The following is a 130,012-nucleotide window of genomic DNA, read 5'->3' on the forward strand; positions in this document are numbered from 1 at the left end:
GGTTATTTGTCCTGTGTTGACGAGTTTCACGTGAGTTCAACTGTGCATATGTATAGCATTGAATTTCCTTCGCCTCATTCGGTGTTCTCGATTCATCATGGATGTGCTCAGCTTCATGTTTGTGGCTGTTATTTGCTTGTGTGGGGTCTAGTGCCAGTCTGTTGGATGGAACATTTGTCGTGCTCCTCTTGTTTCCCATTCTGGGTTATTAGTAATATTTCCCCCTGCTTCCCACGTGATTTAGTAATCTTAGGCCTTTGTTCTGGTTGTGTATTCTTAGTATTTAAATGAGTTTTATGAGCCGTGGGTTGTTACATTTGGGTCTTGCCTCCTAGCTGCTCTGAGTGAGCATTAGTCTGACGTGTAACAGAAAAACTATATGTGCACAAGAACAAGCAGGCCACATGATGAATTTTCTATGTAATTTAAATTAACATTACCAGGTGTCCTGTTCCAGTTTTTTGGTGGAACAATTCATCCTTAAAATAGCACAAAAAAACTAAACATAATATTAAAATGAGTGTTCCTTAGAGTATATATGATATATTATATCATTATCAAATGTTACTCTAACTCGAGTCTTCACATTATTGTGTTATAAAATTGCAGCACATTTTGATACAATTGAACATTGTGATCATCATCTTGCAGTGGGTTCAGAGCAGCTCCCGGTCTCAGATCACCCTCTGGGTTGATATTGCAGTGAAGCTGTGGGAACTGAAGGGCAGAATTCAGCCTGGATTTATTTTCCTTCCTCCTCTGCCCACTCACTGTAGCGCGCCTTCCATATGTCTTGCATGAAAGTAAGCAGCGGCACTCTTTTTACTAACTGCTGCATCACCTACTCAAGGTCAAGCAACTGAAGCAGCATGCGTGGACATTGTACTGCAGTACTGATTAATAAAATAACAATATGCAAGGGCTCCACATTCTGTGATTAGCGAAAACTTCCACTTCGTTAGTTCTCAGTAAAGAGATAGTGGTGAAGTGACTTTTAGCCGTAATAACTGGACAAGTTGGGCCTTAACGCGTCGATGTAATAACGCCAGTGTTATTTACCTGCTGAAACCCATGAAGAGCGATGTCCAGCGCCTTGCGCTCCGTTGCGCTCCGGCAGTGGAAACACAATGTGTCGTCGTTTTTCCAGGCAGCCTTCACCTTGAACTCTCCTGGAAGGCTCAGGAGCAGCTGCAGAGACTCCTTGCAGGTGTCCACTGACACACACCGACAGTGGAGGAAGAGCAACATAGCAGCAGACCCGAGGGGCTACTGTGTACTTCATGACCTGTGTCGTCCACTCACATGGGACGTTGACCGCGTCTGCAATGCGTCCATCCGTGGTATCGTCTGGGTTTCTACATCGGTACAGCTGACGGTTGCGGTTCGACAGCATGGTCTTCAGCTGCGAGTATGTCACCACTGAATGAAGGAGAGACACCGAAAAACATCAATGCTCTGACTTTAACGACCATCACCGGACCTGTTTTAAATAAGTCAACACCTTGGATGTGGCGCCAGCAACCTGGAAAAACCTGTTGCTGAATGACCAAGCTACGCATGTTTCCAAAGATACAACCACATAAAAACCACTGTTAGACAAACTGCTTGTGAAGTCAGAAAAGGGCAGTAAACGTTTAAGCAGTGTCAATAAAACTATGCAGACAGTTGTTTTGTCTTATCGTTTTACATTGTTTTTTACTCTGAGTGGTCTTTAAATAAGATTCAAGCAAATAAGCGGAATGATAATTAAAAGGAAGCTTTAAAAAAATTGTTTACAATTAAACACATAAACTTGGCATAATTTAGTAAATGATTTCTGATGACAGACAGAAATGAAATATCGGTTTACCACGGTCGGTTTGCTTCTCCGCATGTTGGACTTGATGTCGCAAAAGTGTTCGACAACTGGAGCTGAAAGTTCGGGTAGACCTTGCAGTTCATCTCCGCAACAACGGCGACGGTTCCAGCGAAGCATAATGGACATCATGATAGGGGCGACGGCGCAGAACACGCTGACAGCAGCAGGAGCGCCATTGACCAGGGCGACCTCTGCGCTCCGGAACGCGGTTCCCCTCTTCTTCTCTCTTGCCTTGAAAGTGCGCCCGAGTACGCGCGCGACGGCCTGCACCCCGCCGTCGTCACCGGGCGGGGGAGAAGTAAACGCCGTCGCCACGGAACCGGAGCCAAGGCGGGTTCTGGTTACTGGACGTGCAAACGAATCGAGCACGAAATACGGGGATGTGGTTTTTTCATCTAGAGGTTCCATGGATTTTTATATACAAGTGAAGCATCCCAAAAATTTACCAGTAAATTTATTTGGCATCCTAGTTGTATCCGCAACTCAACCAAGATGATTGAATTCTATTTGGATGTCAATTGCGCTGTTTTCCCGAATGTGCCTTCACTGTCCAGCAGATTGTCCTCACTAAAACCTAGACCAGGTCAGTCCGTCATCTTCCTAACCAAATGTGCTGAAGCGCTGAACTGGAATATAATTTTACCCATACTACTCATAAATAAAGTTTGTAATCTATGACAAAAATCAATTACACGTGTTTACTGCGGATGTTAGTTCAAGAATTTACTTCCTGATTGACCATTAAGCGCGAATTATTGCATTTCTGTAATTGTGAGGACGCATTTACTAGCGACTATGGTTACCAAGTGTGAGGAGGATGGAAAGTTTAAACATAAACTGTTCTGTCGTGTTCATGCATTAACGCTGTGGGTTTCAATTGAACAGCCATACGCGCAGCGCTGTTCCCCCGTGTTCACTTTTATTCCTCCCCCCCAGTACATCCACCCACACCAAGGTTCCTACTCACCATGCATTAGCGCCGAATCCCACTACATCCTTCTAACGAGCAGAGAATAATGGCATACCTTAATGCTCCCACCTTGATTAAATCACCCAAATGCATGACTCTTTAAACGCGAACTTTGAGCCCACACTCCCAGCAGGATGTATGGTACAAGCAAAACATTCATTTGATTCAGTAACTGCCATAGTTATCCACACTATGGTTTAAAACATCTTTCTCAGAAAGCCCACAACCCACATTTCCTTCAACACTATGAAGTTGGGGGTAGACTGCCAGCCCCTAGGCCGAGTGTAGGGATTATTCGCCCATTCATTCACTCAGTTCCTATATCTGATTACAAGATGTCTTTTAGGTACACTGGAGACGCCATCTTCTCTTTAACGTCTGCCCACTTAGGAACACTGCTCAACGGAAACGCTTTCTGCCTCACGGAGACGTACTAATCTGTGCTGTCCTGGTCAGTGAGGATACAGGTGCGTGTCAGGGACTTGACCTGTCTGTTGCTGAAAGGTGGACCGTTTCCTCCGCGGGGTCCCCATGGTGTTCTGATGACGTAAGCCTTGGTTTACCAGTCTTTAAACCCTTGCTCTTTATGACATGTCCTCCCACCCACACCTCCGCATTTTCCAGGTTGCAGTTGTGATTAACTGTAGGTCATGTGCCCCGTGTCTGCGGTTTGTAGTTCTGTGGTGTTTTGCTCTGTATTGCCGTTTAGGTTGTCTTTCACAGCTTTCTCACATCAGGCATTGTTTCGGTTGTGATGCTGTGATGGAGGACAACAAGAATGGTAGTTGTTTTTCTCCCCTTCCCATGAAGTTCTTCGGTACTGTATCCATTTGAAAAGCGGGCAGAACGAATTCCATGATCCAGGGTATGGATCGTCTGACTTCTTGAGATTCCTTTACCGTCTCACCAGCTCGCTAGCGCCTCCCCATTGCTCTGTGGGAAACGAGGAGGGACTAGACGGTCACATGACTAAAACCCACATGCTGTGCAAACCTTTGAATGACCAGAAACAAACTGTGGTCGCTTCATTATATGATCACATTTCTACTGGGATCCCAGACAAGCAAAATGGTTTTAATTCCTCTATCAATGCCTCTTATTGAGTGGACTTAGTGTCAGTCAGCTAATTTAAGTATCTGGATAAATAGTCCACACAACCATCAAAATAATTGTTTGTTGCAAACTGAAACAAATCAGGCTCACTACATTTGACTCATGGCCTTAAAGGAAATGTTGTACCCAACATTGTCTCTCTGATATTTATTCTCTCTCGTCAACAGACATCACCAGTTTCTCTACCATCCAGGTCAGATTCTTGTTTAAGACCTGGCCACCACACTGACTGGCTTGCTTCTTCTCTGCACTTGGTTAATCCAAGGTTCCTGGGATTCCCCAATGCTAATAATCTAACCTAAGAATTTAATTTTGTTTTTGGAAATAAAACGTTACATTTCTCATTAGAGTGTGACCCCTGCCATCCTGCAGTCGTGGACAGTGCTTTCTCAGTCTGTCATTGTGTTCGTTCTGTGTGATCCTTCATATCATCAACGTCACGGATCTGACCACACAACACAATCTAAACCTTCAGGATGGTGTAACATGACGTTTCTGGAAGTTCTGGGCTAATGATATTCTAAAACAAAAACGGTTGTAGCAGTAATGCCCAATGTTTAGCTCCTCTTTGACTTGGTAGAAGTGGGGAGGATTCGTCGTGCTTGAGAGTCAAAAAGGTGTGCAACCAGCATCAGCACAATGTTTGTACTCACCCTCCATCTTCTCTGAGTTTCGCGTAAAAAGCTCTGGAACTTTTTTTTAACAGTCCCTTTGTGGTTCTAGGCTATGCTCTACAACACCTGGCAACCAGCGTGTAATGCTATGGCTGTCCGTTCCACTCAGCATGAGGTTCAGTCTCTAACCACATAAACTGTTCTCTGTGGGTTGTGCTGTTCCCCGCTCTCAGAGTCACTGTGAACATAGATTTGGACATTCAGGCGTTTACCCCCTGGCCCTCTTAGGATTTAACAGGTCTCTCGATCATGGGGGAAGTGACCCCTGTGTATACAGTTTTTCAGACACTCTGCCGTACACGCAGCCCCAGTGAACACTGGTTGCTATGATTGTCTACACTACCTCTCTGTCAGACAGGGACCCTTGCGCCTTTGTCCAACACTGACCAAGAACTCAGTTTTCTCTCAAGCTCTCTGTCACCGTATGCCACCTTCTGCAACTCTTGCGTAAGTCCTTTCCTCCCTGTACTGGTTACATGCTTGGTCTTTGCTGGGAACACTGTTTTTTCCCCAAAAAAGCTGTGGCCTTTGTAATCTCCCATCTTTTTGCAACTGTGTCGGCCTGGTCTGCTGCCATTTTCTAACTTCACGACCGACTGGCTTCTATTGATTTGGGCCTGCGCCCGCCATGTTGACCACGCATTGCCGCTGTCTTAACGGCGTTTCAAAGTGGACAGGAGCTTCTTGTCCGCTTTGAACCCACTGTATGCTTCGTGCTGTTTTCTTAACCTGTTCGCTTTGTCTAGCTTATTAACAGCTTTCTTCAAGCGTTAGCTCAGTGGTCCAATTGAAGTTGGCTGACAACATTTATCTTTCAGTAGGAGCCTGGACTGGTTATGATGTCGCTTACACTCATTCCCCATATTTAACACTGGAGCAGAGTTTCAATCAACGGTAGCTGTCAGAAGGTTTTGTTTTGCTTCCAGCTTGTGTCAGCAGGGCCCCAAATAAAAAAGAAGTATTTACAAGGTTTAGTGTGGACAAACAGCCATGGGCCCTGACCTCAGGATTATGAGAAATACTCCACAGACACCATTGACCTGGGGAGGAGGAAGTGTAGCACAGACCAGCGCAAATACGTCTACCTTTTTGTGGTTATTTATAGCAGTTTATATTATTGAGATCTGGTGAAGTAGGAAACCCTTGTGTGGAGTGGCAGAAGTTACTGGGGGGAGGTCAATTAAGTTAATGGCTGTGATGCGGTATGTGAATTCCATTAATTGAACCACCAGAGTGTGTAAGTAGAACACACAGAGCAGAAAGATCAGTGAATCAATACTAAGCTGTTTGCTCCTTTCAGACAGATGATTTTCCTGCTAATTTACTCTAGTTTGCTAGTTGGAACAGATTCTAAATAAAACTTAACTTGGGTGAGCGGTCACGACTTAGATTCTGATCATTTAATGTATTTTGTCACTTTGTTTTCTGGAAGACACTCGTTCTTATTCATAAGGTATGGAGGACAGGGGCCACTTCATGCCATTCGACCACACACAACCCCGTAAATACTTCTCTTTATGAGACTGGCTGACCTGACAGAAGCTCAAAGTGTGGATAACAGTTACTGGACCAACGTGTTTCTTTTAACTGGACCGGGGTTAAGCCAGGATGGACTACCTAAAGAACAACCTGTTTCCCCTTTACCTTTTTTTTTTTATATACGAGGCTAAAGCTGGCTAAAGTCGTTTTTACTTGTGTAGGTGTTTAGAGCAGTGGTCTGTGTTAGTTCGGTAGAATGCGTGTTTCATCTTGCAGGAACGCAGCACGGACCGAAGAGTGAGGGAGGGTGGTGATAGATTGTAGGTTAGGGGACAATAAGCGGGGTTTTAGGGATGGCACTAGTTCCGAATAAAATTACATTATTTTATAAACACAATAAATCGAAAGCCTCCTATTGTCCGCCGTTAAGGTGTAGTTGTCTTGAGTGGGGAGTGACCCTCTGGTGGGAGATACTGTATGTGTCCCTAACTGTATTATGAAGTGTAAGCGAAAGCTTTTCCTGTTGCCATAGAAACGCTTGGGGTGTGCTTACCAGTTTAGCCTAGCTTGGGGACCAATGTAGCACAATGGTTCCAACCAGTATTTTACATGGATCACATGCTGCTTTTTGTGTAGTGTTTCAGGCCAGATTCCGCTGCTTTCAGCGGAAAACGGGAACTGTTCGCCGACGGTTGACACCACAAACAAGAATCCATCACCACTTCCAGTCAACCACTGGAGCCATTGCTTCCACCTTTGTCATGCGCTAAACGGCCACGCCTTGGACCAAACCATGTTACAGAGAAAAACGACGACACTAAGACTTCATATCGTTTATTTTGTCCTTCAGTTTCTGGCACCACATCACTTTCATATACTTAAAAGTATTTTTATATTCCAGTTTACAAGTGGGCCGAATTAGCTTTTTAGCTTGGTCTATTTTCTAAACTACTACCCCCCCCACCCCTTTTACTTTTGCTGTGGGTAAGCTTCCCAAGCCTACGCGTCATGTGATTTCTGAGGTCAAACTTACCGACGCCGATGAGCGGAACCCGCTTCACTCTGACTGCAGTCTCTTCAGTTGGTCAAGACCCCTGTCCAGACATCTGTTACCATGGCCACTTCTCTGGGAGGACCTATCCCTCCAAGGATGCCTGAACGAAAAATCAAGAAGATTGTGGACAGCGTAAGTGCAGACGGATTCAGTAGCAACCTTTTAATGGCTTTGCGTTTCATTGATGCTGCTGCTAACTCCTTTCATAACTACTTATTTCCCACCCTGCTAACTTGTTATTAACCAGGTTAAGCATCACGCAGAGGCGAAATCGGGGAACCAACTTGTGAAAATCTTCACAAGAGTATCGTACACGAGTCAAGTTGTGGCTGGGACCAACTACTTCGTCAAGGTAATCAGTTTTATAACAACCGTAGCTCCACCAAGTATGTTGAAGCCGCTGCAATATAATTGGTTATAAAACAACTTTAACGTACACTTGGCGTGTGGAGTTGCTTCCAGAAACTAAATCCAGGCAATATAAAAGGGATTTAGTGATAAGTGTGGAAGAATTCAGAACCACCACGTTTTTTATCTCACTCTAACCTGAACCAACCCGATATGTACTATGGCTCTTTATCTGTAAAATCAAAACAATTGTATTTTGTGTAAAGTCTAATGCACTAGATGTGTGTGTGTGGTTGTGTGGTGTGGTATAGTGATTATGGTGGAATAAACCAATTGAAATGGAAACAGGTTCGAAAGTATTGTTAAGGATTTGAGTTGGCATTTTAAGGATGCGTCAAGTAGGTAGATGGTAACTGTAAATTAAAAAAGATCTGTTTCATGTACTAATCTATACTGTGTTTTATTTAATTTACATTCTATCAGTTCATCGGAGGTGACGAACACATTCACCTCCGTATTCACGTAATTTGGAGGAGAATTGAGCTGGCTGCTATTCAGCACCCCAAGGCGCCCAGGACCCCATTCGCGTATTTCTAATGGTAGAACAGCAGAATGCAAAAGGCTCCCGTCAGTGCCTCCAAGTTCAATGGTCAATTTAGAAAGTATTTAATCTAAGAACCAGTTTAGTCTTAGTTCACACAATATATCTTTGTTTCCTTATAATAAATGACTGCCAATATAGAGAGCATGTATATGATTGAGATTGGCCATAAAAAGAACATCGAGCTGATTTTGACAAAATGATCCATGGGGGGAAAATCTCCCCACACCCCAATTGGCGGTTGAGCACTCAGATTTAAATTCAAGTTTATGTTTCATACAAAATGAGTTAGTGCATTTTAAAGCTACAGGCAAAATGTGCAACAAGACTTAATAAACTTATCTGGAAGTTCCATGTTCATGCTGGATATTCTAGTTGGGGTAGTGGGTGAGTGAAGGTTCAAGCTGTTGTGGGTCAGTTTCATATTCAAGGCACACACAGTAGTAATCACGTTCTGTACTCCTCAGGGAAGTTAAAAGAAGACACAATTTAGTTTATTTAAAAATATGTGTATTTTGAATATTCGTTACGTCATATGCTGTCATGCTGCAGCTCCTGAAGGAAAATCACCACCAAAAGATGGCGCCCTCTGCACAAAACACAAATCATTGCGGGCTTTTCCCAGCGAAAGGGTCATGGAGCCACTGGTTCAAGTTTCAACCTGTGAGATGTTGTTAAAAAACAGGATGTTTATGTGCACATACTGTAACTATCAATCCTTAAAACAAAGTCTTAGATGTGTTTATAGAAAGCAGATTTTCTCATTGGTCAGGAATCAGTGGTAAATATTGCTGAGCTTTTAGACATCATTACTGTTAGAAGCTGGTCATTCGTATCCACAGTAAGACGGGCTTCCTTCATTTGTCACTGGTATCAATTTACAGCTGAAGGCGATTGGAGTCACGGTGGGGCTCGTTACTGGCAGTGACACGTGTCTTTGTTTGTGCCTCAGCATGCATAACGTGAGTAATTAAACTGCTACATACATCCCTCCAGACAAGATTCATCCCACACATAGATAACTTTACAGATGAGATCTCTGAACATTTAGATTTTGACTTCTTCTGCAGTGACAACGATTTTTTTGTTTTGGTAAATTCATAGTATTCTGAGGGTGCCCTTTCCGCAGTTTTGGTATCCATCTCACTTACAGGACTCATGTTAATAGGAAAACAACTCAGTGTTGTCTTTGATTGGATCACATCACCTGGGTGATAGTCTGTCTAACCCCTTCTTGTGCCCAGAAAGCCCTATCTTCAAATCAAGCCACATGACAGCACAGCCTTTGAGATACAAGCAATTGCTCATGATATGACCCTGAACAGACAGGTTTAACTCATTGATACAAATTTACTGTGTCCATGATTGTAAGTGAGGACACCACACAGAGCTGAATGTGCCCAACCTTAATGTCAAAGCTGACTCCACGTACTAAATACACCTTTTCTTGCAGCTGTGGCCACTAAATCACGTTTTTCAGAGCTAGCCTCTGTTGTGTGTGAAGGGCTGCCTGATGTGCACCATACTAAATCTGAATTCAAATTTTAACATAGGTTTTGGGAAGTGCCAGAAATTGAAGAAAGGCTTGTGAAGTAACGCATAAGGCGAGAAACTTAAAAAGAAGAAAATCTGTGGTACGCATGAATGTTGAGTCGCCTGCCAGGTCTCGATGCAGCTATGAGACACGTCTTTGACTGCAGTCAACTGAAAATCCATCCACCAATATGTCTTCACTCAGTATATTGATTTCAATTATCTGATTACAACAAAATTTAAAAAAGCGCCTGCTGGTTTTGCTGTGTTATGGAGGTTTTGGCAACAACCTTAATGAATGCCAGGACTATATTCCACATTTAACTGTATACTCCACCCAAAGGGAGATCCAACAGTATGTACATATGAAGCGGGGGTTGGTACCCAGTGAACATCTATATGACTGCTCAATATTCAACTAGACGCATATTTCACTTCACTTCACTCACAAACCCTCGAGACGATGGAGGACCGGCATGTTGGTGGGTTACACTGGGACGAGTGATGCTGATGACCAACCCAGAGACTGTGTTGATTGGTTGAGCTCAGTTTCCTTTTATTTTTCTTATTCTCCCATCAGTCCTCTTGTTCTTTTTGATGTAATTTTATTGCTGTCGTTCACCTACACAGGTGAAGTGGCCAGTGGAGGAGAAGACTAACAAGCCATATGAGGAGTTACAAGCCATCGAGACAGATCACAGTTTGTTTTTGGTGGAACAACTCATCTCATCAAGGTGAGGACTAGCCATTGTTGCATGTTCTAACTAACTGACGTTGTAATGAGAAAGCTGCTGAACAAACCCTCAGCAGGGACGGACAGTTTTTACAGTTTGGGTTTGTGGCTGCAGGTTCGTGAGGACTGTAGTTACACACCCTCATCGATCTTTGAGGCCCTGCCAGTTCTACGGAGGAGAAGTTAAGCTGATGGAAGTGTAGAAAGAAAAACCACACCATGACCATCCCTCTCCATACTTTCTAACCTGTATCACACGGCTGCTCCGGTTGGCTCGGCGCCTTCAGTGCTGCAGCCTTAATGCAGTACAGTATAAATGCTGCTCACATGAGAACCCTGCTGACCAGTCCCCAGTAAAACAGACGTTACCCACGGGCCTCACTCTCGGGAAATGGCAAGTGTACCTGGAGGATACTCTGAGCCCAAACCTGCAACTGACGAAATTAAAGAAAATTTGTTCATGAGTAAGCTTACAGTTCAGCTGTTATTTATTCTTCAACTGTTGCTGTTGAATTTACACGTGGTATTCGTGCACAGGTGCAGAACCAATTTGAGGAAGGACCAAACCAGAAGAGCATGATTTTAACCGTGTTACATAAACAAAACGGATGCCAGGTGGGGGGTGGCTGGAAAAAAACTTTCTGGTCAAGTGTAACTCGTTATTGTGCGAATCTTTATTTCAAATGCATAGGACTAAAACATCCGATTATAGGTGTTAATGATCCCTGATTATTGATTTGTGATTTTGTCTGCAGATTCACGCGGAGGTCCGATCATTACACAACGTGAAGCTGTTCCAGGGGCTTTCCTTGCAACGAGGGAAGATTGCGGTGAATGGTGTGCAGGAACACCACAGAAGGACGATCCCCTGGTGCCGTTCTAACGCGACCACCACAGTCTGCTTCTGTAGAACTGAAGCCTCAGAACCAAAACCTGCTGTTTGTTGTTTGCTTCAGTTTTAAACGCGTTCAAGCACAAAGTCTACAATGACATCAGGAGCTCCTGTACTTGTTTTTAAAAAAGAAAATTAAAGAATGGATTGAATAAGATTGGACTCAATTTGTTATTATTAAAGCCCTGACTTATAAAATAGGTTTCATTCCAAATTAACAAAGGTTTAAATTAATTTCCTTATAATTTGATGTTGATGTTTACTATTATGCCTTGCTTTTGCGGTGCTCAATAAATGGTTTTAAAATCAATGTTTGTTTACATAAAGGTCCTCATGTGAGGATGGAGGTGCGTAAAACAGTCTCTCTAGTGATAGAAGATTCATGACTTATAGTAATGTGGAGTTTTATATGAGCTGGTTGATTATATTTATACGCCTTTAAATAATCCTCTAATGATTTAAACCTTCTCAAAATTCATGATGCATTTTCTGCTTCAACATCAAACAAACAACAAAACTGCTACTTTATGCAATGGATGAAGGAGAACATTTACACATCAAGTGTTGGTTGAGGCGCGTACAGAATCTAATCGGACAAAGAAAGTCCTGTTTTTTCTGTCTGTTAAGTAGAATATTTAACAAATGTTTCAGGGTAGGACATCAGAGAGAGTTTGGCTTTCCTGGGTTTACCCACAAACCCTGAGGTTTATGCAACTTTTTCTAAGATTTACATGTGTCTAATGAAGGCTCAGACATTTACTGGTTCATGGTGGTTGTAAAAATGAACACCGTTTGAGTCTCTCACAGTTTTTCTCCAGCCAGAAGCAGTGATTTCGGTCTTTTAAAAAAAATAAATTAAATAAAATAAATTAACAAAATTTAATTGCCAAATAAAAGTCAAGGCAGAATGAGAAATGGATCACTTCTGCATGTAACATTTATGCAAATTTCCAGGATCCTAGTTTCTTAACTCCTCCTAAACCTGTTACGCAATTACCTACGAAAACCTCTGATTATGTGCAGGATTCAGGCATTAACATAGGACCAACACTTTGTAAATGGTTTAAATCACACACAACAAACCACCATCTAAGAACATTTCATTCAAAAAAATTACTATTTGTACAAGTGTCTCTCATTGCAGAAGCACATACAGTAGATGTCTGTTATCCACTGGTGGTTAACTGAATCAATCATCACTATGGATAAAGTGTGTTGGACTAGAGGTCCGGGTGTCTGGGTGCTGAACAGGCTGCAGTCAGGACTCAGCAGCAGCTACAGTCTCCAGATTGGTCTGGACTGGAACCAGTAGGAGGTTCACTTCACCTTTGGAGGGTGTAGTGGATTCTGCACCTTTCATTGAAACCTGAGCAACAACAACACGTGGCATTGATCGTGGGCCAGTAGACAAAGTGCTGCAGGGCATCAGGTATGATGAATGAGATAACAGTGAGCAAACCTTCAGACTTCTGTCATGACGACTTCTTCAACGTTCCCCTCCGACTGCATCAGCTTCAAACTATACACCGAAAATAAAAAAGATTAAATTTTAAGGGATGATCACTATGATTTATGACTGCACACATGAAGTTAGGGTAATAAACGAGGATGCGTGTGGAATAATACAATGAGTAAAACAATCTACACTCAACACTTCTGTTTAAAAACAACATTTCGAACCTTTTACCAACACAAATTAAACTCTCTCCCCTTCACTACACTAATGTGTAACAGATCTACACAACTGTCACAACCATGACCGAAACTATATGTTTACTGTATGTTTATGAGGTGAACCGAGCCAATGAGGAGCGTCTCCTGCAATATGAGGGTTAACATCTGCTTGTCGGAAGGACCCAAATGCGCGGCTCCTTCTTTTTTTTTCTTTAATGGCCGGTGGTGGTAACTAACTGAAAGGTGCCACCTTACTGCCACCTACAGTACTATGCTGGAGTGTGGACCAGAGTAGAGATGCTGCCCTCATCTTCCCTACTTCCCTCTGGAATTTTATACAGATTGTCTGCCTGGTCGTCCCTTACCCAGTTATTTTGCCATTTATGATGAATTTTACTTTTACGGATTTCGCATCTGCTTACTAATATCCATAAACCTTCCTGTTTGATTGGCTCCTTTGCCAGTGAATCTGCCATCTGTTCCTCTTAATCTCTTGTGTGTGTGCCGGTACATGCATAAATGTAACTGCTATGTTTAGAAGAGAAGAGAATTAACCCTTATTGTCCACAGGTGGAAGAAATTTGTTCTCTGCATTTGACCCATCCCCCCTTGGATTTCATTCCGGAGCAGGAGCTGCCACATGAGCGGCGCTCGGGGAGCTAGCGTCGAAGAGTGTCTTGCTCAAGAGGGCACACCTGATGCCAGGCGGGGGGGGATCAACGCAGACCTTTTGCCTTCGAGGTTGACGCTGCTACCAAATTGCATTAATTAATTCCTGCCTATTGGTATGAAAATGATTTTATTGAATTAAAGCTGAGCTGGAATCTGAGCATAGAATGACTTTGCCTGGAAGACCCACACCGCTGGGGAGACGTATGCACCTCGGTCTGGGCTGGGAACGCTTGGGGTCCTCCGGAAGAGGCTGGAGGAAGTGTGCGGGGAGAGGGAAATCTGGAACGCTCTGCTCAGAAGCTTGCCCCTGCGACCCGGCCCCAGAAAGCTGGTTGAAAATGGATGGGATGGATGGATGATGGTGGATGGATGGATGGGATGGATGGATGGATGGATGGATGGATGGATAAGAATAAGAATAAGAATAGAAAAAACCTTTAATAGTCCCGCAGTGGGGAAAATTACCTCTCACAAAACCAGTACAGATGAGCAAGAATACAGGTACAGAACAGTTTGTGTGCACAGTACAAGCAGTACAGTACAGTTAGAGTGAGTTGAGGTCATTGCAGGGTTATTGCACAGTAATGGGTTATAAGATTTGTACCGGTAACAATACATGATTGGTCACAGATTTACACAAATATTGTGCAGAGCAGTTGCTATATAAACCACTGATGCAGTGGGTGAGTGACTGTGGTGGGAGTGGTGGTCAACAGTTCTGATTGTACAGTCTGACAGCACAGCAGGTAGGAAGGATCTACGATATCTCTCCTTCAACAGCGAGGGTGGATCAGTCTGCTACTGAAGCTGCTCTCCAGAGCAGACAGTGAGTCCTCCAGTGGGTGAGAGACTGGTCCATGATGGATGTCAGTTTAGCCAGGACCTTTCTCTCACCACCTCCTGCAACGTGTCCAGAGTGCAGCCCAGGACAGAGTGGACTTCTTGATGATCCTGTCCCGTCTCTTCCTGGCCCTCGCTTGTGATGCTGCTGCCCCCAGCAGACCACACCGTACAGGATGGCTGATGCCACCACCAGAGTCATAGAGGTCTTCAGAGTGGCCCCTTCACCCAAAAGACCGCAGTCTCCTCAGCAGGTTAGAGTCTGCTCGACCCTTCCTGTACAGTGCATCCGTGTTATGAGTAAGTCCAGTTTATTGTTACAGATGCACTCCAGGTACTTGTAAGAGTCCACCTCTCAATGTCCCTTCCGGTGTGCATCAGTGGGATGACAGCAAGCTGCTGTCTGCGGAAATCCACCACTACATTACACTACATCCCTACATTGATCAGGAGGTGGTTCCGCTGGCACCAGTCCACAAAGTTCTGAGTGAGTCCTCTGTACTCTGCATCGTCATCATCGGTGATCAGTCCGACGATCGCAGAGTATCAGAGAACTTCTGCAGAAACAGCTGTCCGTGTTGTGTCTGAAGTCTGACGTGTAGAGGGTTGAAAAGGAAGGGGGCCCGTACAGTCCCCTGTGGGGCCCCACACTGCAGGTCAGAGAGTGTCAGACACACAGTCCCTGGCTCTCACAAACTGAGGCTGTTTGTGAAGAAGTCCATAATCCACTCCGTCAGATCAAGGTCCACACCAGCCTCCTCCAGTTTTGTGTTTAGAGCATCGGCTGGATGGTGTTGAGGCATGGAGAAGTAAAGAACATGATCCTCACAGTGCTGCCGGGGCTTCTCTAGGTGGGAAAGGGCTCGAATGTAGGAGGAAGATGACAGCGTCGTCTACTTCATATGCCGTGTCGGTAGGCGAACTGCAGCGGGGTCCAGGTAGGTTCCCACCGCAGAGCGGAGGTGACCCAGAGACCCGTCTCTCCAGTGTCTTCATCAGGTGTGATGTCAGAGCCAATGGTACTGGGGGGGGGGAAAGCTTGCTGGGGGCTTTGGCGTGCGGTTGTCTTGGGCAATGGTACCACGCAGGAGGTCTTTCAGGAGCTGTGGTACCACCCTCAAGCTTGAGGCTCATGTGAAGACATGCTCCATAAAACTCCACACAGTTCGCTCGCACAGGACTTTTAAGGAGTCTGGGAGCTGATGCCGTCTGGTCCAGCTGCTTTCCTGGCCTTGATCTTCTGAGCTCACTTCTCACCTGGGTGCTGGAGAAGGATAGGGGTGGAGGGAGTGTCTTAGTGTGGTGTGAAGTGGGGGTTTGAGGAAGTGACTTAGTGTGGTGTGAAGTGAGGGGGTGTGGTTGGGATGAGTCCCAGTCGTCAGGGCTGAGGGTGGAGGGCCTTTTGTGTAAAGGTGTGAAGGGCTGTGGGGGCTGGTAATCCAGTGGTATTGAGGTGACAAGAGGTTCGGAGGCAGCTGCTGGGGTGTGGGGAGTGGGTGCTTGGTCAAACCTATTTAAAGTGTGAGTTCAGCTCGTTGACCCAGCTCAGGTCACCCTGCCTGTGGTGTGGAGCTTTGAGCCTGAGATGGTTTCCGGCTCCTCCACACCTCACGAATGTGTTCTGCTGCAGCTGCTCCTCCATCTTCCTCCTGTAGCTGGACTTCCCCTCACGGATTTTCCTCCTCAGCTCCTTCTGCCTCCTCAGCTCCTCGTCCCCTGATTTAAATGCTCTTTCTTTCCTTTAGCAGAGCTTAATATCAGGGGTGACCCATGGCTTGCTGGTGGTGAAACACCGAACCCGCTGGTGGGAACAGTGTTTTTCACAGCAGAAGTTTATGTAGTCCGTTAACAGTCTGTTATTGCGTTAATGGATGGAGGTAGGATAGAAGTGTTTGCTGAAAGCGCAATGTTTCACAATGTCTGAGGTTTTCACGAGAGAAGTCAGATACAAGAGGCACGGGCGGTACGGCGGGCCATTGTCTCGGATTATCCCAACACCAACGCTGTCTCCCGTTGTTAGATGTAAATGTTTTCTAAATTGGAGCTCTGGTCAAGAATACAGTGCTGATGTTCAATGAAGGCAAAGACTTACATTTGAAGAATACCAAAAAAACTCAAGAGGCAAGCGTTTACTCGAACGGCGAACAACCGGTTATTTCTGAAATGAAATAAGGCTCCAGAGGTCTGACTGTTCACGCCGCAAGCCGCCTTCACGACTTCTCTTGTCGTGGTAATTTGAATATCAGAGGTAAAGATGTCCTTTTTGAGCAGATTGGTCTCAAAGCAGTCTCAGGTGGTTTCTTACAAAGATCCCAGTTTGGGCCGCTTCAACATTAAGTAGGTTGGTTAGTTTCATGGCTGAGAACTTGAATCCTTGTGAGGTACAGATCCTGGGGTAAAGTGTCTGATCAGAAGATCCTTCAAAACCAGACATCAAGGTTTAAGTTTACAGAGAGAGGTATTTTCTTTATTTTCTACACCTAATTTGTGCTTAGTGCAAGTAGAGCAAGGAGATGGAGGAATGTGAACACGAAACGTGTTGAATGAAAGTGTAATGTGAGGGGGAGGAAGAGGCAGCGGAGATAAAAAAAAAAGCATATGTGTTAATAAGGATATATTCATGTGTAGGTAAACCTGCAATGTTCAGTCACTGAGCTTTAGTCAAAAAACTACGTGTGCGCAGTGAAAACCAGGGGTCACGTGTTCAACCGAAGCAACGGTTAATGAGGGTTGAGGCCGGGCCACGACGCGAGTACAGGAGGTTGTGAAAAGGTCAGTTAACCAAGCTACGCAGTAAATATGAACGCATCCTGGATTAATAGATCTAAATAGATCAGTCCAAGGTTCAGGAGCCTCGCGTCCAGATACTGCCTACTGATATATAGTACTACTGTACTGCTGTTGTAGTATAATAGGCTGCAGCTTCATCTTTAGCATTATGTGTTATCTGAAGCTCAACGTTTACAATTGTGGTTACATCACTGTGATCAACTGAAGGACAGTTGTCATTATACTAGCTTATAATGATAACATGTACATTTATAATAATAACCAACAATATGATGAATCTGTTACATTTTTGCTCACCGCACTCTTTTAAACAGTGATTTTGCTAAAAGGACAGGTGGGAAGTGGGCGGAGCTGAGGGCATCTCGCTTTCACTGACGCCTCTGTAATATAATCGGACGCTGCTGATTGTGTCTTCGTGGGAGGCCTGCGCCGTGCCAGAGGTGGTAACTGGACCATCTCACAGAAAGCTGGCTGCGGCCGCTGCGTCAGGAGCCGGGGCGGCGCGTCCGCGAGGCCGACATTTCTGCTTGATTTACTGTGAGTCTGGAGAAAAGGGGGGGGGAAGGCAGGGGGGGGTGTGCGCATGGAGAAAGTGATTGCCGTTCACGGCCGGGGAGAAATGCAGAGCAGGGAAATGGGACGCAGCACACATTGAGGGATGCAGGGGCAGCTGCTTTATGTGCCATTTAAAACGGCCTGTCATTAGGCGTTATGGTGAAGGTTTCGTGGGGGCCCTGTGTCCTGTACTCACCCAGCACGATGGCCAGCATCGGTGGCCTTCTTCTCCCGGGGTGTGCATGCTCGGAAGCGGTGGTTGTTGGTGTGAGAGTGAGGAGACGCCCTCAGAGAACGTGTGCGTTCGCCCGTGGACAGGGTCCTTCACTCGCAGCCCATCCTGACGGGAGGACCTCGTCCCTGGTTGCTGTCCGCCCGCCCGCTGCCTCCTCCTCCCCCTCCCTCCCCCTCCTCCCGGATGCTGCTCGGGTCCAGCTCGCGTGCGGCCGCAGGAAGCGTGGCGATGTGCAAGTAGTTCTGCGTGTCCACAGGCGGGCAGCGCGCGAGTGCTCCGCCGGCCGCGTTCGGGTGTGCTTGCGCCACATGGCATCCTGAGAGCAGGGTGGGCTTTGACGGACCCAGAGGCTCCACGCTCTGCTGATGAGACGCATCGGGCCGAGGGTCATCAACTCAGAAACTTTTATAATCGATCAACATGTTTACATCTAAATGTACTGTACGCTTTGTACTGTGCCAACACCAAACTGTTCTGTACCTGTATTCTTGCTCATCGTACTGCTGTTGTGAGAGGTAATTTCCCCAATGCGGGACATTTAAGGTTTCTTATGCTTATTTTATTTCTTGAACTAACACACTTTCTAAAGAATAATGATCGTGGTGGGATTTTTTCTATTACCTTAAGTTGGAAAATATTAAATAAGTTTCAAAGTTTCACAACTCATCCTAAAAAGTAATGAATAAATGAGGAGCTGGCCAATACAAATCCAGAGAGAACGCACAAAGTGCCTCCAAGCCACATTATGAACCTAGTGCACAGTTATAGTTTTCAGCATGTATCATACTGTTACTACAGTGTATTCATTACCCTGCCAACATTTAATTTTATAGCCTGCTCATTGATTTTTTCACCTTCTGAAGCTCCAACAATCCACAAACTGTGCGTAGAGGAATGACTCCTGCCAGTTGCCGCGCTTCATTTCCAGCCGGCAACAAATATGAATCTCTTTTTATTTTTTTCTTCGCACGCAGTCTTCGTCGCACTTTTTTCCTCAGGGAGGAAGAAGAAGAAATGACAGATTTGCGTTCCGGCTGACTGCGAGCGCCTGGGGATTATCAGGTGCTGCTTGCAGTGCGTCAAGACGGAGCAGGAGCAGGGACGCGAAGGCACGAGCTCGGCTGCTTCTCAGACCCCGGCAGAGACCACATGAGGAGCAGCTAGCGCGGACAGACCCACACCCCATGAACAGCTAAAAACGCACCCTCCTTCGTGTGGCTATAAAGTAACAGTACGCCAACACACTTAAGCGAGAGTTAGTCAGGCACCAGGGGAGAGAGAAAGGCAGGGACTAATACCACGTACCACTTTAATCAGTTATAGGTGATGAAGGTCCTGCTTCGCTTGTTCGGGAGTTTCCTCTTGGAGACACGTTTCCTGAGAAATCAGAGGGGAAGATCAAGATAGAGCTTTTCAGAGGATGTGTTGAAACCCTCTGCGGGTGAATAATGTGTGTGGAGTATATGAAGCTTATTGATTCTTGTATTCTCTCTATTCAAAGAAAGAATAGCAGCAGACATAATTGGGTTTTCTGTCACTTTCAGTCCGAGCTAAACGTGTTGCTGTTAAAAGAAAAGCTTCCCATGAAAAATAAAGGTTGTCGCCTCTGAACCGGAGCAAAGGCTTGAATATCCCCTCCTTCGTATCAAACGTTCCCTCAGCTGATGACTGCTCGGGGGTCGTATTATGTTATTTCAAAATTGTAACTGTGTCTCTGGCTGAGCCGCTCCAGGGCTCCGATCCTCCAACGGTGACTCCACTCATGAAATGAGATCCCAAACTGTGGCTGAGCCGCCACAATATCCCAAACCGCTAAATGAACAACGACTTCGAATCTGTGTGCGGCGGAGGGGAAAATTGTTTGTGGAATGAATCCAAGCACAAAGAGAAGCCCCTGAATTCTAATGGTGGCTTTTTTTTATGCCGCATATTTTAAAAATGAGTTGATACTAATGTTTGCAACTCGTGTCACCACGTGTCCTGCTCGTGAAGCAAACGCTGTGTTGATCGATTGGCTGTGGAACTGGGACAAGACTAGAAAGGAAAGAGCTGACAGTGGTTGTCACTGTAAACTGACACACACGAGTCGAGCATATTTTGTATTATTATTAACATTATTAAGAACTAAACATAGCTTTGACGCGTGATTCTCAAAATAAACTGCTTAATGTTTAGCGGTGTTGCGTTGAACCTTGGTTTTACAGTGACGGTACAGTTTGATCTATTGACCTGAGAAGCATCTACACTTACAGAGAGGTCAAAGGTCGTTCGAGCAGTTCTGATATCCTTCTGACTTTATATGCATGTAACAAATGGAAATTCATGCGTGCGATAAAAACCGGTCTGTTACTGTACCTGCAGGGTAATTTCACCGTGTCCCTGACAACACTGCTCCTGTGCATCACTGTGATTTACATGTTTATTTTCCTACTGTAATCAAATAGTTATGAGGCTCGCACACTCTTTCCAACCGAAAGGTCGAACACAAAGGTAAAGGTATTTGCAAGTCCTTATTTGAATGTGCATAAACGTGAGCAAAAATACAAAAGATCAGCTCATCTGAAGCACAAAAGTACCTTTTGACATTTTGTCCCACGTATTTAACCTCCATAGATAGATGAGGCGTTTTCCCTTTCTGGGTAACACTCATAATAAACTGTAATATCTCAGTTACCACCGTTTATATGTTAGAACAAATGGGACATGAACAGTCATATAAAGATCAGTGAATCCAAACTGCAGTTCAGTTGTTTTTGCTGCTGTGAAGTTATTAGTTATTCCTATCAATGGGCTTCTAACTTATTTATAAAGCAGGTGCACTTATTAGTATATAAACAGCATTAGTAAGGACTCGTACTGGAAGTTCATTAAAAAAGTGGGGCATATGTGAGGGTCTCACCACGATGGCGGGGGGTGGAGCCTGGCTGGACCCTTTCTGCAGGGCTGGTCAAGAAGGAGACCTCTTCCGCCTCATCCTGAGGAAGACATAGATGCGGATGTAGACCAGCAGCGTGACAATGAAATGCAGGTAGAAGGACACCACGGAGGAGTAGATGACGAAGTCGGGTTCGAGATGGAGGCACCACCTAGCGGGTCATCTGGAAAAAAAAAAAAAAGGAAAGAACTGTTGAAAGAGCTTCAAATTGATAGGCAATAAAAGGGACGTAGGTGTAAACTGCTGACCTCGGACCCTAGTGCATGCTCATTAAAACGACCTTGGTGGTTTTGTCCCCTTTTATATACAGTGTGCATAGTGATCGGAAACATGTTATATCGTACGCGCTCACTATGGAGGCGTGATTCATTTGACCATAACGGCACCATAAATTCAGAGCAACTGATGCAATAATAGAAGTGAATGGAGACAGTTTTTTTCCAATCAATTAAGTCCTGGAAGCTGCCGGTGCGGGGTTTAAACTGAAAAGGACGCAGGTTTAGATCGCACCGTAAAATACGCATGGCCTGTAAATGGCATGAGAAGTGCCGCGAGAGCCCTTCTTAATGAACAGACAGACGGAAACAAGGGCCAGAGTTGGTTATATTTCTGCGGACTACTCTCTAAAACCACCTCACTTTCTCGATTCCATATATTTATCCAAGGGCTCTCACGCAGCATTTAAATTCTAGACTGTGTTTTTTCAGCCCGTTTCTTTCCGAAGGACGATTGAGGTTCTTGAACTCGTCGCGCATCCACGGGCTCCTCCTTCAGCCGAATGCGTGGTCGCATTGCAGACCAAAAAAACAGCCGAGTGCTGCAATCATTAGTATTTGTATTTCACTCATACACCAAAGCTCTTATCTCTGCGAGTAGCTTTACATTGTGTCGGACTAATGCTCTTAATTGTGTGGTGCAGCCATACATCCGTCTGCAGGCTACTATAGAATTTAAAATAGCAGCTCACATTCTGTTTAATTTTCGTTTCACACAATTTCTTACTTTCTTAACGTTTTAGATTTAGCATCTCCTACAGCAAGCCGCAGTGAGTGGAGTTTAACTAAGGCATAAAGGGACCTTAAGAACAGTAGCTGAAAACCGAAACAACATTGGACAAATCTGTTTATTCATTATAATATTATAGTCTAGCGTTTACAGTTTATCATAGAAATACAGATTTGCACGTGCCTAAGTGAGAGCAGTGTAATCTTTGAGGGCTACAGCATCACCACAGGGACCAAATAACTAATTACAATACAGCGCATTTGAGGCCCCAGAAACGTGTACAATAGGGCATTGACCTCATATTGAGTCCCAGGAAGAATAAAATAAATACATATGCTCGGCTAAATAATCAGCATAGAGTTGCAGTTACTGTACAATAGTGGCTAGAGAAACCTGCATGCAAAACTACACCCAGCTTAATTAAAATAGTCTGATTTGCTCGTTTTTTCTTCCGTTCCCTATTTAGAGAAAACTAGAGAAACTGCTGTAATACCATGCGATGCAAATTTGCTGACAAGTAGAAGTACGACACTGCTCAAATGGCAAACCTGTCTCACCAGCATCTGACGTATATCAATGAGGCGCAACAAAAGACGGAGGCGTGATAGATTGGTAAGAAGCCTGGCTCTGATGAAACTAGAGTGGGGGTGTTGTGCCTTTGATTTCCCATTTAGTTTGCTCTCATGTGCTTGACTCTAAACCATGACCCTGGGTTTTCAGAATAGAGCCTTGGACAGCATGCATTCAATTCCCCAGCCTGAATAACTTAACTGTTAATATAGTGAAAGGATCAATAAACTCCTAATATTATTGACCTGACCTCGTGGTGTTGAAAGCCAAAAGAAGGGGAAGGGGACAGAGACGGCGAAAGCCAGGGACACACGGTGGCAATCATCACCAGAACTCGCTTCCTGGAGCGGTGCGTGTGGGTTGTACAAAACAGGCATCACCACTGCTGTGTACTGCAGAACAGACACCACACACGCAGAACGATGACAAAAGTGTGATATAGAACAGGAAACTAATTAGAGAGAGGAAGAAAAGAAAGGACTTCAGGGATGCGAAGACACGCGCCGCTGAGAGAAGGGGTGTGATATAGAGAGCAACAATAGAGCAGCAAACCAGGCATTCTATTTTTGAAACAATTTGGGCCCTCACCAAAAATAAAAACCAAGTGGAGCTTTGATTAAGAGCTAATCAGCCTACAATGACGCCAAGACTCTCATAATGAGTCTGGAAAAAAGTAGATTCAGCAACGGCTCAAAGAGAGCAGGCAGCAATTACGCCGGACCCCGACCTCACGTGAGTGTGATGCTATGTGTTTGACGCCCAGATATAAGTGCCATGATTGTTTATCCTCATCAGGCTAATTACTTCTTTGCAGGCACAACACGGGGCAGAAAACCCAGAGCCGAAAGCCCGTGGGGACTCACCGAAAAATCGCTGTCTGCTCTGATAAAAGCGGAGCGTGGTGAAAAATAATGCAAGCGGTTTATTGATCAAGGCCGCCCGGAATGTGAAGGCGCGGGCGAACGGCTCGGCGCTCCAAACAACGCGCCGTTTGAGGTGAGGGGCTCTCGTTCCTATAACGGGCGACAAATCCTCGCCGCTATGAATAAATGATCCTGCCGATAGGTTGATCATGCAGATGTGTTGTCAGCGACAGGGCCCCCGGTGCTGCAACATTCATTAGCTCGAACAAGTTGTGTGTTACCGCAAGCTGTTTAACACGCTCAATCAACCACAGAGCAGCAGGCACTAAAAACGTGCCCCCCCGCACGCGTAAAACGTGCACGCTGGCAGGAGTGTGACCAAATACAATCAGAGCAATTAACCGTTGGACGGTAGGAGTGGCGTGAAACTAAAAAGAGGCCTGTGGAGCTCCACCCGAGCGCCAGTCACAGTGAACACGTACTGTAGCGTCATGCTACTGCAAGATCAAAGAAGACCTGTTGGGTTACAGCAGTAGTTTGTAATGTATATACAGCACTGTACAGGAGTTTTGAAAGCTTCAACTTGAAACCACAGAGGAGCATTAAAACTTTCAACTAAGGAGCAGGAAGGTCCGGGGTGGGCTCTTATCTCGCTGTACATACCCATCGCATATATAATATTACTGTTAGGGGATCGTGGGCAAAAACTGGACGTCAAAACCTTATTAGGTTTTAGATATTTACCAGTGAAAGACACACATGCAAGCTGGTAGGACCTGAAACTTGGCCCGCAACAGATGCTCCAATGTAGGTTAGATGTAACAGACCAGCACTATCTGGGACTCTCGGGACAGGAAATAAGAATGTTTCTCATACTGGTGTTGATTCAGTTAGCAGATCAGATATTTTGCATCCTAAAACAGATAAACTATATAATTGATCATCCCCTAAATAATTGTAATCAGCTAAAGAGGGACGAGAGTATAAACATGGCTCGAAGACAGAACCTTGAGGAACACCACCAGACAAACAGTAGCTGTCCCATCCAGTTGTCTGAGCTCTAACCAAGGGCTGTGGCTGATGTACAGTAGCAACACTCAGGGAGAGTTGTCGAGGATAATCAGTGTTCATTTTTCTACCCAGGCTTCTTTTAAAGAGCCTCCCTCTAAGACCTTAGTCAAGGTAACCAGGATCCCAGGAGAAAGATTGGAGTTTTTTTGTGTTATAGTTGGTTCTATAACAGGAGTATTTGAAATAGGCTGGGATTTGCCAGATGGTGAATGAATTATTGATTATAGTGTACAAAACGGGTACAATGTCAAATGGACAAGAGGTGTTTTGAGACACCTCCTTGGAAAAATAGGTTTAGGCTCTTAGTGAAATTATAGAAAGGGGAAAGAAAAATAGTTGGTGTGTCAACTATCTTCCCAACATACGTGGAAGAAAGAGTCGCCTTCACCAAATGCAGCTAATGAAAGACCAGTACTGACAATGTGTTGGGATGTATTTCCCAGTAAGATGGTCTTCTGGTATCCGAAAAAAACAGATCGAAAAGAACAGTTAATAAAAAAATTGTTCCAAAATAAATGATGGTTAAAACTGGATGACAGAAAACTCTAATACACTTTACGGAGCTGGTGCAGGTGGCTGGATGCTACAATCATATCAGTAAAGGAATATGGGGCTTTGATCTTTTGTATTTCAAAGGAAGAGAGCCGCCCCCCCCCCATGCTCCACCACCGAACGTTTAGACGTGGCCCTGAAATTCAAGGCAACCTGATAAAAGTTTAATGGATCTGGCACAGAGCCGCGAAACAGGTACGAAGCGTCTCCTCCGTCGTTTATCAAGTAAAGAGAGGTTCACACTCCTCAGTGAGAGCCACTGGGAAGCATCCTATAAAACCTCCACACAGTACACACAGCACACAGGTGCTCACTCCATCTGCGGATTTGGGGTTTGAAGTCTTCTGGGGGGGTTTGAAATACTCTTCCTAATTGAGGGAAAATGAAAGAATATGGAAATATTTCACCACACATTTACACTTGACGTCACGGCAACACCGTAGCTTCACAGCGCGTGAACGCACTCACCTGTCATGCTGATAGCGCAAAGGTTGAGGATACTGGCAGTGCACATCATCACATACAGCGTGAAAAGATGTTACAGTGAGCCGGCTGAGAGCCAGGCGCCGCCGACCACCTGCGCGGGACACAGACAGGCCGATTAGGCAACGTGGACAGGCCAGTGGAGGAGGGGGACGTCCACACGGAGAGGAGGCAACGGCACCGGGTGCTTCATGGCCCCCGAGCCGACGCCGCCAAGTGGTCTAAAATACATTTATGCTAGTTTAGACACGATCAGTCTTATTGAATGAATGAATTTGTATATGTTTCGATGCAATCAGCATGTTGTAGTCGAGTGTGGAGAGATGATGACGGACGTGCTGTTAGGCAGCTAGCAGACAGGACAGGGTTCACTGCCGATTTAAGTTTTCATTCTCAGAAGGACGTTAACGCCAGTCCACAGAAACAACAGGGTTCACCCAAAACACAAACACAACCCACACCCACCATCCCAACCCCCCCCCCCCACCACCCCCCCCACCCCCCCCCCCCCACCCCCCCCCCCCCCCCCCCCCCCCCCCCACCCCAGACTGACAGGCTCACTTTGGCTCCATAATGCCTGGTAATAACTGTCTGACAAAGATAAATGGGATCCAAGCTGCACCGCCTGACTACTGAACCCAGCTGGGAATATACAGTGTACCGCGACGGGAAGGACGGCGACGGCGGGCAACGGGGGAACGCGAAGATCTGAGGAGACAGACAGCGCATCTCAACACAAATACAAGCCCGTTAACCGCTTCAATCTAACTCCTCCTCACCTCAACCCAAACCCAGCCTGACTTCATCTTAGCACATAAAAACCAGGGTGTAATCACAGAGTTGCATAAATGGGATTTGCAGGAGTGACCCATCATGCACGTTGCCTAGTAAATCTGTAAAGCCCTTGAGTGTGTTACCATGCTGACAAGAAATAAAAAAACTGCATTCTGAGCATCTCAGGACTGACTAGTGAACGCATTGATCCAGAATGCACGGCACAAAGAGAAACCAGGTGCTCTGAGAAGAAAATTAGATAAATTGCAGGTGTAGTTTGAAACCAACGCGACAAAACGGTCTGTGAAAATAAAAACAACAATGTGAGTCAAACATTAGTCTGACTGCTGCCTGCTCCACCAACCTCTCTTTTAAGCTATGATGGGGTTGTTTGTAACAGATGTGTTAACATGTTGTGCGCTTAATACGAGCCTGAGTGGAGGCTGAGTTGTAGGCTGAGGTGGGAGGGTGGAGGTGAGGTGCGGTTGTTTGACATTCAGCCAAACAGCAGCGCTCATACGAACTCGACCCCAAGGAAAAGTAACCTCTGTAGAACAATGGACACGTTTCCATAGTCGGGTCATAGGCTGCATGTGCCGAGGACTGAACAAATCCAAGCGGATGAATGGTGGAAAACTCAACGATCCGTCATGGCTGCAATACAACCACTTGCTTCCAGAATAGTTTAAATCAAACTGAAGGTCCGGGGAGCGGGGGGTTGTGTGGGGGGGGGCACATGTGATTAGTGTTTGTGGGAAGAGCGATGCTCAGTCTCTTCTCATCCCAGAGAACCCTGCAGAAGCAAGAAACAACTCCCGGACTGATGTCAAACTTCCACGTTAGCCAGTCAGAACAGCTTTGCCTGCATCGAAAGTGAAGCGATTCCTCGGAGGGTGTACAGCACAACTTGATCGTGGAACGCAGCACATGCTTTTTACAGCATGACTGTGAAACACATGACTGGACCCCGCCAAGGATTTTCACAGGCGCTTGAACTCACCCTTCATGGGATAAAATCCTCTTTAATTTGTCAGCTGTGGTTCAGTGGGTGTGTTGTGCTTCATTCTGCTTGACCTGCCGTTGTCTCTCTGAGAAGGGAGGTCGGCAACAGGGGAAAATGGGGGGCAGCGGGGTGGCTTATTTGATGAACAAGGCCAGACTTCGCTAGATGGGTTTCAGGCCTGGGTGGGCAAAACAAGCTGTTCTGGAGCTGCACGCGGAGGGCCTGAGCTCCCAAAGACGGCTTCTGCACCACGTACTGTATACACGCGTTACTCCATGAAGCATGGACGCCTGCGGGTCCCTGGCAGCGGCGCGGTTCATTGAGCCGCCGGACGACGAGCGACACAAGCAGGTGGTAGGCGAGGAGGAAATGGACAATTAGTGAGTGAATAATATGTGAGTGTAAATAAAAATGAACAGCAGCCATAAGCTCTCAGTTTGGCTCCGGGTTGTATAGCATATGTAAAGTAACAGTCGCTGTGAAGCAGCCACATTACCTCCAGCACGTCGAAGGTTTGTGTGCTCATGTTGTTGTATGGTTATGTAATAGTTAATGCTCAATATGTCGTCCCAGCGCTTAACATGAACAGAGAACACTGCTTTTCATCATCATACTGTCTGCTATCACCCACACACGTTGTCACTACATTAATAAGCCCAAATGCCGCCGTCCTTTTACACTAAGTCTTGTTCATACATGCTCCCCCTTCACGTTAAACCTGACGGCATCTGTGCGAGTTCCGGGAGGGTCCCTCCTCTCCCTCCTCCTCTCCTCTCTCCCTCTCTCTCACTCTCCCTCTCCTCTCCTCTCTCTCTCTCCTCTCCTCTCCTGCCTCCTCCGTGTCAGCAACCTCAATAAACTGCCAAGCATCTGATTTCATCCATCTTTCCACACCCTAGGTTCTATGTCTCCACCTCACATCACCCTTTTCTCCGGAGCTAGTTACATCAGTTGTTGGAAGCAGTGCATAGACGTGGAAATGGTTCAACTGAAGAGAGATGCTCTCTTGCACGACTCGCTTCTCGCTACGCCTGTCAAAAGACATAAATAAACACACAGTGCAAAGCCAAACCTCCCACAAATCCAGCAGGCCCTCCTTACCTCCAGGTACACGGCCCAGGGCATGACCAGTCGAGGCCACCGGAGGTCGGCCACAGCCAGGTGACCACCAGGTTAGTTGGTGGTGGTATGGAGGGAAGCGTCCCTCCGATGCACACCAGACACACCAGCACCGTTCCCAAAACACGATGGCCAGGAATGAGAGGGAGTTGAGGCCATGGCCGTAGAGTTCTATCCCCTAGTCCTGCCACGGGGCCTCCGCGCTTGCCGTTCCCTCGTCCGGCCCGAACAGCTCCGACTCGTTCAGAGCCTCTCTGCGCTGCTAAACGTCGCCATGGAGACGTCCCGGTGACATGGGAGTGAAGAATTCTGAACACCTACCGGAGGAGAAGTGTTGTCGACGAAAGGTCTTTAGCAGACGCAACATTTTACCATCTCATTAGCAGGAAAATAAAACATTCAGCGGCATTCTGAACCATCAGACGGTGGTGGCGGCGTCGTTCCGGGTAGAGGCCCGCGGGGGAGACGTCGGCCTGGCTCCAGCAACAGTCGTCATATGGACTGGTAAACGCTTTTGAAATCCACCCAGTGGACAGTGTAAGTTCTCTGCTGCTCACTGTTGCATTAGTGGTCTATTGTACCTGAATGAAGAAAAAAACTAAGCTGGCACGCCAGGTCGATTGCCTGCCACAAGACAGAGGTCCTATTGATTCAACCAACTCCCTAAAAGCTCAGCAGAAATCCCCGAAAACTTAATTGCTTGCAATTTATGATTACGTAAAGGTGTTTCCCTGCTTCATCTGAACGGTTATTACACGACCTAAAAAGATCAGAAAACTAGGAAGGATGGTTGAGTTTAAGAGGGCTTGGCTGAGTGGCCTTTGAAGCAGTGTCAGTGAGGTTAGCTCCTGGGGAGGGGTATAAGTCTGTGTTGCCAACCCGGAACTCCTGTTGGCTCTGGTCCTGGGCTCTGTCCTTGCACTACATCCTTCCTCGCATTGTTCCCAATCCTCCCGTGGCTTCTGTCCAGATAACAATGCGCTGGAGTAATGGCCCACACCGGTGTCTAGATGAGTAACAAATGGCCCCATCTCTCCACTTACTCGCTCTCTCGCATCTCTCTCTCAGTGGCAGAACTGAAGAGAAAGACAACGAGACCTGGCTCCAATACACAAAGGCTTTTTTAAAGATTTACCCAGTCTATGTTTCCACTCTCTTCATCAATGGTTTCAGTCATATTATTGTCCACAACAGAATGTGAGGAAGCAAAAGGAAAACCAGCTGCTGATACCGATCACCTTGGAGTCTCCTAATGGCAGCGCAGCAGTGGGCTCATAACAAAATTAGGTGTGACAGGTCAGGAAGGAGGGAGATCGTGGCCACAGCAGCCATGAAACACATGCTGTACAGTACATTATGATGCTCTGCGTGGTTTGTTTAGGTCCTGAAAAAATGCTAAATAATAATAATAATAATAATAATAATAATAATAATAGTGTGTAACCATTAGAGAGAATCTACTGTTTTTAAGAATTTAGGAACAGGAACACCTTGGTGACATTATCACAATCATCAATCACACGTGATTTGTTAAATTGAAGTGATCAACCTGTCAGCAACTTGATGTATGTGTTCGTCTATGGTGTAGAAAGTGCCAGGAATGATTAAATTGCCACAACCAATAGAATTAATAAAAAAACCCACATCATTAAATTAAATTAGTACAACATCGGGCTTCACAGTGAAGCACTGAAAAGCTGGGGTCAAATCTAGTCCAGAAACACGGATGATTAACTCCATAACGTGATTCGAGATCATGCAGGAACAGTTGCAACACAAACAAATGCAAATCAAGCGCCAAAACATTTTGAAAGGACGTCTAATGATGTCCGTGTAAAAGCAAAATGATCTAAACACACTTACGACACCGCTACTGCTCCTCACGCAGGAAATCATCAGACGCCATCGAGGCAAAGCAGCGTCCGTCCAGAGTCAAAAGTTGCCCGGGGATCGCGTCCGGCGCCGTGCAGAGCAGCCGGAGCGCTCGGTGCCATTGCGCACAGACGAACGCGAACGCGGAGAGCTCAAGGGTGAACGTCTGCGCGCCGCCGCCGTGGCGCGTTTTCATTCCCCCTTCTCCAAAACGCCCGGTGCCGCCGCGACGGCCGCTCACACGCGTGCCGAGCCGCGAGTCTGCAGCCGCACCGGAGGCGCGCGTGCGGTGTACGCGTCGGGCAAGTCAGGCGACGCTTCCCGGAGCGCGTGGAGTGATGCAATGGCGACAACACGCTCCGTTTGAAAATCCCAACAAAGTTGTTTTTCGCGTTTTCGCGATTTCAAACTCCAGTCCCAAGGCTGCGTTTTCACAGCACGACCCTGAAGCGGACCGGGTCGCGCTTTGCTGGAAGTGCGTTAAAAATAGCCCAATGTTGTCCCCGTAAAACAAGATGAGGCGATAGGCGGCGTAAATCGGGCCAGTCGGGTTCTGGGCATGTCAGGATGTATCATGACACACTGCTGTGGCTCCGGCATCTAATGGGTTTGTTTGCACGTCCGTGTCACACACACCGGGCCAAGACCCCTTAAACGCTGCTATGAAGCCGTGTCCCGCCTCAGTCTGCGCTTTGTTTTGCCATCTTTTGCATGGCATCGTCACATACCCATAATAAGCCCCACAGGAGCTCCTACGGCGCAAACAAATGAGATCTGGACCAAAAAGCACGGCGAAGTATCAAAACGAGATGTTATTTTTTCCCTCTATGAATCAGTTCCAATCTGCGAAGAATCACACTTGCGGAAGAAATCCAAGCCTTTTCTGCAGCACATAAGTGAAGGTGGTTCTTGCTACAGTCATTTAACTCTCTAGAGGACCACATGGTTCATGTTTCCTGATATATTTATCCCTGATAATTAGCAACGGCCAAACTAGATGCTTTTATAAAGCCTCCCTTCATGTTTCTTCTAAGAGTGATTCATCACAACGACCCAAACTGTCCATTCACCACAACCTGCATTACAAAAGCACCCGAATATCCCTGATGCTTATATTTGACCCCTCAGCTGCTCTCCTGCTCATCCATTACATTCTAATCTGCCTTATACTTTATGTTGTGCACAGAATATGGTGCAATATTTAGGGAATCCATCTCACTGTCTCCCACAGAATGAGCAGCAGGGGTGTGTGTGTTTTCACTGGTGATTGATATGATGCAGGTAGGTGTTTGGAGCAGAGGGCAACTCCTCCTACGTGAGCAGATAGAGGACATATACAACTTATGATGGACCAGTGCAGCCCTCTCACTCCCAGGAGCGACAGTATGCACCGCACGCCCACACACCTGCTTCATTATTGGTGTTTTGCAGATACCCCAGATGAGAGTGAGTCCTAGAGCAAGGTGAGGCTTGAAATAGGGTCCCTTTCCCCTGTGAATGAGGGATGCACACACATGGTGCAGATTGGGCTCTGGAACATTGTTTGCAGGTGTCTCTCACCTGCCTAAAGTTGTACCCTCGACCACGTGAAGGTCAGCCCTAAGAGGGCACTTCTGAAGTAATGAAACCCGTTCTGTGGAAAAATGGACCCAGACTTATTTGAAATGATGCTGCCACCTACAGGGGACCGAGCATGAACTGCTTTTCCACCGTTCTGGCGTAATTTCCTGGTTCATTTGTCCTGTGACGAGTTCAGTAGATTCAACTGTGCATATGTTTAGCATTTGAATTTCTTCGCCTCATTCGGTTGTTCTCGATTCATCATGGATGCTGCTCAAGCTTCATGTTTGTGGCTGTTATGTGCTTGTGGTGGGGTCTAGTGCCAGTCTGTTTGATGGAACATTTGTCTGTGCTCCTCTTGTTCCCATTCTGGGTATTTAGTATATTTCCCTGCTTCAGTGAATTTAAGTCATTCTTAGCCTTTGTTCTGTTGTGTATTCTTAGTTATTTAATGAGTTTTATGCGTGGGTTGTACATTTGGGTTCTTGCCTCCTAGCTGCTCTGAGTGAGCATTAGTCTGACTGTAACAGAAAAATATATGTGCACAAGAACAAGCAGTCACATGATGAATTTTCTATGTAATTTAATTAACATTACGCAGGTTCCTGTCCAGTTTATTGGTGGAAATCAAAATAGCACAAAAAAACTAAACATAATATTAAAATGAGTGTCCTTATAGTATATATATATATATATCATTATCAAATTGTTACTCTAACTCGGGTTCACATTATTGTGTTATAAAAATTGCACATTTTGATACAATTGATACATTGTGATCATCATCTGCAGTGGTTCAGAGCAGCTCCCGTCTCTAGATTCACCCTCTGGTTTGATATTTGCAGTGAAGCTGTGGGACTGAAGGGCAGAATTCAGCCTGGATTTATTTTCCTTCCTTCTCTGCCCACTCACTGTAGCCGCCTTCATAGTGTCTTGCCCTGAAAGTAAGAAGCGGAGACTCTTTTTACTAACTGCTGGCATCACCTACTCAAAGGTCAAGATACTGAAGCAGCATGCGTGGACATTGTACTGCAGTACTGATTAATAAATAACAATATGCAAAGTGCTCCACATTCTGTGGATTAGCAGAAAATTCACTTCGTTCAGTTCAGTTCAAAGAGATAAGTGGTGTGAAGTGACTTTAGCCGATAACTGTGACAAGTTGTGGCCTTAACGCGTCGATGTAATAACGCCAGGTGTTATTTACCTGCTGAAACCCAACTGAAGAGCGATGTCCAGCGCCTTGGCGCTCCGTTTGCCGCTCCGGCAGTGAAACACAATGTTGTCGTCGTTTTTTCCAGGAGCCTTCACCTTGAACTTCTCCTGGAAGAGCTCAGGAGCCAGCTGCAGAGACTCCTGCAGGGTGTCCACTGACACACACAGAACAGTGGAGGAAGAGCAACATAGCAGCAACCCGAGGCTACTGTACTTCATGCCTGTGTCTCCACTCACATGGGACGTTGACCGCGTCTGCAATGCGTCCATCCTGGTATTCGTCGGGGTTTCTCACATCGTACAGCTGAACGGTGCGGTTCGACAGCATGGTCTTCAGCTGCGAGTATGTCACCACTGAATTAAGGAGAGACACAGAAACATCACATGCATCTGACTTTAACGACCATCAGCCGGAGCCTGTTAAATAAGTCAACACCTGGGATGTGGCCCCCGCACCTGGAAAAACCTGTTGCTGAATGATCCAAGCTACTCATGTTTCAAAGATACAACCACATAAAACCACTGTTAGACAAACTGCTGTGAAGTCAGGGGCAGTAAACGCTTTAACAGTGTCATAAACTACTGCAGGAAGTTGTTTGTCTTATCATTTTTACATGTTTTTTTACTGAAGTGGTCTTTAAATTAAGATTCAAGCAAATATAGCGGAATTATAATAGAAAGGGAGCTTAATTGTTTACAATTAAACACATAAACTTGGCATAATATTAGTAAAATGATTTCTGAATGACAGACAGAAAGGAAATATGGTTTACCACGGTCGGTTGCTTCTCCCCATGTTGGAACTTATGTCGCAAACGTGCGACAAACTGAGCTGAAAGTCGGGTAAGACCTGCAGTTCATCTCCGCAACAACGCGGCCGACGGTCCGCGAAAGCATAATGGACATCATGATGGAGGCGACGGCGCAGAACACGCTGACAGCAGCAGGACGCATTGACCAGGAGCGACCTCTGCGCTCCGGAGACGCGTCTCTTCTTCTTCTTCGCCTTGAAGTGCGCCCGAGACGCGCGCGACGCTGCACCGCCGTCACCGGGCGGGAGAAGTAAACGCCGTCGCACACGGAACCGCGGAGCCAAGGCGGGTTCTGGTTCTGGACGTGAAAACGAAGCGAGCACGGAAATACGGGGATGTGGTTATTTTCATCTAGAGGTCCATGATTTTTTATATACAAGTGAAGCAGTCCATAAAATTTACCAGTACACTTTATTTGCATCCTAGTTGATCCAGCAACTCAACCAAGATGATTGAATTCTATTTGGATGTAATGCGCTGTTTTCCCTGAATGTGCCTCACTTGTCCAGCAGATGTCCTCACTAAACCTAGACCAGGGTCAGTCCGTCATTTACTAACCAATGTGCTTGAAGCTGAACTGGTAATATAATTTTACCCATACCTCATAAATAAAGTTTGTAATCTTAATGACAAAATCAATTACACGTGTTTACTGCGGATGTTAGTTCAAGAATTTACTTCCTGATTGACCATTAAGCTGAATTATTGCAGTTTCTGTAATTGTGAGGACGCATTTACTAGCTGACTAGTGAGTACCAGAAGGTGTGGAGGATGGAAAGTTTAAACAAAACTGTTCTGTCGTGTTCTGCTTAACGACTGTGGGGTTCAATTAGACACAGCAATACGCGCAGCGCTTTACTCCCGTGTTCACTTTATTGTCCTCCCCCCCAGTACATCACACTCCACACAAGGTTCCTACTCACCAGATAGCGCCTGATCCCACTACATCCTCCTTACGGAGCAGAGAATATATGGCATACCTTAATGCTTCCCACCTTGATTAAATCACCAAATAGCATGCTCTTTAAACGCAGAACTTATGAGCCCACACTCCCAGCAGGATGTATAGGTACAGGCAAACATTCATTTATTCAGTAACGTGCCATAGTTATCCACCTGATGGTTTAACATTCTCAGAACCACAACATTTCCTCAACACTATGAGAGTTGGGGTAGACTGGCCAGCCCCTAGGCCCGAGTGTAGGGATTATTCTGCCCATTATTCACTCAGTTCCTATATCTATGAACAAAGATAGTCTTTTAGGTACACTGGAGACGCCATCTCTCTTTATAACGTCTGCCACTTAGAGAACACTGCTAACTGGAAACGCTTTCTGCCTCCGGAGACGTACTCATCTGTGCTGGTCCTGGCAGTGAGGATACAGGTGTGTCAGGGACTGACTGTCTGTTGCTGAAAGGTGGAACCTGTTCCTCCGCAGGGTCCCCATGGGTGTCTCGATGACGTAAGACCTTGGTGTACCAGCTCTTTAAACCTGTGCCTCTTTCTGACATGTCCCTCACCCACACCGCATCTCCAGGTTGCAGTTGTGATACTGTAGGTCATGTGCCCCGTGTCTGCGGTTGTAGTTCTGTGGTTGTTTTGCTCTGTATTGCCGTTTAGTTGCTTTCAGCTTTCTCACATCAGCATGTTTCGGTTGAGCTGTGATGGAGGAATAACAAGAATGGTAGTTGTTTTTCTCCTTCCCATAAGAAGTTCTGTCGGACTGTATCCATTTGCAAGCGGGGCAGAACGATATTCCATGAGTCCAGGGTATGGATCGTCTGACTTCTTGAGAATTCCCTTTACCGTTCTCACAGCTCGCTCAGCCTCCCCATTGCTCTGTGGGAAACGAGGACTAGACGTCACATGACTAAAACCCCAATGCTGTGCAAACCTTTTGAATGACTCAGAAACAAACTGTGGTCCATTATATGATCACATTTCTACTGGGATCCCATGACAAGCAAAGATGGATTTAAATTCCTCTATCACTGCCTCTTATTGAGTGACTTAGATGTCAGTTCAGCTACTTTAGAGTATCTGGAGAAATAGTCCACAACCATCAAATATTGTTTGTTGTCAAACTGAAACAAATCAGCTCCTACATTTGACCATGGCCTTAAAGGAAATGTTGTACGCAACATTGTCTCTCTGAGATTTATTCTCTCTCGTCAACAGACATCACAGTTCTCTACCATCAGGTCAGATTCTTGTTAAGACCTGGCCACCACACTGACTGCTTTGCTCTCTCTCTGCACTTGGTTAATCCCAGATGTTCCTGGGATGTCCCCACATGGCTTAATAATCTAACCTAAGAATTTAATTTTGTTTTTGGATAACTTACATTTCTCATTGAGTGTGACCCCTGCATCCTGCAGTCGTGACAGTGCTCTTCTCAGTCTGTCATTGTGTTCGTTCTGTGTGGATCCTCATATCATCACGTCATCGATCTGACACACAACACAATCTAAACCTTCCAGGATGTGTAACATGCGTTTCTGGAAATGTTCTGGAGCTAATGATATTCTAAAACACAAACGGTTGTAGCAGTAATGCCCAAATGGTTTAGCTCCTCTTTGACCTTTGGTAGAAGTGGGCGAGAGATTCGTCTTGGTCTTGAGAGTCAAAAAGGCTGTGCACCAGGCCTCAGCACAATGTTGTACTCACCCTCCATCTTCTCTAGTTCGCTAAAAAGCTCTGGGAACTTTTTTTTAACAGTCCCTTTTGGTTCTAGGCTAATGCTCTACAACCTGGCAACCAGCTGTAATGCTATGGCTGCCGTTCCACTCAGCAGTGAAGGGTTCAGTCCTCTAACCACATAAATGTTCTCTGTGGTGGTTGTGCTGTTCCCGCTCAGAGTCACTGTGAACATGTATTTGACATTCAGGCGTTTACCCCCTGGCCCTCTTAGGATCTTAACAGGTCTCTCGAGTTCACTGAAGTGACCCTGGTTATACAGTTTTTCAGACACTGCCGTCACGTCAGCCCCAGTGAACACGGTTCTATGATTGTCTACATCTACCTCTGTCAGACAGGGACCCTTTGTCTCCTTGTCCAACACTGAGCCAAGAAACTCAGTTTTCTCCTCAAGCTCTTCTGTCACCGTTGCCACCTTCTGCAGACTCTTGCGTAATGTCCTTTTCCCCTGTACTGGTTACATGCTGCGTCTTTTGCTGGGCACTGTTCCCAGCTGTGGCCTTTTGTATCTCCACATCTTTTGCACTGTGTCGGCCTGTCCTGCTGCATTTTCTTAACTTCACGACCCGACTGGCTTCTAATTGATTTGGGGCTGCGCGCCGCCATGTTGACACGCATGCACGCTGTCTTAACAGCGGGTTCAAAGTGGACAGGCAGCTCTTGTCCGCTTTGAACCCACTGTTAAGTGCTTCGTGCTGTTTCTTAACCTGTTCGCTTTGTCTAGCTCTATTAACAGCTTTCTCAAGCGTTAGCTCAGGGTCCAATTGAAGTTGCGCTGACAAGCATTTATCTTTCAGAGAGGCCTGACATGGTTATGATGTCTCTGACACTCATTCCCCATATTTCACACTGGAGCAGTAATTCAACGGTTAGCTGTTCAGAATGGTTTTGTTTTGCTTCCAGCTTGGTCAGCAGGGCCCCAAATAAAAAAAAGTATTTACAAGGTTAGTGTGGACAAACAGCACATGGGCCCTGACCTCAGGATTCTGGAAATACTCCACAGACACCATTGACCTTGGGGAGGAGCATAAGACCAGGCAAATACCTCTGACCTTTTTTGGTTATTGTAGTAGCAGTTGATATCTGGTGAGTAGGAACCTTGTGTGGAGTGCGAAGTACTGGGGGGAGGTCAATAAAGTGAATGCTGTGATGCGTATGTGATTCACATAATTGAACCCCAGAGTTGTTAAGTAGAACACGACAGAGCAGAAAGGATCAGGAATCAATACTGAAGGCTGTTTGTCTCCTTTCAGACAGATGATTTCCTGCTAATTTTACTCTAGTTGCTAGTTGGAACAGATTCTACATAAAAGCTTAACTTGGTGAAGCGGTCAGACTTAGATTCTGATCTATTTTAATTTATTTTTCACTTTGGTTTCTGTGAAGAACTCCTGTTCTTATTCATAAGGTCCTGAGGACAGGGGCCTATTCATGCCAGTCGACCACAACAACCCCGTAAATACTTCTCTTTATGAGACTGGCTGACCTTGACAGAAGCTCAAAAGTGGTGGATAACAGTTTACTGGACCAAGTGTTCTTTAACTGGACCAGGCGGTTAAGCCAAGGATGACCTAAAGAACAACTGTTCCCCTTTACTCTTTTTTTTTTTATAATACTGAGGCTAAAGCTGGCTAAAGCGTTTTTACGTGTGTGTAGGTGTTTAGAGCAGTGGTCTGTGTTAGTGGTAGTAGCGTGTTTCATCTGCAGCACCGTGAGTGTTGTAGGGGACAATAAGCGGGGTTTTAGGCTTGGATGCACTAGTTCCGAATAAAATACATTATTTATATAACACAATAAATCGAAGCCTCCTATTGTCCGCTTAAAGGTGTAGTTGTCTTGAGTGGGAGTGACCCTCATGGTGTGGAGATACTGTATGTGTACCCTAACTGTATTATGAAGTGTAAGCGAAAAGCTTTCTGTTGCCATAGAAACGCTTGGGGTGTAGCTTACCAGTTTAGCCTAGCTTGGGGAACAATGTAGCACAATGGTTCCAACCAGTAATATTTACATGGATCACATGCTGCTTTTTGTGTAGTGAGTTTCAGGCCAGATTCCAGCTGCTTTCAGCGAAAACGGGAACTGTCGCCAGACGGATGACACAAACAAGAATCCATCACCACTTCCAGTCAACCCATGGAGCCATTGCTTCACCTTTGTCAGGCGCTAAACGGCCACGCCTTGGACCAAACCATGTTACAGAGAAAACGACCGACAACTAAGACTTCATATCGTTTATTTTGTCCTTCCGTTTCTGGCACCACATCATTTCTATAAATTAAAATGTATTTTATATTCCAGTTTACAAGTGGGGCCGAATTAGCTTTTTAGCTTGGTCTATTTCTAAACTACCCCCACCCCTTTTCTTTTGCTGATGGTACGTCCCAAGCTACGCGTCATGTGATTCTGAGTCAACTTCACCGACGCCGACTGACGGAACCCGCTTCACTCTGACTGCAGTCTCTCAGTTGTCAACGACCCCTGTCCAGAATCTGTTACCATGGCCACTCTCTGTGGAGGAACCTCTCCGTCCAAGGATGCCGACGAAGAAATCCAGAAGATCTGTGACAGCGTAAGTGCAGACGGAGTTCAGTAGCACCTTTTAATGGCTTGCGTTTCATTGATGCTGCTGCTAACTCCTTGCTAACTACTTATTTCCACCCTGCTAACTTGTTATTAACCAGGTTAAGCATCACGCAGAGGCGAAATCGGGGAAAAACTTTGAAATCTTCAAAGCAGTATCGTACACGAGTCAAGTTGTGGCTGGGACCAACTACTTCGTCAAGGTAATCATGTTTATAACAGAACCGTAGCTCCACCAAAGTATGTTGAAGCCGCTGCAATCATAATTGTTATAAAAACAACGTTAACGTCACTTGGCTGTGTGGAGTTGGCTCCAGAAACTAAATCAGGAATATATAAAGGGATTTAGTGAATAAGTGTGGAGGAATTCCAGACACAACCACAGTTTTTATCTCACTCTAACCTGAACCAACCCGATATGACTATTGGCATCTTTAATTCTGTAAATACAAACAATTGTATTATTGTGTAAAGTCTAATGCACCTAAGTGTGTGTGTGTGTGTGTGTGTGTGTATAGTGATTATGGTGAGAATATAAACCAATTGAAATGGAAACATGTTCGAAAGTATTGTTAAGGATTTGAGTTGAGCATTTAAAGACTGGCAAGTAGGTAGATGGTATACTGTAAATAAAAAAGATCTGTTTCATGTACTAATCTAAACTGTGTTTTATTTAATGTTACATTCTACAGGTTCATACGGGAGGTGACGAACACATTCACCTCCGTATTCACGTGAAGCTTGGAGGAGAAATTGAGCTGGCTGCTATTCAGCACCCCAAGAGCGCCCAGGACCCCATTGCGTATTTCTAATGGTAGCACAGAGCATGCAAAGCGCCCCGTCAGTGCCTCCAAGTTCCAATAGCATTAGAAAGTATTAATCTAGAACCAGTTTAGTCTTAGTTCACACAATATATCTTTGTTCCTACTAATAAATGATCTGCAAATATTAGAGCATGTATATTGATTGATGTATTGGCCATAAAATAACATCGAGCTGATTTTGACAAATGATCCATGGGGGAGAAAATCTCTCCACACCCATTGCTTGGATGTAGCATCAGATTTATAATTCAAGTTGATGTTTCATACAAAATGAGTTAGTGCATTAAAGCTACAGCAAAATGTGCAAACACTTAATAACTGTATCTGGAAGGTTCATGTTCATGCTGGATATTCTAGTTGGGGGATGTGGGTGAGTGAGGTCAAGCTGTTGTTGGGTTCAGTTTCATATTCAAGGCACACGACAGTAGTATCACTTCTGTACTCCTCAGGAAGTTAATAAGAAAGACAATTTAGTTTATTTAAAAATATGTTTTATTTTGAATATTCTTACGTCATGATGCTGTCATGCTGCAGCTCCTGAAGGAAGCATCACCACCAAAAGATGGCGCCCTCTGCACAAAACACACAAATCATTGCAGGGCTGTCCCCAGAGAAAGGTCATGGAGCCACTGGTTCAAGTTTCAACCTGTGAGATGTTGTTAAAACAGGAATGTTATGTGCACATGAATGTAAATCCCTTAAACAAAGTCATTAGATGTGTTTTTATAGGAAAAGCAGATTTTCTCATTGGTCAGGAATCTAGTGTAAATATTGCTGAGCATTTTAGACACATTACTGTTAAGCTGGTCATTCGTATCCACAGTAAGACGGGCTCCTGCATTTTGTCACTGGGTATCAATTTACAGCTGAAGGCTGGAGTCACGGTGGGTCGTTACTGCAGTGGCACAGTTGTCTTTAGTTTGTGCCTCAGCATGCACTAACGTGATTAATTCAAACTGCTACATCCTCCCAGACAAGATTCCTCCCACACATAAGATACTTTACAGATGAGATCTCTGACATTTAGATTTTTGCTGCTTTCTGCAGCAACAGATTTTGTGTTTTGTAAATTCATAGTATTCTGAGGGTTGCCCTCTTCCAGCAGTTTGGTGATCCATCTCACTTACAGGACATCATGTTAATAAGAAAACCACCTCAGTGTTGTCTCTTGATTGGATCACATCACCTGGTGATGACGTCTAACCCCTTCTTGTGCCCAGAAAGCCCTATCTTCAAATCAGCCACATGACAGCACAGCCTTTGAGATACAGCATTGCCTCATTGATATGACCCTGAACAGACAGTTTAACTCATTTGAATACAAACTTTACTGTGTCCATATTGTAAAGTGAAGACACCACACAGAGCTGAAATGTGCCCAACCTTAATGTCAAGCAATGACTCACGTACTAAATACACTTTTCTGCAGCTGTGGCCACTAAATCACGTTTTTCAAGCTAGTCCTCTGTTGTGTGTGAAGGGCTGCTGATGTGCCACACATCTAAATCTGAATTCAAATTTTAACATAGAGTTTTTGGGAAGTGCCAGAAGATGAAGAAAGGCTTGTGAAGTAACGCATCAAGGACGAGAAACATTAAAAAGAAGAAATCTGTGGTTACGCATGAATGTGAGTCGCCTCCAGGTCTCGATGCAGCATGAGACAGTCATTTGACTGCAGTCAACTGAAAATCCATACACCATGATGTCTTCACTACAGTATATTGAATTTCAATTATCTGACTTACACAAAATTTAAAAAGCGCCTCTGGATTTTTGCTGTGATTCATGGAGGTTTTGCAACAACCTTAATGATGCAGGACTATAGTTCCACATTTACTGTATAGCTCCACCCAAAGGGTCAGATACAGTATGTACAGTATGAAGCGGGGGGTGGTTACCCAGTGAACATCTATAATGACGGCTCAATATTCAACTAGACGCATCATTCACTTCACTTCAACAAACCTCGAGACGATGGAGACCTGCGTTGGTGGTTACACTGGGACGAGTGATGCTGATGCACAAACCCAGAGACTTGTTGATCTGGTGAGCTTCAGTTTCCTTTTATTCTTTTCTTATTCTCCATCAGTCTCTTGTTTGCTTTTCTGCTGAATTTATTGCTGTCGTTCACACACAGGTGAAGTGCCAGTTGGAGGAGAAGACTAACAAGACATATGAGGAGTTACAAGCCATCGAGTACAGATCACAGTTTGTGTGTGGAACCAACTATCTCATCAAGGTGAAGACTAGCATTTGCATGTTACCTTAACTGACTGTTGTACTGGAAAGCTGCTGAACAGAACCCTCAGCAGTGGACGGACAGGTTTACAGTTTGGGTTTGTGCCTGCAGGTTCGTGCAGGACTGTGTAGTTACATTCACATCATCGTCTTTGAGGCCCTTCCAGTCTACGGAGGAGAAGTTAAGCTGATGGAAGTGAAGGAAAACCACACCAGAGACCATCCTCTCATACCTTTCTAACCTGATCACACGGCCTGCTCCGGTGGCTCGGCGCCTTCAGGCTGCAGCCTAATGCAGGTACAGTATAAATGCTGCTACATGAGAACCTGCTGAACAGTCACCAGGTAGAAACAGACAGTTCACCCACCGGAGCCTCACTCTCTGTGAAAATGGCAAGTGTACCTGGAGGATACTCTGATCCCAAACCTGCAACTGACGAAATTAAGAAAATTTGTCATGAGGTAAGCTTCAGTTCAGCTGTATTTATTCTTCATACTGTTGCTGTTGAATTTACACGTGTGTCATTCGTGCACAGGTGCAGAACCAAGTGGAGGGAAAGACAAACCAGAAATATCATGATTTTAAACCTGTTACATACAGATGCCAGGTTGTGGCTGGAAAAAACTTTCTGGTCAAGGTAACTCGTATTGTGCTAATCTTTATTTCAAATGAATGACTAAAACATCCGATGTATAGGTTTAATGATCCCTGATTATTGATTTGTGATTTGTCTGCAGATTCACGCGGGTGCCGATCATTACATCCACGTGAAGCTGTTCCAGGGGCTTCCTTGCAACGGAGGGAAGATTGCGGTGAATGGTGTGCAGGAACACCACAAGAAGGACGATCCCCTGGTGCCGTTCTAACGCGACCACACAGTCTGCTTCTGTAGAACTGAAGCCTCAGAACCAAACTCTGCTGTTTGTTGTTTGCTTCAGTTTTAACGCGTTCAAGCACAAAGTCTACAATGACAATCAGGAGCTCCTTGTACTTGTTTAAAAAAGAAAATTAAAGAATGGATTGAAATAAGATTGACTCAATTTGTTTATTATTAAAGCCTGACTTATAAAATAGGTTCATTCCTAAATTAACAAAGGTTTAAATTAATTTCCTTATAATTTATTGATGTTTACTATTATTGCTTTGCTTTTGCGGTGCTCAATAAATTGGTTAAAATCAATGTTTGTTTACATTAAAGGTCCTCATGATGAGGATGGAGGTGCGTAAACAGTCTCTAGTGATAGATTCAATGACTTATAGTAATGTGGAGTTTTATATGAGCTGGTGATTATATTTCTACAGCCTTTAAATTAATCCTCTAATGATTAAACCTTCTCAAAATCTTCATGATGCATTTTCTGCTTCAACATCAAACAAACAACAAACTGCTACTTTATGCATATGACTGAAGGAGACATTTACACATCAAGTGTTGTGTTGAGGCGCGTACAGAATCTAATCGGACAAGAAAGTCCTGTTTTTCTGTCCTGTTAATAGAATATTTTAACAAAATGTTTCAGGGTAGGACATCAGAGAGAGTTGGCTTTCCTGGGTTTACCCACAAACCCTGAGGTTTATGCAACTTTTTCTAAGATTACATGTGTCTAATGAAGGCTCAGACATTTACTGGTCACTGTTTGGTGTAAAAATGAACACCGTTTGAGTCTCTCACAGTTTTCTCTCCAGCCCAGAAGCAGTGATTTCGGTCTTTTAAAAAAAATTAAATTAAATAAAAATAAATTAAAAAATTTAATTGCCAAAATAAAGTCAAGGCAGATGAGAAATGAGATCACTTCTGCATGTAACATATATGCAAATTTCCAGGATCCTAGTTTCTTAACTCCTCCTAAACCTGTTACGCAATTACCTACGAAACCTCTGATTATGTGCAGGATTCCAGGCATTAACATAAGGACCAACACTTTGTAAATGGTTTAAATCACACACCACAAACACCATCTAAGAACATTTCATTCAAAAAAATACTATTTGTACAATGTCTCTCATTGCAGAAGCACATACAGTAGATGTCTGTTATACACTGGTGGTAACTGCAATCAATCATCACTATGGAATAAAGTGTGTTGGACTAGAGGTCCGGGTCGGTCTGGGTGCTGAACAGGCTGCAGTCAGGACTCAGCAGCAGCTCACAGTCTCAGATCTGGTCTGGACTGGAACCAGTAGGAGGTTCACTTCACCTTTGGAGGCGTGTAGTGGATTCTGCACCTTTCATTGAAAACCTGAGCAACAACAACAAGTGGCATTGATCGTGGGCCAGTAGACAAGTGCTGCAGGGCATCAGCTATGAATGATAACAGTGAGCAAACCTTCAGACTTCTGTCATTGACGACTTCTTCAACGTTCCCCTCCGACTGCATCAGCTTCAACTATACACCAGAAATAAAAAGATTAAGATTTAAGGGATGATCACTATGATTTATGACTGCACAATGAAGTTAGGGTAAATAAACGAGGATGCGTGTGGAATAATAACTGAGTAAAACAATCTACACTCAACACTTCTGTTTTAAATACAACATTTCGAACCTTTTACCAACACAAATTAAACTCTCTCCCCTTCACTACACTAATGTGTAACAGATCTACACAACATGTCACAACCCATGACCGAAACTATATGTTTACTGTATTGTTTATGAGTGAACCGAGCCAATGAGGAGCGTCTCCTGCAATAATGAGGGTTAACATCTGCTTGTCAGGAAGGACCCAAATGCGCGGCTCCTCTTCTTTTTTTGTCTTTTAAATGGCCGGTGGTAACTAACTGAAAGGTGCCACCTTACTGCCACCTACAGTACTATGCTGGAGTGTGGACCAGAGTAGATGCTGCCCTCATCTTCCCTACTTCCCTCTGTATTTTATACAGATGTCTGCCTGTTCGTCCCTTAACCCAGTTATTTTGCCATTTATTGATGATTTTACTTTTACGGATTTCGCTTCTGCCTTACTAATATCCATAAACCTTTCCTGTTTGATTGGCTCCTTTGCCAGTGAATCTGCCATCTCGTTCCCTCTAATCTCTGTGTGTGTGCCGGTACATGCATAAATGTAACTGCTATGTTTAGAAGAGAAAGAGAAATTAACCCTTATTAGTCCCACAGTGGGGAAATTTGTTCTCTGCATTTGACCCATCCCCCTTGGGGGAGCAGTGAGCTGCCACATGAGCGGCGCTCGGGGAGCTAGCGCGAAGTGTCTTGCTCAGGGGCACACCTGATGCCGAGGCGGGGGATCGAACAGCAGACCTTTTGCCTTCCGAGGTTGACGCGCTACCAAATTGCATTAATTATATCCTGCCTATTCCGGTATGAAAATGATTTTATTGAAATTAAAGCTGAGCTGGAATCTGAGCATAGAATGACTTTGCCTGGAAGACCCACACACGCTGGGGAGACTATGCCCCTCGGCTGGCCTGGGAACGCCTTGGGGTCCCTCCGGAAGAGCTGGAGGAAGTGTGCGGGGAGAGGGAAATCTGGAACGCTCTGCTCAGACTGCTGCCCCTGCGACCCGGCCCCAGATAAAGCGGTTGAAAATGGATGGATGGATGGATGGATGGATGGATGGATGGATGGATGGATGGATGGATGGATGGATGGATGGATGGATGGATGGATGGATGGATGGATGGATAAGAATAAGAATAAGAATAAGAAAACCTTTAATAGTCCCGCAGTGGGGAAATTACCTCTCACAACAGCAGTACAGATGAGCAAGAATACAGGTACAGAACAGTTTGTGTTGGCACAGTACAAAGCAGTACAGTACAGTTAGAGTGAGTATGAGGTCATTGCAGGGTTATTGCACAGTAATGGGTATAAGATTTGTACCGGTAACAATATACATGATTGTTCACAGATTTACACAAATATTGTGCAGAGCAGGTTGCTATATAAACCACTGATGCAGTGGGTGAGTGACTGTGGTGGGATGTGGTCAACAGTTCTAATTGTACAGTCTGACAGCAGCAGGTAGGAAGGATCTACGATATCTCTCCTTCACACAGCGAGGGTGGATCAGTCTGCTACTGAAGCTGCTCTCCAGAGCAGACAGTGAGTCCTCCAGTGGGTGAGAGACCTGGTCCATGATGGATGTCAGTTTAGCCAGGACCCTTCTCTCACCCACCTCCTGCACCGTGTCCAGAGTGCAGCCCAGGACAGAGCTGGACTTCTTGATGATCCTGTCCAGTCTCTTCCTGTCCCTCGCTGTGATGCTGCTGCCCCAGCAGACCACACCGTACAGGATGGCTGATGCCACCACAGAGTCATAGAAGGTCTTCAGGAGTGGCCCCTTCACTCCAAAAGACCGCAGTCTCCTCAGCAGGTAGAGTCTGCTCTGACCCTTCCTGTACAGTGCATCCGTGTTATGAGTCCAGTCCAGTTTATTGTTCAGATGCACTCCCAGGTACTTGTAAGAGTCCACTCTCTCAATGTCCCTTCCCTGGATGTGCATCAGTGGGATGACAGCAGGCTGCTGTCTGCGGAAATCCACCACTACATTACACTACATCCCTACATTGATCAGGAGGTGGTTCCGCTGGCACCAGTCCACAAAGTTCTGAGTGAGTCCTCTGTACTCTGCATCGTCATCATCGGTGATCAGTCCGACGATCGCAGAGTCATCAGAGAACTTCTGCAGAACACAGCTGTCCGTGTTGTGTCTGAAGTCTGACGTGTAGAGGGTGAAAAGGAAGGGGGCCAGTACAGTCCCCTGTGGGGCCCCCACACTGCAGGTCAGAGTGTCAGACACACAGTCCCTGGCTCTCACAAACTGAGGCCTGTTTGTGAGATAGTCCATAATCCACTCCGTCAGATCAAGGTCCACACCAGCCTCCTCCAGTTTGTGTTTCAGAAGCATCGGCTGGATGGTGTTGAAGGCACTGGAGAAGTCAAAGAACATGATCCTCACAGTGCTGCCGGGCTTCTCTAGGTGGGAAAGGGCTCGATGTAGGAGGAAGATGACAGCGTCGTCTACTCCTATGCCGTGTCGGTAGGCGAACTGCAGCGGGTCCAGGTAGGTTCCCACCGCAGAGCGGAGGTGACCCAGGACCAGTCTCTCCAGTGTCTTCATCAGGTGTGATGTCAGAGCCACTGGTCTGAAGCTGCTGGGGTCTTTGGCGTGCGGTGTCTTGGGCACTGGTACCACGCAGGAGGTCTTCCAGAGCTGTGGTACCACCCTCAGCTTGAGGCTCAGGTTGAAGACATGCTCCATAACTCCACACAGTTCGCCTGCACAGGACTTAAGGAGTCTGGAGCTGATGCCGTCTGGTCCAGCTGCTTTCCTGGCCTTGATCTTCCTGAGCTCACTTCTCACCTGGGTGCTGGAGAAGGATAGGGGTGGAGGGAGTGTCTTAGTGTGGTGTGAAGTGAGGGGTTGAGGAAGTGACTCAGTGTGGTGTGAAGTGAGGGGGTGTGGTTGGGATGAGTCACCAGTCGTCAGGGCTGAGGGTAGAGGGCTTTGTGTAAAGGTGTGAAGGGCTGTGGGGGCTGGTAATCCAGTGGTATGAGGTGACAAGAGGTTCGGAGGCAGCTGCTGGGAGGTGTGAGTGGGTGCTTGGTCAAACCTATTAAAGTGTGAGTTCAGCTCGTTGACCCAGCTCAGGTCACCCTCAGCCTGTGGGTGTGGAGCTTTGAAGCCTGAGATGGTTTTCAGGCTCCTCCACACCTCACTGACATTGTTCTGCTGCAGCTGCTCCTCCATCTTCCTCCTGTAGCTGGACTTCCCCTCACGGATTTTCCTCCTCAGCTCCTTCTGCACCCTCCTCAGCTCCTCCCTGTCCCCTGATTTAAATGCTCTCTTCTTCTCCTTTAGCAGAGCTTTAATATCAGGGGTGACCCATGGCTTGCTGTTGGTGAAACACCGAACCCGCCTGGTGGGAACAGTGTTTTCACAGCAGAAGTTTATGTAGTCCGTTACACAGTCTGTTATTGCGTTAATGGATGGATGGATGGATAGAAGTGTTTGCTGAAAGCGCAATGTTTCACAATGTCTGAGGTTTTCACGAGAGAAGTCAGACTACAGATGGCACGGGCGGCTCGGCCATGTCTGCGATTATCCCAACACCAACGCTGTCTCCCGTTGTTAAGATGTAAATGTTTTCTAAATTGGAGCTCTGGTCAAAGAATACAGTGCTTGATGTTCAATGAAGGCAAAAGACTTTACATTTGAATGAATACAAAAAAACTCAAGAGGCAAGCGTTTACTCGAACGGCGACAACCGGTTATTTCTGAAATGAAATAAGGCTCCAGAGGTCTGACCTGTTCACGCCGCAAGCCGCCTTCACGACTTCTCTTGTCGCTGGTAATTTGAATATCAGAGGTAAAGATGTCCTTTTTGAGCCAGATTGGTCAAAGCAGCTCAGGTGTTTTCTTACAAAGATCCAAGTTTGGGCCGCTTCAACATTAAGTCAGGTTGTTAGTTTCATGGCTGAAGAACTTGAATCCTTGTGAGGTACAGATCCTGGGGTAAAGTGTCTGATCAGAAGATCCTTCAAAACCAGACATCAAGGTTTAATGTACAGAGCAGAGGATTTTCTTTATTTTCTACCACCTACCTTCTGCTGTAGTGCAAGTAGAGCAAGGAGATGGAGAATGTGAAACGAAACGTGTTGAAAGTGTAAATGTGAGGGGGAGGAAGAGGCAGGAGATAAAAAAAAAGCATTATGTGTTAATAAGGATCATACTTCATGTGTAGTAAACCTGCAACTGTTCAGCCTGAGCTTAGCAACAACTACGTGTGCGCATGGAAAACCAGGGGTCACGTGTTCAACCGAAGCCACGGTTAATGAGGGTTGAGGCCACGACGCGAGTACAGGAGGTGTGAAAAGGTCAGTTAACCAAGCTACGCAGTAAATATGAACGCATCCTGGATAATAGATCTAAATAGATCAGTCCAAGGTTCAGGAGCCTCGCGTCCAGATACTGCCTCATGATATATAGTACTACTGTACTGCTGTTGTAGTATAATAGGCTGCAGCCTTCATCTTCTAGCATTATGTGTTATCTGAAGCTCAACGTTTACAATGGTGTTACATCACTGTTGATCAACTGAAGGACAGTTGTCATTATACTAGCTTATAATGATAACATGTACATTTATAATAATACCCAACAATATGATGAATCTGTACATTTTTGCTCACCGCACTCTTTAAACAGTGATTTTGCTAAAAGGCAGGTGGGAAGTGGGCGGAGCTGAGGGCATCTCCGCTTTCACTGACGCCTCTGTAATATAATCGGACGCTGCTGATTGTGTCTTCGTCGGGGAGGCCTGCGCCGTGCCAGAGGTAACTGGACCATCTCACAGAAAGCTGGCTGCGGCCGCTGCGTCAGGAGCCGGGGCGCGCGTCCGCGAGGCCGACATTTCAGCTTGATTTACTGTGAGTCTGGAGAAAAGGGGGGGGCGGCGGGGGCGCATGGAGTGAGCCGTCACGGCCGGGGGAGAATGCAGAGCAGGGCACTGGGAGCAGCACACATTGAGGGATGCAGGGGCAGCTGCTTTATGTGCATTAAACGGCCTGTATTAGGCGTTATGGTGAGTTTCGCTGTGGGCGCCTGTGTCCTGTACTCACCCAGCACGATGGCCAGCATCTGCGTGGCCTTCTTCTCCCGGGCGTGCATGCTCCGGAAGCGCTGGTTGTTGGTGTGAGAGTGAGGAGCCGGCCTCAGAGACGTGTGCGTTCGCCCGTTGGACAGGTCCTTCACCTCGCAGCCCATCCTGACGGGAGGACCCTCGCCCTGGTTGCTGTCCGCCGCCGCTGCCTCCTCCTCCCCCTCCTCCCCCTCCTCCCCCGGCTGCTGCTCCGGGTCCAGCTCGGTGCGGCCGCAGGACGCGTGGCTGATGCTGCAGTAGTTCTGCGTGTCCACCGGGGGCAGCGCCGAGTGCTCCGCCGGCCGCGTCCTCGGGTGCTTGCGCCACAGGCATCCTGAGAGCAGGCTGGGCTTGGACGGACCCAGAGGCTCCACGCTCTGCTGATGAGACGCGATGGGCGAGGGTCATCAACCAGAACCTTTATTTAATCGATCAACATGTTTACATCTAACTGTACTGTACTGCTTTGTACTGTGCCAACACAAACTGTTCTGTACCTGTATTCTTGCTCATCTGTACTGCTGTTGTGAGAGGTAATTTCCCCACTGCGGGACTATTAAAGGTTTTCTTATTCTTATTCTTATTCTTGAACTAACACACTTTCTAAAGAATAATGATCGTGGTGGGATTTTTTTCTATTACCTTACGTGGAAAATATTAAATAAGTTTCAAAGTTTCACAACTCATCCTAAAAAGTAATGAATAAATGAGGAGCTGGCCAATACAAATCAGACGAACGCACAAAGTGCCTCCAAGCCACATTTATGAATCCTAGCTGCACAGTTAGTATTCAGCATGTATCATACTGTTACTACAGTGTATTCATTACCTGCAACATTTAATTTTTATAGCCTGCTCATTGATCTTTTTCACCTTCTGAGCCTCCAACAAATCCACAAACTGTGCGTAGAGGAATGACTCCTGCCAGTTGCCGCGCTTCATTTCCAGCACGGCAACAAATATGAATCTCTTTTTATTTTTTTTCTCGCACGCAGTCGTCTCGTCGCACTTTTTTCCTCAGGGAGGAAGAAATGACAGATTTGCGTTCCGGCTGCCTGCGAGCGCTCTGGGGATTATTCAGGTGCTGCAGTGCGTCACCGACGGAGCAGGGGACGCGAAGGCAACGAGCCTCGGCTGCTTCTCAGACCCCCGGCCTGAGACCACATGAGGAGACGCTCAGCGCGGACAGACCCACATGAACAGCTAAAAACAGCACCTCCTCGTGTGTGGCTAAGTCACAGTACGCCAACACACTTAATGCGAGAGTTAGTCAGGCACCAGGCTGGAGAAAGGCAAGACTAATACCACGTACCACTTTAATCCGTATAGGTGAAAGGTCCTGCTTCGCCTTGGGAGTTTCCTCTTGGAGACACGTTTCCTGAGAAATCAGAGGGAAGATCAAGATAGAGCTTTTCAGAGAGATGTGTTGAAACCCTCTGCGGGTGAATAATGTGTGTGGAGTATATGAAAGCTTATTGATTCATTTGTATTCATCTCTATTCAAAGAAATAGCAGCAGACATAATTGGGTTTTCTGTCACTTTCAGTCCTGAGCTAAACGTGTTGCTGTTAAATGAAAGCTTCCCATGAAAAATAAAGGTTGTCGCCTCTGAACCGGAGCAAAGGCTGAATATCCCCTCCTTCGTATCAAACGTTCCCTCAGCTGACTGACTCGGGGTCGTATTATGTTATTTCAAAATTGTAACTGTGTCTGGCTGAGCCGCTCCAGGGCTCCGATCCTCCAACGGGTGACTCCACTCATGAATGAGATCCCAAACTGTGGCTGAGCCGCAACCAATTATCCGCAACCTGCTGTTAAAATGAACAACTTGACTCTGACTCTGTGTGCGGCGGAGGGGAAAATTGTTGTGGAATGAATCCAAGCACAATAGAGAAGCCCCTGAATTCTCTAATTGTGGCTTTTTTTTATGCCGCATATTTTAAAAATGAGTTGATACTAATGTTTGCAACCTCGTGTCACCACGTGTCCTTGCTCGTGAAGCAAACGCTTGTTTGATCGATGGAACTGGGACAAAGACTAGAAAGGAAAGAACTGACAGCTGGTTGTCACTGTAAACTGACACACAGAGTCAGCATTTTGTATTATTATTAACATTATTAAGAACTAAACATAGCTTTGACTGTTGATCCTCAAAATAAACTGCTTAATGTTTAGCGGCTGTTGCGTTGAACCTTGGTTTTACAGTGACGGTACAGTTGCATCTATTGACCTGAGAAGCATCTACATTTACAGAGAGGTCAAAGGTCGTTCGAGCAGTTCTGATATCCTTCTGACTTTTATCTGCATGTAACAAATGGAAATTCATGCGTGCGATAAAAACCGCTGTTACTGTACCTCAGGGTAATTTCACCGTGTCCCTGACAACACTGCTCCTGTGCATCACTGTGATTACATGTTTCATTTCCTACTGTAATCAAACTAGTTATGAGGCTCGCACACTCTTTCCAACCGAAAGGTCGAACACAAAGGTAAAGTGTAATTTGCAAGTCATTATGAATGTGCATAAAGCGTGAGCAAAAATACAAAAGATCAGCTCATCTGAAGCACAAAAGTACCTTTTGACATTTTGTCCCACGTATTTTAACCTCATAGATAGATGAGGCGATTTTTCCCTTTCTGGGTAACACTCATAATAAACTGTAATATCTCAGCTACCACCGTTTATATGTTAGAACAAATGGACATGAACAGTCATAAATATCAGTGAATCACAACCTGCCAGTTGTTTTTGCTGCTGAAGTTATTCCTATCAATGGCTTCTAACTTATTTATAAAGCAGTTGCACTTATTAATCATTAAACAGCATTAGTAAGGACTCGTACTGGAAGTCTTCATTAAAAAGTGGTGGCATATGTGAGGGTCTCACCACAGATGGCGGGGTGGAGCCTGGCTGGACCTTTCTGCAGGGCTGGCCGAAGGAGATCCTCTTCCGCCTCATCCTGAGGAAGACATAGATGCGGATGTAGACCAGCAGCGTGACAATGAAAGGCAGGTAGAAGGACACCACGGAGGAGTAGATGACGAAGTCCGGGTTCGAGATGGAGCACACCATCGGGTCATCTGGAAAAAAAAAAAAAAGGAAAGGAACTTTGAAAGAGCTTCAAATTGATAGGGCTAATAAAAGGGACTGTAGGTGTAACCTGCTGACCTCGGACCCCAGTGCATGCTCATTAAAACGACCTTGGTGGTTTGTCCCCTTTTATATACAGTGTGCATAGTGATCGGAACAATGTTATATCGTACGCGCTCACATATGGAGGCGTGATTCATTTGACCATAACGGCACCATAAATTCAGAGCAACTGATGCAATAATAGAAGTGAATGGAGACAGTTTTTTCCAATCAATCAAGTCCTGGAAGCTGCCGGTGCGGTAAACTGAAAAGGACGCAGGTTTAGATCGCACCTGTAAAATACGCATGGCCTGTAAATGGCATGAGAAGTGCAGCGAGACCCTTCTGAATGAACAGACAGACGGAAACAAGGGCAGAGTTGGTTATATTTTTGGCAACTCTCTAAACCACCTTCACTTTCTCGATTCCTATTATTTATCCAAGGGCTCTCACGCAGCATTTAAATTCTCAGACTGTGTTTTTTCAGCCCGTTTCTTTCCGAAGGACGATTGAGGTTCTTGAACTCGTCGCGCATCCACGGGCTCCTCCTTCCAGCCGCAATGCGTGGTCGCATGCAGACAAAAACAGCCGGAGTGCTGCAATCATTAGCTATTGTATTTCACTCATACACCAAAGCTCTTATCTCTGCGAGTAGCTTTACATTGTGTCGGACTAATGCTCTTAATTGTGTGCGTGCAGCCATCCATCCGCTGCAGGCTATAGAATTTAAAATAGCAGCTCACATTTCTGTTTAATTTCGTTTCACACAATTTCTTACTTTCTTAACGTTTTAGATTTAGCATCTCCTACAGCAGCCGCAGCTGAGTGGAGTTTAACTAAAGGCATAAAGGTGACCTTAAGAACAGTAGCTGAAAACCGAAACAACATTGGACAAATCTGTATTCATTATAATATTATAGTCTAGCGTTTACAGGTTATCATAGAAATACAGATTTGTACGTGCCTAAGTGAGAGCAGTGTTAATCTTTGAGGCTACAGCCAATCACCACAGGACAAATAACTCATTACAATACATGCATTTGAGGCCCCAGAACTGTACAATAGGGCATTGACCTCATATTGAGTCCCAGGAAGAATAAATAAATACATATGCTCGGCTAAATATCAGCATAGAGTTGCAGTTACTGTACAATAGTGGCTAGAGAAAACCTGCATGCAACTAAACCCCAGCTTAATTAAAATAGTCTTGATTTGCTCGTTTTTCTTCCCTGTTCCCTATTTAGAGAAACTGCTGTAATACATGCGATGCAAATTTGCTGACAAGTAGAAGTCAGACACTGCTCGAATGCTGACCTGTCTCACCAGCATCTGCACGTATATCAATCTGAGGCGCAACAAAGACGGAGGCGTGATAGATTTGGTGAGAAGCCTGGCTCTGATGAACTAGATTGGTGGGTTGTGCCTTTGAATTCCATTTAGTTTGCCTCTCATGTGCTGACTCTAAACCATGACCCTGGGTTTCAGAATAGAGCCTTGGAAGCATGCATTCAATTCCCCAGCCTGAATAACTTAACTGTAATATACCTGGAAAGGATCATAAACTCCTAATATTATTGACCTGACCTGTGGTGTTGAAGCCAAACAGAAGGGGACAGGAGACGGCGAAAGCCAGGACCCACACGGTGGCAATCATCACCAGAACTCGCTTCCTGGAGCGGTGCGTGGTGTTGTACAAAACAGGCATCACCACTGCTGTGTACCTGCAGACAGACACACACACACGCAGGAACGATGACAAAAGTGCTGATATAGAACGAGAAACTAATTAGAGAGAGGAAGAAAAGAAATGGACTTCAGGGATGCGAAGACACGCGCCGCTGAGAGAAGGGGTGTGATATAGAGAGCAACAATAGAGCAGCAAACCAGGCATTTCTATTTAGAAACAATTTGGGCCCTCACCAATAAAACCAAGTGGAGCTTTGATTTAAGAGCTAATCAGCCTACAATGCGCCAAGACTCTATAATGAGTCTGGAAAAAGTAGATTCAGCAACGGCTCAAAGAGGCAGCAATTACGCCGGACCCCGACCTCACGTGAGTGTGATGCTATGTTGTTTAGCGCCAGATAAGTGCCATGATTGTTTATCCTCATCAGGCTAATTACTTCTTCTGCAGGCACAACACGGGGCAGAAACCCAGAGCCGAAAGCACGTGGGGACTCACCGAAAACTGCTGTCTGCTCTGATAAAAGCGGAGCGTGGTGAAAAATAATGCACGCGGTTTATTGATCAAGCGCCGCCCGGAGTGAAGGCGCGGGCGAACGGCTCGGCGCTCCAAACAATGCGCCGTTTGACGTGAGGGGCTCTCGTCCTATTAACGGGCGACAAATCCTCGCCGCTATGAATAAATGATCCTGCCGCATAGGTGATGCAGATGTGTTGTCAGCGCGACAGGGCCCCCGGTGCTGCACATTCATTTAGCTCCGAACAAGTTGTGTGATACCGCAGCTGTTTAACACGCTCAATCAACCACAGAGCAGCAGGCACCAAAAACGTGCCCCCCCGCACGCGTAAAACGTGCACGCTGGCAGGAGTGTGACCAAATACAATCAGAGCAATTACCCGTTGGGATCGTTAGAGTGGCGTGAAACCTACAAAAGAGGCCTGTGGAGCTCCACCGAGCGCCAGTCGACAGTGAACACGTACTGTAGCGTCATGCTACTGCAAGATCAAAGAAGACCTGTTGGGTTACAGCAGTAGTTGTAATGTATATTACAGCACTGTACAGGAGTTTGAAAGCTTCAAACTTGAAACCACAGAGGAGCATAAAACTTTCAACTAAGGAGCAGGAAGAGTCCGGGGCTGGGCTCTTATCCTCGCTGTACATACCCATCGCATTAATATTACTGTTAGGGGACTGTGGGCAAAAACTGGACGTCGAAACCTTATTAGGTTTTAGATATTTACCAGTGAACAGACCACATGCAAGCTGGTCAGGACCTGAAACTTGGCCCGCAACAGATGCTCCAATGTAGGTTAGATGTAACAGACCAGCACTATCTGGGACTCTGGGACAGAAATAAGAATGTTTTCATCATACTGGTGTTGATTCAGTTATGCAGATCAGATATTTCTGAGATTTTGCATCCTAAAACAGATAAACTATATAATTGATCATCCCCTTAAATAATTTGTAATCAGCTAAAGAGGACGTGAGTATAAACATGGCTCGAAGACAGAACCTTGAGGAACACCACCAGACAAACAGTAGCTGTCCCATCCAGTGTCTGAGCCTCTAACCAAGGCGCTGTGGCTGATTGTACAGTAGCAACACTCAGGGAAGAGGTCGAGGATAATCAGTGTTCATTTTACTACCCCAGGCTTCTTTTAAAAGAGCCTCCCTCTAAGACCTTAGTCAAGGTAACCCAGGATCCCAGGAAAGATTGGATTTTTTGTGTTATAGTGGTTCTATAACAGAGTATTTGAAATAGGCTGGGATTTGGCCAGATGTGAATGAATTATTGATTATAGTGTACAAAACGGGTACAATGTCAAATGGACAAGAGGAGTGTTTTGAGACACCTCCTTGGAAAATAGGTTTAGGCTCTTAGTGAAATTATAGAAAGGGGAAAGAAAATATAGTTGGTGTGTCAACTATCTTCCCAACATACGTGGAAAGCAAGTCGCCTTCACCAAATGCAGCTAATGAAAGACCAGTACTGACAATGTGTTGGGATGTATTTCCCAGTAAGATGGTCTGGTATCCGAAAAAACAGGTCGAAAAGAACAGTTATAATAAAAATGTTCTCAAAATAAATGATGGTTAAACTGGATGACAGAAAACTCTAATACACTTAACGGAGCTGGTGCAGGTGGCTGGATGCTACAATCATATACAGTAAAGGGAATATGGGCTTTGATCTTTTGTATTTCAAAGGAAGAGAGCCGCCCACTGCTCCACCACCGACGTTTAGACGTGGCCTGAAATTCAAGGCAACCTGATAAAAGTTTAATGGATCTGGCACAGAGCCGCGAAACAGGTACGAAGCGTCCTCCTCCGTCGTTTATCAGTAAAGAGAGGTTCATACTCCTCAGTGAGAAGCCACTGGGAAGCATCCTATAAAACCTCCACACAGTACACACAGCACACAGGTGCTCACTCCATCTGCGGATTTGGGGTTTGAAGTTCTCTGGGGGGGGTTTGAAATACTTCCTAATTGAGGTAAAATGAAAGAATATGGAAATATTTTCACACACATTTACACTTCAGACGTCACGGCAACACCGGTAGCTTCACAGCGCGTGAACGCACTCACCTGTCGATGCTGATAGCGCACAGGTTGAGGATACTGGCAGTGCACATCATCACATCCAGCGTGACAAAGATGTTACAGTAGAGCCGGCTGAAGAGCCAGGCGCCGCCGACCACCTGCGCGGGACAGACAGGCCGATTAGCAACGTGTGACAGGCCAGTGGAGGAGGGGGACGTCCACACGGAGAGGAGGCAACGGCACCGGGTGCTTCATGGCCCCCGAGCCGGCGCCGCCAAGTGGTCTGATATACATTTATGCTAGTTTAGACACGTATCAGTCTTATTGAATGAATGAATTTGTATATGTTTCGATGCAATACAGGCTGTAGTCGAGTGTGGAGAGATGATGATGGACGTGCTGTTAGCAGCTAGCAGACAGGACACGGGTTCACTGCCGGATTTAAGTTTTCATTTCTCAGAACGGACGTTAACGCCAGCTACAGCAACAGCATCCACAACCCCCCAGGCCTCTGCTTCCACCCCCCCCCCCCCCCAGACTGACAGGCTCACTTTGGCTCCATAATGCCTGGTAATAACTGTCTGACAAAGATAAATGGGATCCAAGCTGCACCGCCTGACTACTGAACCCAGGCTGGGAATATACAGTGTACGCCGACGGAAGGACGGCGACGGCGGGCACACGGGGGAACGCGAAGATCTGAGGCGACAGACAGCGCATCTCAAACACAAATACAAGCCCGTTAACCGCTTCCATTCTAACTCCTCCTTCACCTCAACCCAAACACCAGCCTGACTTCATCTTAGCACATAAAAACCAGGGTGTAATCACAGAGTTGCATAATGGGATTTGCAGGAGTGTTACCCATCATGCACGTTGCATAGTAAATCTGTAAAGCCCTTGAGTGTGTTCACATGCTGACAAGAAATAAAAAAACTGCATTCTGAGCATCTCAGGACTGACTAGTGAACGCTATTGATCCAGAATGCACGGCACAAAGAGAAACCAGGTGCTCGAGAAGAAATTAGGATAAATTGCAGGTAGTTTGAAACCACGCGACAAAAAGGTCTGTGAAAATAAAAACAACAATGATGTCAAACATTAGTCTGACTGCTGCCTGCTCCACCAACCTCTCTGTTAAGCTATGATGGGGTTGTAACAGATGTGTTTACACATGTATGTGCGCTTAAATACGAGGCCGAGGTGGAGGTGGAGGCTGAGTTGTAGGCTGAGGTGGAGGTGGAGGCTGAGGTGGAGGTGGAGGCTGAGTTGTAGGCTGAGGTGGAGGTGGAGGCTGAGTTGTAGGCTGAGGTGGAGGTGGAGGCTGAGGTGGAGGTGGAGGCTGAGGTGGAGGCTGAGGTGCGGTTTTGACATTCAGCCAAACAGCAGCGCTCATACGACCCCAAGGAAAAGTAACCTCTGTAGAACAAATGGACACGTTTCCATAGTCGGGTCATAGGCTGCATGTGCCGAGGCTGAACAACATCCAAGCGGATGAATTGTGGAAACTCAACGATCCGTCATGGCTGCCAATACAACCACTTGCTTCCAGAATAGTTATAAATCAACTGAAGCGTCCGGGGAGTCGGGGGTGTGCCGGGGGGCATGTGATTAGTGTTTGTGGGAAGAGCGATGCTCAGTCTCTTCTCATCCCAGACGAACCCTGCAGAAGCAGAAACTCCAGGACTGATGTCAACTTCCACGTTAGCCAAGTCAGACAGCTTTGCCTGCATCGAAGTGAAGCGATTCCTCGGAGGAGTGTACAGCACAACTTTGATCGTGGAACGCAGCACATGCTTTTACAGCATGACTGTGAAACACATGACTGGACCCCGCCAAGGATTCCAGGCTGCTTGAACTCACCCTTCATGGGATAAAATCCTCTTTAATTTGTCAGCTGTGGTTCAGTGGGTGTGTTGTGCTTCATTCTGCTTGACCTGCCGTTGTCTCTTCTGAGAAGCGAGCGGTCCGGCCAACAGCGGGCAAACTTGGGGCAGCGGGGTGGCTCTTTGATGAACAGGCCAGACTTCCGCTAGATGGGTTTCAGGCCTGGTGTGGGCAAACAGCTGTCCTGGAGCTGCACGCGGAGGCCTGAGCTCCAAAGACGGCCTTCTCGCACCACGTACTGTATCACGCGTTACTTCCATGAAGCATGGACGCCCGCGGGTCCTGCGCAGCGGCGCGGTTCATTGAGCCGCCGGACGACGAGCGACACAAGCAGGTAGGCGGAGGAAATGGACAATTAGTGAGTGAATAATCTGTGAAGTGTAAATAAAAAATGAACAGCAGCCATAAGGCTCAGTTTGGCTCCGGGTTTGATAGCATATGTACAGTCACAGTCGCTGTGAAGCAGCCAATTACCTCCAGCACGTGAAGGTGTAATTAGTTAATGCTCAATATGTCGTCCAGCAGCTACACATGAACAGAGAAGCACTGCTTTTCATCATCATTACTGTCTGTTATCACCCACACAGTTGTCACTACATAATAAGCTCCAAATGCCCGCCGTCCTTTTACACTATAGCTCTTGTCAGACATGCTCCCCTTCCCGTTAACCTGACGGCATCTGTGCGAGTCCGGGGAGGGTCCTCTCCTCTCCTCTCCTCTCCTCTCCTCTCCTCTCCTCTCCTCTCCTCTCCTCTCCTCTCCTCTCCTCTCCTCTCCTCGCCTCCTCCAGTGTCAGCACCTCAATAACTGCCAAGCATCTGTATTTCAATCTCTTCCACACCCTAGGTTCTATGTCTCCACCTCATCACCCGTCTTTCCTCCGGAGCAGTACATCAGTTGTTGGAAGCAGTGCATAGATCGTGGAAATGGTTCAACTGCAAGGAGAATGCTCTCTTGCACGACTCGCTTCTCCTAAGCCTGTCAAAGACATAAAATAAAACACACAGTGCAAAGCAAACCTCCCACAAATCCAGCCAGGCCCTCCTTACCTCCAGGTACACGGCCCAGGGCATGACCAGCGAGGCCACGAGCAGGTCGGCCACAGCCAGGCTGACCACCAGGTAGTTGGTGGTGGTCTGGAGGGAGCGCTCCCTCAGCACAGCCAGACACACCAGCACGTTCCCAAACACGATGGCCAGGATGAGCAGGGAGTAGAGCATGGCGTAGTAGTTCCTCTCCCCCTCGTCCTGCCACGAGGCCTCCGCGCTGCCGTTCCCCTCGTCCGGCCCGAACAGCTCCGACTCGTTCCAGAGCCTCTCTGCGCTGCTAAACGTCGCCATGGAGACGTCCCGGTGACATGGGAGTGAAGAATCTGAACACCTACCGGAGGAGAAGTGTTGTCGACGAAAGTCTTTTAGCAGACGCAACATTTTTACCATCTCATTAGCAAAAATAAAACATCAGCGGCATCTGAACCATCAGACGGTGGTGGCGGCGGCGTTCCGGGTCAGAGGCCCGCGGGGAGACGTCGCCTGGCTCCTAGCAACAGTCGTCATATGGACTGGTAACGCTTGAAATCCACCCCAGTGGACAGTGTAATGTTCTCTGCTGCTCACTGTGCATTAGTGGTCTATTTTACCTGAATGAAGAAAAAAAACTTAAGCGCACGCAGGTCGATGCCTCCACAAGACAGAGGTCCTATTGATTCAACCAACTCCATAAAAGCTCAGCAGAAATCCACCCGCAAACTTCATCTGCTTTGCAATTTATGATTACTGTAAATGTGTTTCCCTGCTTCATCTGAACGGTTTATTACACGACTAAAAGACAGAAACTAGGAAGGATGGTGAGTTTAATGAGGGCTTGGCTGAGTGCCTTTGAGCAGTGTCAGTGAGGTTAGCTCACTGGGGAGGGGTAATAAGTCTGTGTTGCCACCCGGAGAGCTCTGTTGGCTCTGGTCCTGGGCTCTGCTCCTTGCACTCCATCCTTCCTCTCATTTGTTCCCAATCCTCCCCGTGGCTTCAGTCCAGATAACAATGCGCTGGTAATGCCCACACCTGTGTCTAGATGGTAAACAAATGGCCCCATCTCTTCCACTTACTCGCTCTCTCGCTCTCTCTCTCCGTGGCAGAAATGAAGAGAAAGACACCGAGACCTGGCTCCAATCCACAAGGCTTTTAAAGATTTACCCAGTCTATGTTTCCACTCTCTTCATCAATGGTTTCAGTATCATATTATTGTCCACAACAGAATGTGAGGAAGCAAAAGGAAAACCAGCTGCTGATACCGATCACCTTGGAGTCTCCTAATGGCAGCGCAGCAGTGGGCTCATAACAAAATTAGGTGTGACAGGTCAGGAAGGAGGGAGATCGTGGCCACAGCAGCCATGAAACACATGCTGTACAGTACATTATGATGCTCTGCATGGTTTGTTTAGGTCCTGAAAAAAAGCTAAATGATAATAATAATAATAATAATAATAATAATAATAATAATAATAATAATAATAATAACAATAATAATAATAATAATAGTGTGTAACCATTAGAGAGAATCTACTGTTTTTAAGAATTTAGGAACAGGAACACCTTGGTGACATTATCACAATCATCAATCACACGTGATTTGTTAAATTGAAGTGATCAACCTGTCAGCAACTTGATGTATGTGTTCGTCTATGGTGTAGAAAGTGCCAGGAATTATTAAATTGCCACAACCAATAGAATTAATAAAAAAACCCCACATCATTAAATTAAATTAGTACAACATCGGGCTTCACAGTGAAGCACTGAAAAGCTGGGGTCAAATCTAGTCCAGAAACACGGATGATTAACTCCATAACGTGATTCGAGATCATGCAGGAACAGTTGCAACACAAACAAATGCAAATCAAGCGCCAAAACATTTTGAAAGGACGTCTAATGATGTCCGTGTAAAAGCAAAATGATCTAAACACACTTACGACACCGCTACTGCTCCTCACGCAGGAAATCATCAGACGCCATCGAGGCAAAGCAGCGTCCGTCCAGAGTCAAAAGTTGCCCGGGGATCGCGTCCGGCGCCGTGCAGAGCAGCCGGAGCGCTCGGTGCCATTGCGCACAGACGAACGCGAACGCGGAGAGCTCAAGGGTGAACGTCTGCGCGCCGCCGCCGTGGCGCGTTTCATTCCCCCCTTCTCCAAACGCCCGGTGCCGCCGCGACGGCCGCTCACACGCGTGCCGAGCCGCGAGTCTGCAGCCGCACCGGAGGCGCGCGTGCGGTGTACGCGTCGGGCAAGTCAGGCGACGCTTCCCGGAGCGCGTGGAGTGATGCAATGGCGACAACACGCTCCGTTTGAAAATCCCAACAAAGTTGTTTTTCGCGTTTTCGCGATTTCAAACTCCAGTCCCAAGGCTGCGTTTCACAGCACGACCCTGAAGCGGACCGGGTCGCGCTTTGCTGGAAGTGCGTAAAAATAGCCCAATGTTGTCCCCGTAAAACAAGATGAGGCGATAGGCGGCGTAAATCGGGCCAGTCGGGTTCTGGGCACGTCAGGATGTATCATGACACACTGCTGTGGCTCCGGCATCTAATGGGTTTGTTTGCACGTCCGTGTCACACACACCGGGCCAAGACCCCTTAAACGCTGCTATGAAGCCGTGTCCCGCCTCAGTCTGCGCTTTGTTTTGCCATCTTTTGCATGGCATCGTCACATACCCATAATAAGCCCCGCAGGAGCTCCTACGGCGCAAACAAATGAGATCTGGACCAAAAAGCACGGCGAAGTATCAAAACGAGATGTTATTTTTTCCCTCTATGAATCAGTTCCAATCTGCGAAGAATCACACTTGCGGAAGAAATCCAAGCCTTTTCTGCAGCACATAAGTGAAGGTGGTTCTTGCTACAGTCATTTAACTCTCTAGAGGACCACATGGTTCATGTTTCCTGATATATTTATCCCTGATAATTAGCAACGGCCAAACTAGATGCTTTTATAAAGCCTCCCTTCATGTTTCTTCTAAGAGCGATTCATCACAACGACCCAAACTGTCCATTCACCACAACCTGCATTACAAAAGCACCCGAATATCCCTGATGCTTATATTTGACCCCTCAGCTGCTCTCCTGCTCATCCATTACATTCTAATCTGCCTTATACTTTATGTTGTGCACAGAATATGGTGCAATATTTAGGGAATCCATCTCACTGTCTCCCACAGAATGAGCAGCAGGGTGTGTGTGTTTTCACTGGTGATTGATATGATGCAGGTAGGTGTTTGGAGCAGAGGCAAACTCCTCCTACGTGAGCAGATAGAGGACATATACAACTTATGATGGACCAGTGCAGCCCTCTCACTCCCAGAGCGACAGTATGCACCGCACGCCCACACACCTGCTTCATTATTGGTGTTTTGCAGATACCCCAGATGAGATGGAGTCCTAGAGCAAGGTGAGGCTTGAAATAGGGTCCCTTTCCCCTGTGAATGAGGGATGCACACACCTGGTGCAGATTGGGCTCTGGAACATTGTTTGCAGGTGTCTCTCACCTGCCTAAAGTTGTACCTCGACCACGTGAAGGTCAGCCCTAAGAGGGCACTTCTGAAGTAATGAAACACGTTCTGTTGGAAAAATGGACCCAGACTTATTTGAAATGATGCTGCCACCTACAGGGACCGAGCATGAACTGCTTTTCACCGTTCTGGCGTAATTTCCTGGTTCATTTGTCCTGTGACGAGTTTCAGTAGATTCAACTGTGCATATGTTAGCATTTGAATTTCTTCGCCTCATTCGGTTGTTCTCGATTCATCATGGATGCTGCTCAAGCTTCATGTTTGTGGCTGTTATGTGCTTGTGGTGGGGTCTAGTGCCAGTCTGTTTGATGGAACATTTGTCTGTGCTCCTCTTGTTCCCATTCTGGGTATTTAGTATATTTCCCCTGCTTCCAGTGAATTTAAGTCATTCTTAGCCTTTGTTCTGTTGTGTATTCTTAGTTATTTAAATGAGTTTTATGCGTGGGTTGTACATTTGGGTTCTTGCCTCCTAGCTGCTCTGAGTGAGCATTAGTCTGACTGTAACAGAAAAATATATGTGCACAAGAACAAGCAGTCACATGATGAATTTTCTATGTAATTTAATTAACATTACGCAGGTTCCTGTCCAGTTTATTGGTGGAAATCAAAATAGCACAAAAAAACTAAACATAATATTAAAATGAGTGTCCTTATAGTATATATATATATATATATCATTATCAAATTGTTACTCTAACTCGAGTTCACATTATTGTGTTATAAAAATTGCACATTTTGATACAATTGATACATTGTGATCATCATCTGCAGTGGTTCAGAGCAGCTCCCGTCTCTAGATTCACCCTCTGGTTTGATATTTGCAGTGAAGCTGTGGGACTGAAGGGCAGAATTCAGCCTGGATTTATTTTCCTTCCTTCTCTGCCCACTCACTGTAGCCGCCTTCATAGTGTCTTGCCCTGAAAGTAAGAAGCGGAGACTCTTTTTACTAACTGCTGGCATCACCTACTCAAAGGTCAAGACACTGAAGCAGCATGCGTGGACATTGTACTGCAGTACTGATTAATAAATAACAATATGCAAAGTGCTCCACATTCTGTGGATTAGCAGAAAATTCACTTCGTTCAGTTCAGTTCAAAGAGATAAGTGGTGAAGTGACTTTAGCCGATAACTGTGACAAGTTGTGGCCTTAACGCGTCGATGTAATAACGCCAGGTGTTATTTACCTGCTGAAACCCAACTGAAGAGCGATGTCCAGCGCCTTGGCGCTCCGTTTGCCGCTCCGGCAGTGAAACACAATGTTGTCGTCGTTTTTTCCAGGAGCCTTCACCTTGAACTTCTCCTGGAAGAGCTCAGGAGCCAGCTGCAGAGACTCCTGCAGGGTGTCCACTGACACACACAGAACAGTGGAGGAAGAGCAACATAGCAGCAACCCGAGGCTACTGTACTTCATGCCTGTGTCTCCACTCACATGGGACGTTGACCGCGTCTGCAATGCGTCCATCCTGGTATTCGTCGGGGTTTCTCACATCGTACAGCTGAACGGTGCGGTTCGACAGCATGGTCTTCAGCTGCGAGTATGTCACCACTGAATTAAGGAGAGACACAGAAACATCACATGCATCTGACTTTAACGACCATCAGCCGGAGCCTGTTAAATAAGTCAACACCTGGGATGTGGCCCCCGCACCTGGAAAAACCTGTTGCTGAATGATCCAAGCTACTCATGTTTCAAAGATACAACCACATAAAACCACTGTTAGACAAACTGCTGTGAAGTCAGGGGCAGTAAACGCTTTAACAGTGTCATAAACTACTGCAGGAAGTTGTTTGTCTTATCATTTTTACATGTTTTTTTACTGAAGTGGTCTTTAAATTAAGATTCAAGCAAATATAGCGGAATTATAATAGAAAGGGAGCTTAATTGTTTACAATTAAACACATAAACTTGGCATAATATTAGTAAAATGATTTCTGAATGACAGACAGAAAGGAAATATCGTTTACCACGGTCGGTTGCTTCTCCCCATGTTGGACTTGATGTCGCAAACGTGCGACAAACTGAGCTGAAAGTCGGGTAAGACCTGCAGTTCATCTCCGCAACAACGCGGCCGACGGTCCGCGAAAGCATAATGGACATCATGATGGAGGCGACGGCGCAGAACACGCTGACAGCAGCAGGACGCATTGACCAGGAGCGACCTCTGCGCTCCGGAGACGCGTCTCTTCTTCTTCTTCGCCTTGAAGTGCGCCCGAGACGCGCGCGACGCTGCACCGCCGTCACCGGGCGGGAGAAGTAAACGCCGTCGCACACGGAACCGCGGAGCCAAGGCGGGTTCTGGTTCTGGACGTGAAAACGAAGCGAGCACGGAAATACGGGGATGTGGTTATTTTCATCTAGAGGTCCATGATTTTTTATATACAAGTGAAGCAGTCCATAAAATTTACCAGTACACTTTATTTGCATCCTAGTTGATCCAGCAACTCAACCAAGATGATTGAATTCTATTTGGATGTAATGCGCTGTTTTCCCTGAATGTGCCTCACTTGTCCAGCAGATGTCCTCACTAAACCTAGACCAGGGTCAGTCCGTCATTTACTAACCAATGTGCTTGAAGCTGAACTGGTAATATAATTTTACCCATACCTCATAAATAAAGTTTGTAATCTTAATGACAAAATCAATTACACGTGTTTACTGCGGATGTTAGTTCAAGAATTTACTTCCTGATTGACCATTAAGCTGAATTATTGCAGTTTCTGTAATTGTGAGGACGCATTTACTAGCTGACTAGTGAGTACCAGAAGGTGTGGAGGATGGAAAGTTTAAACAAAACTGTTCTGTCGTGTTCTGCTTAACGACTGTGGGGTTCAATTAGACACAGCAATACGCGCAGCGCTTTACTCCCGTGTTCACTTTATTGTCCTCCCCCCCAGTACATCACACTCCACACAAGGTTCCTACTCACCAGATAGCGCCTGATCCCACTACATCCTCCTTACGGAGCAGAGAATATATGGCATACCTTAATGCTTCCCACCTTGATTAAATCACCAAATAGCATGCTCTTTAAACGCAGAACTTATGAGCCCACACTCCCAGCAGGATGTATAGGTACAGGCAAACATTCATTTATTCAGTAACGTGCCATAGTTATCCACCTGATGGTTTAACATTCTCAGAACCACAACATTTCCTCAACACTATGAGAGTTGGGGTAGACTGGCCAGCCCCTAGGCCCGAGTGTAGGGATTATTCTGCCCATTATTCACTCAGTTCCTATATCTATGAACAAAGATAGTCTTTTAGGTACACTGGAGACGCCATCTCTCTTTATAACGTCTGCCACTTAGAGAACACTGCTAACTGGAAACGCTTTCTGCCTCCGGAGACGTACTCATCTGTGCTGGTCCTGGCAGTGAGGATACAGGTGTGTCAGGGACTGACTGTCTGTTGCTGAAAGGTGGAACCTGTTCCTCCGCAGGGTCCCCATGGGTGTCTCGATGACGTAAGACCTTGGTGTACCAGCTCTTTAAACCTGTGCCTCTTTCTGACATGTCCCTCACCCACACCGCATCTCCAGGTTGCAGTTGTGATACTGTAGGTCATGTGCCCCGTGTCTGCGGTTGTAGTTCTGTGGTTGTTTTGCTCTGTATTGCCGTTTAGTTGCTTTCAGCTTTCTCACATCAGCATGTTTCGGTTGAGCTGTGATGGAGGAATAACAAGAATGGTAGTTGTTTTTCTCCTTCCCATAAGAAGTTCTGTCGGACTGTATCCATTTGCAAGCGGGGCAGAACGATATTCCATGAGTCCAGGGTATGGATCGTCTGACTTCTTGAGAATTCCCTTTACCGTTCTCACAGCTCGCTCAGCCTCCCCATTGCTCTGTGGGAAACGAGGACTAGACGTCACATGACTAAAACCCCAATGCTGTGCAAACCTTTTGAATGACTCAGAAACAAACTGTGGTCCATTATATGATCACATTTCTACTGGGATCCCATGACAAGCAAAGATGGATTTAAATTCCTCTATCACTGCCTCTTATTGAGTGACTTAGATGTCAGTTCAGCTACTTTAGAGTATCTGGAGAAATAGTCCACAACCATCAAATATTGTTTGTTGTCAAACTGAAACAAATCAGCTCCTACATTTGACCATGGCCTTAAAGGAAATGTTGTACGCAACATTGTCTCTCTGAGATTTATTCTCTCTCGTCAACAGACATCACAGTTCTCTACCATCAGGTCAGATTCTTGTTAAGACCTGGCCACCACACTGACTGCTTTGCTCTCTCTCTGCACTTGGTTAATCCCAGATGTTCCTGGGATGTCCCCACATGGCTTAATAATCTAACCTAAGAATTTAATTTTGTTTTTGGATAACTTACATTTCTCATTGAGTGTGACCCCTGCATCCTGCAGTCGTGACAGTGCTCTTCTCAGTCTGTCATTGTGTTCGTTCTGTGTGGATCCTCATATCATCACGTCATCGATCTGACACACAACACAATCTAAACCTTCCAGGATGTGTAACATGCGTTTCTGGAAATGTTCTGGAGCTAATGATATTCTAAAACACAAACGGTTGTAGCAGTAATGCCCAAATGGTTTAGCTCCTCTTTGACCTTTGGTAGAAGTGGGCGAGAGATTCGTCTTGGTCTTGAGAGTCAAAAAGGCTGTGCACCAGGCCTCAGCACAATGTTGTACTCACCCTCCATCTTCTCTAGTTCGCTAAAAAGCTCTGGGAACTTTTTTTTAACAGTCCCTTTTGGTTCTAGGCTAATGCTCTACAACCTGGCAACCAGCTGTAATGCTATGGCTGCCGTTCCACTCAGCAGTGAAGGGTTCAGTCCTCTAACCACATAAATGTTCTCTGTGGTGGTTGTGCTGTTCCCGCTCAGAGTCACTGTGAACATGTATTTGACATTCAGGCGTTTACCCCCTGGCCCTCTTAGGATCTTAACAGGTCTCTCGAGTTCACTGAAGTGACCCTGGTTATACAGTTTTTCAGACACTGCCGTCACGTCAGCCCCAGTGAACACGGTTCTATGATTGTCTACATCTACCTCTGTCAGACAGGGACCCTTTGTCTCCTTGTCCAACACTGAGCCAAGAAACTCAGTTTTCTCCTCAAGCTCTTCTGTCACCGTTGCCACCTTCTGCAGACTCTTGCGTAATGTCCTTTTCCCCTGTACTGGTTACATGCTGCGTCTTTTGCTGGGCACTGTTCCCAGCTGTGGCCTTTTGTATCTCCACATCTTTTGCACTGTGTCGGCCTGTCCTGCTGCATTTTCTTAACTTCACGACCGACTGGCTTCTAATTGATTTGGGGCTGCGCGCCGCCATGTTGACACGCATGCACGCTGTCTTAACAGCGGGTTCAAAGTGGACAGGCAGCTCTTGTCCGCTTTGAACCCACTGTTAAGTGCTTCGTGCTGTTTCTTAACCTGTTCGCTTTGTCTAGCTCTATTAACAGCTTTCTCAAGCGTTAGCTCAGGGTCCAATTGAAGTTGCGCTGACAAGCATTTATCTTTCAGAGAGGCCTGACATGGTTATGATGTCTCTGACACTCATTCCCCATATTTCACACTGGAGCAGTAATTCAACGGTTAGCTGTTCAGAATGGTTTTGTTTTGCTTCCAGCTTGGTCAGCAGGGCCCCAAATAAAAAAAAGTATTTACAAGGTTAGTGTGGACAAACAGCACATGGGCCCTGACCTCAGGATTCTGGAAATACTCCACAGACACCATTGACCTTGGGGAGGAGCATAAGACCAGGCAAATACCTCTGACCTTTTTTGGTTATTGTAGTAGCAGTTGATATCTGGTGAGTAGGAACCTTGTGTGGAGTGCGAAGTACTGGGGGGAGGTCAATAAAGTGAATGCTGTGATGCGTATGTGATTCACATAATTGAACCCCAGAGTTGTTAAGTAGAACACGACAGAGCAGAAAGGATCAGGAATCAATACTGAAGGCTGTTTGTCTCCTTTCAGACAGATGATTTCCTGCTAATTTTACTCTAGTTGCTAGTGGGAACAGATTCTACATAAAAGCTTAACTTGGTGAAGCGGTCAGACTTAGATTCTGATCTATTTTAATTTATTTTTCACTTTGGTTTCTGTGAAGAACTCCTGTTCTTATTCATAAGGTCCTGAGGACAGGGGCCTATTCATGCCAGTCGACCACAACAACCCCGTAAATACTTCTCTTTATGAGACTGGCTGACCTTGACAGAAGCTCAAAAGTGGTGGATAACAGTTTACTGGACCAAGTGTTCTTTAACTGGACCAGGCGGTTAAGCCAAGGATGACCTAAAGAACAACTGTTCCCCTTTACTCTTTTTTTTTTATAATACTGAGGCTAAAGCTGGCTAAAGCGTTTTTACGTGTGTGTAGGTGTTTAGAGCAGTGGTCTGTGTTAGTGGTAGTAGCGTGTTTCATCTGCAGCACCGTGAGTGTTGTAGGGGACAATAAGCGGGGTTTTAGGCTTGGATGCACTAGTTCCGAATAAAATACATTATTTATATAACACAATAAATCGAAGCCTCCTATTGTCCGCTTAAAGGTGTAGTTGTCTTGAGTGGGAGTGACCCTCATGGTGTGGAGATACTGTATGTGTGCCCTAACTGTATTATGAAGTGTAAGCGAAAAGCTTTCTGTTGCCATAGAAACGCTTGGGGTGTAGCTTACCAGTTTAGCCTAGCTTGGGGAACAATGTAGCACAATGGTTCCAACCAGTAATATTTACATGGATCACATGCTGCTTTTTGTGTAGTGAGTTTCAGGCCAGATTCCAGCTGCTTTCAGCGAAAACGGGAACTGTCGCCAGACGGATGACACAAACAAGAATCCATCACCACTTCCAGTCAACCCATGGAGCCATTGCTTCACCTTTGTCAGGCGCTAAACGGCCACGCCTTGGACCAAACCATGTTACAGAGAAAACGACCGACAACTAAGACTTCATATCGTTTATTTTGTCCTTCCGTTTCTGGCACCACATCATTTCTATAAATTAAAATGTATTTTATATTCCAGTTTACAAGTGGGGCCGAATTAACTTTTTAGCTTGGTCTATTTCTAAACTACCCCCCCCCCCCCTTTTCTTTTGCTGATGGTACGTCCCAAGCTACGCGTCATGTGATTCTGAGTCAACTTCACCGACGCCGACTGACGGAACCCGCTTCACTCTGACTGCAGTCTCTCAGTTGTCAACGACCCCTGTCCAGAATCTGTTACCATGGCCACTCTCTGTGGAGGAACCTCTCCGTCCAAGGATGCCGACGAAAAAATCCAGAAGATCTGTGACAGCGTAAGTGCAGACGGAGTTCAGTAGCACCTTTTAATGGCTTGCGTTTCATTGATGCTGCTGCTAACTCCTTGCTAACTACTTATTTCCACCCTGCTAACTTGTTATTAACCAGGTTAAGCATCACGCAGAGGCGAAATCGGGGAAAAACTTTGAAATCTTCAAAGCAGTATCGTACACGAGTCAAGTTGTGGCTGGGACCAACTACTTCGTCAAGGTAATCATGTTTATAACAGAACCGTAGCTCCACCAAAGTATGTTGAAGCCGCTGCAATCATAATTGTTATAAAAACAACGTTAACGTCACTTGGCTGTGTGGAGTTGGCTCCAGAAACTAAATCAGGAATATATAAAGGGATTTAGTGAATAAGTGTGGAAGAATTCCAGACACAACCACAGTTTTTATCTCACTCTAACCTGAACCAACCCGATATGACTATTGGCATCTTTAATTCTGTAAATACAAACAATTGTATTATTGTGTAAAGTCTAATGCACCTAAGTGTGTGTGTGTGTGTGTGTGTGTGTATAGTGATTATGGTGAGAATATAAACCAATTGAAATGGAAACATGTTCGAAAGTATTGTTAAGGATTTGAGTTGAGCATTTAAAGACTGGCAAGTAGGTAGATGGTATACTGTAAATAAAAAAGATCTGTTTCATGTACTAATCTAAACTGTGTTTTATTTAATGTTACATTCTACAGGTTCATACGGGAGGTGACGAACACATTCACCTCCGTATTCACGTGAAGCTTGGAGGAGAAATTGAGCTGGCTGCTATTCAGCACCCCAAGAGCGCCCAGGACCCCATTGCGTATTTCTAATGGTAGCACAGAGCATGCAAAGCGCCCCGTCAGTGCCTCCAAGTTCCAATGGCATTAGAAAGTATTAATCTAGAACCAGTTTAGTCTTAGTTCACACAATATATCTTTGTTCCTACTAATAAATGATCTGCAAATATTAGAGCATGTATATTGATTGATGTATTGGCCATAAAATAACATCGAGCTGATTTTGACAAATGATCCATGGGGGAGAAAATCTCTCCACACCCATTGCTTGGATGTAGCATCAGATTTATAATTCAAGTTGATGTTTCAAACAAAATGAGTTAGTGCATTAAAGCTACAGCAAAATGTGCAAACACTTAATAACTGTATCTGGAAGGTTCATGTTCATGCTGGATATTCTAGTTGGGGGATGTGGGTGAGTGAGGTCAAGCTGTTGTTGGGTTCAGTTTCATATTCAAGGCACACGACAGTAGTATCACTTCTGTACTCCTCAGGAAGTTAATAAGAAAGACAATTTAGTTTATTTAAAAATATGTTTTATTTTGAATATTCTTACGTCATGATGCTGTCATGCTGCAGCTCCTGAAGGAAGCATCACCACCAAAAGATGGCGCCCTCTGCACAAAACACACAAATCATTGCAGGGCTGTCCCCAGAGAAAGGTCATGGAGCCACTGGTTCAAGTTTCAACCTGTGAGATGTTGTTAAAACAGGAATGTTATGTGCACATGAATGTAAATCCCTTAAACAAAGTCATTAGATGTGTTTTTATAGGAAAAGCAGATTTTCTCATTGGTCAGGAATGTAGTGTAAATATTGCTGAGCATTTTAGACACATTACTGTTAAGCTGGTCATTCGTATCCACAGTAAGACGGGCTCCTGCATTTTGTCACTGGGTATCAATTTACAGCTGAAGGCTGGAGTCACGGTGGGTCGTTACTGCAGTGGCACAGTTGTCTTTAGTTTGTGCCTCAGCATGCACTAACGTGATTAATTCAAACTGCTACATCCTCCCAGACAAGATTCCTCCCACACATAAGATACTTTACAGATGAGATCTCTGACATTTAGATTTTTGCTGCTTTCTGCAGCAACAGATTTTGTGTTTTGTAAATTCATAGTATTCTGAGGGTTGCCCTCTTCCAGCAGTTTGGTGATCCATCTCACTTACAGGACATCATGTTAATAAGAAAACCACCTCAGTGTTGTCTCTTGATTGGATCACATCACCTGGTGATGACGTCTAACCCCTTCTTGTGCCCAGAAAGCCCTATCTTCAAATCAGCCACATGACAGCACAGCCTTTGAGATACAGCATTGCCTCATTGATATGACCCTGAACAGACAGTTTAACTCATTTGAATACAAACTTTACTGTGTCCATATTGTAAAGTGAAGACACCACACAGAGCTGAAATGTGCCCAACCTTAATGTCAAGCAATGACTCACGTACTAAATACACTTTTCTGCAGCTGTGGCCACTAAATCACGTTTTTCAAGCTAGTCCTCTGTTGTGTGTGAAGGGCTGCTGATGTGCCACACATCTAAATCTGAATTCAAATTTTAACATAGAGTTTTTGGGAAGTGCCAGAAGATGAAGAAAGGTTTGTGAAGTAACGCATCAAGGACGAGAAACATTAAAAAGAAGAAATCTGTGGTTACGCATGAATGTGAGTCACCTCCAGGTCTCGATCCAGAGCCTGTGGTTTCACACATGACTAAAGGTCAGCCAGGGGCAAAGATAAGGAACTTTTCATTACAATTGCACAATTAGAGACACATAACTGGAATTCAGGGAGTCATTAGTTAAGAAAGACTACGCCCTGCTCACATGTGCAGGGTAGCTACACCCAAAATGTCTCAGCAGATGTCAAAAAGTTTTTTACTTTAGAACATTCTGAAGTGGAGAGGTGTAAAATATCAGCTGTTCACTTTAACAAACTTTTGAATTTGCAGAGATGAAAACTGACACATTACACACCAGTGTTTTATATTTTAAATTTTTAGTTTACTTTGTGACAATGCAACAAATCTTGAAAATGAGCAGCGTTAGAGCATCACAGAGCACATCGTGCAGCATGAGACAGTCATTTGACTGCAGTCAACTGAAAATCCATACACCATGATGTCTTCACTACAGTATATTGAATTTCAATTATCTGACTTACACAAAATTTAAAAAGCGCCTTTGGATTTTTGCTGTGATTCATGGAGGTTTTGCAACAACCTTAATGATGCAGGACTATAGTTCCACATTTACTGTATAGCTCCACCCAAAGGGTCAGATACAGTATGTACAGTATGAAGCGGGGGGTGGTTACCCAGTGAACATCTATAATGACGGCTCAATATTCAACTAGACGCATCATTCACTTCACTTCAACAAACCTCGAGACGATGGAGACCTGCGTTGGTGGTTACACTGGGACGAGTGATGCTGATGCACAAACCCAGAGACTTGTTGATCTGGTGAGCTTCAGTTTCCTTTTATTCTTTTCTTATTCTCCATCAGTCTCTTGTTTGCTTTTCTGCTGAATTTATTGCTGTCGTTCACACACAGGTGAAGTGCCAGTTGGAGGAGAAGACTAACAAGACATATGAGGAGTTACAAGCCATCGAGTACAGATCACAGTTTGTGTGTGGAACCAACTATCTCATCAAGGTGAAGACTAGCATTTGCATGTTACCTTAACTGACTGTTGTACTGGAAAGCTGCTGAACAGAACCCTCAGCAGTGGACGGACAGGTTTACAGTTTGGGTTTGTGCCTGCAGGTTCGTGCAGGACTGTGTAGTTACATTCACATCATCGTCTTTGAGGCCCTTCCAGTCTACGGAGGAGAAGTTAAGCTGATGGAAGTGAAGGAAAACCACACCAGAGACCATCCTCTCATACCTTTCTAACCTGATCACACGGCCTGCTCCGGTGGCTCGGCGCCTTCAGGCTGCAGCCTCAGAGCCATGAGTGAAGGATAAGACTGAATATTCTGTTATTCACCTCTGCAATATTGAGAAAATCATTGCTTTCTTTTGTGAAAGAAAAATAAAGAATGCATTGAACAGATTTATGCTGCAGCTGTGTTTTGTTTACTGAACATACTGAGTTCTGTACAACGCCCACTGTGGCTCCACCTTCTTATTGCTGGGGAGGTCACACAGTATAAATGTTGCTACATGAGAACCTGCTGAACGGTCACCAGGTAGAAACAGACAGTTCACCCACCGGAGCCTCACTCTCTGTGAAAATGGCAAGTGTACCTGGAGGATACTCTGATCCCAAACCTGCAACTGACGAAATTAAGAAAATTTGTCATGAGGTAAGCTTCAGTTCAGCTGTATTTATTCTTCATACTGTTGCTGTTGAATTTACACGTGTGTCATTCGTGCACAGGTGCAGAACCAAGTGGAGGGAAAGACAAACCAGAAATATCATGATTTTAAACCTGTTACATACAGATGCCAGGTTGTGGCTGGAAAAAACTTTCTGGTCAAGGTAACTCGTATTGTGCTAATCTTTATTTCAAATGAATGACTAAAACATCCGATGTATAGGTTTAATGATCCCTGATTATTGATTTGTGATTTGTCTGCAGATTCACGCGGGTGCCGATCATTACATCCACGTGAAGCTGTTCCAGGGGCTTCCTTGCAACGGAGGGAAGATTGCGGTGAATGGTGTGCAGGAACACCACAAGAAGGACGATCCCCTGGTGCCGTTCTAACGCGACCACACAGTCTGCTTCTGTAGAACTGAAGCCTCAGAACCAAACTCTGCTGTTTGTTGTTTGCTTCAGTTTTAACGCGTTCAAGCACAAAGTCTACAATGACAATCAGGAGCTCCTTGTACTTGTTTAAAAAAGAAAATTAAAGAATGGATTGAAATAAGATTGACTCAATTTGTTTATTATTAAAGTCTGACTTATAAAATAGGTTCATTCCTAAATTAACAAAGGTTTAAATTAATTTCCTTATAATTTGATGTTTGATGTTTACTATTATTGCTTTGCTTTTGCGGTGCTCAATAAATTGGTTAAAATCAATGTTTGTTTACATTAAAGGTCCTCATGATGAGGATGGAGGTGCGTAAACAGTCTCTAGTGATACATTCAATGACTTATAGTAATGTGGAGTTTTATATGAGCTGGTGATTATATTTCTACAGCCTTTAAATTAATCCTCTAATGATTAAACCTTCTCAAAATCTTCATGATGCATTTTCTGCTTCAACATCAAACAAACAACAAACTGCTACTTTATGCATATGACTGAAGGAGACATTTACACATCAAGTGTTGTGTTGAGGCGCGTACAGAATCTAATCGGACAAGAAAGTCCTGTTTTTCTGTCCTGTTAATAGAATATTTTAACAAAATGTTTCAGGGTAGGACATCAGAGAGAGTTGGCTTTCCTGGGTTTACCCACAAACCCTGAGGTTTATGCAACTTTTTCTAAGATTACATGTGTCTAATGAAGGCTCAAACATTTACTGGTCACTGTTTGGTGTAAAAATGAACACCGTTTGAGTCTCTCACAGTTTTCTCTCCAGCCCAGAAGCAGTGATTTCGGTCTTTAAAAAATTTAATTGCCAAAATAAAGTCAAGGCAGATGAGAAATGAGATCACTTCTGCATGTAACATATATGCAAATTTCCAGGATCCTAGTTTCTTAACTCCTCCTAAACCTGTTACGCAATTACCTACGAAACCTCTGATTATGTGCAGGATTCCAGGCATTAACATAAGGACCAACACTTTGTAAATGGTTTAAATCACACACCACAAACACCATCTAAGAACATTTCATTCAAAAAAATACTATTTGTACAATGTCTCTCATTGCAGAAGCACATACAGTAGATGTCTGTTATACACTGGTGGTAACTGCAATCAATCATCACTATGGAATAAAGTGTGTTGGACTAGAGGTCCGGGTCGGTCTGGGTGCTGAACAGGCTGCAGTCAGGACTCAGCAGCAGCTCACAGTCTCAGATCTGGTCTGGACTGGAACCAGTAGGAGGTTAACTTCACCTTTGGAGGCGTGTAGTGGATTCTGCACCTTTCATTGAAAACCTGAGCAACAACAACACGTTAGGCATTAAATGTGTGCCAGCAGACAAGTGCTGCAGGGCATCAGGTATGAATGATAACAGTGAGCAAACCTTCAGACTTCTGTCATTGACGACTTCTTCAACGTTCCGCTCCGACTGCATCAGCTTCAACTATACACCAGAAATAAAAATATTAAGATTTAAGGGATGATCACTATGATTTATGACTGCACAATGAAGTTAGGGTAAATAAAGGAAGATGCGTGTGGAATAATAACTGAGTAAAACAATCTACACTCAACACTTCTGTTTTAAATAAAGCTTTCTAAACACAACATTTCGAACCTTTTACCAACACAAATTAAACTCTCTCCCCTTCACTACACTAATGTGTAACAGATCTACACAACATGTCACAACCCGTGACCGAAACTATATGTTTACTGTATTGTTTATGAGTCAACCGAGCCAATGAGGAGCGTCTCCTGCAATAATGAGGGTTAACATCTGCTTGTCAGGAAGGACCCAAATGCGCGGCTCCTCTTCTTTTTTTGTCTTTTAAATGGCCGGTGGTAACTAACTGAAAGGTGCCACCTTACTGCCACCTACAGTACTATGCTGGAGTGTGGACCAGAGTAGATGCTGCCCTCATCTTCCCTACTTCCCTCTGTATTTTATACAGATGTCTGCCTGTTCGTCCCTTAACCCAGTTATTTTGCCATTTATTGATGATTTTACTTTTAAGGATTTCGCTTCTGCCTTACTAATATCCATAAACCTTTCCTGTTTGATTGGCTCCTTTGCCAGTGAATCTGCCATCTCGTTCCCTCTAATCTCTGTGTGTGCCGGTACATGCATAAATGTAACTGCTATGTTTAGAAGAGAAAGAGAAATTAACCCTTATTAGTCCCACAGTGGGGAAATTTGTTCTCTGCATTTGACCCATCCCCCTTAAGGGGGGAGTGAGCTGCCACATGAGCGGCGCTCGGGGAGCTAGCGCGAAGTGTCTTGCTCAGGGGCACACCTGATGCCGAGGTGGGGGATCGAAACGCAGACCTTTTGCCTTCCGAGGTTGACGCGCTACCAAATTGCATTAATTATATCCTGCCTATTCCGGTATGAAAATGATTTTATTTAAATTAAAGCTGAGCTGGAATCTGAGCATAGAATGACTTTGCCTGGAAGACCCACACACGCTGGGGAGACTATGCCCCTCGGCTGGCCTGGGAACGCCTTGGGGTCCCTCCGGAAGAGCTGGAGGAAGTGTGCCGGGAGAGGGAAGTCTGGAACGCTCTGCTCAGACTGCTGCCCCTGCGACCTGGCCCCAGATAAAGCGGTTGAAAATGGATGGATGGATGGATGGATGGATGGATGGATGGATGGATGGATGGATGGATGGATGGATGGATGGATGGATGGATGGATGGATGGATGGATGGATGGATGGATGGATGGATAGAAGTGTTTGCTGAAAGCGCAATGTTTCACAATGTCTGAGGTTTTCACGAGAGAAGTCAGAATACAGATGGCACGGGCGGCTCGGCCATGTCTTGCGATTATCCCAACACCAACGCTGTCTCCCGTTGTTAAGATGTAAATGTTTTCTAAATTGGAGCTCTGGTCAAAGAATACAGTGCTTGATGTTCAATTAAGGCAAAAGACTTTACATTTGAATGAATACAAAAAAACTCAAGAGGCAAGCGTTTACTCGAACGGCGACAACCGGTTATTTCTGAAATGAAATAAGGCTCCAGAGGTCTGACCTGTTCACGCCGCAAGCCGCCTTCACGACTTCTCTTGTCGCTGGTAATTTGAATATCAGAGGTAAAGATGTCCTTTTTGAGCCAGATTGGTCAAAGCAGCTCAGGTGTTTTCTTACAAAGATCCAAGTTTGGGCCGCTTCAACATTAAGTCAGGTTGTTAGTTTCATGGCTGAAGAACTTGAATCCTTGTGAGGTACAGATCCTGGGGTAAAGTGTCTGATCAGAAGATACAGAGCAGAGGATTTTCTTTATTTTCTACCACCTACCTTCTGCTGTAGTGCTTTAGTTTATGAGGTTGAAGAGTAAACCTGATGTTGCCCGCAGCTAAATCGACCCCACTTCACTAACTACAAATAATGGCACGTACTCCGGTGTGGATTAAATAGTGCAGGTTTTATTACAATATTCTGAAAGACAGCGCCGTCTCCCTAATCACACTTCCCCCAGACATTGCATAATATCCGGCCTCGTTGCTCCCTGTACTGAAGGGTTCGTAAAGCCCTCAGTGGTTCACCGCACACATCTTTGTCATGCTAAGGTTCAGGCACAATACAATTCACGCATGATTAAAACAACAACAACAACACCTTGATCTGCCTTTCAGTGCGATCAATGGGCCAGGCACGGATAACCATGGGATGGCTAGGGAAATGGCAAACAAACTGAACGACACACAAAAAACTAAAAATAATAACAGAAAGAAAAAAAAAACGTGGTTAGTCCCTTACAGAATCTGCTCCCGCATATGACAACAGGCCGTGCAAGGCCGAGTGGAGTAAACAAAGAAAGAAAACCTTAAATAAACCCAAACAGACAGCAGGAAACAGCGACATGCAGCACTAGCAATCCCCTGTCAATTATCATTTGCACAATCGTTGCGCGTCTCCCTCTGGACGCCACCCCAATGACTACACAAGCTCCAGCAACACCCGTGCAGCTCCCACTCCCACTCCGATTGGAACCAGCGCCCTTTCCTGTCCAGAATTTTGGGAACCACCAGCACAGGAAATACCCGCACGCCACACAGACAACATTGGCCGGCCATTGTACCTGCAATAAACCAGAAGTTTAAGTTTACAGTTTTTAAACAGTCATGTAGGTTAAAATATAGATGAGATGACCCAGCTCCCTCAGGCTGTTGGCAATGCTTGGCTGCGCTTCTTTCACCGAATAGACTCGTTAGAAATGCTCATCTGACGACCTTGAAACAATTTTAGTTATTATTTACTGAAAAACTGAACAGGTCATAAAAAGGCCTATTACTGGAACTAAGCAATTAAGGCTCTTCATCTGTGTCCAGTAACAACATATTTGACAGAAGTGATAGCAGTTACCAGGAGATTGTATCATACGGCTGTAGATAATCGCTTGGAGTTTGCCAATTTGCTGAACATTATACACATACAGGTTCAGTTAACCTCTTTCTCTTCTTCCTGGTCCACTCTTCATAAACCTCTTTTTTTTTGATCGTCCTTGCGCCTTTCTTTCAAATGTCCAAGCTGAAATCCAACAAACAGAAGTTAAAGTTGTATGGAGATATTGTACTTTACATTTTTGTGTAAGATTCATTATCACATTTTGGAACCCCCCTAGGGTTCAATATTAACAAAAGCATGGTATTGTGTAAACCAAAAGCAGAGGTACTGTATAGTTTAACATCAACTTTAATGGCCAACTGACAATGCTGCTGCAGTATAATGGTAGTGTTCAGATTGATATCTGGTTCGTCCTGTGACATCTCCTCAGCAAAGATTATTTCAATTACTTTGCATAAGTTATCATCCACTGTTCAGCTGATGTCAAGTGAATTGATACTTCACATGCCCCCCCATGTCATTGAGGAGCAAGTGCTAGCCCTTAACACCGGGCAAACACAACAAAGTAGACTGGGTTTGCTTTACTTATATGATACAAAATATTTACTACAGTACATGTTCCAGATGTTGGCATAATGAGCCTTCATCCTCCATCAGTCAGAACAACTTCCGACTCCATCTGCAGAGCTCTTTGCCATGTCACATACATTGGCTTGGTCTTTTCTGAGTGCAATAGTTGTGGCATTTTCCTGGAGGTTTACTCGGCCATCGACAAACTTTGCAACAAGAATTTGTCTACTGAAAAATAAAACGCAAAGAAAAAAATGGACATTTAGTGGCAGTGATTGTATAGTTTACACACGAATAAAGTTCTGTAAACAAAGTTGTAGGCTCAGTGGGCATAATGCTGTACAGTATATAACTGTAGAAACACATTGATCAAGGTGTCATGTGTGTGGTAAGATAAAACAAAAACAGATAAAACATAAATTCAACTCCAAAAGGCTGTGGTTTAGTCTATATTTTTACTAGTCATATGTTTTTTCACATTAAATTTAACCATTACAGCAATCACGGCTGTAAGATGCAAAAGAATGAAGATGGCAATGTGCAAAATGTGTGCATAAGCATAGACACTCAACTATTCACCAATTTCTACAGACATGAGGAGCCCACAACTGCCTGATGGGTTCAAATATATTTGTCTTCATTTGCTGTTGACTTATTGATTCTACTGTGCAGATCTTTTTGTGTTGGACTGAGGAACTGAACCTATTCTGAGTATGTTATGATGCTATTTAAATAAAATCCATTGTCCATGTTTTGGATCTGTGTGTCTGTTGTAGGTTGATTTAAAATTAAAATTTTACGGTGTAAACAATGCTTCAGGTTCTGCTATGGTTCCAGCTGGGTGTGGGTTGGACCAGAAAGCAGTCAGAGCAAAGCAGAGTTACAATGGTTGATAACCTGCTCATTGTTTACTCAGATAATCAACAATCCAGACAGCTTGAACCTGTTGGTGTTTACAGGCAGTGCCTCAGTAGAATTTGACAGCGGTCAATCAAAGTTTGAAGAAAGATTTATATTATGGTCTCTTTCCTGTTACGCTGGAATGGTAAATGTGTACCCCATTGTTCCTGTGTTGGGATCTTTGGAGCCGTCCGTATAAATTTCAGTATACTCGTGATATAACACATGGATCCGATTGTCCTGAACGTTTCAGCAGATGGTCATTATTTAACATATCTAGATCAACTGATAACATGACATAACAAATTCTACCTTCCCAGGCGATGTTAATCCAGATTTTTCTACTGCAAATCCAGCAACACTACTTCTCTACTACTACTACTCTCCAACTTCAGCATGGGCTGCCCTAGTCCTCATCTTCCCTCTCACGCTCTCTTCACATAGGTTATGAGAACTATGAACGTTATGTTGTGTTCCAATGTTGCTATCATTTCCACCTACTTCCTCACCGATCTTAAATACTGGGTACCGAAATTCTTTCCTAATTCCTCTCATACTCCTAATCATTCCCGTGTTTAGTTGGTTGTAGCGTTTTCACCATGAATCGTCTGCCATCTGCCGTCTGCATTCCCCTTTCCCATCGTCCCTCTTCCCAACTTCCCGTTGACCGTACGACTTACCACACTGCTACTTGCAGAGGAATCAGGTGAGTACTGAAAACTAAATAGGAACCCTAATGACTGATGAGACGCATGACTATCACATGACCGACGGTAAAGCTAGAACAAAACATGGTGGAGCAGAAACCGATAGTGCATACAAAATAAAACAGGAAATGACAATAGTAGAGGTGCACTGCTGTGATTTCATTCTACAGTATATATTAAATTTAACTGTCAGATGGTACATTTGTTAAAATACAATTCAATCTGTTTACTTTAAAAAGCCCACTATGGCTCCACCTTCTTATTGCTGGGGAGGTCACACAGTATAAACGCTGCTACCTGAGAACCTGCTGAACAGTCACCAGGTAGAACAATCTGTGACAATGACAACTGTACCCTTAAAGATAGCTGGAGGATTCTCTGATCTTCAACCTGCAACTGAGAGGATCCAAAATTATTGCAATGAGGTAAGCTTCAGTTGAACTGTATTTATTCTTATTATGGTTTCTGCTTTATTTAATTTTGTATAATTTGTACACAGGTAAAGAAACAAGTGGAGGCAAAGACAAACCAGAAATATGTTGAATTCAAGGCCGTTACATACAGATCCCAGATTGTGGCTGGAATGAACTATATCATCGAGGTAACTCATATTGCCCTAATCCTTATTTCAATGAATAATTTAAAATTTAAGATCTCTCGCTATCTTGTCTACAGATTCAAGTGAATGAATGTCATTACATCCATGTGAAGCTGCACCAGGAGCTTCCTTGCAACGGAGGAAAGATTGTGTTGATTAATGTGCAAGAAAACCACAAGAAGGACGATCCCCTGGTGCCGTTCTAACGCCACCACACAGTCTGCTTCTGTAGAACTGAAGCCTCAGAACCAAACTCTGTTGTTTGCTTCAGTTTTAACGTGTTCAAGCACAAAGTCTACAATGACAATCAGAAGCTATTTGCACTGGTTTAAAAAAGAAAATTAAAGAATGAATTGAAATAAGACTGTCTCTGTTTGACTATTACTGCAATATGATTTCTGAATAAGGGTCATTCATAAATTAATATTTCTATTAATTAAATTATAGTACTGTGTACTATCATTTCATTGATTCAGTGTAATAAGGTGATGATTATATTTCTACAGCCCTCAACCTTTAAATTCGTTCTCTAATGTTAAAATATGTTATGACTCAGGCATCCATGCCTTCAGGGGGCTCTCATGTTGTTGTGGGTCTTGTGATTTCCCGTCTGTGATTAGTTGATCGCTGTCACCTGTCTGTATGTGTATTTAAGGTCCTGGTTTGGATTGTGTCCCTGTTGGTCCATTGCGTTCTGTTATCATGGCCATTGCGCTTCCTCTGTCAAGGGTTGTTTGGTCATTCTATGTGTCTCATGTTTTGTTGGTTGCATGTTTCGTGTTCTGATTTATTCCCCTGCTCGGCAGTGATCGTTATTTATCCATTTATCTATGTGTGTTAGTTTTTATGTTAATAGTTATTGGCAGTCCTGCAAACCTCGGTTTGTACTTCCCTTTTTGTTGATTTGTTCATTCATAAACATGTTTATTGTCAGACCTGTTTAAGTGTCGTGCATTTGGGTCCCCCCCTCTTGTTAGTTTGTAGGCCTCAGCAGCCTGTTTGCTGCTCATGGTGAGCACAGCTCCTAGTCCCCATTTGTCTTAGACGTAACAAAATATTGTTGCTCATATCTTCATAATGAATCTTCTTAATATACAAACTGCTACTTCATGTAAATGACTGAACAATATATATATGCTGTGTTTGGGCATGTACAGAAGCTAATCAAACAAGAAAATCTTGTCTGCTCATTTCCCTGAATTTATAGAACATTAGTAAAACTGTTTCAGGGTAGGACATCAGAGACTTATATCCCCAGGCACATCCTCATACCAAAGTGTGTATGCAGCTTTTTCTATCCATGTGTCTTTAACTGTAAAGGCTCAGACATCTGCTGGTCATAGTTTGGTGAAAAATTAACATTAACATTGTCTATGTTTTTCACAGTTTCTCCAACATATAGCAAATATGAAAAAAGTAAAGAAGCAGTGTTTATACAGTTTAAATACCAAAATAAAGTCAAGGTAGAGGAGAAATCAGATTACTTTGCTGCATGCTTGCTGTGTGAAGGAGAGGTATTGTAGATCTTTCCTACCTGCTGCTATCAGACTATATAATATAATAATAATCAGCACAGTTAATTATCTATCTCTAATGTGCAATATTTGTGCAAAAATGTACAATATTTACAGTATACTTGCTGTTTGTTTCATCTGTGGCTTTCTTTACTGTGCCTAAGCTGCTGTGAGGAATTTCCCCTCTGTGGGACTATTAAAGGCTTTCTTATTCTTATTATTCTTATGTACCAAACCTGCAGATTTCCAGGATCCTAGTCTCCTAACTGCTCCTAAATTTGTTACCCAAGAAACCTCTGATTATGTGCAGGATTCCACACATAGTGAATTGACCAACACTCACCAAATGGTTTAAATCACAGACCACAAACATCATCTAAAAAACATTTGATTGTCATTTTAAAAAATACAATTTGTACAATGTCTCTCATTGCAGAAGCACATACAGTAGATGTCTGTTATACACTGGTGGTAACTGCAATCAATCATCACTATGGAATAAAGTGTGTTGGACTAGAGGTCCGGGTCGGTCTGGGTGCTGAACAGGCTGCAGTCAGGACTCAACAGCAGCTCACAGTCTCAGATCTGGTCTGGACTGGAACCAGTAGGAGGTTCACTTCACCTTTGGAGGCGTGTAGTGGATTCTGCACCTTTCATTGAAAACCTGAGCAACAACAACAAGTGGCATCGATCGTGGGCCAGTAGACAAGTGCTGCAGGGCATCAGGTATGAATGATAACAGTGAGCAAACCTTCAGACTTCTGTCATTGACGACTTCTTCAACGTTCAGCTCTGACTGCATCAGCTTCAACTATACACCAGAAATAAAAAGATTAAGATTTAAGGGCCTCTCGCCCATAGCCAGCTGGTTTAGGCTCCAGACCCCCCGCGACCCCGCATATGGGATTCAGCAGCTTGGAAAATGGATGGATGGATGGATGGATGGGATGATCCCTATGATTTATTACTGCTCAATAAAGTTAGAATAAATAAAAGGACATGAATGTACAATAAGTACAAAACAATCTACATTTAAAATCTCTTGGCTACGTTACACTAACGTGTAATGAAAATACACAACACACATACACAACCCGTGAACCTGAACTATCTGTGTATTGTTTTCAAGTGAACCGAGCCAATGAGGAGCGTCTCCTGCATGTCTGGCTCACACCTTTACAGGTTTTTGGCATCTGGCATCCTCTAGTGTTAGAAGCTGGACTTACAGTACTTTGGTCTGCCCTCTTCTGAGCTGTTTGATGACAGCCATGTTTTCACTGTCCTTTGCTCTTTGTTCACAGAGTTGTCCCACCACCTCAGATGTTTGTGCTATACAGGACTTGATAGCTTTGTCTCTGCTCAGATGAGCCTCCAACATCTGTGGGACACACGAGACAAGAAAAGAAGAAATTCATCACTCAAAAAGCTTTTACTGTGAAAAATACACAAAACAACTTTGTCTTTAAGGCACAAGCCTCTATATATAGCAAAGTATTTTTGTATAATATGTCAGATTTCAAATGTATGTTTTGTTGCAATAAATTAAATCAATTAATTAATTAATTATCATACACAAAAGCAATGGTCATTAGAAGGTCATTGCTCTCTATTGTAAAGAAAAATGAAAATGCATCAAACAGTTTTAGGCTTCAGCTGCTTTTGTCCTCAATATACTTTGTTGATGTCCTCTTTGTTCTTTGTTGATGATACTGAGGGATGACTTTTGTTGTGATTTGGATCTATATACTGAATTTCACTATTGGATGGTACATTTGTCGAAATCCAGTTCACTCTCTTTACTTTAAAAATCATTTATATGCATAAAATTGCAGGATGATGCATTAAACTAAATTTTGAAAAAATCTATAGTAATTATCAGAAGCTCAGAATTGATAGATATAAAAAAATGAATTTGCATTTTCTTACTATATGGGGATTTAGTCATAGACTGCTTGTATCTGTGATGACATCCAGTTGACAAAGATCATCATCACCTGGAGCAGAGCTCTGTGGCTCCACCTTCTCACAGTAAAATGCTGCGACCTGAGAACCTGCTGAACGGTCACCAGGTAGAAACAGACAGTTCACCCACCGGTCCCAAACCTGCAACTGAGGAAATTCAGAATTATTGTAATGAGGTAAGCTTCAATTGAATTGCATTTATTCATCCTATTATTGCTGTTTTTTTTTTTACTTTTGTGTCATTCTCTCACAGGTGAAGGGCCAAGTGCAGGCAAAGACATACTGTCATGTTTCACGCCATGTCTTGTTGTCACGCCACATCCTGTTTTATTTTGTTAACTTCCTGTTCCAGTCAGCTGTTCACTTACCGGTTCTCAGTATCCACACCTGTCAGTAATCAAGTAATCACCTACCAGTATTTAGCATCCACCTTGCACAGAATCAAGCCGCCAGATTGTCGAGTTTCATGAGTTCCTCTAGTTTCCGTACTCTTTCCAGCATCTCTTGTTTAGCTTCTCATGTTTTGACCCTGATCGCCTTGACCATTGCTTCCTGCCTGAACCTCGTGTGTACTGCTGCCTGTGAGAGAACCGTGACTGATTATCTGACCGTGAGTTTGTCTTATCCCCGCCTGTACCTTTGCCGAGACTGCCTGTGTAACGAACCCTGCCTGGATATTGGATTAGAGATTGCCTGCTCCCTTGTGTACTACTTCACTGAACCCTTTTGTGTATGACCTGGACCGCCTGACCCTGCCTTGTCAAATAAACCTGTGTCTAATCATCATCGTGCTTCTGTGCCGTGCATGTGGGTCCGACACCTGCCCAAGTCTGACACATACAAGGTTTTTGCTGAATCCAAGGCTGTTATGTACAGATCACAGGTTGTGGAAGGAATAAACTATATCATAAAGGTAATTCATATTGTCATAATTATTTAAGTGATAATTTTAATGATTAATTTAAAATGCTCCTGATTGTATAAATTAACTGATCCAAGCTTAGCACTTTGGTCGGTCTCTCTCTCTCTCTCTCTCTCTCTCTCTCTCTCTCTCTCTCTCTCTCTCTCTCTCTCTCTCTCTCTCTCTCTCTCTCTCTCTCTCTCTCTCTCTCTCGTCTGCAGGTTCAAGTGAATGAATGTGATTACATTCATGTGCAGATGTTCCAGGCGCTTCCTTGCAACGGAGGCAAGATGTGGTGAATGGTGTGCAGGAAAACCACAAGAAGGACGATCCCCTGGTGCCGTTTTAACGTGACCACACAGTCTGCTTCTGTAGAACTGAAGCCTCAGAACCAAACTCTGCTGTTTGTGCTTTAACACATTAAACTGAAGCAAAGTCCGAAATGATAAACAGAAGCTTTTTTAACTGGTTTAAAAAAGAAAATTAAAGAATGGATTTAAAGAGAGAAAAAATTGAAATACAACTCCTTTTGATTATCACTGAAGTCTATTTTTTGAATTAGGTTCATTTATAAATGAACAATTCTATATATCAGTTTGAGATTGTGTACTTTCATAATGTTATTGATTCAGTGAAATGAACTGATAATTATATTTCTAAATATACTACTATATACTACTATACTATACTACTCTACTGTGGCTACAGTCTTTAATCCTCAAACATAAAATTCACACCATTTGTTCATTGAAGCCATGAAATAATTTTTGCGATAACTATTATGGTTTAGCTGGAACAGGCCTGTTTATACAGGGTGAAACTCTGCTTTTACAGAGCAGAGTGAGCCTGCCTTTTGTCTCTATGGCAAAATCAACTGGAACAGTTTGAATGACAGGTCAAGCTCCTGATACGCAGAGTGTGTTTTCTATGTACTTTTCCTTTGATTTCCTACCTGTTTCCTTTATCAGATTAGTCTTTTTTCAGCTTATTTACATTTGTTTGTGATCTTTAACGATGTTCCTTGGACAACTTTTTATTAGCAATTTATTAGCTTTAACTGCACTGTTTTTGCCTTTGAATGGCTAATTATGACTATTTAAAGACTAATTGACAGTTAAGCTATTACTCTCTGTCAGGCAGAGATCGGACCCACATGCACGGTGTGAGGAGACAGGATTGGTGGTAAAAATCAAGGTTTAATCCGTAAATCTTAGTACAAGACGGTCCAGGTCATACACAGAGAATCTCAGTATTACAGTACAAGGGAGCAGGCTGGGTCAGGTCCAAGAGCAGGCAATGGTTCGGTAACAGAATCAATGCGGCGACAGTACCGTTCGGGAGTAGACAGTCGGTGGTCAGGAACACAAAACAAGATCAAAACAAAGTTAGCTGGACTGAGAAACTGCTGGAAAGTGATGACTTGCATACGACGATCTGGCAACTGGCTGGGCTGATTACTGGTGCTTAAATACAATTACTGATCTGAGACAAGTGTGTGTAATGAGACCCGGAAGTGAGACTGGAACTAACAAGATGAGAACAGAAACCGGAAGTACTACAAAATAAAACAGGAAACTGAAATCAAAACACGACTCGAATGAAAACAAAGTCCTTTCAAAATAAGACCGGAAACAAAAACCCAGATCATGACACTCTAACATTTCCTCTAAATTGTTTCAAAATAAACCACTAATGCAATTTATTTGCTTTAAGTTTCTGGTTCTGACTGAATAATTACCAATCGTTAATGAGTCTATTTTACAGTTCAGTAAATAACCAATTCTGACTGCTTAATTATGACTACCTATTAAACTATTACACAGTTAAACAATTAACTACAAATACTTCCTCAAATCCTTTTAATTTAAAAAGCTAGTCAGCTTTTTCATGATTGTCAACAATGCACCTTGGTCAACTTTTTAATCTTTGACATGTTTTTACCTTGGTCAACTTTTGAATCATTGTCATCTTTTTAATCTTGTCATCATTTCACCTTGGTCACCTTTATACTTGTCATCTTTTTAATCGCTGTCATCGTTTTAATCTTTGTCAATGTTTTGCTGTTTTCATCGTTTTGTCGTAGTCAACTTTGTGACGTCAGCAGCTTAATAAGTGTTTGTCATCGTTGTGGCAGCAAATCAGCTCTCCCGCGCAATTTCTCGAGAAATTACTTACTTACTTACTTACTTATTCCTGGCAGGACATCAGAGAGTAGGTTTCCCAGGAACTGAACATTCACATTCCCAGGTGTTTCTTCGTCCAGATGTGGCTGGATGGAAAAGTAAATAAAAGATATCAAAGCACGAAAGACAATATTTAGTGCCGCGCTGCTTCCACTGCTGCACAGAAATCTTACACATATTAAATTATCTAAACCTATGAATTGGTCATTTGTCACTGTTTGGTGCAAAAATTAATGTCTTCTGCGTCTCTCACAGTTTGTCCACATATAGAATAGCAACGATGGAAAAATCAGGAAGCAGGTGTTCTGCCTTTTCTACAGTTTAAAAGTCAAGGCAGAGGATAAATCAGCTCACTGCTGCATGCACCATATATGCAGATTTCCAGGATTCTGGTTTCCTTTTGAACCCTATTTAAGCCATAATAATTTATTAGGAGCCGATTTGGCATATTTCAGTTAAAATGGTTCTAGTTCCTAAATGGTAAGGGCTACAACATTGAGCTTCATTGGAAAGGAAATTCCTTCTAGTTTTCAAAGAAAGAAATAAAATTTGTTACAGTTATACAGAAGAAAAGTAAAAGAAACACAATCCTGAAATAATTTTTTGACAAACCCTCGCCTGGATTTTTCCCTTATAGATAAAAGCAGATGTCTTCCTGGTGACTGGTAGCAGGACAAAAAAACAAAATGGATCTAAAAAATGGAGCCTTATGCATTAATATATAAAGAAATAAATGAAATTGTGTCAAAAACCAATATATGGGTCTTTTTAAAGTCTTTTTAAAATTACATTTATGATAATTAATTCTGCCCCTCCCCTGCCCAAAATCCGGTAACCCTAGGTCACAACTCTGGAGATCATTGGCTAGGGGTTGCCTTGGTTACCCCATAGATAGGCATTTCTTGCCTGGCTTGGTTTTGATAAAAGCGGGAGGCTTGATGCCTCCATCTTGGTTCCTCCTTTTTAGTTTCGGTTTTAAATTTAGCGAGTTATGGCTAACAGTAGTAGAAAAGAATATTTTTCGCTTAGGAGTTGGAGCAGAACACTTGCAGTTTTCGGATCATTGTGGATATACCGTGTGTTTTGAACCAAAACGCTTTATTGGATTACATTTGCTGGGTCATAATGGACAAGATGAGACCACACACGACGTGAATGAGCAACATTTGAAGCTCAGAAGTTGTCAAAAGTAAATGATGGAAAATGTATGGATTTATGGTTATTGTTTTTTGAGCGTTTGGTGACTGCGCTGTGATTATTGTTGCTGGAAATGGTTTATATGGTCGGAAAGACGAGAGTCTAAGCTTTCCAACAGTGTGCAGCTTGTGAGGTTTAGTTGCTGGGCTGTACACAAATCATAACTCATGGAGGGGAAGGCACAGGCCTTGGGAGTAAAGGGTTAAACTGCTCCTAAATGTCAAATAGTGCATGAATTTAAGGACAATTTACTTTCATAAAAATGTTGCTCAGGCTACAATGTCTGAATGATGTTGCATTGCCCTCCAATTTGTAGCAAAGTCTAAACGTACTGTATCTAACGTATCACCATGTCTTTATTCAACAGAACAACCGACAAAACAGTTGATTTATTATATGTTACTCACTGTAACAACCATTTTGAAGCACACACAGAATCTTATAAACTAACCAAACTGACCAAATACTGGAGTTCTGTCTGCTCAGTTCACTGAATTCAAATGAAATTCATGGAACTGTATCATTCCAACAAGGACAACAGACCAACCAGGTTTCTGAGGTACTGAGAGGCCTGGTTTCCCAGGAACTGAGAATTCACATTCCCAGGTGCTTTTTCTGCTCTTCGTGTTTAGGAGGAGTGGCTGATTTCTTAACTGCTACTTAACTTGTTACGCAGTTACCAAAGAAACCTCTGTGGTTATGTGCAGGATTCCACACATTAGTAATGACCGACATATGATAAATAATTACGGACCAACAAATGATGTAAATATGTGATGCTTTAAGTTTAGTCTCAGTCATCATCTGTGGTCAGGACCCAAAGGACTAAATACGTGGTCACAAAAACAAGCAGCAGTGGAGGAATCGTAATTGACAAAACATTTTAAATATGATAAATTCAAATATAGATGAAAACAGTTAAAGTAAATGGATTACTTTAGGGATAATTGGGACATAAATGCAGCTCAATCTACAGTGTCTCAAGTATGTTGCGTTTCCCTCAGATTTCTAGAGAAGTCTTAACGTATGGCTATCTCCCTATTCCATCATTTCATACCTTTCTAACGTGAAAACATGTTCTGCTTCAGTGGCTCTGTGCCTTCAGGCTGCAGCCTCAGAACAACGTATGAAGGACGAGACCTTCTGTGTTTCGTCTTTGCAGTGAGAATTTCATTGCTCTGTATTGGAGAATAAAAATAAAGATTTTAAACAAAGTCTGTTGTCCTCAGCATACTTTGTTGAGGACACTGAGCTTTGAGCAAGGTAACAGTTCATGTCCTAAAAAGGTCACTGTCTGTTTGACCCACTGCAACTTTGAAAGCGAAGCTTTGTTTCCCGTCTTTGCTAAATGACGGAATAATGCAAGTGCAGCAATCTCGTTGTTTTGCTTAGTATCAGAAGCAATTAAAATGTCATCCATGTAAACTAACAACTGACTATGGCCTGGCATTTCAAAGTCTGAAAGACAATTCTGTATTTCTGTAGAAAAGATGGTTGGGCTGTCACAACATCCCTGTGGTAACCTGGTGTAGGTGTATTTCTTTCCCTGATAAGTGAACCCAAACCATCCCTGTGATTCTTTAGCTAATGGTATGGAAAAGAATGCATTGCTCAGATCCACAACTGTGAACCATTGCTTATCTGGTTTTAGCTGGTTAAGTAATGTGTGGGGATTGGGCACACACGGAGCACGGCTCTCAACTGCTTGGTTCACTGCTCTTAGATCTTGAACCATTCTCCATGCCCCTGATTCTGCTTTCTTAACAGGAAAAATCGGAGTGTTACACTGAGCATCTGGGGATTCTATAATAATGCCTGCTTTTATCATATCATCAATGACTGGTCTTATACCGGTTAATGCATCTGGTTTCAATGGATATTGACGTATGCGGGGACGGTAATCAGTTTTAGCTTTAATCACCACTGGTGTAGCAGTGGTCATTAACCCTACATCTGCTTTCCCTTTCGACCAAAAAGAATCTGGAACCTGTGATAAAAGGGGATCAGGCAGTGTGCACGAAGCAAGTCATTCTCCCGCCTCATGTGGGACATCCAAATAGACACGGGGAGAGGTAGTTACCTCCCATCCTAAAGGTCTCATATAGATGGAGTGTGTCGATTCGTCAATCAGCCAACCATCCCCGATGTCCTTCCAACTCCCCTGTTGGAAGGACATCGTGCTGCGTTAAAGACGAAGTCCCCGATGTCATTCCACTTCTGCAGTGGAGCTTTGGTTACTGACACATGAGGGGTAGAACCCTGCACTTGGAAAAGTTCAAGTGCTTGCTCGCTGAGCTGAACTGCACACCCTGTCATGCCCTTTTTGTCAGTGTACATGGCATTTAGAGTCACGCTCTGGGGGCCCAAATTAAAAACCTGGCTGTCATAATCAAAATCTGGCCCTGGTGAATGTTTGTATCTCAAGGTAATGTGAAACTTTTCTAAAGACTGAGGTGTAAAGGGTCCCTTCTGACACTGGATAGCTAGGGACAATAACTGTTCAGAAGCGTGTGTGGGGTCTGGACTTGGTAGATCTAATGTCCAGTAGTAATGTGGTTCTTCAATGCTATGTAACGACAGGGTCAGTATTTCTTCACCCTTGCCTATAGCAACCATACCTTTGGAAGTGGGGACAATAGAGATTTTAAATCGTGTCATCAAATCACGACCTAGCAGGTTTACAGGACACTTTGGACACAGCACCACTTCGGCACGCTCAGACTCCCCAGTCTTAGGGTCAGTGAAAATAATTGGCTTTGAAAAAGAATCTTTGGTCACCAGTCCATTTGCTGATTTAACAAAAATGAACCGGGAAGATCTCTGGAGTCCGGGAATCTGATCTCTCAGCACAGTCTTGTCAGCTCCTGAGTCACACAAAAAGGTAAGTCGCGTACCGTTGAGAAGGAAATCTCTAGTGGGGAGCTGGTCAGCTGATGTAAATAAAAAGGAGTCTACCGACTGTGTGAGGTCCAGTGTCACTGCATCACCTGCTGGTTTTACCAGTGAATTATTTAAATCTAGTCAGCTCATGTGTGGATTTCGTGGGGGTGGTCTGTTAAACTCTTTGGGAGTTCTAAAGACTTTGTCGGGGTGGCTAGGTCTACGGGGGCACTGTCTGGCGTAGTGCCCTGGCTTGCCACAGATGAAGCATCTGCCTATATTTCGGGGCCGCATCCTACCCTTCTCCTGTTCACCCATCTTTCTTTTGTGGAACTGCTTCCCACGTACTGGGTTCTGAAAGAAAGAGTTGAACTCTTCACCTTCATCTGACCTCCCAAACAACCCAAACACGGCTGCTTTGGCTTTCTGTTTCTTTCTTTTAATGATTTCAGATGCATGGTGAGCATAGTTCATTGTATTGGGTACATTAGCTGTTCGGTGGTTTACATCATGCTTTCGGATGAAATCAGCTATGGTGTGGTGAAAACCCGCCATCAGAGCTTGTTTGAGCTGCTGATAAGGTGAGTCATCAGCGGTGTCCTCGGTTAACCCGCTGTGGTTTCGAAACACTTCCTCTAACCGCGCTCTGTACTCAAACACATCTTCACCTTCTTTTTGTCTGCATTGCACAATTTTAGCATAGTCGGGGTTTTTTTCCACAGCTTTTTCATGTTTTCATGCACCATCTCTACTTGGTGTTTCAATGCACTGCTTTTAGCTGGAAGATTTGTGTCACGTACATCTTTTCCAGTAAAGTCACCCTTCACTCTGCCCCAATTGAAGGTCAGAGACTTTCTGAAAGTTTGATCAACTTCCCAGCCATTGAGTCCAAACGAATCAATCAACTGGCGATGTTTATCAACCCAGGCATCTACATCTAATTTTGGATCACCTAAGCTTTTGCACGCTTCGGTGCAGTCTGCTTCGGTCTAGGGCCGGAAGACATAGATTGTCTCTCTGTCATCATAAGCACCTGAGGCTGTCGTTGCCCCAAAATGCGGATTTGCAACCTCTACGAGGGGGTAGAATTCTCCGTTTGCTCCCCCTGGGATGGGTGGGTTGGGAGCAGGACAATCATAATTTCTGTTATATTGTTGTTTGAGGGGTTTCAGATCAGGATAATGTGTTGGTTCTCCTAACAGTAAGGAGTGAAGTTCACCTTTGTGAGCTGTTCTGGTATGTTTGGCTATGGGGTCAGCTCTAGCAGCTGCACGTTCATTAATGTCCAGTTTTTCTACTGCTCTCTGGCATTCAAGCACTTTTTCTTCGATTTCAGATTTCCGACCTGCTCTCTGTCTTCTCTCTTCACTAATTCTCGCACCTTCACTAGCACAGACGGTTTCCTCGTCTGGCTTAACCACAACAGCTGCCTCCAGGGCAAGCCGTTCACGCTTCATATCTAATTTTTTCTGAATATCCTGTCTCCGCTTAAACGCTTGCTCTCGCCACTTCACAGCCTCCAACAATTGCAGGTGTTTTTCTTTGTTTTGGGCTCTGCGAGTGTTAAGAGTTTCAACCTTTAATCTCTCAACTAGTTTCTCACACGGACCGCAAATCAGTTTCCCCTCAAACCCGTACTTCTTTTCCCACAGTTTCAAAAATCTAGTACTGCCAGGTGAAAATTTCTCCATGTACTTGGAGTCACCCTCCATGGTGGCAGGTTTGCTTTTCCTGTTACCCATTCTGAATAATCTTTTTGACATTCAAGTGTAAACTGGTCAGGATCAACGATCGGTCACAATGTCTGCAAGGATCATCGATTAAACCAGGCTTCTACAGAAACTAGTTTTCTGCGGATGTAGCTGTCCCAACAAACCAACGTCTCAACTTTGATCCAAACCCATGTCGAACAAACAAGACAAACAGGCCAATCCCTGCGACTCCCACTAAGGAGTTAAATGCGCTTAGGGACAATGGTCAAGCGTAGAGTTTGCGTTAGCACCGTTAGGTTTCCACTCTACATAGACCCATTCATACAATCATTCACATGTTTTGTTAACGTCTTAACAAGTACGCTGGAATTACGGCTCCAGTCAACCCAGTCGATCCAACACGACTCTGGAATTACGACACTTAGTCAACCTTTAGTTATTTATCCTGGCATTCCGGGCCCAGTCAACCCCAATCATGGCATTACGGACACTCACTTATTGGTGCTGTATTGCTCGTCTCCTGGAACTCGTCATCAACGCCGTCGGAGGGAAGATCAGGATCTATGTCACCGACCCAGCGACGAATTCACGCCCCAGGATTTTGTGTCGGACGAGTAGATGTCCGGCTGACGTCAGACTTCAGTGTTCCGTCACCTTCCTCCCACGACGTGGACTGTTGAGATCTGGCTCGAAGGACCAAATTATGTTGGGTCTAAAAATACCACAACAGCACTGATACACACAGAGACGAGAACAATATAGCACACTGAGAGCCAACCAGATTTTACTTGGCCAAGGGGAGTTCGCCTGAGATCTTAGCGTTGTAAGCGCTTCACTCAGAGACCAACTAACTCCAACGAACTTCCCCAAAGCACAACATTTTATTGAAGCTTGTACACGCCTTCATCATCACATCATCACATCATCCCATCATTGCTGAACATGCAGAAACACACACATTAGGCATAGCAGTACTCCTCCAACCCCTCTTGTGGTTTTGAACCCCTACGCCTGCGTAGGAGCACAGAGCAAATGGCAAATGTGACAAAATTGTTCTTCGTATATGACAATACTTGAAAACCTGTGGTTAGAAGTCTGTGCACCTGTCAATGGGGTTATAAGGCACAGCAAATGCAAACCATAAATGGAAAATGTAAAAAAAGTAAATGATACATAAATGAAATGAATATAAATGAAATGGATAAATTATTATATGGGTTAAATGATATAGTATAAACACCAAAGATAAATGAGATCAATTATAGATGAAAATATATTTTCTCCAACAGTGATTTGGTAATTATATTAGGTTTATGGTTTGTATCTGACTGCTTTTATCTGTGATGACATCCAGTTGACAAAGAATGATAAAAATGGTTTAAAAGGCAGTGAGACAATTTCCATCATCACCTGGAGCCACTCCTCTGTGGCTCCACCTTCTTATTGCTGGGGAGGTCACACAGTATAAATGCTGCTACCTGAGAACCTGCAGAACAGTCACCAGGTAGAGACAGACAGTTCACCCACCGAAGCCTCACTCTCTGTGAAAATGGAAAGTTTTCCTGGAGGATACACTGATCCCCGACCTGCAACTGAGGAAATTCAAAAGTATTGTAATGAGGTAAGCTTCAATTGAATTGTATTTATTCATCCTATTATTGCTGTTTTTTTACTTTTGTGTCATTCGCCCACAGGTAAAGCAACAAGTGCAGGCAAAGACACACAAGGTTTTTGCTGAATTCAAGGCTGTTATGTACAGATCACAGGTTGTGGAAGGAATAAAGTATATCATCGAGGTAACTCATATTGTCATAATTATTTAAGTGATAATTTTAATGATTAATTTAAAATGCCCCCGATTGTATAAATTAACTGATCCATGCTTGGCACTTTGGTGTCTCTCTCTCTCTCTCTCTCTCTCTCTCTTTCTCTCTCTCTCTCTCTCGTCTGCAGGTTCAAGTGAATGAATGTGATTACATTCATGTGCAGATTTTCCAGGCACTTCCTTGCTACGGAGGAGAGATTTTTATGTATGGTGTGCAGGAACACCACAAGAAGGACGATCCCCTGGTGCCGTTCTAACGCGACCACACAGTCTGCTTCAGAACCCTCAGAAGCCTCAGAACCAAAGTCTGCTGTTTGCGTCAGTTTTAACGTGTTCAAGCACAAAGTTTACAATGACAATCAGAAGCTATTTGTACTGGTTTAAAAAAGAAAATTAAAGAATGGATTTAAATAAGATTGACTCTGTTTGATTGTTAATAGAATCAGATTTCTGAATGAGGGTCATTCATGAATTAATAATTCCATGAATTAAATTCAACATAGCATTTCTCTCTATATCAAAGTTTTATTGATACAGTGTAATAAGCGAGTTATAATATTTCTACAGCCTTTTAATGGATCCTCTAATGGTAACATCTTGCTGTTCAAAATCCTTATGATGCATTTTCTGATTGAACAAATAGCAAACCACTATTTTAATATTTGTAACTGACTGAAGGAGACATTTACACATGTTGCGGCACATACAGAATGGTATTTTTCTAAATACAGTAATTAAAATAAATTTTTGCAGAACTGTTTTAAGGACATCAGAGACTAGGTTTTCCAGGAACTGAACATTCATATTTTGTCAGATTCTATTTTTCCCCTTGTGGTTCTGGCATTTTAATTCTTGGTCCAGTCCCGTCTTCTTCATGTGTATGATGTTTTTTGTGTTCTTTGTGGCCTTGATTCCTTAGTTTGCCTCCTACCTATAGTATGTTTGTCTCCTCCAATTAGCAGTGACATTTGGTTTATGTGTACGTGTATGTATAAGTTGTAGTTTAGACTGGCTAGTGTACATGTTTACCTGCCTGTTTAGCATTCTCCCTGCTCCGCAGCGAAGTTTTATGTAGTGTTATTATCTTATTATCTATTGCTTGTATGTTGTAATGAGGTTCCTGATGTGTTTGTCTGCATCCAGCAGCTATTTGATTAATTTATGTTTGTTACATACCCCTGTTTAGGTCCCAGTGTTCTCATATGGTTTTGTATTACTTGTTTAACGTATTAAATAACTTGTGATCTTGTATGTCTTGTGGGGCATCCCCTCCTCACTTGGCCCAGTCTTTGTGTAAGCTGGCCCTTGTTTTAAAATATACCTGTAACCGAATACTTTAATCCATGTACAGTTGTTAGATTGTTAGTTGTGAGTGACCACACTGATACTTTAAGCAATGAAGGGCAATATTCAGAGCCATGCTGCTCATCTGAAAACCTCTGAATTGGTCATTTGTCACTGTTTGGTGTAAAAATTAACGTTGTCTGAGTCTCTCAGTTTGTCTAACATTTAGTAACGATAGAAAATGTCAAGAAGCAGTGTTTTCTGTCTTTATGCAGTTTAAATGCTAAAATAAAGTCAAGGCTGAGGAGAAATCAGATTACTCTGCTGCATGTACCATATACTGTATGCAGATTTTTTAGAATCCTGGTTTCTTAACTGCTCCTAAACTTGTTACACAATTACCCAAGAAACCTCTGATTAAGTGCAGGCTTCCACACATTAGTGAACTGACCAACACTGTGTAAATGGTTTAAATCACAAACCACAAAAACCATTTGAAAACATTTCATTGTCATTTTAAAAAATACTATTTGTACAATGTCTCTCATTGCAGAAGCACAAACAGTAGATGTCTGTTTTACACTGGTGGTAACTGCATAAATGATCACTATGGAATAAAGTGTGTTGGACTAGAGGTCCGGGTCGGTCTGGGTGCTGAACAGGCTGCAGTCAGGACTCAGCAGCAGCTCACAGTCTCAGATCTGGTCTGGACTGGAACCAGTAGGAGGTTCACTTCACCTTTGGAGGCGTGTAGTGGATTCTGCACCTTTCATTGAAAACCTGAGCAGCAACAACAAATGGCATTAATCGTTGGCCAGTAGACAAGTGCTGCAGGGCATCAGGTATGAATGATAACAGTGAGCAAACCTTCAGACTTCTGTCATTGACGACTTCTTCAACGTTTAGCTCCGACTGCATCAGCTTCAACTATACACCAAAAATAAAAAGACTTCTGTTACACTAATGTGTGACAGAACTACACAACCTGTGAATCTGAACTATCTGTGTATTGTTTTCAAGTGAACTGAGCCAATGAGGAGCGTCTCCTGCATGTCTGGCTCAAACCTTTACAGGTTTTTGGCATCTGGCATCCTCTAGTGTTAGAAGCTGGACTTACTTTGGTCTGCTCTTTCCTGAGCTGTTTGATGACAGCCATGTTTTCACTGTCCTTTGCTCTTTGTTCACGGAGTTGACCCACCACCTCAGATGTTTGTGCTATACAGGACTTGATAGCTTTGTCTCTGCTCAGATGAGCCTCCAACATCTGTGGGACACACGAGACGAGAAATGAAGAAATTCATCACCCTCAAAGCTTTTACTGTGAAAACCACAAAAACAACTTTGTCTTGTAGACTTTAGCTGCTGGCATCTTTGTATAACGCAATATACTGTTGTTTAATATGAAATGATTACAGTAATACTCACAGATTCATAGAGTTGTTTGCATGTTTGTGTGGCGTCCACTTTGCCTGAGAAGGACACAGTGGGCACAGTGGTGTTCAGGGAATGGACGATGCGATCATCTATGGTGCGCATGACCTTCAGCACCTCCTGAGAGACATATAGAAACACACAGAAACAATGACATGTCATGGGAAATGTACGTTTTGTGCAATAAATTAAATAAATATGCAGCCCTGACCTGTGGTCAATACCCTCGAGTCAAAATAAAAGTAAAATGACAAAGCATTTTAAGTATGTTTCATTGGAATAGAGATGAAAACACTAAAAGTAAAAGTATTATTTCAGGACAATCTGATTGGACAAAAACGCTGCTACAATGTCAAGAGTATGTTGCATTTTCCTCAAATATCTAGCAAGTTTTGAACATAGTAATATATCTCTAAAAAAATGAATAAATGTCTCGTGTACAGTGATTTACCTCTTAGTCCCTTAACCAACCAGTGAGTAACTATGTAACCAAGAGGAAAAATTGGCTTTTTATTTGCAGTTTGAACTTTAAAAGAAGAGCTTGCCATTTGTTCAGGCTGTCTGAAGACACACATTCAGCCCAATAGTGAGAGTCTGGAACCACACGCAGCCAATTTTCAGCGTGACTCCTCGGACTGACAGAGCAGAGCAGTGTGAGCTGATCGGGGGTCAGTCATTCACCGCCTTACAGGCAGAATGAACAGCATCCCATGCCGGCAGCTGCGCGCCAAATGCCCGGATCGCTGCGGTCTACTGACGGATTGCACAGACCCGTGTACCAGGCGTTGAAATTACCTGAAACAATGAAAAGTCCTCACAGTTTAAAGTTCCACCGGACGCCGCCATAGTGGCCAGAAAGGGTCCTCTGCAGAAACAACACGATGCGCCTGTTCAAGCAAGCGCCTGGATGATATGCATCAAGTACAGTTACTCGAGAAATGTGTATTTGCACTATTTTGAAAAACACGTATCTTAGTTGAGTATTCTTATTTAAAAGGCTCCTACATCATGCTTCACTTCTTATTTGCTTCGGATTTCTGAACATTACTAGTAAATGATCTTTGATCAGGCGCGCAGCTCGGGCTCCTACTTTTAGATCCCAGGGTCCTGTTTGTCTGCGGAGTTGACTTTCAGCAGCTGGTGGCGCACACAAAATATTTGGAGCACTTTCGGGAGATTTTTAAAATCGTATTTAAGCAGAAATTATGAGCTTTGCCAGATGTCGTCTTTCCGTTGGAAAGCTGTTAGGTTCGTATCGCTAGGTTAAATGTTTGTGTCTGTGATTTCTAGGTGATTGGCTCCTTTAAATGCCTTTTATAACTACATTAGAGTTTGCCAAGAATTGCAAACAAAAAACTGCTGTTCTACAACTAGTTTGTCATTTGTTATCTTTATTTACCTCTACTGAGTTATATTTTGTCTCCCAGTGAGTTGTCTGTGCGCGTTTTCAGATTAGATTCAGATTAGATTCACCTTGTCATTACACATATGCAAGTACAACAAAATGCATTTTAGCGCCTAACCAGAAGTGCATTAGGTAGTAATGGCAGAATACAGCATCTCTATACTGTAGACTCTACCGTAAGTAAATTGCTATTTGACTCCACGCATTTTATTAGTGAATTCAATGGTTTGGGTTATGTTTTAACATAAACAATAAATCTGGTCGGTTGCAGCTCTAACCATGTGTAAGGGTTTTGTTTAGATTCAGCACATTAAAGTTGATTAGAAGAATTACGTGGGCTGGTTAACTAACAACTGGCAGCAGCATTATTTGTTAAATGATTTAGTTTCATGTTTTATTTTGTTTCTCAGTTCATTAGGCTGGTAAATCAATCAGTGTTTCTTCAGTAGCCATATAATTGATAATGTGAAGTCACGGTGACTTGCCACTTAACTGTTACGTTGCTAGAAGACGTGTACAAACCTGTGAAGATCACATTCTCATCTCAGTACCTACTAATTAGAACTGAACACATTGTGGTTTATAAATTGTATTTTTTTTGTTAACAGACAGATTTTCTGCAAAATAATGATTGTAGATCAAAGCCTGATGATACTAATCTATTGATATATTGCCATTACTTTGTCTAAATACATAAAGTTGTTGTGAGATGATAAGTGTGTTTTGATCGTAACTGAAATGCTTTTAGTTCATGTATAATAGAACACAAACTATTTATCATAATACTAATTCTCCTATTTTTCTTTTTCTGTGTAATCATAAGAGATATTAGGAAACGAGCAATCTGAAAAGTAGCTGACTAGAAAAAAGCCCGGTTGATTAAACATATACACTGAGTTTACTGTTCAGTCACAGTTACTCAGCAAAAACAGCTCCACTCATAGGGACAAGTTTGTGCTTTGAACAGTGGAACCAGTTAGGTTGGTTTTGAGGAACAGATACCACTCAGACCTTTTAAACTTTATGGTAAACTTTGAAACCTTCAGTGACATTTCATGATTAGACATTAATGCAGTTTTACTTTAAAAACAGGCAGCTTATTTTCCGCCTCGTGGTTATACATGCTCTGCTTATGAAGTTACCTGTGTTGGATTCTTGTGACGTGTGCGCATGTTATGATCTGAGATAAAGATAAATTACTAATATAATAGTAGTAATCATTGTTTTGCATTTTTTGATAACTATTACATTTGATTAATAACGAATAGTAGAAAAGTACACTAGAAGCCAAAAAGTATAATAGTCATTTTTACTATTTTATGACCTAGGAACGTATCATAAAACAAAATTATTGGTTGGTTATTTGAAAATAAAAGCGGTCATTGGTTGCAGCTCTTGTTTAATGTCTCATCAGGTCAGAGGATTTCTCAGACATGGAGCCAAAGAGGAATGTGTCTTAAACCACAGGAGGTCAAAGAACGGACTCCATCTGGAGGTCAAGCACGGAGTCAAGTTTTATGTCACTTATTTTACTGCACTCTTACTTAATTCACTTTGAATCCAAGGAAACATTTCATGTCTATTGGAAAAATAAGACTTAATATGGACATTATAAAATGTAGCTATTATCGCACAATGATTCATAGGTAAAATACATTGTGATTGTTAGAAGGATGTTGTTACAATTTCATAGCAAGCATGTGTATGTTTTCTTCTAAGACACAGGGAGCAGGGTTATAGCTGAGGGTGATGTGGCTGGAGAATCTGTATTTTCTCATTCCACTCTGTTTGGTTTCAAAGTGTGGGCTTTGTTTTTTTTTCCAAACAGCTGGGTTCAAACTCCCAGGCTACAAACCCTCGGAGATGGACAAAAGGATGCTGCTCTGGTCAGGACGCTTCAAGAGTGCAGACCAGATACCAGAGTTTGTGGCGTAAGTAGCCTCTTCCTGTTTATACCAGACCTCCCAACACACAGCAGTACTGGTGTGTGTAACTGGTCCTGTAAGACTGTGGCCACTGTTTGTGGCTGAAGGCAATTACTGGCTTCAGGGTGGAGATTTGATCTGCTGCTGTGATAATAGACCTGGTTGTCATGCAATACAAACTGCAGACCCCTCCTGAACTTAGTGAACCGTTATAACGATCAGAAACACTAATCCTCGTTTGCTGTTTATGTTTGCTTAAATGTGCAAACCTCAGGAGTGAATTATTGGAAACAGAAATGCTGATAGTAGAGTGGGAGGTATCAATACCCAATGATGACTTGACATGACTGGTGTTGTATCGAAAAAGATTTTTACTTTTACACACACTTAAACGGTGTGTGATAAAGCCATTACGTGTATATTTCGCCACAGGTTTGAGACGATTGAGGCTGCCAGAACCAGAATGAGAGTAAAATTCTGCTATGTGATGATTGTAAGCACATTGGCTGCGTGTGTGCTGATGGTAATTCAGGGCAAAAAGGTGAGTGATACCAGAATAGTATGTTGTGTCCACATGCTTCATTATCGTGTTTATTTGCTGATGACACCTTTGGCTACAGTGTAGTGAGGATTTAAATGTTACTGTTCATTCTATTTTAGAATACATATTTACCAAGATACTAATGTGTTTTATCCCAATTTGTACAGGCTGCACGCAGAGACGAGTCTCTGACTGCTCAAAACCTGGAGAAAAAAGCTAAGTTGAAAGCAGAAGCTCTGGTTCAGAAGTCGGAGTGATTTTTTTCCCCCCTTTTCCTATTGTGTGTATTCAGCTTCTTCACTCCCAACCTTTTGGAGAAGTAGAGCACAGCTTCTTGAGATCCAGTAGTGTGGGAACCTGAGTTTACAGGTTTTTAAAATATATTCTTGGCATTTCCTAGACAGCAAAAATGACCCAGTGAACAGAATTGGATTCATTTCAATGTTTCCAGTAAAAATTAAAGTAAGTAAATTAAAAAAAGGCCTTCCTGTTTTAAAACCATCGTCAGAGACAACGGTATTTTGTAGTGATGGACACGGAAGGGTTAGAAATACGTCATCCATCTGTACCATTACTATGTAACTAGAGCTGTTTATTCATATCTATTGTGACTTATGTTTGTATAGAGAGCACCAAAATTGAGTTTAATAAAATGTTTAAAAATTCCTTTTTATAGTCTAATGACCTGTTCTGATGAAGTAGAAACATTTTAATGACTAAAAAACTGTCAGGGGTGAGCATTTCCAGTCCTCAAGCGTCACTGTGCAGCTGGTTTCTCTCCTGCTACTGATCATGTTGATCAGGTGGATTCAGTCAGTCTGGCTGGGAATAGCCAACGGACACATCTGATAAAAGGTAATAAGAAGAGGGTATTTGTTGTTTTTCATGTTAATTTAAGAGATGTTTGTTTTCTGACCAGCTGATTCAGACATCTCATAACTAGTATGAATTTAATGAACCAAACTATTACTGTATTATAACAATTACACTAATTAACACTGCGGTTCATGAAACAGATTTTATGCAAATGGGATAACAGGGAACAGTTGCACAAACTCAATACAACAAACAGTATGAACATGTAGAGCTGGTCATCTCTTGGAGAGATGTTGACAAAAGTAAGTAATGAATGACATTCAGTTTAGCTAACTAAGGTGATCATCAATATTTTCAAGTTTTAATCTTTATCTTTATTGAAATTAGCTGGAAGGATTTCTGTGGAATAAACATTATGGCACCCTCAACAACATGACAGATGTTTAGCCTAAATTTAAATAAAATCTAATGTTACAGCAAAAAGCTGGCCTGTGTGTTGATGATTTGGCATGGTCAAATCGGAAAATACTACCTGAACAAGTCGTTTAATAGTGCTAATAGTTTTTCAAAAATAATCTGATTACTTCGTCACAATAAAGGTCTCACTGTTGGCTGAGGCAGTCTGATCTACTGATTTTAAGTAGTGTGCTAACAGTTTCACAATCTGCATGAGTCCCTTTGCGTGAAGGGTATATAGTGAAGTACACTGTAATGTACGTCATACCAGAAGGGGCTCAGGCCACACCTCACTTCCCGAGGAGAAAAGAGCCATGTCATCAACCAGTTAAATAGTTAATGTAAAAACTATGGTATACTCCCAAAGATGCATCAGTCCTGAACTAAAGTGCTGCAAATGAAATGACATTACGGTAAGATAATAAAAATCCCCACTGGTCTGCTGCTGCACAGGATCCAGGGTTAAATAGTCTGTTTTGTCTTGTCCAAGTCTGTCCATTTATCTCAGTGCGAGGGAAGACACCAATTCCCATGGTTCCATGGGGTTATTCACATCACACCAGAGGCAAGAGGCAGTCTGAATTCTTCAGGATGGAGTCCGTAGCTGGAGAAGCCTCGTTATTGGATAGAGGAATGCATGATATGAGATCCAGGAGGGAATGCAAGAAACCTGGTTTGTTACCAACAAGCGCTACCCCTCAGCAACACCGGCAAGTTTCTAATTTGTCCATCTGTGGTAATTTATGCAAACTGGAGCGAGAAGGTGATGGAATTCACCTGAAATTATCAGAGTCGTTTAAGTGCCGTTGGTAGAGTTCAGTTCAGTCTGAGGGTTTGGTCTGGCCACAAAGCACTGCTGCAGGCAGTTCAGTCCAGTGACCACAGTCAAACGTGATCAATGTCTCAGTCAGTCCAGTGTTTAGGTTGGATCATTCTTCTGTTTGGGTCAGAGGGGGTTGAAATAAAGTCCATGTTTGTCTGTCTTGCAAGTCATTAATGCTTCAGTCAGACAAGCAGTGCAGTCCTGAACTTCCCACGAAGACAGAACTCGCCAGTCTTACAGGAACATGAAGAGGTGCTTTTCATTTGTCATGAGCTGAGGAAGAAATCCAAAAGTAAGACGGGGGTGGTGTTACAGGGACATTCTGCTAGTAGGAGCTACTAGGGTGCAGAGGTAAACTCAGCGCAGGACAGAATGATGAGTGAAACCTTCACAAACTGGCTGACAAGACTGCAGAACTTTACCCACGCTGGACATACGCGAACATGTGCTCCTGTAATGTTTATCGTAATCATGGCAATGACTGACTCAATCTCTCCAACGATGAAGGGGGAACAAGGAGGGTTGTCATTACCACTGATCATAGCAGTGGGCAGAGTGAGAGAAATGAGTGGAGGCGAGAACGAACGTGGAGCAGGAGGCCTATATTAAGCACTATAGCTGGAAGCCTTCCATCGGGGCCTCACACTGCTGGAAGAGGAATTGTTGCTGCTGCAGGTCGACGGCTGGAGCCAGTGACGGGTCTTCATCTTCAGTGTTGAAGTAGCGCTCAATCAAATCAAAGGCTTTCTGGTAGATTTCCTGGTTCTCATGTCCCTGCAGGAACTCCAGCTTGTCCAGACCTGTGGAAAAGGAATGGGTGAATACTTAAAAACTATGCCAAATTATCAGTTGCTCTCCTCTATTTTGATTATTATTTGTAGTGATTATTAGTATTGTTGGGATCAAGAGGCTGCATTTAGAAAGGCTTGAGTGTAAGCATGTTGAAAGTGATTTACCATAAGCTTCTTCAATAAGTGCACAGTAGGGGTTGATGCCCCCTCCCCTCTTGGCTTCCAGTTCTCCCAGTCGCAGAATATTCTCTATGCCATTTAGAGCCACCTGGACTATTTTGGAGTCCATGAGCGTGAGCAGGTCACACAATGGTTTTATGCAACCTAGATCCACCAAATGCCTGCAGAGGGCAACACACACACACACAGTGCATAAAGAAATCTAGTATAGCAGTACTATCCAGTGGACATAAGCTCTGTCATTTGTTTATTTGTAAGTAAATATAAATGTGAGACCTTGGATAGTAGCACACACTGGTTGTATACTGTAAGCATGTACGACTGCATTTTACCTAATCTGCTCTGCAGAGCCCCCCGAGGTGGCATTAGTAATGGCCCACGCTGCTTCCTTCCTTGTACGAAACTCTGCTACCTGCAGGATACTGATGAGTGGAGGCAGGAGACCTGCATCTATCACCATCTACAAAAGGTAAGAATACTCAGTTGACAAATAGTCAAATCAGCCCCAAAACCTCCAGGCTACATTGTTGCACACAACACACACCTGTATTTGTGCTCTGTTGCCTGCAGTGATGTTGGAGATTGTCCAGCAGGCTTCCTTCTTGATAGACTCCTTGGGGCTACTCAGAAGGTGAAGTAGAGACTGCAGCGCTGAACAGTTTAGAATCACCTATGAAGTAACAGGTAAAATACAAAGTTAGAAATATCCACCTATACACACATTTTACATTTCTTTCTGTAGTCATCGTTTTACTTCATGTGCTTTTACCTGAGTTTGTAGATCATCTCCAGTGACTATGTTACCAACAGCACGCAATGCAGGGGATACCACCTTATAATCAGAGTGCCTAGAACAAATGCAGAATTGTCTTAGTATATAGAACATCTTAATGGTGAGACACAGGTATATGTTTAAATCCTTACATCAGTAACTCCACAAGCCTGCGACAAACTCCTGAGTCAATGACAGCTTGAATTTTGTCATTAGGGCCATCAGATAGGTAGGACAATGCCCAACATGCATCGGCCAGGATGTCTGTGTCATTGACAAACAGCAGCCAAGACAGCACGCTGAGACATGGGGACACCTGGAACAAAAACAAATGACAAAACAACATGCTGGGAGGATGTGATTGTACGAGTCCCATTATGTTTAATATGAAAAAGTTCTTAAAACCTGTGACCTAGAAAAGAAACCTATGATGTACCCTATCAATGTGAAGCACATGCTGTTTCTACAGTGACGCTATCTTTCCACATTACCTTAGCAAAGTCAGGAGGTGGGTTCTTTCCTCTGCACAGATTTGAGAGTGCCCATACTGCATTCCTCATCATTGTTAGACGATTCTGTTTGGCCAATAACCTGCAAAAGAAGTTTTAGCAAGCATGTGTTACCAGTGATAAAGAACCAGAGTTGCTCTTTGTTTTGCAGTCACTCAGAGTTGCTACTTACTGCACCAGGGAGGGGAGAATGTTGCAGTCTATGACAAAGTCTCTGCATTCTGTACTATCTCCTGCTATATTTCCCAATGCCCATACTGCCTGATGGGTTACAGTACAACAGCATTGTATTAAACATAATGTAATATTTAATAGGATAATAATTTATATATAAAAAGAATAATCAAACATGTTTTTATTTATCACAACATCAAGACAAGCATATGAATATAAAACAGCAACATGGATTTGGTCACAGTCAGTGAATCTATTGTACCTGTTCCTGTACATCTTCAAAGTCTGAGCTGAGCATTTCTATGAAAATGGGCACAGCTCCTGCCTGGATTACCACCCGAGTCTGATGAGATGTACCTGATGCAATGTTGGTCAACACCCATGCAGCTTCGAACTACATTCAAAATAGAAATAAAAACAAATAAATATTTGGAGTAATGTTAACATATCAATATAAAATTGACTGAATTAACAATGATATAAATCAACATGCAACGTAATGACCCTACAGTGAAGTCAGCCAACGCACACAAGAAATGTACCTGCAAGGTGCAATTTTCTCTTCTCTTCAAAAACTCAACAAAGCGCTCCACCACACCTGCAGTGGCAATGACCTCATCGATAGGTGGGTTGGGTTCTATTTAACGAACGCAGCAGAAGTGGACAATATAACAAAGTAAACACTGCAACACTTGAAAGCACTGATATCAACACATAAAAGGTTTACACACACCATAAGCAAAGAAGAGCCGGAACGGTGAGTGATATTTACCTTTAGAAAGCAGTTTCCTAAAGCGCTGAGTACCTATTAGTTGCTGCTCAGGAGAACTGGAGAAGATCATTTGAATCATATCTTCAGAGATCACCCCTCCCTGTGTGCCATGGAGATGGAGATTTGACCAATCAAATCTGATTTCTTGTTTTAGTTAAGGGATCCGAAAAAGACAAACAGAATTGATGATCTCTGACCATGAGTGGGTCCATGTTATTGGCCTGGGACTCCAGGTAGCCACTATCAGCCATTCCATCGTCGTCCAGTGTGCCATCATCCTCCACTGTGGCAACATTCCTCCTCTTAAACAGCTAGAGCAGAGTTGTTATTTAAACAAACATATTCACTCTTCTAATAACCTAGTAAGCACGTCTCTGGCTCAGGTTTTCCTTTCAACTTCAGAGACAGGAACAAATCAAACTTCCACTTCATAGAGGTCAGTGAGGAAAAACCAAGGAAAGTCCTTTCCTTTTCCCTGAGGACAAGTGGACACAGCTTGCTTACCTGTTCATCCTTCTTTTGCTTGCGGAGCTGTAGGCCCTCCTCTTCCCTTCTTCTTCGCATTTCATCTGTGTTGAGAGATTTGTTCTTGTAGCTCTTGAGTCGTGCATTGTCCTTACCCTGACTCATTGTGTAGCCTATAAGAATTAAAACATAAACATCAAAAGCTTTGGAAAAAGATCTAGAGAAAATATTTGAACTTTCTGATTAGAAAGGAGTCATGTACTTGACAGATGGAAAGCTGCTGTATTGCACCACCAGTTGTATAACAATGCATGTAGCTTATTGTAGCTGTGCTTGCCAAAGTATATTACGGCAAACGGGGGAAGCCTACACCTCGACCGGTCAAAGCAATATTTAAGTAAACTGACGTAGGTTTTTGACAGCTGTACCTTACACACCTGGCTAAACAAGGAAATGTTGCTCTCAGCAAACCGGGGGCACCTCGGGTTACTACCTTGTTAGTTCTAAGTGTCTAGACACTGCGTGATTAATAATCAACCAGACATATTATGATGTAATAAGCAGATGTGCGGCCTTCGCTCGTCAAATCGCAAATCAACGAAGCGGTAAACAGCGCAGAATTAAAAAAAAACAAGCTGCACCTAGCAAGTTAGCTAGCGATAATGTCACAGCCGTTGTTAGCACCATCTAGCTTCGGAAGCTAACGCTAGCTGGCTAATAGGGGCCAACTACCGTTGGCTCTTAAATCCAACGTTATAACGTTTTTTCACAGACAGTGTCGATATTAGAAATTCGATTCTGTGTCTTATTATTACGGGTCACCAAACGTACCCTCGTATATATCCATACTTAATAACTGACCTGTCAAATCGTGCTCAGTAATCCCCTTATTCGCTAGGCCACCGTTTCAACAGCCGTCGCCGGTATGATACTGCGCATGCGTGATTCGAAACGCAACACCCCCACCCACACAACCAGTAAATCGCCACAAAAACAGTTCTGCTGCTCAAATACTTTCTGTCAACATGCGGGAACATTCTGCATAATATAATACACAATCAACACAAACCACGCGTAGACTATTCACAGAGAAAAGTGCGGCAGAAGCCGTGCGTAAATACAAAGCAACTGTACCCAGAAAAAAAACTTTAAAACCATTCCAATTTAAACTTAACAATTAAACTTAACTAACTCAATTAAAATGAACTAAACGCTTCTATGTAAATGTTGTAAGCCTTTAATCCTGACGCTTTTTTGAGGAGCTGGAGGCAGACGCTCCGGCGCCAGTGCCACCTGCGCGTCTGTGCAGCTGTCAGCTAAGGTTTTGTTTTTATTTCACCTTAAAAGATTCGCGACTTTAGGCCTTCTTGTGACGGTAATCGGCGTGGAGATGGTGGTTGGGGTGCGAGTGACCATCACAGACGATCTGTCTGCCCATTTCTACCTGACATGTAACAATTGAAGTCTGCAGGTGCACCGCTAGTTGCTACATGGCAGACGTCTCGACGCCCCCCCCCCCCGCACCTCACACCCCTTCATTTACCTTTGCATTATTGTGATATACGTGTGATATAATTTAGCTATTTTTTATTCTCTGTATATTCATTCTAAATGTAAAAGGTAAAAAATCACTGTAATGTGACTTCAGGCTGCAGGTGTATCTGTTTTAATACAATTTAAATATATTAAATAAAATGTGGGGTTTGTCAGATTGTTATTAAATGTATATGACATACATCTGTCTTGTTGTCCACTGGAGTCATAGCTAATTTTGCCAAACACAATTTCCCCAAGAGGATCAATAAAGAATAAATTATGTCTATACCCAAAGCGCAGATGAAAGGCAGTCGTCCAGAATCTCCGGACGACTGCTCTGAGTATCTTTCCCAAACAACCATCCAAATATCAGCCAGACACGCATCAGGAGCCAGACATTGTTGCATTTTGAAGTTCAGGTGCCTATAAATAGACCACGACACGCTGTAAAAATAAACTCTTGGCCATTTTACGCCACAGAATGACAGCACGAAAACCAATCGGCGTCCAGGCGGACTGCTTTGACATGTGGCATGACTACATGAACCTCGGGAGACTGTTGCGGGATGTGTGTTACAGGCGTGAGGCGGAGCCCAGAGACAATGAGGACGCGAGCAAAGACCTAGGAGCTCCGTGGGGCCCCATCCCAGCCTGGCGTGGGCCGGACGACACGGCGAGCAGTACGCCCACCAGCCCGTCGGACTGCAGCAGCACCGGGGCGTCCTCAGACTACTGCAGCCTCTGCAAACAGAACAGGGAGTCCCCACGGGTCTACCGGTCACACAGGCTGAAATCCAACGACGGGAAAGTCATCTGTCCGGTTCTCCGCAGCTACACCTGTCCCGTCTGCAAAAGCACCGGTGACCACGCTCACACGCTCCGGTACTGCCCGACGGCGCAGAAGCAGAAGGAGGCGGGGACGCCGCCGGTGTCCAGGTTCTGGTAGCGCTTGATGGACATCGGAAGACTGTATATAATTATCAGACATGTTTTGACGATGTGTTGTTGTGCACAAATGCTGCACAAGTTCGCAGTGTGTGCGCAAAGGAACAGTTTCAAAATATGCAAATGCTTTGTACATATGTTTGGATCGTGCCTTTAAGTTTGTGAAGTTTTATTATGTGACTTGGAGGCACATGTTGGACTCATTGGACGCAAATTCACCTCGATTGTTTCGAATAAAAGTTTGATTTCACTTAAACATAATGTTGCTTTATGTTACACACATGGAAACACTTAGAAATACTTGAAACTGGGTATTTTAAGCAAAGTCATGTTCCATCACTGTTTTCACTAATGTAGAAAACAACAATTCTCTGTCATGATACGTTTGGTTTTGAACAGCTTTTGAAGATACAATGGGAACAAACACTGTTCATGTTGTTAAGGGTGCGGAGCCGTCCACACGTGGGGACACACAGGAGCCTTTTTACTCGTGGGTCGTGCTCCATTTAAGCAGTACTTACTGTCTTGCTATCAGCTGTTATCACAGCGTATATTGCAGACCCTGCCTCCGCTGCCAATCAGCATGAAGTTGTTCAAAGCTGCAGGTGCAAAGCCAGACTTCACCTGCTGGGTCACACGCTGATGTGACCGGGTGATAAAACCCTGTTACCAAACATCAGGGCTGGGACAAAGTCTGCATTTCATAATTGTTTGTAATTGTAGAAGTCAGTTATGCAGCCGCTCGTTGTTTCTCTCAGTTGATACTGCAGGTTCTTTCCTTATTCATTCACATCAACATTTGAATGTTGGAGGAAGTTCTTAACTTTTGATGGTGTAAGTTTAAACAGATACATGTGCTGATCGTCCATACTAAAGTCCTTGCTTACATTTTTCTTAGCTTTAAATCCAATACAGGTGAACAAGTAGTATTTTCCTTTTTGTAATGCTCTATTTTATACACATTATTCTAGTGTGGCTGTTGCTTCTTTAGGAAAACGGAGAGAAGAGCAGCCTTTTTTCTCTGTGTTGTATATGTCCCAATTAAACCATAATCATAAACTTCTTTACTGCCTCAAGACATGAGCTTCAATAAAATGAATAAATGCAGAACAATGCAGCTTAAAACAAGACGTGTCCTCGGTCGCTACTGTGACCTTTGAGGGCAACTGCTTATAACTGTTTACCTATAAGTTCAAGTAAGGTTTAGGAGGTTTCATTCAGCACTTGTACTTGAAGAGATTTGCTAATTTATGGTATAGTATTGGACATGTTGCTGCAACAGTGCACAGCCCAAACAAGAATATGCAAAATATCCAGTTTTCATGTTATGCATTCAAAAGTTACACAATGAGTGCATTTCATAATTATAGAACGCATGGGCGTTAGATAAGAGGCGCACGTGATGCTTGTCATAAAGCTTTCTCTTGCACAACAAGCTATTCTATAAAATAGGCAGACCCCCCTCACGCGCACACACACTCACACTCTCACCCACTGCACAAACATTGGCTCTCACACTTACCAGGTCAGGTCCAGCAACAAGCGAGCATTATTGTCCTGCTTGTGTATATTTTGTTTTGATTTATTACAGTTACGTGGTGTAATTCATTCTTTAATTTGGTAATGTGGGTGTATTTTGTTTAAAATATATTGTCTAATTCATATATTGTAATGTCTTTCTATAGATCACAATGGGAGAACATAATCTTCTACGTCTGGCTGCCATAGTGGTTTCTGTGGTTGGCTTTGTAATAAGCTTAGTGTTCAATGCGCTGTCAGCACTGGGAATTGGTAAGAAATGTTTGAAATGTGCAATACTGGATTATTAAGACACACGGCTATGTCATAACCCTTTACAATGTGACTAAATACTTTCATTGTATCTTCCTAATAGGTCCTTATTTAACCACTACATCCAATGTGTCTGCTAAGTTTGACACTGAGATCACACCTTCAGGCTGGACCTTTAGCATCTGGTCCGTCATCTACATCTGGCTGTCAGCCATGATCATTTACATTCTTGTGGGACTTTGCAGAAGGTTTGAGCAGCTTTTTATCTTCTAACCTAACATTATGTGAAACATTAATCATCTTTCAAATAGTCTCAGACATGAACACAGTTTTTACAAAGTCCTTGACTTGCTGTGGCTCCTTTGTCTTGCAGGAATAGTTATGGCTATGTTTATTGCAGCCCTGCAGTATTGCCCTATGGATTCTTCATTAGCTGGTGCCTCAATCTGTGTTTCAATATTGGCTGGCTGATTGTTTGGGACCAAGGGTAAGTGTGCGTTTCAGGTCTTTTAGAGTGTTTACGTCTCACTGCGTTTTACAGCTAAGTCTTGACTGTCACAACCCTTCTGTTTGTCTCCATTGCTCCAGAGAAATGATTGCTGCATTCATTTTTCTCATTCTGATCATCTGCACAAACTACTCTGCGGTTTGCTTCATCTGCCACGGGCTTCATATTTATGGACCATGGCTCAATAAATACCACAAAACAGACCTGTGGTTACTGCGTGTGCTGGTTAGTATAACAAATGTACTGCTTGTACATATTAGTTGTTAATAGGCAGTTAAGGCACATTAATGTGATTTAATAGTATAATGTGATATAAAGCTGACTTAACACTTATTGACAGGTTCAAAATGGTGTGATGATATACACAACATGGACAACCATTGCAACACTGATCAACCTGACCATTGTGTTGATTTATGATGTGAAGATGTCCCCAACAGATGCAGCCACCATCTCCTACTCTGTTTTAGGTCTATTGTTGCTTGTGTGGTATGTGCTTTTCCCTTGAAGAGTATTTTATGTTTGACATATTAAGCAAATTTGCCCACAGTATTCTAAGATGTTCTTTGTTTGCTTTGGGTGTCGTAAAGGTTTATCCTTGAAAACTTGGTCCTTGACAGACATGTGCGCTACATCCTCATCATTTACCCTGTAGTGATCTGGGCCCTGTCTGGAAATCTAGACAAAAACTATAACTTTAACTCTGCCAATCGCAACGGCATCCTCATTGGTAAGTCTTTTCAAGTATTTCTTACAAATTCTCACATAAACATAATATCAGCAAAGCCTGATTACACTAATTACACTAATGATGCATTAGAAGTTGTAAAAGTTATGAATATATAATTCAAATAATTATGAACACCATTAACAATGTGTGAGAGAATATTACTACTACTAATAAAAATACACCAGAACAGCCTGAATAATCATTTAAAAATGATTCACCTTCTTTTCTCAGCTGTGCTGTTGGCTTCATCCTGTGTGCTGTTTGTCGTGAGGATTGCTTTAGTGATCTGGAGACATATAAAACAACCGCTCTATGAAGACGTCAGTCCTGAAACTATGGAACCGATGGACATTGCAGAGAAGCAGAAAAAGATATTTCACTAAAAATTCTTCAGAACCTGTTATGGCACAACAAAAGTGATGGATGATGTCACATAATATAGATGTACAGCATTATTTTTAATCATAGGGACAAATATTCACTTTTGTATGATGGTATGAATTGTTTAGTTTGGGTTTTTAAAACACACTCCTGTAGTTTGTATAGTTTTATTGAATATATAATCGCATTGTTATTATTGTTATTCTACAGTAACTTTATATTTCTCATTCTGTTGTATTGTTTTCTTTTTTGCTTTTGTATGAGCTGTTTAATTGTGATCCAGCAGATGAATGAACAACGTGTTTCTACAGCAAAAGTCTGTAAAAAAAAAAGCCTGGACAATTTCATTATCAAGATATTGTTGAAAAAAGGTGTTGAACGATACAAAGTGAAGTTTGAGTGTTTTTTTCACTATAGTGTCATATTATAGTAAATTATCCTTGACAATGTTACAGAATGCAACCGCAATTGCGGTGTCAGTGTATTGCTGAGCAAATGAATCAGAGCCGGCTTCCACCTATAGGGGGCAGTCACGCCAATCGCCCGCTAAACATCTTAGATCTGTCCGAGTCGAAGAAGAAAAAACTTCCTGAGACGTTGACGTATATCTACGACTGCGGGTATTATTTCCCAGACCTGTATCTTTCAGGCTGCACGGTCAAGACAAACTTTTTTCTCACCCACAAAAAACTGCACAAGCCAGACATTTCCTGTTCCCTGTACGAAGGACTTCTAGAAAGGTTACTGTTAGAATGTCAAGACCTAGACTTTGGATTGACGCCTGCCACGTCGGCAGCTTCGCTGCCTGAAAGGCAAAGCCCTGGTCTGATTTTCCCCCGCTTTCACCGGCCTCCAAAAAAACGCGGGTTATACATAAATTGTAAACAGCGCCATTGTTTGAGACAGATCCTGTATTAGCCTGTAGCATTATTGTTAAAATAGGTACTTAACTAAGGTCAGCTGAATGGAGACAAAGTATCATACACTGGTAAGTTAATGCCTCCATGTATTTATTCTCGTTGTTTTACCCAAGACGACGAAGTACACAAATATTAATAGCAGCCACCTCTGAGGGCGTTACTCCAACGAATGATAGCCAATGTTCAGTTAGCTGCACCATCTCTAACGTCACATTCGCTAAACGATGAATTTATTCACAGTCCTTCTTTATAAACACTAGGTAAAAGGATATTCAATCTAAACACCCTCCTATCGCCATCGTTTAGCGTAACAGTGGACTACACTTACTGCGAACACGGAATACATGATATTGTGATGTTCATAATATTGTTTGGGCGTAAGAGTTCGAGTTGGTCAAAGTCATGCTTTTAGACAGTGCTTTATCTTCAGTTTACTTTCTGTCATACATTTCGAACATGACGGCAGTTAAAACTGTTTTTTTAAAACGTTAATGTTGTTAATTAAAAGACCGACTTGTGCCCTAAACAACTTTTTACAAGTGAGAGCATTATTAAAGTGATTTACAAGGTTAATAAACTGAATTGCTCCATTGAGAGTATGAACTTTACTCTTATTATACCCTTCTTATTTCTAGAAGAGACCCAGGAGGAAGCTCTGCTACCTCACTAACAAGAAAAGGTACACACGATGATGTTAAATATTCACGTGTTAGTATAGAAATGTTTGATTCATATATTATCCCAAATTTTGTCCTTTCATTGTTGTTTAAACTAATTTCATGTTTTCAGTTCATCCAAACAATGCAAAGACAAATTGTCATTAGAAGACATTGATGGAATGTTTGATGACTTGGGTGAGTTGAGTATTTTTGCTTTAACTCTTTGCAGTTAGTTAAAATGTTATTGTCCTAAGAGGTGTTTAAATGTTTTTAAAGATTCTTCCTCACCTGGTAATGACATAAGTCCTCTCCAAGACACTGATGAGTCAGACCAGAGCAAGAGGGGGATTTCACCAGTATTACAGAAAGGAAGCCTTATCGTAAAACTTCCGGTCAGTCAGTCATTACAATGGTTTCTTTTATTGGTACAAAAAAGGTCACATCTGAGCTGTTTTGAATGTAGTCGCTAATGACTAATTCTACAGGTGCCAGGTCTGTCATTGTGGTGTTGTGTTTTAAAGTTATTAAATTTGTGTTATGAAACCTTTTAGGGTTCTGGGAGAGATATTTTGAATTCTGCAAGAAGGTCACTTGCTCCTGAGCTGGAAAATGGTAAAAACAAGTATTTTACAGAGAAATACATGCTTATTAATTTGATGTGTTTTTTGTGCTGTTTGAAAATGTTTACATTTATTTTTCTAGTTGCAGCCTTGAACGTTCCTTTCAAACTGCATGAGCCGGTAAAGACATCAAGCCCTATTGAGGAGAACCTTGTTCTTGAAGCCACAGTAGAGGAGGACAATGAAAGAGCTCTAGTTGTGCCTCAGGTTCTTGATTTTGAAGAGCCAAACACAGATCTCGTAACAATCAAGATCCCCCAGCGCAAAGCATACGTCGCAGAGGAGTAAGGAAATTTACTTAGTGTATATTTCCTAACTGTCTATCTTTTATGTACACATAATTTTGTGTTGACTCAACAAGACAATTTACTTTCACTAGTTAATCTGAAACATTTCCTCTCAATGATGTTTCCTACTCCAGAGAAGTTAATTCTGAGCTGGAGTCTCCTCCAAGCAGGGTTACTTTAAGCAAACCCACAGTGTCCAGTCACAAAAAACAGGTGGCAACAGAATGGTGAGTCTTTTTAATTAATCACATTTAAATTTACTTTTTTTCTTAAATTCTTTTTTTTTTTCTTAAATTCAAAAATTTTATCTTACTGAAAATATAATTTCACAGTGGGGCTAACGCTAAGACTTCTTTGTATGGTTGCATTCTTGGCTGTAATTCCAGCTTTGCTCTTTGACTATATGATGTTGAAACAATGTGCAAGTCTGTGATAATGTATATGCTTTAAATTGCAGCAAACAAAGTCTCCCCACTAAAGAAAAAACACCCAAGAAACCTCAAAGTCTGGCTGAAAGAAAAACACCAAGGTACGAAGTGATGGCTTGCGTGGTGATCATGGATTTCTCTGTAGTTGAATTGATACATTTGAGATACACAAATGTACCATCGGGATTTAAGCATAAGACACAAACATTGTACAACAAAATAAACTTTTTTTGATTTTTATTTCCTTATCAATAGAGAACAAAACTCAGAACCATCAGTATCAGCTGTGAAGCAGAAGCCTGAGCATCCTGTGAACCAACCACCAGCAGAAAAATCCACTCAAGTGGAAATTGGCATGAACGTGTTTTTACAGAGGCTTAGAAATGCCCAAAAGTCAAAACCTGCTTGGTGAGTTCACAGAACAGATAGTCTGCAGAAATTGTAAATGTAAAATCTAAAAATATTTAAACAACTTTATTACTACAGTGGAGTTGCTTTGATAAATCCTTCATCATTTGAGGCTTTGTGTGTGTGTATGTGTTTTTAAGTTCCAGGCGATTGCAGTCACTGGTTAAAGTACCCACACCTCCCCCTGAGCCTGAGGATGAATTTCGGATTCTGGAGGATGATACACCTTTTATTTACATCCCATCTAAAGCCTACACCAGAAAGTCCCAGAGGCCGAAGGAGACAAAGGCAGAACAGAAGAGCACTGATAAAGACTGCTCAGTAGACAAGGGAACACCCGATGGCCAAATAGAGACTTCTGTTATAGACTTTTCTCCAGGTGACTTAGTGGAGCAAGAGAGACCAAACAAAAAGAAACGCAACAGAAAGGCCCTGAAGCAACTTATAAACCGAGACCGCAAGGAAGCAGAAAAAGCAAACACTGAGAAGTTAAAAAGTAAAACTCAGAAGTCCTCTGATGCAAATAACTTAAAGTGTTTAAAAGGGGGAAATGAAAAAGCCAAGAAACAAAAGAAGACAGAACTCAAAGACCTAAGTTCTCCTTTAGGTAAGCTGCTTCCCTTTTTCCTGTGTGTTGAAATTGTATTATGTTGCTTCTTAGAAAAGGTGATTGACTCTTTTTATGATTTAAACCTTTATTGTATCAGAACATTAAATGATAGAAATATGACCTACTAGCCATTTTGCGAAGTCCTTCTGTACATTTTATCAATTCTATTCTTTTAAGGATATAATTTCTCAGTTTCTTAAGTTGCACACACTTTATCACACACTTTAATAATTTACATACATTGTTCATGTTTCTTTTGCTGACTCAGACAAAGAAATCATTGGCTCTGGTGCGCAAACTGGAAAGACTTTAGCAGATGAAAAGGCTGAACAGATCGCGCCGCCTGCTGGATCTACCGGGAGCTCATCTGAAGACAGTGAATTTTTCGGGAAAAGAAAGCGAAAGCAGCCTGGACAGTGGTGGATAAGCTGCCCTCAGAATGCAGAGGAAACCAAGGTTACAGACAACCAGCCCACAACCAAGAAGTCAAAACCAAACAAAAGACAGCCCACAGCAGAACTACCATCACCCATTAAGCCTAAGAAAGACAAAGATTTAAAGAAAATAAATCAGAAACTCTCTGTGCCAGTAGCCAGCAAACACACAAATACAGCTGCAGATAAGAAAAAGAAACTGAATGTGAAAAGAAGAGTAGAGACACCAGACAAGAGGAAGACAACTGATGTAGAGCAGATTGATGTAAAAGATCAGCAGCTGGATGTTGCAGGTCAGGACCAGGTTCATGAGGATTTAAGCCCCTTTAAGTTTGCCCCAAGACACCTAAGCCTCGGCTCAGGTAAGGTAAGAGGACATTTCAGTCTTATGTTAATGTAGAAACTGTAGAAGGTTGATGTTTCCTGTATGATCTTTTATAGGGACTAAGGTTTTTCAGAAAGTCTACAATCATGTCTCCAGTGAAAACATGTCCACAACACCAGCATCTGTGTCTACCAGAAGACCTGAGCAGCAGCAGCAGCCCAGGGATGGAGAAACAGAAAAACGGAGGAGGAAACTACCTGGTAAATGGTGGTTAGTTAATGGTGTGTCTGAAGACATAGAGCACGGCTCACCACAACTTCAAAAGCTTCACCGTCAGGAGTACAAACCTCGAAAGGAGAGGAAAAATCAGTCCCGAAAGAGCAGATCTCCAAGGCTGGGAACTCCCAAAAGTGGCAATGTGGCAGTTTCATCAAAGCTGCAGGGGGGAACTGCTACTCCTTCTCTGAAACTGAAGCCTTTGTCCGCTCCAAAGACTGTAAAACGCTCTCTGGCCACGTTTAAAGACATTTTCACTTCGGCTGCTGAAACAGAGACTGAGATTGGAAATGGAAATGGAGATGGAGATGAGGGTCAGAATAACGGACCCAATATATCTTCTGTTGCGGAGGTCAGTGGGTTCTCTCCAGTGGACAGCAAGTGTCAGCCGGAGAAGATGTAAGGAAAAGGCTGAAGTTCTTCTACATCATTCTTATTGTCTGTGGATGTGATACTTAAACCGTTTTTTTTTGGCAGGTTAAAACTACTTACAAGTGGACCATCGTCCATGATTCAGCTGGAGCAGTATGAGGAGAATGATGACTTAAGTAGGATTTAAATATTAAAATATACTTAAGATTTGCCTTTCTACTGGATTCCTTGAACTCTTTGATTGTTCACCAGTTTGTCTCTTTTTAATGGTCTTTGATGTTGGCTTTTTTCTAGTTCTTCCTTCAACCAGAGTCAGTACTCCGCTCCTGATGTCAGATATGTGTGCTCCTCCTCTCAAACCGATGATCCTTCAGCCAAACGATAAAGACAATCTGGCAGAGTGGTTCAAGAGTCTCTGGTCTTCTGATGCCCACAGTAAGACAAATAGAAAGTCTTGTATAAAAAATGTTTTTTTTTTTTTTTTTTTTTAGGTAGCTCTCATATTATTGGAACACATCTTCACAAATGCTTTAATTCATATTATCAACCGGACGACTTGGAGGCATAAAACGTGTTAATTATTGGTCACAGGTGTTAACTGATTAATTCTCGTAGATGCTGCTGAGGTCAGTCCAGACGATTTTGATTGGTACTTCTATCGAGACAGAGCTCTTGGATTCCTTTTGGATGCGAACTGTGGCTCTGCCTGTGTTGGGCGGCTCCTACTCGGCTCCTACACGAAGAAGCCTCTGTGGGTGGATCACAGCGCTCTGACCGTAAGGAAACTAGAATAACTAAATCCTCATTTAAAATGGTTTAATTTTCTCACATTTACTAAATTGTTTTTCCATTATTGTGTCTTTAAAGGTTTTTAACTTAATAACCAGCTCCGTGGTCGTAGTCACCAACGGCAAAGTGTCCCGCTTCTGTGCAGGACAGTGCTTCACAGTACAATGCGGTAAGAATATATCATTGCATCATTGCATCAATGTTAGTGCAACTCTAACTATCAGGGTTGAAAAAGCAAATGAACCCTGCTGTGTAGAGTAATAATTAATAAGTGTGTCTGCTCTCTTCACAGGATGTGCCTACAGCATCCAGAACCTCACTGGCCAGCCAGCAGTTCTGTACTTTACAAGGACACTGGCAGAAGGTTCAGACTGAGTTTGTTTTGTAAGCTAAACAAAGGGCCGTATGTTTATGGAATATTTCTGGTCTGCTAAAATATTTGTAAAAAGACTGAATTTTTAATGTGGTGTTGAAGAAATGTGATCAGAAAATGTAAATACAGTTTTGTTCTGGTAGTGGAGTTTTTTCTTTAACAGCTTTCTGCTTGCATGTGTGGTTATCAGCCTCTGAGGGGCAGTGTGCTGCTTCTTTTTGCACAGATGAACACAGACTTGTCAGATGTGCTTTACACTGACTGTATCTGCTCATTTTGACTTTGTAGGAAATGCTACCGATTTGCTAATAATCTGGAAGCATTGTCTTCTGAATGGATGGTGGTGTTGGACAAACGACTCTCCTGTCAAAAAGAATAAACTGTAATGTGTGAGAAAAGGAAATGTTGGAAAGTTTCTAAATAGTAAAAGTATTATCCAAGATGTTTAAGTGGTAGTTTCATGTAACTAATCTGCGTCATGTGGAAATTCTGTAGACACAATTTATCAAAAGGGGATTCAGATGGATTCTGGTCTTCCCCAGGACGTACACAGCTGCAGATTCCAAGATGGTGGGAAAAGGAAGAAATAGTTGCTGTCTTGCCTTCATCTAATATTTTTTATCATGTAAACAGTCTCAGCTAATGCAGTAATTGGCAGCAGCCTAGCTTGTGACTCAGCTACAAAGATTGCTGAGTGGTACATAAATTCCCCCAGTGCTTCTACGTGAACTACATTCATGAACTGGTCACTGGACACTTTATTGGTTTGTTAGACTTTCACCCACTTTAACATTAAATTGTATCATGCCAACGTGTTGTATCTAACATGCTCTATACAGTATATATTATACTGTATTTGACTGGACTAAATAAAATGGAAATTTAGTTGAGACAAAGCCATAAACATAAAACATAAAAAACAAAAACATTTCATCTGTGGTCTCATTTGTTGGAGTTGGTGGAACAACCTATAGTGGGCTTGAAGTCACATTCACGACTCGGTGATGAAACATTTAGTGACCTACTTCATGGAGGCTGAGCTGTGTTCCTGTAAGCGAAGCTGTTATATTTCCTCCCCTGTAATCTACTGAATCTTTTATAATACACTGATACATGTTTCTTCAACAACAACCCTGGGACAACACTATGTGAAGAACTGTCACATTAATTAGTCACTGAGTTAATGTTAATTACAAAACGTAATAAATATGCTGCATAACGTCTTCGTGTTCTAATTAAGCTTCTTGTTGCTTTCTTCAGGCTATAAAACGTCCGTCACTGCGGAGTTTCCAGCAGCTTCCCACTGGGTAATGTCACATATCGGTTTAAAATGTCTACTTGATGCTGGCGTGGTGCTCCTGCTGTGTGACTTGCTCGAGGGCAGGATCTCTTTCTAGAGAAGAAGCAGGTCTTCAACTGGAACCCGGCTGGCCAGATACGCTGCCTGTAGCGCATCATCTGAGAAGGAGGGTGAGGGTTTAGTAACAGTTCAGATCAGTCATGAACCAGTGCTGGGTGGCGCAGCCCCTCAAACGGTAGTTACTGTAGCTGTTGAAGAGGTTTTGTTGAGTCTAGGCTTCTCTAAATGGCTTGTTTTTTTTTAATGGGGTATTAAAAATGTCAGGCCTTTGATGAACACGCTCCATCCACGTGCAGCAGGAGGAGCGTGGCCGGACCGCCTTGGCTTCAGGTGAAATGCAAATGCAGCAGTTCTAATAAGTCGCTTCAAGTGTTGCGGCAGGAAATGAATAATGCAGTCCTCGCGCGGAGCGCAATCTCAGCGCTCGCCAACTGCATCCACGCGCCGTTATCGCGAAACGCATCAGACGCGAGTGCATCTGAGGCAGTAAATGTGCCATTTAAGCACGTTGGCATGCTCTCAGGAGACGAGGCCTTAAAGGGCCGTTCCTCTGAACAGATTCAACATGTGACAAGTCAAGTTGCGCCGCTTTAGGTGATGTGGACGGCTTCGCTAAATGTGTTATGAAGCTGCTGTGATGCAAACGTCTGAATTGGCCTAGTTACCTTACCATTCAACGTGCTGCAGTCTGAGCGACGTGCACACGGGGAGGAAGAGGGCGAGGGGTTTGTGCTTTTTGTGCGTTTCGGCGGCCAAAGCCTCTTCAGCTCAGTGTTTACGCGCGTGAACCCCAGCTGGCGTCTCTGCAACGCTGGGAGTAAACAGGATCGGTGGGAAACAGTGGGAAACCCTGCTGCTAACGACCCCAACAGCAGCCAGGGAGCTGCACCCAGAGTCGGAGCTTCACGTGCCAATAATTAAAACGCTCACACAAAGGCTCCGCGCTTGGAACCAGCTTCAAGCATTAAAAACAGTTTCCTTCCTTTGTTCAGCTCGGCTCTGAGCATGTCTTTGTTGTCATTAGACGGAGGGTGCTGCGTGTTTATATGGATGCTATAAATTACCCTCCAACAATGCAAACGTTCCTTCAGTAAATTTATTTTGGTTTAGACATTTCACACAAATAAGTGTTTGATTTATGAATCAAATGCGTTTAATATTTCCCCAAAAGTCGCCGTTCAGAATCAGAGGAAGAGGCCGCATCCAGCTGATTCTGAGCTCTCGTGTTCCTCCTGCGTGGCTGCACATCCTGGTTACATCCTTGTTTACATCCAGTATAATGGAATAGTTTTCTTTCTGTTGCTAATCTGACTTAATCTGTATCAACAATATGCCACGGCTCATGAATCATTTGCCAAATTTCACGTCCACCGGCGCAGTTGGCTTCAGGTAAATATGACACGTAAGATCTCCCCCCACAAATAAATGATAGTCATTTATAAATGATAAAAGATTGGTTGTTGATTTCCAATAGCTCAGCAGCAGCAGTGGCAGCAAATGGCGTTTTCTGTTTTCCATTCGGCCTCCTCGGCTCACAGACTCAGACGTCTTCTTGCTGCCCGCCTTTTAGGAGGCGACATTTTGGGACCCCGTTAAAAGGTGAACGCGACGAAGAGGAGGAGACGCGGGTTAATTGGTGTTTGCAGCGACAGCGGTTGTTCTGCAGCGCGTTGCTGAAGTCTGACATTTCAGAGTCCAGCTCACTGGGCGTCTAAAGGCTCAGACGTGTGTTGCTGTGTCTGTTCTGTGCAATCAGGCCAATTAAGGGGCACTTTTTCCGGAGGCACGTAGCTGTGACAGGTTTAACCCTGCAGCAACTCCTTGTCCAGTTAAACCGGACACCACCTTGTGTGTGCAGTTAGATGAAGGATGCATGTTAAACCTCATGCGTCTGTGAGTGAATGATAAATGCAGGCGATATCGATTTAATGCTGCTTTTCCCAGTCAATAGCGATGCACACGTCTTTATCTGCTGCTCCACAGATCTCCAGTCTGTTTCATTCATCACCTTGTGAGTTAAGTCCATTAGTAGACACAGAGCTGTGACTACAGTTTAGGCATACGATGAATGTAAGCTCATTATTATTACTTCCTCATCTTCTTAATCTTAATTGAGCATAAATATATTAGTTTGAAATGATTCTAGAGTAAATTTGGCTTTATGATGTTTATTCTTATCTGACCTACTTTGAGACTAAAAACATCACGTTTCAAAGCTGAATCAACACCTTTTTTTTTAAAATCCCAACGACAAGAAGCCCTCCTGCTTGTTTATCTGTGTCGTGTTACGCAGGTGTTGCTGTTTTTCCATCTTCACTCGTCTCCAGCTCTTTATGGTCCCAGTCCCCGGTGTGCAGTGGAAAGACGGTTTAGTGAATAATCATGCGGGTGCTTGATCTCCCCCCGCGCGCGGGGATCACCGAGGGAGGATGAAGCGCCCAGACACATCTCAGCCGGGTGAGAGTGACACACGCGGCTATAAATACACAAATGCAGTCTGTCAAACTATAGTCCACATTTTCACAGTCCAGCTGCATATATTAATTCACATCATGGGTCAAATGTCCTCATGGACCTCAACATTTAGAGCAGTTTTCCCTTCTGTGTCTGTGGCTTTCAGATGAATATTGGATCATAGATTTGTACCTGAATGATCCGGTTGACTGGGTTTTGGACCCGATGGACCGCCCAGCCTTCCTGCTCTTATAAAAAAATGTGTGACTTCTGGAAAAGTGTTTTCTCCAGCCTTCACCACCGCCTGTGCTTCTGGACGATATCCTCACAGTGAGGTTTATTTCTGGCTGCGATCAGTGCGGGCAGCTGGCACCCTGCAGAGAGATGTTGTCAGGAGGCTCGTCCGACTCCGCTAAAGCACTGCCCACCGTCCCCGTCACGCTCGTAAAAGGCCCCAATTAGCGTAAAAGCTCGGAGATTTTCACTTTCACCTTGTGAATGATATGATGGCGTTGAAGAGCAGCCAGCGTCGTCTCTGAAATCCATCTGTGGCCTGACAGAGCGAATGAATCCTCGGCCCACGGTGAGTCAGGCCTGTCATGTATCACCCCCGTCCGCATACTGATGCAGCGGCCAAAGACGACAAAGCAGCAATCAGATAAACACTCCTCATCAAAGTGCAAGATACCATCGCGTTCACCAAAACACATGGCTGCATTTGCACTATTTGACAACTGGTCGTTTCCTGGGTTCTCTGAAACGCGTGTGAAGGTTCAGCGTGAGTACAGACGCGGCAGCTCGGCGTAGGTGCTGCATCCGCCGTGGTCCCGCTTAAAAGAAACAATAAAATGCCAGCGGTCCCCGGCCTAAACATCATCATTATTCACACCGCGACAGGAGGCTGCTCGTCATCAATATTTAATCATAGGTTGTTTTAAGCGCTGAACACAAGCAGCGTTGTTGTTTTCCTGGCGAGGACAGGCTCAGTTAAAAAGCATTCACCGCTCCTAATCAACATGTAACTAAACAACTCCACAGATAATTGACGGGGCTGCTTATGAACACATGAACTCTTTCTGTTTGTTCTGTTAAATCGAGCACGTTTCTTTTTTTTCATTGAACCCGATCACCACTCACGCCTTGCGAGCAGGAGAGCGGGTGATGGATGGCGCGTGTCCAGGAAGTGCTTGTGCGACCACAGTGGAAGTGACGGGCGGCTCGGGAGCCGAGGAGGACGCGGCGGCGGGAGAAGGAGTGGCTGAAGCGCTGTTCACGCGTCACAGGCTCCGTGGGAATCTCGCTGGACACCTGTTGTTTGAGCAGGTTGAAAGATATTTACGACCAGTGACGCATGAAGTTTACACTGCGCTAGGTTTACTGTTATAACGTCAGATTATCAATTAAAGTCATCAGGCTTGCAGTCGTTTAGATAAGGACAGAGCCAAACTTCCCACAATGCATTGCAAATGTTACTGAGATAAATAACGACTTTGGCTGGTAATAAATGAAGACAGTGACCAAAGTAAAAGTCGTGTTTGAAGGGACCAGAGCTTTCAGAGCGGCCGGCTGTGTTCGCCCAGTTCATTCTCTGGCACCAAATCAAAATTGATCTGAAGCGCAATCAGGCTAATGGTGCCGGTGTGAAGATCAATGGGGCCGCACAGCAACAAAGAAGTGGACCTGTTGGTTCTGGAGGAAGCCACGGTGCAGTTTAACAGCCTGACTGTCTAATGAAGCTGTTCACACGCTGCCCACGCTTCTCTGCCTGCTTGCTTTTCGTTTCAAACTTCATCTGTACAGTTTAGAAAGTGCCGACAGCCTTGATGATATAATCAGTGTCTTTTAAACCACTGATCCACTGCTTCACTCTGTGAGTCGTCTCCCTTCAAACACGTGTGGCTGCCTGAATCCCTGGTGTCGCAACATGAACACCAAATCAAGTAAAAATGAGAATTATTAGATACCTGCAACACAGGATAGCAGAGTTTGAGGCAGAAAACCTTTTTCATTTGTATAAAAAATAAAGAATCCTCACATGAATCACTGCACAAACGTCTGTTGGTGCAGTGACGGATGAATAGACGCCACGTAGTGTATAAATGAAGAATGTGATGCACATGGACGACATGTTGAATGTGTGAGCAACACTTCCAGCATCTGCAGCCTTGGAGCTGACGTCGCATTTTATTTCTTCATACCTGCATTAATTGATTTTTCCTCCTGATATTTTTTTCCTGTGGAGCTTCACATGTTGCTTTGACTGCGCTGTGTTCAGTCGTCAGACTTGAATCGATGAGTTCTTTTGTTTTCCAATCTGTGCCTAGCGCCATGTGGTCATAATGTAAATCTTCTATAACATCTGTGGTTCTGCGTAATCTCTTCCGCTCAACTGGTCTGTCATGACGGGGAGATTTAGCACTGAACAGGAACGTTAGGCATTCCTCTCTCTGCTGAAGCTGTTGGACAAAGACCTTCATCAAATTACTTACATTCTGCAGCACTGAGCTTTAGAAATAGACCAATTTCATTTGATTTCTATGGCAGCTCCCGGGTCGTCCTTGGACGGCACAAATGGTTCTGATAGCTTTAAGACATATTGAGCTGTGCCTATGTACAGTAACACATTATGATATTGATATGAAAGGAGCCATATGAAGTAGACATGTACATGCATGAAATGATGACATCATTTACTTTAATTGGGTGAATACAAATTGAGCTGTGGCCTCCCTGGCGTCTGCTGGTGGCGCGTGTGAGCAGCCTCATGCTGGATCCTCCTGGAGCCATTCAGGGGGTGACAAATTGGGGGAATACCCAGAACACACCGGAGGCGGTTTTGTGCCTGTGCTGACACTGAAATGCTTTATAATTCCCATGGAGGCTCAGGAGGAATTGGCTTCCCATCGCCAGATAGAGCGCTTATTCATTCCAGCCACAGGAGGAGGCGAAAACACGCGATGCTGCGGAAATGAATGAGTAACGAGAACCTAATCTCGAATTGTCAGCGTCGTCCGACTTAAAGTGGAGTTTTTCAGCCTCACTTTCATTTTTTTTTTCCAGATGTGTGAAACTTCATGTTCTTTGGTTACATTTGAAGGCCATAACCATTTTGCACTCCAGAAGTGTAATGATTGCACTGGGACGAAAGGTGGGGGACTCGGTGTGAAATAGCATTCCGCCCAGGCTATTTCCCCCCTGGGAGGTGTGAGTGGGAGAGCGGCGCTCCGTCAAAGATGGACTCCAGCCTCTAATCCACACAGAGCGCCCGCGAGCCACTTCCCAGTTTAGTCGGAGGAGGATTCAGGGACGAACTGAGCAAACACCTTGTGACCTTGCAATGCTTGCAATGCCTCAACGATTAAACAGGACTTTTCAGAACTCAGGTGCCTCCTCGTGAAATCAACCGTCGGGTGCGTTAATGATTGCAGGTGCAAAAATGTGCTTGCGCAGAGTGAACAGGTGTGAAGTTTATCCTTGAAGTCGCCCTGGCTCTGATTGCTCAACAAGTCAGGTCATCAGCTGCTGACAGTGTGTGTTTTTTCATGTCACCTGCCACACGGGGAAGGAAATAAACCTGACGTTCTAACGTTAGGTTGCAGATTCGTCATTCAGCGCTTGAGCCCGCGTGGTCGCATGTGGCTGTACCACATGTGGCCGCAGGAAAATGAGGTTGGCTGTCAGTGTGATTGCCTGTCCGTCACCGTGCGCCGTGCATGTCATGTTTCCACCTTTCCCTCCTTCCAGGAGCCAGAATGCTAGGTGGAGGCCCAGCAGCCAGGTCCCAGGCTCACACACACACATACAGCGCCACAGTGAAGCCCCCATCAGGCCCAGTCCTCCTGGATCAGCAAATCAGACCCTTGCTCCAGCAAACGCCTCTTTCCTCACACAATAACCAGCCCACTGAACTCACGACGCGGGGAAAAAAATCCTCTCAACTTTGGCTTTGGTGGAAAAAAGCCCTCGGGCCTGTTTTATGAACCTCACACGATTCCTCCCAGCGTGAAAACGGCGCCCGCGGCCCAAATTACACGGCGGGGTCGGACCGAAGGACGCGTGATCGACGGAGAAAACAGTGCGTGCGATAGTCAGTTGTCTTAATATAAAAAAGCAACAGCAAATGCAGCTCGGTCGGATGGAAACCCGCTGCAAAGCAGACTGGGCTTCCTGTGAGCGCAACCGCTGCACACTCGTTCGGTCTCTCTCTTTAGTTTGCTCTTAATCCGTCGGTTTCAGACACGTGACCCTCTGTCGTGCACTTGCTCTGCTTGAACAATGCTCTCATAGTTTCCCTTTGTGTGCAAATAACAAAGGCCTGTTGTGATTGTGAAATATCTTCGTGAGGCCACAAAGCGCAGGTGTAGAAACTCGCCACCGCAGCGGCTCCGTTTCCCGTCCAGGCTCAGCTGGATGACGTCCCCGCCTGCGTGTGCGTCCGGATCGCTCTCACCTGAACCTGGGTGAAGGCTGGGGGCACGAGAGAGATTGGAGCGCTCAACAAAAGCGGGACTTATTATAATAGCGACGATAGCAGCGAAGAAGAGGACTGAAGAATGAAGCAGAGCCGATTTAATATTTGATAAGAGCTCCACTGAAGATCCTCATAATTAAAAAAAGATGGAGTCGGCAATATCAAATGAAAGATTTCCTTAAACCCAGCAGATTAAGGCAGCATTTGCGTTTTGCTAGACATAAAACCACAACATCTCAGAACTCAGCAAGTATGA

General features: G+C 43.8%; 14 protein-coding genes, 1 long non-coding RNA gene and 1 pseudogene across 24 annotated transcripts; 9 read left to right on the forward strand and 7 right to left on the reverse strand.

Moving 5' to 3' along the window:
* Positions 1–17,917: 17,917 nt before the first annotated feature.
* Positions 17,918–28,402, reverse strand: LOC114854843 (D(2)-like dopamine receptor; annotated as a pseudogene).
* Positions 28,403–32,394: 3,992 nt separating this feature from the next.
* LOC114853485 (uncharacterized) lies at positions 32,395–34,314 on the reverse strand. The gene is given in 4 exon segments (XM_055508303.1): positions 32,395–32,766; positions 33,036–33,198; positions 33,281–33,397; positions 33,817–34,314. Coding segments are annotated over 4 exon segments (795 nt in total). The 5' UTR covers positions 34,277–34,314; the 3' UTR covers positions 32,395–32,711.
* A 4,642-nt stretch (positions 34,315–38,956) lies between these two features.
* On the forward strand, positions 38,957–40,275 carry LOC129602910 (cystatin-B-like). Its single transcript, XM_055508304.1, has 3 exons — positions 38,957–39,122; positions 39,235–39,336; positions 39,826–40,275. The coding sequence occupies exons 1-3, from the start codon at positions 39,051–39,053 to the stop codon at positions 39,943–39,945; spliced, it is 294 nt and encodes a 97-aa protein (XP_055364279.1). The 5' UTR covers positions 38,957–39,050; the 3' UTR covers positions 39,946–40,275.
* Positions 40,276–42,500: 2,225 nt separating this feature from the next.
* Positions 42,501–43,225, forward strand: LOC114853486 (cystatin-A-like). Its single transcript, XM_029146910.2, has 3 exons — positions 42,501–42,657; positions 42,732–42,833; positions 42,934–43,225. The coding sequence occupies exons 1-3, from the start codon at positions 42,505–42,507 to the stop codon at positions 43,060–43,062; spliced, it is 384 nt and encodes a 127-aa protein (XP_029002743.1). The 5' UTR covers positions 42,501–42,504; the 3' UTR covers positions 43,063–43,225.
* A 701-nt stretch (positions 43,226–43,926) lies between these two features.
* On the reverse strand, positions 43,927–62,741 carry LOC114853483 (D(2)-like dopamine receptor). 5 transcript variants are annotated; one of them, XM_029146905.3, is made up of 9 exons: positions 62,011–62,732; positions 60,098–60,428; positions 57,207–57,319; positions 54,517–54,653; positions 52,687–52,880; positions 51,112–51,177; positions 49,780–50,179; positions 44,524–44,583; positions 43,927–44,436 (listed from the first exon to the last, which is right to left on the reverse strand). In XM_029146905.3, exons 2-8 carry the CDS (start codon positions 60,386–60,388, stop codon positions 44,552–44,554), a joined length of 1,233 nt encoding a protein of 410 aa, XP_029002738.2. In that variant the 5' UTR covers positions 60,389–60,428; positions 62,011–62,732; the 3' UTR covers positions 43,927–44,436; positions 44,524–44,551. The 5 variants fall into 5 exon arrangements, with proteins under 5 accessions (XP_029002738.2, XP_029002737.1, XP_029002734.2 ...); XM_029146904.3 differs by lacking the exons at positions 43,927–44,436; positions 44,524–44,583 and having other exon boundaries at positions 47,905–50,179; positions 62,007–62,741; XM_029146901.3 differs by lacking the exons at positions 43,927–44,436; positions 44,524–44,583 and having other exon boundaries at positions 47,905–50,176; positions 62,011–62,740.
* A 1,400-nt stretch (positions 62,742–64,141) lies between these two features.
* LOC114853484 (thiosulfate:glutathione sulfurtransferase-like) lies at positions 64,142–66,002 on the reverse strand. The gene is made up of 4 exons (XM_029146907.3): positions 65,564–66,002; positions 65,028–65,144; positions 64,783–64,945; positions 64,142–64,515 (listed from the first exon to the last, which is right to left on the reverse strand). The coding sequence occupies exons 1-4, from the start codon at positions 65,742–65,744 to the stop codon at positions 64,461–64,463; spliced, it is 516 nt and encodes a 171-aa protein (XP_029002740.1). The 5' UTR covers positions 65,745–66,002; the 3' UTR covers positions 64,142–64,460.
* Positions 66,003–70,710: 4,708 nt separating this feature from the next.
* On the forward strand, positions 70,711–75,545 carry LOC114853487 (cystatin-B-like). 2 transcript variants are annotated; one of them, XM_029146914.3, is made up of 8 exons: positions 70,711–70,870; positions 70,983–71,084; positions 71,574–73,332; positions 74,023–74,131; positions 74,223–74,324; positions 74,436–74,977; positions 75,052–75,153; positions 75,254–75,545. In XM_029146914.3, the coding sequence occupies exons 1-3, from the start codon at positions 70,799–70,801 to the stop codon at positions 71,691–71,693; spliced, it is 294 nt and encodes a 97-aa protein (XP_029002747.1). In that variant the 5' UTR covers positions 70,711–70,798; the 3' UTR covers positions 71,694–73,332; positions 74,023–74,131; positions 74,223–74,324; positions 74,436–74,977; positions 75,052–75,153; positions 75,254–75,545. The 2 variants fall into 2 exon arrangements, with proteins under 2 accessions (XP_029002747.1, XP_029002745.2); XM_029146912.2 differs by lacking the exons at positions 70,711–70,870; positions 70,983–71,084; positions 71,574–73,332; positions 74,023–74,131; positions 74,223–74,324 and having other exon boundaries at positions 74,821–74,977.
* LOC129604025 (uncharacterized) lies at positions 75,400–77,873 on the reverse strand. Its single transcript, XR_008694551.1, has 2 exons — positions 76,819–77,873; positions 75,400–76,729 (listed from the first exon to the last, which is right to left on the reverse strand). It is a non-coding gene; the product is annotated as an uncharacterized LOC129604025 (long non-coding RNA).
* A 4,422-nt stretch (positions 77,874–82,295) lies between these two features.
* On the forward strand, positions 82,296–82,917 carry LOC114853539 (cystatin-A-like). Its single transcript, XM_029147012.3, has 3 exons — positions 82,296–82,388; positions 82,463–82,564; positions 82,639–82,917. Exons 1-3 carry the CDS (start codon positions 82,305–82,307, stop codon positions 82,765–82,767), a joined length of 315 nt encoding a protein of 104 aa, XP_029002845.1. The 5' UTR covers positions 82,296–82,304; the 3' UTR covers positions 82,768–82,917.
* A 1,582-nt stretch (positions 82,918–84,499) lies between these two features.
* mix23 (mitochondrial matrix import factor 23) lies at positions 84,500–100,469 on the reverse strand. 5 transcript variants are annotated; one of them, XM_055508174.1, is made up of 5 exons: positions 100,246–100,469; positions 99,445–99,570; positions 85,307–85,453; positions 84,827–84,886; positions 84,500–84,739 (listed from the first exon to the last, which is right to left on the reverse strand). In XM_055508174.1, exons 1-5 carry the CDS (start codon positions 100,294–100,296, stop codon positions 84,689–84,691), a joined length of 435 nt encoding a protein of 144 aa, XP_055364149.1. In that variant the 5' UTR covers positions 100,297–100,469; the 3' UTR covers positions 84,500–84,688. The 5 variants fall into 5 exon arrangements, with proteins under 5 accessions (XP_055364149.1, XP_029002838.1, XP_029002841.1 ...); XM_029147005.2 differs by lacking the exons at positions 84,500–84,739; positions 84,827–84,886; positions 85,307–85,453 and adding exons at positions 98,509–98,799; positions 98,887–98,946; positions 99,137–99,283 and having other exon boundaries at positions 100,246–100,403; XM_029147008.3 differs by lacking the exons at positions 84,500–84,739; positions 84,827–84,886; positions 85,307–85,453 and adding exons at positions 98,509–98,799; positions 98,887–98,946; positions 99,137–99,283 and having other exon boundaries at positions 100,269–100,385.
* Positions 95,280–97,149, forward strand: LOC114853538 (cystatin-A-like). Its single transcript, XM_029147010.2, has 3 exons — positions 95,280–96,531; positions 96,605–96,706; positions 96,864–97,149. Exons 1-3 carry the CDS (start codon positions 96,379–96,381, stop codon positions 96,990–96,992), a joined length of 384 nt encoding a protein of 127 aa, XP_029002843.1. The 5' UTR covers positions 95,280–96,378; the 3' UTR covers positions 96,993–97,149.
* A 70-nt stretch (positions 100,470–100,539) lies between the features above and the next one.
* Positions 100,540–103,987, forward strand: fam162a (family with sequence similarity 162 member A). The gene is made up of 5 exons (XM_029147009.1): positions 100,540–100,698; positions 102,270–102,350; positions 102,684–102,786; positions 103,213–103,321; positions 103,489–103,987. Exons 1-5 carry the CDS (start codon positions 100,656–100,658, stop codon positions 103,576–103,578), a joined length of 426 nt encoding a protein of 141 aa, XP_029002842.1. The 5' UTR covers positions 100,540–100,655; the 3' UTR covers positions 103,579–103,987.
* Positions 103,988–104,325: 338 nt separating this feature from the next.
* Positions 104,326–110,096, reverse strand: kpna1 (karyopherin alpha 1 (importin alpha 5)). The gene is made up of 14 exons (XM_029147004.3): positions 109,941–110,096; positions 109,119–109,252; positions 108,812–108,925; positions 108,615–108,714; positions 108,385–108,479; positions 108,105–108,236; positions 107,841–107,929; positions 107,651–107,750; positions 107,312–107,475; positions 107,157–107,235; positions 106,932–107,057; positions 106,720–106,847; positions 106,373–106,548; positions 104,326–106,216 (listed from the first exon to the last, which is right to left on the reverse strand). The coding sequence occupies exons 2-14, from the start codon at positions 109,242–109,244 to the stop codon at positions 106,029–106,031; spliced, it is 1,617 nt and encodes a 538-aa protein (XP_029002837.1). The 5' UTR covers positions 109,245–109,252; positions 109,941–110,096; the 3' UTR covers positions 104,326–106,028.
* A 1,000-nt stretch (positions 110,097–111,096) lies between these two features.
* Positions 111,097–111,805, forward strand: LOC114854845 (nanos homolog 1-like). Its single transcript, XM_029149573.3, has one exon. The coding sequence runs from the start codon at positions 111,097–111,099 to the stop codon at positions 111,559–111,561; it is 465 nt and encodes a 154-aa protein (XP_029005406.1). The 3' UTR covers positions 111,562–111,805.
* A 1,234-nt stretch (positions 111,806–113,039) lies between these two features.
* Positions 113,040–115,348, forward strand: si:ch211-161h7.5 (uncharacterized). Its single transcript, XM_055508173.1, has 8 exons — positions 113,040–113,085; positions 113,246–113,351; positions 113,455–113,599; positions 113,725–113,838; positions 113,940–114,084; positions 114,200–114,348; positions 114,450–114,589; positions 114,821–115,348. The coding sequence occupies exons 2-8, from the start codon at positions 113,252–113,254 to the stop codon at positions 114,970–114,972; spliced, it is 945 nt and encodes a 314-aa protein (XP_055364148.1). The 5' UTR covers positions 113,040–113,085; positions 113,246–113,251; the 3' UTR covers positions 114,973–115,348.
* Positions 115,349–115,803: 455 nt separating this feature from the next.
* si:ch211-161h7.4 (neurofilament heavy polypeptide) lies at positions 115,804–121,613 on the forward strand. The gene is made up of 17 exons (XM_029149147.3): positions 115,804–115,958; positions 116,526–116,569; positions 116,680–116,744; positions 116,826–116,941; positions 117,101–117,161; positions 117,252–117,453; positions 117,591–117,683; positions 117,914–117,985; positions 118,140–118,292; positions 118,433–118,899; positions 119,171–119,698; positions 119,778–120,336; positions 120,415–120,485; positions 120,604–120,744; positions 120,925–121,085; positions 121,177–121,267; positions 121,391–121,613. Exons 1-17 carry the CDS (start codon positions 115,935–115,937, stop codon positions 121,471–121,473), a joined length of 2,931 nt encoding a protein of 976 aa, XP_029004980.1. The 5' UTR covers positions 115,804–115,934; the 3' UTR covers positions 121,474–121,613.
* Positions 121,614–130,012: the final 8,399 nt, after the last annotated feature.

This window comes from Betta splendens, chromosome 4 (genome assembly GCF_900634795.4).
Source record: "Betta splendens chromosome 4, fBetSpl5.4, whole genome shotgun sequence".
NCBI classification, from domain to species: domain Eukaryota; kingdom Metazoa; phylum Chordata; class Actinopteri; order Anabantiformes; family Osphronemidae; genus Betta; species Betta splendens.

Coding starts and splice junctions, on each gene's coding strand:
- LOC129602910 (XM_055508304.1), top strand. CDS start 39,051: ATGGCCACTCTCTGTGGAGGAACCTCTCCGTCCAAGGATGCCGACGAA. Junction 39,123..39,234: donor TCCAGAAGATCTGTGACAGC/GTAAGTGCAGAC, acceptor GTTATTAACCAG/GTTAAGCATCACGCAGAGGC. Junction 39,337..39,825: donor GGACCAACTACTTCGTCAAG/GTAATCATGTTT, acceptor TACATTCTACAG/GTTCATACGGGAGGTGACGA.
- LOC114853486 (XM_029146910.2), top strand. CDS start 42,505: ATGCTGCTACATGAGAACCTGCTGAACAGTCACCAGGTAGAAACAGAC. Junction 42,658..42,731: donor TTAAGAAAATTTGTCATGAG/GTAAGCTTCAGT, acceptor ATTCGTGCACAG/GTGCAGAACCAAGTGGAGGG. Junction 42,834..42,933: donor GAAAAAACTTTCTGGTCAAG/GTAACTCGTATT, acceptor ATTTGTCTGCAG/ATTCACGCGGGTGCCGATCA.
- LOC114853483 (XM_029146904.3), bottom strand. CDS start 60,388: ATGGCGACGTTTAGCAGCGCAGAGAGGCTCTGGAACGAGTCGGAGCTG. Junction 54,654..57,206: donor TGCGCTATCAGCATCGACAG/GTGAGTGCGTTC, acceptor GTCTGTCTGCAG/GTACACAGCAGTGGTGATGC. Junction 52,881..54,516: donor GTTTGGCTTCAACACCACAG/GTCAGGTCAATA, acceptor TTTTTTTTCCAG/ATGACCCGATGGTGTGCTCC.
- LOC114853484 (XM_029146907.3), bottom strand. CDS start 65,744: ATGCGTCCTGCTGCTGTCAGCGTGTTCTGCGCCGTCGCCTCCATCATG. Junction 65,145..65,563: donor GGGAGAAGCAACCGACCGTG/GTAAACGATATT, acceptor TCCTTAATTCAG/TGGTGACATACTCGCAGCTG. Junction 64,946..65,027: donor AGACGCGGTCAACGTCCCAT/GTGAGTGGAGAC, acceptor TGTGTGTGTCAG/TGGACACCCTGCAGGAGTCT.
- LOC114853487 (XM_029146912.2), top strand. CDS start 74,825: ATGTTGCTACATGAGAACCTGCTGAACGGTCACCAGGTAGAAACAGAC. Junction 74,978..75,051: donor TTAAGAAAATTTGTCATGAG/GTAAGCTTCAGT, acceptor ATTCGTGCACAG/GTGCAGAACCAAGTGGAGGG. Junction 75,154..75,253: donor GAAAAAACTTTCTGGTCAAG/GTAACTCGTATT, acceptor ATTTGTCTGCAG/ATTCACGCGGGTGCCGATCA.
- LOC114853539 (XM_029147012.3), top strand. CDS start 82,305: ATGACAACTGTACCCTTAAAGATAGCTGGAGGATTCTCTGATCTTCAA. Junction 82,389..82,462: donor TCCAAAATTATTGCAATGAG/GTAAGCTTCAGT, acceptor ATTTGTACACAG/GTAAAGAAACAAGTGGAGGC. Junction 82,565..82,638: donor GAATGAACTATATCATCGAG/GTAACTCATATT, acceptor TCTTGTCTACAG/ATTCAAGTGAATGAATGTCA.
- LOC114853538 (XM_029147010.2), top strand. CDS start 96,379: ATGCTGCTACCTGAGAACCTGCAGAACAGTCACCAGGTAGAGACAGAC. Junction 96,532..96,604: donor TTCAAAAGTATTGTAATGAG/GTAAGCTTCAAT, acceptor ATTCGCCCACAG/GTAAAGCAACAAGTGCAGGC. Junction 96,707..96,863: donor GAATAAAGTATATCATCGAG/GTAACTCATATT, acceptor TCTCGTCTGCAG/GTTCAAGTGAATGAATGTGA.
- mix23 (XM_055508174.1), bottom strand. CDS start 100,296: ATGGCGGCGTCCGGTGGAACTTTAAACTGTGAGGACTTTTCATTGTTT. Junction 84,887..85,306: donor TCAGAAGAGGGCAGACCAAA/GTACTGTAAGTC, acceptor TCTGGTGTATAG/TTGAAGCTGATGCAGTCAGA. Junction 84,740..84,826: donor TCAATGACAGAAGTCTGAAG/GTTTGCTCACTG, acceptor GTTGTTGCTCAG/GTTTTCAATGAAAGGTGCAG.
- fam162a (XM_029147009.1), top strand. CDS start 100,656: ATGAGCTTTGCCAGATGTCGTCTTTCCGTTGGAAAGCTGTTAG. Junction 100,699..102,269: donor TTCCGTTGGAAAGCTGTTAG/GTTCGTATCGCT, acceptor ATGTCTCATCAG/GTCAGAGGATTTCTCAGACA. Junction 102,787..103,212: donor CAGATACCAGAGTTTGTGGC/GTAAGTAGCCTC, acceptor ATTTCGCCACAG/GTTTGAGACGATTGAGGCTG.
- kpna1 (XM_029147004.3), bottom strand. CDS start 109,244: ATGAGTCAGGGTAAGGACAATGCACGACTCAAGAGCTACAAGAACAAA. Junction 107,930..108,104: donor TTGAAGATGTACAGGAACAG/GTACAATAGATT, acceptor GTAACCCATCAG/GCAGTATGGGCATTGGGAAA. Junction 107,058..107,156: donor GAGATGATCTACAAACTCAG/GTAAAAGCACAT, acceptor GTTACTTCATAG/GTGATTCTAAACTGTTCAGC.
- LOC114854845 (XM_029149573.3), top strand. CDS start 111,097: ATGACAGCACGAAAACCAATCGGCGTCCAGGCGGACTGCTTTGACATG.
- si:ch211-161h7.5 (XM_055508173.1), top strand. CDS start 113,252: ATGGGAGAACATAATCTTCTACGTCTGGCTGCCATAGTGGTTTCTGTG. Junction 113,352..113,454: donor GCTGTCAGCACTGGGAATTG/GTAAGAAATGTT, acceptor TCTTCCTAATAG/GTCCTTATTTAACCACTACA. Junction 114,085..114,199: donor TGTGGTTACTGCGTGTGCTG/GTTAGTATAACA, acceptor ACTTATTGACAG/GTTCAAAATGGTGTGATGAT.
- si:ch211-161h7.4 (XM_029149147.3), top strand. CDS start 115,935: ATGGAGACAAAGTATCATACACTG. Junction 118,293..118,432: donor CAAAAGTCAAAACCTGCTTG/GTGAGTTCACAG, acceptor TGTGTTTTTAAG/TTCCAGGCGATTGCAGTCAC. Junction 120,337..120,414: donor AAGTGTCAGCCGGAGAAGAT/GTAAGGAAAAGG, acceptor TTTTTTTGGCAG/GTTAAAACTACTTACAAGTG.